Genomic DNA, 144,179 nt, shown 5'->3' on the forward strand with positions numbered 1-144,179 from the left:
TAATGACTCTTTTATAACTTAATTTTATTTTCAAGATAACCTCCCATACAACTTTATTAACAGTTTCATTATTCAACAAAACATAAAAATACGTAGAAGATTTTGCAACCATTTAATTTTAAAATGATTTTTTTAATTTCATGTTTAATGGATAAAAATAAATATAAAATGATTTTGTCAGATTTTATTCAACAAATTCAGAGAATACAAAAAACAACTGATTTCAAAAATACACATTAAATTTTTTATTGCATATAATTTAAAGCAGAAAGAAGACAGTTGTGCATTTCTGTTTCTAAGCTTTTAAATGAACAGCCAAAATATTAGTGATCAATTTATTTTTTAGAAGCATTAATAAAGCAGATCTAAAACAAAAACATTTGCAAGCAATACATTTGAGAATATATTTCTAATAAAGAGAGAGATTATTGTCAAATGTGCATCTACTATATATGATAAACCTGATGTTTGCTTCATGTTGATCATTTAGCCCCTAAGAGCTTTCGTCTTTCTTTACAGCTTTTCTTTTCAAAAGAAAGATAAAGACAGCACAAAAATAAACTCCATTCTTCATGAGCATTACACCATACGCATAGACAAACAGGGACAGACTGGGTGTTTGACCCAAAGAATCTGTAATAGAAAAAAAACTACATGTGAATGCTTTGATAAAGCACATTAAATAACATTTTTATGCATTCTATATACCATATATCAAGTTTTGTGTGTTTATAATATGAAGTCATGCTGTAAAGCACTTTAAGTGGAAGGATCCAGAAAGGTATTATACTGTAAATGTAAAGAACTATAATCTGTATGACAATTTCACAGTGTGATACAATTATTCACTAGTTATGACATGTGAAAATGTGTCAGACTTCAAAAATAATGGGAAAATAACTACATTTTTAACTGATTAAATTGAAAATGTGTAATGCATTAATTAATATGTTGATAATTAGATGAAAATAAAAAATTTTATTCACCTGATATCTTCTTTTCTTTGTTCTCTGTGCTGGGTGGACATGTTGCCAGGATCTGAGTTGCAGCCTGGGTTGTCCCTTCTGGCTCTTTTTCATCTAAGATATGATTAAGCAATTACAAAACTTACTCATATACTCATATATTGATAGTGTAAATAATTTTATATTTTCCTTTAAAGATTAACTTTTAGTTTGATAATGAAATACGTAATAAAGAACAGTCTTCAAGGGGAAAGCAAATGAAAGACTTGTAAAATTTTACTTTCAAATCTATTTAATTATGTTGTATGTGTATGTATTTAAGAACAATTGTTTAAAATTAAAGCATCTTTAACACACTGTACATCATTTTATATATATATATATATATATATATATATATATATATATATATATATATATATATATACAAAATAATAATACAAATAAAAAAGGAATCTGCACAAAGAATTAAAATTACCTTTTTTTAATTCATATTTTTGACGTTTATCTTTGTTCCCCTCATGTGTAACAGAGCATCGGTAAATGTTGTTTTGGGCTGTTTTTGTATCTTCGATCACCATACTTGTCACGGCAATCTGTGGCAGTGTATTTCTCTGCTCCACAACATTATCCGGTGACACTGCAGTCCAATTTTCTGTCATCTGTCTGCTCTGTTTTTCCCACAGAAATTCCACCAAGTCAGGAAACATGCCTCTGGCTTGACATAACATTGCGCTTTTGCCATTTTTTTCCGAGGACACTGGGTACACTGATACTTTTGGTGGCACGGTAATGTCTTTGCCTTTATCTTCAGAGAGAAATAAATGTTGAAGAAAACTGCAACAAACTCGAAGCATGCTGTATACTTTCTATACATTTAACTTGATTAGATTAGAGCAAATAGAGGGTGCACTGTAAAACATTTCAGTAATTTTAACAGTAAAATACTGTAAAAATGCTACAGAAATAAAATGTGAATTGATTAACAAATATTAACTGTAAAATTACAGTAAAATGTTTTAATATATTTTAAAAGACAATACAGCAGTTTTTACAATAAAATTATGTAAAAATGTAATTATTTAAATGTAAAAAGTAAGATTTTCCCGTATAATTAATGGTAAAAAGAACAAGAGAGTACATGTATTCGGGCGTTCCAACAATTCCCTGCATGACCCATTATATTTCATCATATTTTATGGGAATAGTTATGTTTCATCATATTTTTAATATCAGTTATGTATGCTGGGGTGTTCTGTGTTATATTTGATGTAATTTAGTTCATGTTTACTGCATTATTTAAATCTCATATGTGTTGCCATGATGGTGTTTAGTGTTTGTGTGATTGAGTATGAGCACTGTCTCTATATATTTATTGGTCATTGCTCCTGGAAAAGCCAATATTGATGAACTTCGTGTCATCAAGTGCCCTTCTGTAATTACTACGGTGATTAACAAATTACCTTATAAAGTAAACAAATATTTACAGTCTCAGAAGGCATTTTAATGTTTGTTTTTTTACTGCGAATGTAACAGATTTTGATTTTATTTTTTTTACAGTGACAGCGTGTATATTACAACCATATTAAACTATAAAATGTACAGGTTGTTCTGTAAAGTGGTTTGCATTTGAACTGTATTTTTTACATAATTATTCTGGCAACCACAGCTGGCAGATTTTTTTTTTGTAAAAACAACAGGATTTTTTTTTACAGTGTGATTACTTAAGTTGTAGCTTACATATAAAGAAGAAATCCTACCAGTTACTATTAGCCGTGTTCCCGATCCAAATTTTTTGATCCAGTTGCCCACTCAGATTAAGTCTGTGACAAATACTACTTCACACCTACTATCCTTACATAAAGTTATGAATTTCAATATGTGCCTGATGTCTTACACCATTTTAGTATAATGGTCTATGTACACTATGTAAAGAAAGACAGGTTTACATGTATTACATAAGCTGGAATGTTGGGTTCAAGTCTTTAATGGTATGTTTTCTCTCTATTGTAAACTAAGAAGTTTGAAATGCTGAAAAATGGCTTGGCAACCCCTGATTATGCAAGCTTTTACTTACCTGTTATATAAAGTTTTGTGCCTCGACCGAAGACTTTCTTGTCTCCCACAGTCATTCGTTCTTGAACAAAAAGATGCGCCTTGTGCAGAAAAGATTCTGTAGTTGCCTTAAGTAGCTGTAGAATATTGTAGACATTTTTTTAAAAATTACCCAAGAAAGAACATTAAAAAAATTATAATTTTAACCTTGATTTAGATCCTTGAAGAGTTTAAACTGGCTTTAATTTACTTTTGTTGTGAACAGATCTAACAACATCCCATATTATGCAACATCTAATACATGCACACTGTATTATCCCTGTTGCCAGTAGGGGCTGCAAGAGTTTATTTCTTGTCACAAATTTTGATCAGCTTCCGGGAAGGGTTGTGGTTTCTGGTTAAGGCAGAGTTTCTGTGCCCTGAGACCCAGCAAGCACAATTATATATTACTGAATGTTCTTTTTATTTATTTTTTTTTTTTTCAATTTGAGTATTTTCAAAGCCATGTTTGACCCTTTTTTATTTATTTTATGGAATCAAAATTAGCATCAGGTATGCTGATTCATCACAGATGGATGAATACAGAATTCTGTTTATGGGTTCTCCCTCTTTTTGTTGGTACCAGTGTAACTCAAGCAATTTGAAGGGAAGTTGCAGTCTATAGAAACATATTTGGCTAATGGCAAATTCTGTTGCAGCTTCTCATGTCCATCCACTGCAAAAAAGCAAGCTTTTTGTGATAATATACTTGTGTTTTAAAAATGAAAGACTTAACTCTGTATAAAAGGTAAATAAGCAATCAAATGGATAACTGCAGTGGAAGTCTCATAGTGGCAAAGAGAATCTGGAGAGCTTCTGTTGTGATTCTAGAGTAAAATACATTTCTGTGCGTTCACATGGGAGGTTGCAATGCTATTAAGTTTCTGGCCTTCGTGTTAATCTAAAATTATGATACAGATGTGACACTGGTTTTCTCTGTGCTATGTTGATTAGCATTGACGTTAAGCTTTGTATGGTGCTTCAGTATGATAGTGGCAAATGCTGCACTTGCTATAAAATACACAAAAAAGTATTGTCAGTATAGTAAAGTAAAAGGCTTTGCTGAAACCAACAGCCATGGCCAAAAGTATTGGCAGTGACATACATTTTGTGTTTTGCAAAGTTTGCTGCGTCAGTATTTGTAGATGCTTTTTTCACATGTTTCTATGGTATACTGGAAAACAATGATACACATTTCATAAATGTAAAGGCTTTTATAGGCAAAAACATTAAATATATGCAAAGAGTCAATATTTACAGTGTTGACCCTTGTTCTTCATAACAATTCGCTCTGGCATGCTGGATATCAGCTTCTGGGCCAAATCCTGACTGATGGCGATCCATTCTTGCCTTATTAGTGCTCGGAGTTGATCACAATTTGTGGCCTTCTGCTTGTCCACTCGCCTTTTGAGGATTGACTGGTTCTCTATGGGATTAAGATCCAGGAAGTTGCCTGGCCACAGATCCAATATTTTACATTTACATTTACATTTATGCATTTGGCAGACACTTTTATCCAAAGCGACTTACAGTGCACTTATTACAGGGACAATCCCCCCGGAGCAACCTGGAGTTAAATGCCTTGCTCAAGTACACAATGGTGGTGGCTGTGGGGATCGAACCAGTGACCTTCTGATTAACAGTTTACCGGTTATGTGGTTTAGACCACTACAACACCACCACTCACTGTAATGATCTTCGAGCCACTTCATTATCACTCTTGCCTTGTGACATGGTGCTCCATCATGCTGGAAAATGCACGGATCATAACCAAATTGCTCCTAGATCGTTGGTAGAAGTTGCTCTTGCAGGACATTTTGATACCATTCTTTATTCATGGCAGTGTTTTTGGGCAGAATTGTGAGAAATCCCACTCCCTTGTATGAAAAGCAGCCCAACACACGGATGGTCTCAGGATGCTTCACTGTTGGCACGACACAGGAATCATGGTAGCGCTCACCTTTTCTTCTCCGGACTATCGCTTTTCCAGATGTCCCAAACAGTCGGAAGGGGGCTTTATCAGAGAAAATTACTTTGCACCAGTCTTCTGCTGTCCAATCTTTGTACTTCCTGCAGTATTTCAGTCTGTCCTTGCTGTTTTTCTTGGAGAGTAGTGGCTTCTGTGCTGCCCTTCTTGACACCAGGCCATTGTCCAAAAGTCTTCGCCTCACTGTGCATGCAGATACACTCACACCAACCTGCTGCCAATATTGAGCAAGCTCTGCACTGGTGGTGACATGATTCCATAGCTGACTCCTCAGGAGGAGACGGTCCTGGCGCTTGCTGGACACTCTGGGACGTCCTGAAGCCTTCTTCACTGCAGTTGAACCTCTCTCCTTGAAGTTCTTGATGATCCAGTAAATGGTTCTTTCAGATGCAATATTCTTTGCAGCAATTTCCTTGCATGTGAGACAATAAAGTTTTTAAGTGATAAAGTTAATTTATTTTGGCCAATGAAGCTTTTTGCAATTATTTAAAATTCATCTGATCACTCTGCACAATAATCTAGAAACAATGTGAATCAACACCACAACATCTGAAGCAGAAAACTTTGGGTTACACAAAATATATGCCACTGCCAATACTTTTGGCCATGGCTGTACACTACTTAACTGCTGAATTTAGTTGCTTTGTGCACTATATGGTCAAATAACATTTATAACAATAACACTAGAAAATAGTTTCAGTAATATACATTTTAACGTGTTGATCCAGTCTAAAGACATTTCCTTCTAAAGTGAACTGATCTATCAATTTCTTATAATGTAAAAAAATATTATCAGACTATTACCAGCAGGAGCTGCGCTGCGTTGGTTTATTATCAATGCTTGTAATGCAGAGATAAATGTAAATCTTATCCACTATGTCAATTCTCTTGCCTTTTGAAGAGGTGGTTCATATACAAGTTCATAAACATCTGCAGTCTGTTGATATTTGCTCAGTTTGGAGACTTTGAATAGAGTCGAATCAGAAGAACCCTGCAGTATTTCTAATAACCAGTATCATTAACTTTTTGCCCTTCATCAATTTCAGTAAACATAACTGTAACCCACACTCGCACACACAAGATGAGACAGTCACAATGTATATCAAAACTGCTTTTATTTTTATAAGAGCAGGCGAAGGTACAATAAGGAAAATCCAGAGAGAATGGTCGAGGAAAGCGTAGGGTCGAGAGCCGGGTAATCAGGATGAAACAGAAGGGCAAATCTACAAATAGAGTGGTCAAGGGAAGCGAGGGGTCAAGCCGGGTAATCAAATATATAGCAGGGTAATCTAGCAAGTAGAAAGGACAAGGATAAACTAGGGGATCACTAGTAGCTGGCAAAGTGCAGGGGTAAACTATACGATAACCAACCAATGCGAAATGAATGTGTAGTGGTAGATATAGTGAACCAAAGCAGCGGTGCAGGTGAAACGAATGACAGGTGATTGGGACTGTGGCAGGTGTGTGCAATGAGGGGCTGAGAGGCGAGTGCGGAAGCGTCTAATACTCTGGCGATAGGGAGCGGGCATGAGTGCCCGAGGGGGGAGAATGCGAGCGAGCATGAACGCTCGGGGAAACTGAACTAGTGTGGGAACACGAGGGAATGGGTTGAGCCGAAGAGGCGGGATTCGTTACAATAACCCTTTTTAAACGAATAATAAAAGAACCCTATTTAACAAGGGACAGTGGTTATAAGTAATTAGGGCTGTTTAATCCATGTTTAATTCTCGTGAAAACCTGTCAAGAAAATGTCCAGGGTCATATTTAATTTCAAATCAATACAAATTAGTTTTTTATGTATTACAGTAAAAAAACATGCTATTGTACAGTGTTTTTTATTATTATTATTAATTAAAACTCTGGAAAGGAATACTTCTATGATTTATAAACATTTTACAATTTAATTAAAAAAAGATTTTTCACATAGCGGTAATGAAAACTGATGGGTGAAATGGGTGTAATGCATATAATGTCACAGTGTAAAAAATCCTAAATGTCCCTAAAAAATAGGCAAAATTATTCTCTTTGCAAAATATTAATTAAGTAATTAAATATTTATTATTATTATTATTATTATTATTTTGGAGTAAAAAAGGACCAGCACAAGTTTCGAGAGAATCACCCCATTAGCTTTGCGCTTGTTAGAGGTTCAGTGATTAATGTCTTTCATTAGCAGCCTTTATAGAGTATACAGCACATTTTATTTCAGTAGGTAGAAGTGGGGGACCAATGACTTCTACTTATCAAATTAAACCTTATCAAAACTCTTGTCTTTACTTGTTTCATGCCTCTTTCAACATCATTCAATGCCACCTTGGCATTATCATCATGCATTTTAATATGAGCTTTGCCGGAAGAGTTGTGGTTTATGATCATTGCATAAACCTACAAAGATTTTGTGCATGACTAATGCATATATATATATACTGTGTTGACTGAGCTCCAGCATGCACAATAATATACTGCTGAATGTTCTTTTTTCAGATTGGTTATCCTCAAAACAAAATGATTTGATTCTTTCTTTTCTGATTTATAGGACTCAAAACCAGCATCATTGTGTGTTGTTCCATCACTGAGTTTTGAGTACAGAATTCTTTTTAAAGTTTCCCCCTCTTTTTGCTGATACCAGTGGATGTAGCTCCAGCAGTCTGAGAGGTAATGGCAGTCTATAATGGCCAACTTTTCCACCGATTTGGTCACTGAGATCTTCTGTTGCAGTTTCTCCACTCCATCAACTGCAAAAAGCAACAGCATCACTTTTTATGAACATTTTATATAAACAAATATATATAAATATATTTCTTGGCCAATATGCATATAATGTATGTGGCAGTATCAATTTGATGTTTTGAAGATGTTTTTTTTTTTATATAACAGAAGAAAGAATAAAATGGCTACAAATGAAAAGACATACCACTACACAAATGATAAGCGAGCAGTGAGAAGGATAACTTCAGTAGAACATTCATGGTGGCAGAGACTGTCTTTTGTCTGGGATGTAGGTGTCATTGATTTCTATGTGCAACAAATGGGAGGTTGCACTACTATTACATTTCCTGTCCTTTTGTTACAGAATTTGTGTTTTGGTTAATGGTAAAAATTTGACATAGGCCTGTACTGTGCTTTGTTGATTACCTTCAGTTTTCACTATTACAGTGAAATGTACACTGTAAAAAATCCTGTTTTATTTACGGTCAGCTGTGATTGCCAAAACATCACCATAAAACTACAGTAACTACACTTCAGGCTTTACATGATGTAATTTTGATGCCTGTATATTTTACAGTTCATTACCATTTATATTATAAAACTGTATAAACTTAATCCTTGAAACTGTAAAAATCTGCTTTTCACTTTATAATTTATTACTACTCACCGTAGTAATTACAGAAGCCATATGATGACTTGAAGTTTATCAATGGCCTGTCCAAGAGCAATGACCAATAAACATGTAGAGACAGTGCTCAAACAAACATTAAACACCATCAGTGTAACATATGTGAAATAAAAATTATGCAATAAACATTAACTAAACTACATCACATATAACATAGAACACCCCACTGTAGATAAGTGATATTAATAATAATAAGAAACATAACTATTCCCATAAAATGTGACGGGTCATGCATGGAATTCTGGGACTGCTCGATTATTGTTTTTTTTTTTACTGAAATTGTAACAACAATTTACCATAAAAAGTACATGTACTTTTGTTAAACATAGCATTTTTTACCATTAATTATACAGTAAAATCATACTTTTTACATCTAAAAAAGGTAATTTTTACAACATTTTAAAAATGACATTTATTGTCTTTTTAAATATATTATCATTTTTACCATATATTTTAAGGTAACCAATTAACTTTTTTTTTTCCAGAAGCATTTTTACAGTCTTTTACCATTAAAATTGCCGAAATGTTTTACATTGTATAAAATTAAGAGGTTATCAAATGAACATTATTATTAAATTGTTCAATGTATTTCTGATATATAGTCTACTGCAAATTAACTTGATATAAGACACCTGTTTTTTTGTAAAATAAAACAGCTTTTTTAGGCTACTTATATGACTGGATTGTTCATCTCATGTACAGTATGTGTACACAGTACATTCATTTAAACATAATTTTCAGAAGTTGTGCTGTCATTCAAAACTTTTAATTATGATTAATCACATAATGTTTTCTTAGTTAATTATGATTAATCACAGATTTTGAAAGTGCTGAAATTTGACTCTAATATACTTGTTTTCCTGTTAAAATGCATGTATTTCCTTCTTGGGAAAGAAAACAAAATAATATGTAACAATATAATGCTTTATTAACATTTTCCAAACAAAGCCTTCCACTGTATAAAGATAGAAATTCCCTGAAATAGCACTCATTCAAGTAACATTAAACGTTTCCCAAAGTCTAAGTGGGTATTTGAATTGAAAGAAATAATCTCCCCGTATGTTGTATATTCATTGCAATAGGCATTCATTATTTTATTCTCTCATCCTCAAAAATATTAATCTGCTGGATAGACTGTGGCTATCCACTTTGTTACAGCATTCGTGAAGCCACATTCATGATTTGCGTTAGAGCGTCAACGCCAAGAGCCAATTTGAACTCCACATGAAAAGTGCTTGCAGACAAAAATGTCTCATTCTTCGTTTTGGTGATAGTTAAGACTTTACCTGCTTTTGTGGTCATTAAAATGTGCCTTACCATGCTTAGGCTGAGAAATACTTGACTTCTCTCACAAGTCCCATCTGGGCTTGTTTTGTACTACAATTAAATTGACATTTTACATTACATTTATGCATTTGTCAGACGCTTTTATCCAAAGCGACTTACAGTGCACTTATTCCCCCAGAGCAACCTGGAGTTAAGTGCCTTGCTCAAGGACAAAATGGTGGTGGCTGTGGGGACCGAACCAACAACCTTCTGCTTAGTACTTTAGCCCACTACGCTACCACCAATCTACTACATTTAGGCAGAATTTAACAAAATTTATTTACTAAAGTAGGAATAATAAAAAGAAATATGCTTTTATTTTACTCAAAATGATTCATATACTTGGAAAAATCTTGATGAATGGATGGATGGATGGATGGATGGATGGATGGATGGATGGATGGATGGATGGATGGATGGATATGATATTGGATGGCTTGCTACAGACTTTAAGTCTGTTCAGTGAGAAAAGCTATAGCTCACTATAGAGGACAGATTGAAGGTAGCCCATATACCGAGCTTGGTGGATGGAGCTTGAAAGGTCTTGGAGCATCACGTTTGAGTAGAATAACAGTATGTTGACTTTGCTCAAACCAGCATAATGAAATTCGAACATGTGAAATGTCTCCACCTTGAGGGGATGCTGCTATCAAAAACCCTTGGATGATTAATTGAAAACAGGTTTTTGTAAGGATTTTCATCTACAGTTTGCACTGTGTCTCCGCTCCAGAGCGCACAATAGTATACCGCCGCATCGTCCAGCGTCAGTGCTGAGATAGTGAGGGTCATTAGCTGACGACTTACTGATCCACTAAATCTACGGGGGAAACCGGCATCGTTTACACCCTTTTTGGATCCTGATTCAAAAAGCATGACTCGTTGGAAAGTTTCTCCTTGTTTAGCTCTGTATACGTGAAGAGCATTGGTCTGAAGACTGGTCGATTGGTCCACAGTGCATTTGATTAGAGCAGATTTACCCGTGTGCCTTTTTAGCCAAGGATCAGGTTGCGTAATTTGGGCGTTCATAAAATCTAAAACCAAAAGAGAGATACAGTACAATTCAAACGTGCTCAGTGTTAATACACAGTGAATGCCATGAGAATAATTATCATAACGGAACACTGCATTCTCACCTATTAAGACAACTAACAGCACAAATATTGTCATCATAGATATTGCCATTTTATAATGCGTCGTCCAGGAGCTTGCTGTGAATTATGAGCAAGTTCTGCCAATCAAATGGTAATCATAATCATCACGATCCTGTGGTTTACACGATGCCTACGTCATCACCACTCTCTGGAGAAGACTTCTCTCTCAAACTTAAACCTGCTAAATCATGAATGCAAACAGCAGCTGAACATGACTTTCTAAGAATAGGTAAGGTCATATTAGTGTTTTTTACTGTTCGTTTTTTCAAATTCATTTAACATTTGGATTATACAGTGTTTATAAAGGGGATTATTAATGATTAATAAATCATTTACAGATGCATTATAAAAATCATTGCTATGCGCTTATAACAACATGCATAAGGGTGACTCATGCAATACATGCCAATGCCTTGAGCAATATATCACGTGTAATAAATGCTTAATAACATTTTTTCAACATTAGTAACTTATGAAAATGTACCTTAACGTAAAGTGGGCATATATGAAGAATTTTTAAGTCGTTGCCAGCATTAGAAACATTTGTATGTAAAGTTCAGTTTGGTTTAATGGTAATCAGGCATTAAATGCTATGAATAGTTTTTTTGCAGAGGATTTTAATTCACTAGAATTAGGTAAGTTAGGACACCGCTGGGAGTTGCACCATTCGCAAACGTGACAAGAAAAGTGACAACATAGGTGAGTCAAAACCCTACAGTAATTCATATGTAATTGACATAATCCCTCTTTTTAATCTCACTTTAATAATACATTTTTTGCTGCATTATTACATAAATCATGAATTGATCAATTTAATATTTTTGATTTATACAACTGTGAACAATTAAGCATTTATAATATGTCACTGTTTGGCATGTATTGCAAGAAAGTTGTTCTTTTTGATTCTTGCATATCAATGAGTTATAATCCTCTTATTAGTCATTAATGAACAGCTTTATGAACCCTGTCCATTAACAAAAGAAACATTCATGTAAAGTGTTACCGATTTAAGTATATAAACATATTGTTCCATCCTTTATTTCAAATTACCTTTACAAACACAGTTTATGTACAGGATGTGAGTAGACATTCTCACTGTGGTTGCTTGTGTCCCAGTAAGCACAGTAGTAAACGCCAGCATGAATTGCTTTTGAATTACTTAGTTTTAGATTATAGAGGTGCTTTTTGTCCACAGTGAAGTCCTGTGCTTGGGGATTGTTGGTATCAGGAGTGAAGTCACCACCTGCACTGATATAGAGTAATCTTGAGATGGGTTCACCCTCTCTCTTTTGATACCAATGGATATAATTCGAAGAGCTCAACCCAGTCACTTTGCAGGTGAAACTGAAGGTTTTGCCATCTAATTTAACCAAAGTCGGTTGACCTTGTTCTACATCCACTCCCAGGACAACTGCTTTGATGAAATAAAAACAAATGTCAATTCTTCAAAATCAGAGTTAAAATGTTTAATAGCCATATTTTTGTAAATACTGACCTGGAGTCTCTGAGAAGAGGAGAATATAAATGTATACAAACATCTTTCATCTGGTCTGAAAAATAAGTTTATGTTTGGTGTATTGCTCTCTTTTAGATGTTTACTCTGACTTTGTATGACCTTCAATTACAGTTCGCTGATGTCATTTCCTGTGCTCAAGAAGGCTGAATGAAAAGCAACATGTGAAATACACCAATCGAATAACAGAACTGATTATTGCCAAAGACAGAACAAATACTGCCAAAGACAGAACAAAAGGCGCTCAGGTTTTCTACAGGCCACTGTTTGCAGTGTATGGGACTTGCTGAAAAATGAATGTATGTTTTCCCACTTTTCTCAATGGCTCTCTTGTTTATTTGGTGCCAAAAACTCTTCAGCACAGTTTCTGTCTAATTTCATGTCTATGTTCAAACTTTTAAGCCACACATTTTTCAGACAAATAGTCCAGTTTCTTTCAACCTATCTCTACCAGATACGTTCCTGTAATAACATTACTAGATACAGTGGCCCTAAAAACATTTAGACAGTTGCCACACTTACAATTTCTGAATGTCATTAGACAACTAAATATTAAGTGGCATATGCAAACAAATGTTGCTAAATCTTTTCTCAGAACTTCACTTATATGTGCCATTTTTGCAATGACTTTCACTCAATTGATGTCAAGGTTCTTAGTGTATAAAATCAAGTTCCCTTCAATTTCACACCATAACAGAGTAACCGCATGTGCTGTTCATCACTTTAACCATGCACATGTTCGACTAATATTTGACAAACAGAAAGTGTCCAAATACTTTGGCTCATGTGCTGTCATACTATGTACCGGATTTGATAAAGAACGCACGTCTAGGCCATAAAAAAAAAAAAATGTTCTTTAGGTATGCAGATGATTAGCGTGAATACATTCTGGACATACTTCATCCGGGAACATGGACATTTTTTGACATATTAAATAGCTGGGAAGTATATATATCCAAAATTTACTAGTAAATGTATCAAATGTGCTGTTCACACACACCATCAATAAGGATTTATTATTTTCTTTTAATTATTTTTTAGTTTTTTATCATAGTTATCTCTATGATTAATATATATATATATATATATATATATATATATATATATATATATATATATATATATATATATATATATATATATAATAGAGATAGCTTCATAGAATATTAGGTTTCATTAATAACAATTGTACATTATATAGAAGAGTGTTTTTTAGGATTACAGAGCAAATAATATGACACATATTTAAAGACTTATCTCTGCATATCAGATGAATAAACAGTAAAATTGGTAACTTCAGATGAACACTCATAGTGGCAGAGAGAGTCTACTATGCTATGCTGTAAAAAGTGGTAACCTTCAATTGTTACCTAACCCTTGAAATCAGTTTTGTTAATGTAACCTTATGTAGTCCAATGTGATTCAGACATGTCAATTCATATTTTGATTTGAGTCAAAGGAAATTTAATTTAGATGTTTCCACATTTTTAGGTTAACATCTTATTCAATGCACACTGAATTTGTATTGTTTGTCATTTAATGCAGATTTGACATGCTGCACACTGCACTAAACCATTAAAGAAGAGCCACAAATTATAGTTCCTTTCCATCAATTAGACTGCAGTAATATTTATTATTAATCTATTATTGTAGTTTTTATATTGTGTATTTGTTAGTATTAAGAGGGCCTGCAAATGTATTTTAAGGTATTTCCACTAAACATTTCATGTTCATTAACCTAACAATATGGTTTCCTTTGCATTCGTGAAGCCACATTCATGATTTGCGTTAGAGCGTCAACGCCAAGAGCCAATTTGAACTCCACATGAAAAGTGCTTGCAGACAAAAATGTCTCATTCTTCGTTTTGGTGATAGTTAAGACTTTACCTGCTTTTGTGGTCATTAAAATGTGCCTTACCATGCTTAGGCTGAGAAATACTTGACTTCTCTCACAAGTCCCATCTGGGCTTGTTTTTGTACTACAATTAAATTGACATTTTACATTACATTTATGCATTTGTCAGACGCTTTTATCCAAAGCGACTTACAGTGCACTTATTCCCCCAGAGCAACCTGGAGTTAAGTGCCTTGCTCAAGGACAAAATGGTGGTGGCTGTGGGGACCGAACCAACAACCTTCTGCTTAGTACTTTAGCCCACTACGCTACCACCAATCTACTACATTTAGGCAGAATTTAACAAAATTAATTTACTAAAGTAGGAATAATAAAAAGAAATATGCTTTTATTTTACTCAAAATGATTCATATACTTGGAAAAATCTTGATGGATGGATGGATGGATGGATGGATATGATATTGGATGGCTTGCTACAGACTTTAAGTCTGTTCAGTGAGAAAAGCTATAGCTCACTATAGAGGACAGATTGAAGGTAGCCCATATACCGAGCTTGGTGGATGGAGCTTGAAAGGTCTTGGAGCATCACGTTTGAGTAGAATAACAGTATGTTGACTTTGATCAAACCAGCATAATGAAATTCGAACATGTGAAATGTCTCCACCTTGAGGGGATGCTGCTATCAAAAACCCTTGGATGATTAATTGAAAACAGGTTTTTGTAAGGATTTTCATCTACAGTTTGCACTGTGTCTCCGCTCCAGAGCGCACAATAGTATACCGCCGCATCGTCCAGCGTCAGTGCTGAGATAGTGAGGGTCATTAGCTGACGACTTACTGATCCACTAAATCTACGGGGGAAACCGGCATCGTTTACACCCTTTTTGGATCCTGATTCAAAAAGCATGACTCGTTGGAAAGTTTCTCCTTGTTTAGCTCTGTATACGTGAAGAGCATTGGTCTGAAGACTGGTCGATTGGTCCACAGTGCATTTGATTAGAGCAGATTTACCCGTGTGCCTTTTTAGCCAAGGATCAGGTTGCGTAATTTGGGCGTTCATAAAATCTAAAACCAAAAGAGAGATACAGTACAATTCAAACGTGCTCAGTGTTAATACACAGTGAATGCCATGAGAATAATTATCATAACGGAACACTGCATTCTCACCTATTAAGACAACTAACAGCACAAATATTGTCATCATAGATATTGCCATTTTATAATGCGTCGTCCAGGAGCTTGCTGTGAATTATGAGCAAGTTCTGCCAATCAAATGGTAATCATAATCATCACGATCCTGTGGTTTACACGATGCCTACGTCATCACCACTCTCTGGAGAAGACTTCTCTCTCAAACTTAAACCTGCTAAATCATGAATGCAAACAGCAGCTGAACATGACTTTCTAAGAATAGGTAAGGTCATATTAGTGTTTTTTACTGTTCGTTTTTTCAAATTCATTTAACATTTGGATTATACAGTGTTTATAAAGGGGTTTATTAATGATTAATAAATCATTTACAGATGCATTATAAAAATCATTGCTATGCGCTTATAACAACATGCATAAGGGTGACTCATGCAATACATGCCAATGCCTTGAGCAATATATCACGTGTAATAAATGCTTAATAATTTTTTTTTCAACATTAGTAACTTATGAAAATGTACCTTAACGTAAAGTGGGCATATATGAAGAATTTTTAAGTAGTTGCCAGCATTAGAAACATTTGTATGTAAAGTTCAGTTTGGTTTAATGGTAATCAGGCATTAAATGCTATGAATAGTTTTTTTGCAGAGGATTTTAATTCACTAGAATTAGGTAAGTTAGGACACCGCTGGGAGTTGCACCATTCTCAAACGTGACAAGAAAAGTGACAACATAGGTGAGTCAAGACCCTACAGTAATTCATATGTAATTGACATAATCCCTCTTTTTAATCTCACTTTAATAATACATTTTTTGCTGCATTATTACATAAATCATGAATTGATCAATTTAATATTTTTGATTTATACAACTGTGAACAATTAAGCATTTATAATATGTCACTGTTTGGCATGTATTGCAAGAAAGTTGCTCTTTTTGATTCTTGCATATCAATGAGTTATAATCCTCTTATTAGTCATTAATGAACAGCTTTATGAACCCTGTCCATTAACAAAAGAAACATTCATGTAAAGTGTTACCGATTTAAGTATATAAACATATTGTTCCATCCTTTATTTCAAATTACCTTTACAAACACAGTTTATGTACAGGATGTGAGTAGACATTCTCACTGTGGTTGCTTGTGTCCCAGTAAGCACAGTAGTAAACGCCAGCATGAATTGCTTTTGAATTACTTAGTTTTAGATTATAGAGCTGTGTTTTGTCCACAGTGAAGTCCTGTGCTTGGGGATTGTTGGTATCAGGAGTGAAGTCACCACCTGCACTGATATAGAGTAATCTTGAGATGGGTTCACCCTCTCTCTTTTGATACCAATGGATATAATTCGAAGAGCTCAACCCAGTCACTTTGCAGGTGAAATAGGAGGTTTTGCCATCTCCTTTAACCAAAGTCGGTTGACCTTGTTCTACATCCACTCCCAGGACAACTGCTTTGATGAAATAAAAACAAATGTCAATTCTTCAAAATCAGAGTTAAAATGTTTAATAGCCATATTTTTGTAAATACTGACCTGGAGTCTCTGAGAAGAGGAGAATATAAATGTATACAAACATCTTTCATCTGGTCTGAAAAATAAGTTTATGTTTGGTGTATTGCTCACTTTTAGATGTTTACTCTGACTTTGTATGACCTTCAATTACAGTTCGCTGATGTCATTTCCTGTGCTCAAAAGGCTGAATGAAAAGCAACATGTGAAATACACCAATCGAATAACAGAACTGATAGCCAAAGACAGAACAAAAGGCGCTCAGGTTTTCTACAGGCCACTGTTTGCAGTATATGGGACTTGCTGAAAAATGAATGTATGTTTTCCCACTTTTCTCAATGGCTCTCTTGTTTATTTGGTGCCAAAAACTCTTCAGCACAGTTTCTGTCTAATTTCATGTCTATGTTCAAACTTTTAAGCCACACATTTTTCAGACAAATAGTCCAGTTTCTTTCAACCTATCTCTACCAGATACGTTCCTGTAATAACATTACTAGATACAGTGGCCCTAAAAACATTTAGACAGTTGCCACACTTACAATTTCTGAATGTCATTAGACAACTAAATATTAAGTGGCATATGCAAACAAATGTTGCTAAATCTTTTCTCAGAACTTCACTTATATGTGCCATTTTTGCAATGACTTTCACTCAATTGATGTTAAGGTTCTTAGTGTATAAAATCAAGTTCCCTTCAATTTCACACCATAACAGAGTAACCGCATGTGCTGTTCATCACTTTAACCGGACATGTTCGACTAATATTTGACAAACAGAAAGTGTCCAAATACTTTGGCTCATGTACTGTCATACTATGTACCGGATTTAATAAAGAACGCACGTCTAGGCCATAAAAAAAAAAAAATGTTCTTTAGGTATGCAGATGATTAGCGTGAATACATTCTGGACATACTTCATCCGGGAGCATGGACATTTTTTGACATATTATATAGCTGGGAAGTATATATATCCAAAATTTACTAGTAAATGTATCAAATGTGCTGTTCACACACACCATCAATAAGGATTTATTATTTTCTTTTAATTATTTTTTAGTTTTTTATCATAGTTATCTCTATGATTAATATATATATATATATATATATATATATATATATATATATATATATATATATATATATATATATATATATATAATAGAGATAGCTTCATAGAATATTAGGTTTCATTAATAACAATTGTACATTATATATAAGAGTTTTTTTTAGGATTACAGAGCAAATAATATGACACATATTTAAAGACTTATCTCTGCATATCAGATGAATAAACAGTAAAAATGGTAACTTCAGATGAACACTCATAGTGGCAGAGAGAGTCTACTATGCTATGCTGTAAAAAGTGGTAACCTTCAATTGTTACCTAACCCTTGAAATCAGTTTTGTTAATGTAATCTTATGTAGTCCAATGTGATTCAGACATGTCAATTCATATTTTGATTTGAGTCAAAGGAAATTTAATTTAGATGTTTCCACATTTTTAGGTTAACATCTTATTCAATGCACACTGAATTTGTATTGTTTGTCATTTAATGCAGATTTGACATGCTGCACACTGCACTAAACCATTAAAGAAGAGCCACAAATTATAGTTCCTTTCCATCAATTAGACTGCAGTAATATTTATTATTAATCTATTATTGTAGTTTTTATATTGTGTATTTGTTAGTATTAAGAGGGCCTGCAAATGTATTTTAAGGTATTTCCACTAAACATTTCATGTTCATTAACCTAACAATATGGTTTCCTTTGCATTCGTGAAGCCACATTCATGATTTGCGTTAGAGCGTCAACGCCAAGAGCCAATTTGAACTCCACATGAAAAGTGCTTGCAGACAAAAATGTCTCATTCTTCGTTTTGGTGATAGTTAAGACTTTACCTGCTTTTGTGGTCATTAAAATGTGCCTTACCATGCTTAGGCTGAGAAATACTTGACTTCTCTCACAAGTCCCATCTGGGCTTGTTTTTGTACTACAATTAAATTGACATTTTACATTACATTTATGCATTTGTCAGACACTTTTATCCAAAGCGACTTACAGTGCACTTATTCCCCCAGAGCAACCTGGAGTTAAGTGCCTTGCTCAAGGACAAAATGGTGGTGGCTGTGGGGACCGAACCAACAACCTTCTGCTTAGTACTTTAGCCCACTACGCTACCACCAATCTACTACATTTAGGCAGAATTTAACAAAATTAATTTACTAAAGTAGGAATAGTAAAAAGAAATATGCTTTTATTTTACTCAAAATGATTCATATACTTGGAAAAATCTTGATGGATGGATGGATGGATGGATGGATGGATGGATGGATATGATATTGGATGGCTTGCTACAGACTTTAAGTCTGTTCAGTGAGAAAAGCTATAGCTCACTATAGAGGACAGATTGAAGGTAGCCCATATACCGAGCTTGGTGGATGGAGCTTGAAAGGTCTTGGAGCATCACGTTTGAGTAGAATAACAGTATGTTGACTTTGCTCAAACCAGCATAATGAAATTCGAACATGTGAAATGTCTCCATCTTGAGGGGATGCTGCTATCAAAAACCCTTGGATGATTAATTGAAAACAGGTTTTTGTAAGGATTTTCATCTACAGTTTGCACTGTGTCTCCGCTCCAGAGCGCACAATAGTATACCGCCGCATCGTCCAGCGTCAGTGCTGAGATAGTGAGGGTCATTAGCTGACGACTTACTGATCCACTAAATCTACGGGGGAAACCGGCATCGTTTACACCCTTTTTGGATCCTGATTCAAAAAGCATGACTCGTTGGAAAGTTTCTCCTTGTTTAGCTCTGTATACGTGAAGAGCATTGGTCTGAAGACTGGTCGATTGGTCCACAGTGCATTTGATTAGAGCAGATTTACCCGTGTGCCTTTTTAGCCAAGGATCAGGTTGCGTAATTTGGGCGTTCATAAAATCTAAAACCAAAAGAGAGATACAGTACAATTCAAACGTGCTCAGTGTTAATACACAGTGAATGCCATGAGAATAATTATCATAACGGAACACTGCATTCTCACCTATTAAGACAACTAACAGCACAAATATTGTCATCATAGATATTGCCATTTTATAATGCGTCGTCCAGGAGCTTGCTGTGAATTATGAGCAAGTTCTGCCAATCAAATGGTAATCATAATCATCACGATCCTGTGGTTTACACGATGCCTACGTCATCACCACTCTCTGGAGAAGACTTCTCTCTCAAACTTAAACCTGCTAAATCATGAATGCAAACAGCAGCTGAACATGACTTTCTAAGAATAGGTAAGGTCATATTAGTGTTTTTTACTGTTCGTTTTTTCAAATTCATTTAACATTTGGATTATACAGTGTTTATAAAGGGGTTTATTAATGATTAATAAATCATTTACAGATGCATTATAAAAATCATTGCTATGCGCTTATAACAACATGCATAAGGGTGACTCATGCAATACATGCCAATGCCTTGAGCAATATATCACGTGTAATAAATGCTTAATAACATTTTTTTCAACATTAGTAACTTATGAAAATGTACCTTAACGTAAAGTGGGCATATATGAAGAATTTTTAAGTCGTTGCCAGCATTAGAAACATTTGTATGTAAAGTTCAGTTTGGTTTAATGGTAATCAGGCATTAAATGCTATGAATAGTTTTTTTGCAGAGGATTTTAATTCACTAGAATTAGGTAAGTTAGGACACCGCTGGGAGTTGCACCATTCGCAAACGTGACAAGAAAAGTGACAACATAGGTGAGTCAAGACCCTACAGTAATTCATATGTAATTGACATAATCCCTCTTTTTAATCTCACTTTAATAATACATTTTTTGCTGCATTATTACATAAATCATGAATTGATCAATTTAATATTTTTGATTTATACAACTGTGAACAATTAAGCATTTATAATATGTCACTGTTTGGCATGTATTGCAAGAAAGTTGTTCTTTTTGATTCTTGCATATCAATGAGTTATAATCCTCTTATTAGTCATTAATGAACAGCTTTATGAACCCTGTCCATTAACAAAAGAAACATTCATGTAAAGTGTTACCGATTTAAGTATATAAACATATTGTTCCATCCTTTATTTCAAATTACCTTTACAAACACAGTTTATGTACAGGATGTGAGTAGACATTCTCACTGTGGTTGCTTGTGTCCCAGTAAGCACAGTAGTAAACGCCAGCATGAATTGCTTTTGAATTACTTAGTTTTAGATTATAGAGGTGCTTTTTGTCCACAGTGAAGTCCTGTGCTTGGGGATTGTTGGTATCAGGAGTGAAGTCACCACCTGCACTGATATAGAGTAATCTTGAGATGGGTTCACCCTCTCTCTTTTGATACCAATGGATATAATTCGAAGAGCTCAACCCAGTCACTTTGCAGGTGAAACTGAAGGTTTTGCCATCTAATTTAACCAAAGTCGGTTGACCTTGTTCTACATCCACTCCCAGGACAACTGCTTTGATGAAATAAAAACAAATGTCAATTCTTCAAAATCAGAGTTAAAATGTTTAATAGCCATATTTTTGTAAATACTGACCTGGAGTCTCTGAGAAGAGGAGAATATAAATGTATACAAACATCTTTCATCTGGTCTGAAAAATAAGTTTATGTTTGGTGTATTGCTCTCTTTTAGATGTTTACTCTGACTTTGTATGACCTTCAATTACAGTTCGCTGATGTCATTTCCTGTGCTCAAGAAGGCTGAATGAAAAGCAACATGTGAAATACACCAATCGAATAACAGAACTGATTATTGCCAAAGACAGAACAAATACTGCCAAAGACAGAACAAAAGGCGCTCAGGTTTTCTACAGGCCACTGTTTGCAGTATATGGGACTTGCTGAAAAATGAATGTATGTTTTCCCACTTTTCTCAATGGCTCTCTTGTTTATTTGGTGCCAAAAACTCTTCAGCACAGTTTCTGTCTAATTTCATGTCTATGTTCAAACTTTTAAGCCACACATTTTTCAGACAAATAGTCCAGTTTCTTTCAACCTATCTCTACCAGATACGTTCCTGTAATAACATTACTAGATACAGTGGCCCTAAAAACATTTAGACAGTTGCTACACTTACAATTTCTGAATGTCATTAGACAACTAAATATTAAGTGGCATATGCAAACAAATGTTGCTAAATCTTTTCTCAGAACTTCACTTATATGTGCCATTTTTGCAATGACTTTCACTCAATTGATGTCAAGGTTCTTAGTGTATAAAATCAAGTTCCCTTCAATTTTATACCATAACAGAGTAACCGCATGTGCTGTTCATCACTTTAACCATGCACATGTTCGACTAATATTTGACAAACAGAAAGTGTCCAAATACTTTGGCTCATGTGCTGTCATACTATGTACCGGATTTGATAAAGAACGTACGTCTAGGCCATAAAAAAAAAAAAATGTTCTTTAGGTATGCAGATGATTAGCGTGAATACATTCTGGACATACTTCATCCGGGAACATGGACATTTTTTGACATATTAAATAGCTGGGAAGTATATATATCCAAAATTTACTAGTAAATGTATCAAATGTGCTGTTCACACACACCATCAATAAGGATTTATTATATTCTTTTAATTATTTTTTAGTTTTTTATCATAGTTATCTCTATGATTAATATATATATATATATATATATATATATATATATATATATATATATATATATATATATATATATATATATATATAATAGAGATAGCTTCATAGAATATTAGGTTTCATTAATAACAATTGTACATTATATAGAAGAGTGTTTTTTAGGATTACAGAGCAAATAATATGACACATATTTAAAGACTTATCTCTGCATATCAGATGAATAAACAGTAAAATTGGTAACTTCAGATGAACACTCATAGTGGCAGAGAGAGTCTACTATGCTATGCTGTAAAAGTGGTAACCTTCAATTGTTACCTAACCCTTGAAATCAGTTTTGTTAATGTAACCTTATGTAGTCCAATGTGATTCAGACATGTCAATTCATATTTTGATTTGAGTCAAAGGAAATTTAATTTAGATGTTTCCACATTTTTAGGTTAACATCTTATTCAATGCACACTGAATTTGTATTGTTTGTTATTTAATGCAGATTTGACATGCTGCACACTGCACTAAACCATTAAAGAAGAGCCACAAATTATAGTTCCTTTCCATCAATTAGACTGCAGTAATATTTATTATTAATCTATTATTGTAGTTTTTATATTGTGTATTTGTTAGTATTAAGAGGGCCTGCAAATGTATTTTAAGGTATTTCCACTAAACATTTCATGTTCATTAACCTAACAATATGGTTTCCTTTGCTGTTGAAAACCTTGACTCTTTGTTTGAATTCTAACTTTTGCTATCTAAAGCTGCTCTATTTGGTGCATGCTCTCATTGGAGTCAATACTGTAATAAATGAGGTTTATAACAGCTTGATTTTTGTTTTGAATTTGTAATTTCCTGTTGTGGTGAAGTCTCTTTCTGTGTTAATGTAAAATATTTCTCTCACTGTGGCTTTCCCAGCACGCACAGTAATACATGCCAGAATGTTCCTTCTTTATTTCTTTAAGTTTTATGTCATGTGAATTTCCAAGTTTCTTAGTTATAAAATCTTGCTTCACTTGGACTGCCAGATGCACTGATGTAGAGTAGTCTTTTAAACATTTCACCATCTCTCTTTTGTTACCAGTGGACATAATTATCAGAGCTCAAGTCAGTTACTTCACACTTGAAGTTCACTGTTTTTCCAGGTTGTTTCACCCAGATATTCTGAGGTTGGTTTAATGTCAAACCTTCCACACCTGTGATCCAATAAACTGTAAATCAATCATTTTTAATCAAGTCATCACGTTCATGTGTACTCACCCCATTCTTTTGAAGTGTACTTACTGTGGATCATTAAGAGGACAAGAGGGCATGTTTATGAGCATCTTTCATTTGGTCATGTAAGAGAGTAAAATGCTTGATTAACACTTACAGTTACACTTTGCTGATGTCATTTCCTAAAGTGGAGTTGCATTAGTCTTTTTCATACATGATATGACAAATTACATATATACAGTATTTGTAATCAGGTGTATTATATATATAGGCCTAACTTAAATACCTTAATATAGCTAATGTCTGAATTTGACAACACAGTGTGATGGAAAATGTGCTGAGACCCCATAACTTGTGAAGTGGACCAACGAGATATCTAAGCCTACTTTCAAGGCCAGGGACACTTTTTATAAAGACGATCTTTTAAAGTGTGAAAACACCCAAAGAGTCATAGCATATTTTATCGATAAGCTTTTTGAACCATTGAGGCACTGGTATGGAGATATATACAGAGATATCTACCAATTTTTTATGTCTGTTATAAAAGATTTGTGCATTAAATTAGCTACACAATGCTAATGTAGCTCATCTGAAAAAGTCACACAAATTATTTAAAAATGTATACAGTAAGACAAATGTCTCCCCCTTGAGTGACTCAGTTGTCATTACAAATATAATCTTTTAAAACTGTGCTGACTAATCTGTACTACTTGTGCTTTTAAATGTTTTAACACTAAAAAAATATTATTAAACAAATTGCATGTGATTTTTGAAGCTATTGTTAGTATGATCATTACCTTTGTTATTGAATTTGAGTTATTATCTCACTCAGCACTTTATTAGGAACACTATGGTCCTAATAAAGTGCCTGACGTGGTCTTCTGCTGTTGTAGCCCATCCACCTCATGGTTCGATGTGTTGTGCATTCTGATATGCTATTCTCCTCACTACAATTGTACAGAGTGTTTATCTGAGTTTCAGTAGCCTTTCTGTCAGCTTGAACCAGTCTGACCATTGTCCGTTGACCTCTCTCATGGCCTCTTCCATTCGCAGAGCAGTAAATTCTAGAGACTGTTGTGCATGAAAATCCCAGGAGATCAGCAGATACAGAAATACTCAGTCGGGCCGTCTGGCACCAACAATCATGCCATGGTCGAAATTTGTGAGATCACATTTGTTCCCCATTCTGATGGTTGGCATTAACTGAAGCTCCTGACCTGTATCTACATGATTATATGCATTGCACTGCTGCCACATGATTGGTTGATTACATATTCAAATGAATAAGTAGGTGCACAGGTGTTCCTAATAAAGTGCTCAGTGAGTGTATATGCAGCATTATCTGTGGTGTTTACTGCTGCCTGTGTGCTGAGAAACAGCTAAATATAAAAGAAATATAAGCATAGTTTGGAAGAAACCAACTTTATATATTGATATGCTGTTCAACTCCTTAAGCTGAACCAAAACTTATACTAACTATTTTTTATTCACTTTATAGGTAAATTAGCACAGATACTGTATGTACATCACAGAAATGCTCTACAGTGCGGCTAACAATACGAACACAGGAGTGATGCTGTTTTTGTCTCAGAATCAAACAATGAAGACAATGATTACTCTATCAACCAATCACATATATTGCATATTTTTTTTTACGATTTCCCACTGATCATTGGTTTAAAAAATATAAAGTTGAATAAATACAATTTCTCCAAACATAAAACATCTTTCACCAATTAATATTTCCACATCCATTCAAGGATAAGTTCTGTGTTTATGTAATTGTGAATATAATACACATAATGTTTGTACTTACAGGGAGCTACATTTTGTGTTTTGCAAAGTTGTATTGCCTGGTGCAATATATCAGAATTCTTCTCAGAACATTTCACATGTTGTAAACTCACCAGATATCCATGTTCATCAGGATTTTGATTAATTTGGCATAAACACTGTAAGTCTTGTCCATAACAACGTCAATATCAAATATGCCAAATACCACTACCATAGCCTGCCGTGAAACTACAGTGAACACTAATGATGCAAATGTAACATTTATATCTGAAATATCTCAAAGAAAACACCGAAGTCCGGTGTAACACTTAGAATGGTTAAATAGATCATATCACTTCAAATTCACTGCAGAGCAACAAAGTCAATACAATACACTTGGTGCAGAGAGGGTAAGGGTATTTTCTGTCTTCAGGGGGGAAATCTTTCACTTTAGTTCTTCTTTAAACAGACAGGGGTTACATGTGGAGCTCACCAGAGTTCCAACAAAGCACACATCAATTTGTTGCTGCTCACAGGGAAACAAACAAAAACAGGGATATCTTGTTTTTGCGAGAAAGGTTGACCATACTATCACGTCATGCTTGGTTATTTTCTTTATGCTCTGAGTAAATATTTGCGTCTCCACTTGCTTCATTTTGTTTATTGTGTCATTTCCTGCCAAGTCTGACTGACAGGTGTCATCAGTACTTAAGACTTGGTGGTGGGTGGGTCTGTCAGCTAGCGTTCAGATCCACTTGCCTTTTCACAACACACCGAGGTCATTTTACTACAGACGCTTTATAAAGTTTTCAGGAAACAGTCCTTTGTGAGCCGAGGTACCCAGCTGTAACCACTCACTCTCTTTGATGCCAGTGAGCCAACCAGCATCCTACAGACATAATAAAGTGACCATTAAAATTGATTATCAAAATGAGACATCAAGACAAGTTGTTCAGTTTTGAGCCATAGAATTTCCTATGTTACCTTGTTGACAAGTATAAATTAGCAGAATTCACAAGGACTTCAATGTTTAATAGATCACAGAAATCCAAATATTTAAAGGGATAGTTCACCAAAAAAAAAACAACAACAAAAAATGATCATCATTTACTTAGATGTGTGACTTTCTTTCTTCTGCAGAAAACAAATGAAGATTTGTAGAAGAATATTTCAGCTCTGTAGGTCCAAACAATGCAAGTGAATGGTGACCAGAACTTTGAAGGTCCAAAAAGCATATAAATACAGCATAAAAGTAAACAATAAAACTCTCCAGTGCTTAAATCCATGTCTTCAGATGTGATCTGATAGGTGTGGGTGAGAAACAGTTCAATATTTAAGTCCTTTTTTACTATACATCTCCACTGTCACTTTTTACTTCCACATTCTTCATTTATTTTTGGCAATCCACATTCTTTGTGCATATCGCCATCTACTGGGCAGTGAGGAGAATTTATTGTAAAAAAAAAGGCTTAAATATTGATCTGTTTCTCACTCACACCTATTGAATCATATTGCTTCTGAAGATATGAAATAAACTAATAGAGTTGTGTGCATTAATTTTATGCTACCTTTATGAGCTTTTTGGTCACCATTTACTTGCATTATGAGAGCCTACAGAGTTGAGATATCTTTCTAAAAATATTTTGTGTTCAGCAGAATTAAGAAAGTCAATTTTTTTACATTCAGTTTACATGGCATAAACACATGTAGCTACTGCAACAACTTTCCATAGAATGAATAGTAGACCATCACAAATGAATAATGAATATTGGAATATCAAGACAAATCACACCTGATCTTCAGCCAGTTCTGTGGGTACTACCAAAACAATGTCTCCTTTCTTCAGCTCCAGTTCATCTGGGTTTGCTGCCTCAAAATCATGCAGTGTTTCAATCTGCAGGACAAGATTAGAGCAAGAAACTAGAATAAATATACATGCACATACAAGTTCTGTTCTTTAATCATGTATTCTTTCTCTTTATCAATGTTCTGTACCTTGAAAAGGTAGCCAGAAGGCATTCCAAAGGGCTCTATGGTTGTCTGAAATTCTGGTGTCACCCCATTGTCACTGGTTACTGTTGGAGATGCGATATCACCATCATGGTCATCGTCACCCTCGTTACTAGAGGCAGGCTCAATGACAACAGAAGGAATACGCATCTTCTCCTGAGGGGAGGCAAATAAATAAAATCACTGACATGTTGCATGTAACTCTGACAAATACTTAATTTCCTGACAAAGTTAAATTTAACAGATTTACTTTTGAAGAATCACTTGACACAGTTAGAATGCATATATACAGTTGAAGTCAGAAGTTTACATACACATTAGCCAAATACATTTAAACTCAGATTTTCACAATTTCTGACATTTAATCATATAAAACATCCCCTGTCTTTGGTCAGTTAGGATCACTACTTTATTTTAAGATAGTAGAGAGAATTATTTATTTCAGCTTGTATTTCTTTCATCACATTCCAGTGGGTTAGATGTTTACATACACATTGTTAGTATTTGGTATCATTGCCATTAATTAGTTTGTACTTGGGTCAAAACATTTTGGGTAGCCTTCCACAAACTTCTCACAATAAGGAATTTTGGCCCATTCCTCCAGACAGAACTGGTGTAACTGAGACAGGTTTGTAGGCCTCCTTGCTCGCACGTGCTTTTTCAGCTCTGTCTACAAATGTTCTATCGGACTGAGGTCAGGGCTTTGTGATGGCCACTCCAATACCTTGACTTTGATTCTGATTCTGACTTAGTTGTCCTTAGGCAACTTTGCCACAACTGTGGAGGTATGCTTGGGGTCATTGTCCATTTGGAAGACCCTTTTGCGACCAAGCTTTAACTTCCTGGCTGATGTCTTGATATGTTCAATATATCCACATGATTTTCCTTCCTCATGATGCCATCTATTTTGTGAAGTGCACTAGTCCCTCCTGCAGCAAAGCACCTCTAAAAAAATGATGCTGCCACCCCCATACTTCACGGTTGGGATGGTGTTCTTCGTCTTGCAAGCCTCTCCCTTTTTCCTCCAAATATAACGATGGTCATTATGGCCAAACAGTTTGATTTTTGTTTCATCAGGCCAGAGGACATTTCTCCAAACAGTAAGATCTTTGTTCCCATGTGCACTTGCAAACTGTAGTCTGGCTTTTTTTTATGTTGATATAGGACTAGTTTTACTGTGGATATAGATACTTGTCTACCTATTTCCTCCAGCATCTTCACAAGGTCCTTTGCTGTTGTTCTGGGATTAATTTGCACTTTTCACACCAAACTAAGTTCATCTGTAGGAGAGAGAATTTGGTATCATTGCCTTAAATTGTTTGTACTTAGGTCAAAAAATTTTGGGTAGAGGTAGCCTTCCACAAGCTTCTCACAATAAGTTGCTCCTTGCCTCCTTCCTGAGCGGTATGATAGCTGCGTGGTCCCATGGTGTATATACTTGTGTACTATTGTTTGTAATGATGAACGTGGTACCTTTAGGCATTAGTAAATTGCTACCAAGGATGAACCAGACTTTTCCCATGATGTCAATCAAAGAAGCACTGAGTTTTAAGGTAGGCCTTAAAATACATCCACAGGTACACCTTCAATTCAGTACACCTCCAATAAGAAGCTAATTGTCTAATTGTCTAAAGGCATGACATCATTTTTTGGAATCTTCCAAGCTGCTTAAAGGCACAGTAACCTAGTGTATGTAAACATCTGACCCACTGGAATTGTGATATAGCCAATAAACATTTAAACAATCTGTCTGTAAACAATTTTTGGATAAATTACTCATGCCATGTCCTAAACATCTTGCCAAAACTATAGTTTGCTAATATTAAATCTGTGGAGTGGTTAAAAAAAATTACTTTTAATCACTTCAATCTAAGTGTATGCAAACTTCTGACTTCAACTGTACAAATAATACACACTCAAGAGAATATGTGATTAACTGAAAACAAATCTGATTTGAAAAAAAAAACCAATTATACATTGGGATATCACATCGAAGTAAAAACACAAAAAACAACAACAACATAACAGCTTTGTTTTTAAGCATTCCAGTAAATCTGTGTCAATGACTTTTTAAAAATGTTACTGTTCAATGTGGTCACATAAAGATACGTGGTTCTTTTGAATAGTCTGCATACCAAAGTGCAGAATAACAGAATATCTACCTCCTCTTTCCCATTGTTTGCTGCACCCTCCTTACTGGTTTCATCCCCTTGTTGGGGTTCAACATAATCAGGAACCTCTCCTGGTGTGGATTCAACATTATCTGGTTCATCTTCTGGTTTGGGCTCAACATTGTCAGGGTCCCCTGGTTTGGCTTCTACTGAACTGGCCTCTTCCTCTGGTTTGACATCTATAATCTAGAAGAGGTGCCCAGGAGTGAGAGCCAGTGTTTGAAAACAACACAGCCAACCATGTGGATGGATCGGTGCACAGCACCAAGGAGGGGAGCACTCAGGGTGTCACAATGAGGGGTACAGGGATCAGTTTAACCATTGCGGTTAAAACTGTCCTTGATGTGGAAGGAGATGAGAAGTCAGTTCTCCAAACAAACTGACTTGAGTTTCACCAGCAGTCAAGTGTTTTGACTGGGGAAAAGTAAACCAGATGCTATGAAGGACTGGGGAATCATGATTTACAGTGAATGACCACTACCCACTGGATGAAGCAGTAGTGTGTGTGGACATTCTAAAGATCAATCTTGTCTGAACAGACTCAAAAATAATTGTAAAAATGAAACCCATTCTTGACATAAAGTTCAAGCAAGTACACAATACATTTCAAATCACTCCTTTTGTGTGTGCGTGCGTGTGTGTGGGCCTATAATCATGTTTGACCACCGGGTGTTGTTGGGGGGTTAAGTATTGATTCTGTTTGTATATGTGTTTCTTTTCTTTGTTTAATATATGAATCAATAAAAAAAAAATGTTAATAAAAAAAATAATAAATATGCTGAATTCAGATTCAAGTAAAAATGGATGCATAGATTATATTGACACCTGAACAGTTTTTCCCAACAATTTTTAATTGCTTGGTCACTTCCCAAGCTAACAATGGGAGAAAGATACATTTTTGCCCAGAGGATGGAGTCACCATGGAAACCAAAAATGGTCATTAGAGGGTAATAATAGTTATCAGCTAAATAACTATTTAAAGGTTCAGTAAGCATGGGAGTTGGGGGATATAACATCATGTAGTCAGTCTATGCAACCTTATGTGGTAATGTAGTTTAAACTAATGTAACCAAAAATATAAGGGAGGAAACATACAATGAAAATTCAACTTTAAAGGCACAATCTGATTTCTCATTTTTCACAACTTGATTTCATTGCGTTCTATCAAAATAAATTTGTAACATTGAAGTTTACTTAATCCATTTGAGTTTGAACTACATTAATACTTTTTGTAACTGATGAAAATTTTGAAATTAAGTTATTTCAAATCAAGTACATTGATTTGATCCAAATAAATTATGTTGGCTGAATTAAACTGACTTTATTTGAATGAAATTAAATTGACATTAAAACTTTTTCAAATTCAATTAAGGGTAATGACTTGGCAAATGGCAAATGCTGATTGTACCTTTAACAACTTCAAATAAAACATAAACAAAAAGATGGGCCAAAGGTTTTGATTAATGTCAGAAGTATCCATCCATCAACACATTCTGTTAAAAAAATAAATACATAAATAAATAAACAAATTAAATAAAAATAATAATAATAATAATATATATATATATATATGCAAGACAAAATTATTCATGGGAACTATAACCAGTGTGGCTACCATCATGTTCCAATTTCAGACTGTTTCATATGAAGCCAAAGGACCAAAGGACACTTATAAATACTTGAATAATTCCATAATATTAGGTTTTGTATTTAAACATGGAAATTAAAAACTTGCTGGAAATAAATTAATTTAGATATGGCTTCATGATGAGACAAAACAAATACAAAATAAAAGCTCAACAGCATTTGTGTTATGTCTCATTTAGAGAGCAATACCATCAAATACCATAACAGGAGTGTACTTGTTTTTACCATGACGATAACAGTGAATTACATTGTTTGATCAATTAGACTAAAATAGTTACCCGAGTCTCTTCAATGGGAGACTCTTTATCTTCTGCAATAGCCTACACACAAAGAAACGTGGTTATCAGCATGATTACACATTTATTTAAATGAATAATGACGCATATTGCACTGACGAGTCAACAAATCTGTCTCTGGTCATATCAGTGTTTGGCTTCCATGGTAGCTTGTTACTACATTATCGGTTTAAGTGCCTGGATGCCTGTATAAACCCTATATCTAAAATATTAGTTGATCATGGAAGAAGCAGAAATGTTGGATTATATAAATCATCGTAAATGTGGTAATGTGCAATTGTTACCTTAACCCATAAAAATGACTTTCGTTGGTATCTCTAATTTATTCAGGTTGATTTAGTTATGTTAAGTCATATTTTGCCACATGGAGCACATTTTTAAGTTACCTTACAAAATGCTGTGCAATTCTGATTTAATAATTGAAAGGTAATGATGGTGGAAGTGAAATTACCTCTGCAGGTGACTCCTCTGTTTCTTGAACTGGAGAACATTCCTACATACAAATAAAAAACTCACATTCATTCTATCTCCATTTTCTGTCATCTTTCCAAATAACACCACCTGTTCTTCTATCATATCTCACATCACAAGATTCATTTGGATGCTTTTCAGCTTTAAATACAATGTGTGCTGTTAACACACAAAAGCTCTAATATTCTGCCTTGATGTTTCTTTATAAAAACAAAACAGGTATTTTGCTATAAAAACCAAGCTTATATGCGACAATGCTGCATATGACTTGAGTTTCTCTTATGCCATTTATTTGGCATAAGTTATAATTACCAGCACTTCTTGGTTGGGTTGCTCCTTTTCTATGTCCTCAGTTGGGAGCTAAAGAATGATTGAGACCATTTCATCACCAATAAAATTCTCAGGTTCAACTAAATCTTGTTAAAAACTATGGCAATAATGACATAGTATGTTGTTTGTAAGTCTAAGCATCCTATTATTGCCAATACAGAATAAAAAAAAAAATTATAAGCTAAATAACATTTCTCAGTGCAAGAAATACTGTCAGATTTATATATATATATATATATTAAGAAGTAATATATAGTAATAAAAGCTATGATAAAATGATAACTGTTTAAAAAAAACACACACAAACAAACTCAAAAAGAGCTGTCCATTGACATATGAAAAAATAAATAAAAAATAAAAAATACTACAATCAAATATGACCACTGGAAAAGAGAACAAAAATAAAAAAAATACCACAGACAGACCAACCTTGCACTGGTGTGTATACAAAAGTAAAATCAAATGGCACCAAATTAATTCTCAACCCAACACAAGTTTAAAAATACATGTACTCAAAGGAATGATGCTGGCAATATGTGCTGGTGTGTTATCAGGAATTTAAAGCACATACCTCAGTCTGCTCAGCTGCTTCAGTATCAGCACACACAGGAGACTCCAAAGGGCTCTTTATCAACAACACAGCACACAGGATATTATCAATGGCTCCTGCTTTCATTTGATCATGTTAATATGATCAAATCCATGTATGTATCCATAAACATAAAATAATTATGACATTGAAAGCAATGGAAATAATAACAAAGTTCTGAAAGCACTGATGGAAGAAGATGAATATGATGATGATTATGATGATGATGTGATGAAAATGATGATAACAACCGATTTTAAAGCAGATTTTCTCAAAGAAACGATCACGATGACTCTGATGATGATGATGTTGTGATGATGATGATAACAGGAACAATAGATTGTAGACCATTGATGGACATAATAAAAATGATGACAATGATGTTGACGATGCTGTCGATGGTGAGAATTCTGATGATGTTGAAAGGATGACATTTTACTGTCACTCACAGTGGCTGTCTCTGCTGGAGGGCTTGAGACAGTGGTCTCCTCTGGTTGTGTGTCTGTAGGGGGAGTTGTGACGGGGCTCTCAGCACCTGCAGGTACTGAAGCTGGGGTTGCTTCACCTTCTCCTTCAGCTACATCACCTTCTGGGCCCTGAGCCTCAGACTTTATACATTTACAAGAATAAAATAGAAAGACCATCCAGGGGCACATTTATCAGTGGACCATCTAAACCCATAAGTTTATAACACACACACACACACACACACACACACACACACACACACACACACACACACACACACACACACACACACACACACACACACACACACACACACACACACTAAAAAATGATGTACTGAGTACATTCAAAAGAATTTGATGCAGCACAATCATGGGGGCATGAAAACAATGTCTTATCAAAATACATGAAATCTGCACATGGAAAAAAATTGGGGGGTAACTAAACGCACAAAATAAAATACAAAATGAACACACAATGATATTTAACAGAAACATTTATGGAACATTGACTCCCATTGAGTATGGCCAATTGTGTTCTTTCAGGGATGTTCAAATATTTACAATCAAAAAGTCAACTCACCATCTTATCAAATTCAGCAGTAAATGTTGGGACTGTTGCATCCTAAAAAGATAAAATAGAGAATATAGTACAGAAGTAAGCAAATCATAAATCATAAATACTAAGCATATAACCAGCTTTGTTAGACTGGATATGTTTTGTTCAAAATAACTCCTGTAAGAAATATTTCAGTAGATGTTTCAAGGAACAGGAATTAGTAGGGAGCAGAATTATGAAACAGCATTAGGCATATTAAGGCTGGGCCACTATTTATTTATTTATTTTTTAATCGATTCATGTACATCATAAAATGAGTGTCATCAATTGCTAAAATGATCTTAATCATGACTCATAAGGCATACAAATTTGATATCCTTAGGAATAATTTAGACATAAAATATACTTTAAAATGGACCAGCTTTTTGAGATTTTGTTTAGCAAATTATAAAGTTTTTTAATCCTTCTCTCTTAAGGAACTTTTAATGTAATGTCCCTTAAAAACACTCTCTTAAAACCTTTTTATAAAAAACGTGTTATAGAAAAACAGACAATATGAAAATCAAGTAGTTTTAAATCACTTTTACTTTTTCAGGTCCTCTGAGAACTAAAAGCACAGCTAAAATACACTTATTTTAATACAATCACTTCGGCCAATGTGGCTTTTGAGTTTACATTGACTGCCACATTGACAGGAATTCATAATATAATTATGAATTCTCCAATAATCAAACAAAAAGCTTAATCAAGCTTTCTTATTTCCAAATTACCTTAGAAAATCCGTTAAAATTCTTGTTGGACACCTAAATCAATTAAATAAGTTATTAGCATGTAAAACCTCAAAGAACTGTATTTTAATTTTAGAACACAAGAAGACTGGAAAAGCTACTTAAAAATTAGTACAACTAATGAACAGTCAAAGCAAGCAAAGGAGAGAGAGAGGAGAAGAGGGCTAGGAGCTGTGGACTGTGGGATGGGTTCCAGGGTCCGAAGGGTTTTTGTAGCAGGAAAACTGTAGTTCATTTGTGGGCAGGAAATGAGGGAAATATTCTCACTGTAGTCTACTCTACTCTAAGCTAAGCAGAGAGGCAGGAAGTCAGGTACCTCTTCCAGCTCTGTATCTATTTCTTGGTATAACTTTCCATATCTCCGGTTTGCAACTTCGTCTTCAGACAGGTCTGAGTTCTCTGGCTCTTTATGACAGACTTGGTCCTCTGCAATGGTGGCTTTAGGAACACAGGTATCATTTTGCACAGTGGATGAGGCAAAGGGTTCTTGAGGCTGAATAGCCTCGCCAGGCCAGCCATCTGTGATTTTTTCTTGGCCATCAGAAGAGAAGAAACCACTGCTGTCGCTCACCTCTTGCCAGGAGCCCTTATTGGAGTTCTCTCCACTGGAGTCAGCAGCTGTTGCAGGAAAATCTGCCCACTGGGCAAACCCATTCGGTTGTTCCCTTTTATCATTAAAGACATCAGAATACTTTCCTTCTCCACCCAACTCATTTGTTTTTGTGGATTCCCAAGTCCCTGCCCAACCCTGGTTGCTCTCATGGGTAAATGGATCCTTGCTGCTTTCAGTGGCAAAAGGATCAGCTGTGTTACCCTCAGCAAATGGGTCCTGATTGCTTCCAGTAGCAAAAGGGTCTGATGCGAATTCATTAGCAAAGGGGTCGGCTGCCCACCCTCCTGTACCTCCTTCCTGGGACACTGCAAATGGATCGGAATCAACCCCACTTTTCCGGATCTCTGTTGTTAACCCTTGAGAATCGAAAAGATAACTGCCTGTTGTGGCAAATGGGTCACTCCCAGAAAATACAGTGGGATCTTCCTCAAAAGGCTTAAATGAATCTGCTTCAGATTCTCCAAAATAATATTTTTCTGAGTTGGTGAATGGATCATTTCCAGTACCAAATGGGTCGCCCCCTGTTGTGGCAAAAGGATCATTCCCTTTACCAAATGGGTCACTCCCTTCAGTGCCGAATGGTTCTGAACTCTGAGTATATTCAAGATCATCTCGGGATGTATTTGTTCCGCTCTGAGTGTCATCTAGGCTTTGGTCCAGATCGGCTGGGTCTACTGGCTCATACGAGATTTTTTGCACAAGCTCTGAGACACAAGCTGCTGCTTCTTCAGGCTTCAAAGGTGTTTCTACAGGTTGATCCAGGTTGGTGGCAAATGCATCACCACCAAACCCAGAGTCAGTAGGGGTAATTTCCTTTGGGACACTGCCAGCTATGCCAGAACTTTGTTCTGGTGCAGCACCTGGATTCTCATTCTCTGCAGATTCAAGCTCATCATCAGCACTGACCCACCCCCCGTTCTGTCCAGGGACATCCCCCCATTCTTCAGCAGTCTCATACTCTGACCCTGATCCATCTAGATCGACCAGACTAGACAGACGCCACTTGGAGCTTTCTCCCCCCTCCTGACATTGATGTAGTTCCTGCACATGTCCCTCTGTGGCTTCTGGAATCTCCTCACCAAACTCATTGATGAATATGATCCCGGGCATGGGTTGCAAGCCCCCTGTCTCCTCTGCCCCCCTCTGCTCTGCCCACTCCACTTGATTTGTGGCCCAGTCTGTCTGCCCTTCCTCTACACCCTCCTGTCCCTGTCCTGGCTGCTGCTTGGCCTCGCCACCCCCCACAGCACAAGGATCACAGTCTGGGTTTTGCTCAGGATTGTTTTCCGTATCCCAGGCTCTAACCTCATAAGTGGCTGCATCTCCCTGGGGCTGTGGAACTGCCTCTATAGGCCAGCCATCAGCAGGGGGCCAGCCCTGGCCTTCAACTTCAGGCTTAACATTTCCAGATTGCACATCAGCACCCGAAGCTGATGGCGAGCTAAAGTCTGCTGCCCAATTGGCAGTGAAGCCAGCATCGGTAGCCTGATCAGGAAAGACAAAAAGAGAGTGGTTACTGTCCAAAACAAGTACCCCCTCCCCCCCCATCAGAGAAGGGGTGATCAGAGAAGGGGATGCAAAGTGAAGATATATTTTTCACAGTCAGACACATTTTCCTACAAAGCCAAAACACAGTGACTATGGCAACACCAAAACGTTTTGATTGTCCAGCCATTGTTTTTCTTGATGAGCCAAACCCGTCTGTCACAGTACAGATCATAGTCAAATGGCACTTTTCCACTGCACGTTACGGTTCGACTCGACTCGACTCACTTTACTTTTCTGAGCTTGCTTTTCCACTGCTGTGACATCTTAAATGCGACACAAAACAACAAGCAATAACACGACCGCTAGCTGTTAGCTACTAGCTCAAAGGAGTTGTTGCATGGTGATTTTACACAAGTGTAACAGTTAAATTGGCCTGGCTGTTTTAGAAGCAAGCTTTCCAGAACTGGTCAACTAAATAAAGTGAAGCTTTCAAGCAGAGTTAATGTACCATCCTTTTTGTCTTGTTTTCCGGTCAAATTATCTAAACTTTCTTAAAACATGATTTATTTACTTGTCAAGCAAAATGGGATAAGATATTAAGTCTTGTTCAAAACCAGAAAAAAATCTTCCAATGGGGTAAGCAAAATAAACTTAAAGTTCATATTGATGATATCTCATGTAATGCAGCTGCAGATCTCCTATCTATCACTGACTCTCTTAACTTTACTCAACATGTCTCAGGACCTACATATTTAAAGGGGCACACCCTGGACCTTGTTTTTTCACTGGGTCTAGATATAGTAAATGTGTGTGTGGAGGATGCACATGTGAGTGACCATAGCTGTGTACTCTTTGACCTGAACTTACCTCGGGACCCCCCGCCCCTGAGAATTAAGGCTCAAAGGAGAATTATAAACCAGGATGTTGCCGAGAGGTTTTCTATCTTGTTTGATCCATGCCGGTTAAGGGGTTGCAGTAATGCAAATGTTTATGCTCAGTCTCTTAACAGCCAATAATTAGCAATTTTAGATGAAGTGGCACCTGTGAAATCAAACATTGTCTCTCTTAAAAAGCCCTGCCCCTGGATAAATAAATCTATCAGAGTTGTAGAAGTCAACGTCGAAAGATAGAGCGCTTATGGAAAGCAACTAAACTCGAAGTTTGAAGTTTGAAGTTTGGTTTATTTATTTCAGACAGACAACTTAGTTTCAACACAGTTGAGCTGACAAACAACAGCATATTTCCTTCAGCCTGAAACAGGTGTAGGCTGAAGCTCTTGCTTATAATGCCTACCCTTTTTGAAAACATCTCATATTTTAATCAAATAAAAGAAAAATACGTATTGTCTTACATCAATATAATGTTGACAGACAAATCGAAGTTCATAGGCTTTATCTTAGGGAATTAACAGCATCCTTAAATGAACTGCTGAAAAGTGCTAGAACTAAATACACCATTAATTAAATTGTTTCGCCATCTGTCGAAAGGCTTTTGATACTATTGGCCCTTGCGTTGTAGAATTGATCAATATTTCTCTTTTAACTGGTGTAGTTCCCAACTTTTTTAAACATGCTATTGTTGAACCTGTTCTGAAAAAGCCGAGTTTGGACCCATCATAACCCAAAAATTTCAGGCCAATATCTAAACTTCCTTTTATGGCTAAGATTTTAGAGAAAGTGGTAGCCGAGCAGCTTACTACTTTCTTAGAGATAAATGTCATTTTTGACAAATATCAGTCAGGCTTCCACAAAAAGCATTCTACTGAAACTGCACTACTTAAAGTTTCCAGTGATATTATGATGTCAGCTGATTCTGGGAAGCACACAGTGTTAGTTATTGGACCTCTCATCTGCCTTTGACAATATTGACAATAATATTATGATTAATAAACTTCAGGATCTGGTAGGGATATCTAGATCAGTTTTAAAATGGTTTTCATCTACCTTTCTGGTAGAAGTTTTAGTGTTTTTATAAATGAGATCATGTCAGATACTGCAGGCTTATCGAGTGGGGTACCTCAGGGTTCGATCTTGGGACCGATTCTTTTCCTTGTGTACATTCTCCCTCTAGGACAGATAATCGGTCATTTTATTGAGGTTTCTTATCATCTGTATGCAGACGACATTCAGTTGCACTGCTCTTTTAAGTCTTCTGAGTTACATAAACTGTCCTCTCTTATCAACTGTCTGACTAGTATCAAGCAGTGGTTAAATGATAACTTCTTAGTCCTGAACTCGACTAAGACTGAAACACTCATAATTGCCCCTGAGCAAAGCATCTCTCAGATAAAGCAACATATCGGTATATTAGTCTCGTCTGTGCAGCCGAGTCTCAGAAGTTTAGGTGTGGTTTTTGATTCTGCCATGTCCTTGGAGCAACACTCGAAACAACTTATCAAAAATTATTTCTTTCAATTAAGGAACATATCCAAAATAAGAGTCCTGGTATCTAAGGCCAAACTGGAGATGATCATTCATGCTTTTATTTCATCTCGTTTAGATTACTGTAACAGTCTTTTTACTTATCTTAATAAGAAAGAGCTTTATCACCTTCAGACTGTTCAGAACTCTGCTGCAAGGCTTTTAACCCACACCAGTAAAAGGGCACACATCACACCAGGGGCGCAGCACCAAATTTTGGGCCCTGGGTACAAACCATCTTGCTGGGCCCCCGTACCAAATATGTATGTATAGAAAACTGACTTCTAAGGGGCCCCCCTGCCTCGGGCCCTGGGTACTCGGTACCCTTTACCCCCCCCAGTCCGACGCCCCTGCATCACACCTGTTTTAGCTTCTCTTCACTGGTTACCAGTACAATTTAGAATGCGTTTTAAAATGCTGGTTCTTAACTTTAGAGCCCTACAAGGACAAGCGCCCCCTTACATCGCTGACCTGATACAGCTGCGCACGTCCTCACGTAGTCTGAGATCAACTGGTCAGAGATTTTTAATTGTTCCCCATACACATTTTAAAACTAGAGGGGACCGTTCTTTTCAAGCAGTGGCACCTAGACTGTGGAATGCTTTGCCTCCTTCCTTGCGCTCCTTGGATTCGGTGGAAAATTTTAAAACACAGTTTAAAACACAGTTGAAAACTCTTTTATTTAAAGAGGCTTTTAGCTAGACTGTAGGGTGGTTAGGCCTGTCTGATGTGTATTTCTGTTTGTTTATGTTTTTGTTTTTGATTTAGTTATTTATTTGGATCATATAGTGTCATGTATTTATTGATGTTGCGTATTCCCCTTTTCTTGTGAAGCACTTTGTGATTTTTATCTGAGAAATGTGCTAGCTAAATAAATTTTACTTACTTACTAAAGAGAAAACAAGTTTATTTTGCTTACCCCATTGGCAGATTTGTTTTTATTGTTTTGAGTCTAAAGTTCACTAAATTTAGTCAGATTTATCTTAAAACAAGACTTAATACCTTATCCCATTTTGCTTGACAAGTAAATAAATCATGTTTTAAGAAAGTTTATATAATTTGACAGGAAAACAAGACAAAAATAATTTTTTGCAGTGTAGTCACGACAACCACCGGTAGGTCCGGTGGTTGTCGTGTGCGGACAACAGTTGAGACACTTACTGAAAGACTTTTTCATATTGTGTCGTTTCGTTCGTCACTAACCAGAGGAATGTCTGCACCTCTTTTATTGACCACGCCGTGGTTTTAGAGCAGTCATTTCTTTTTTAACTTTAAAACTAGCGGGTTGATGTCCCGTGTCACAAATCCAGTAATGCTGGTAGAGATGATTCTCTCTGACCAATCAGTGAGCTGTAGGGTTTTGACATCACATTTAGTATCGGCTCGGCACGCTTGGAACCTCACCCGAGGTGGTACTAAAAAAAGTACTAGGTACCAGGTACTATCCACAGTGGAAAACCCCCAAAAATCAAGCAGTCGAGTTGTACCGTGCAGTGGAAAAGCCCCATAAGAGACCCGATTTTGGTTATAAATAAATTTTTACTAAATATCTTGTTGTGTTTTGCCTTTGCAGGCCAGCATAGATTGCCGAAACTAAACAGGATTATTTTTACTAAGAACTAGAATACATGAATATCTAAACTGGGAAGCAATATCATACTGAAGAAATGGCAAACAAATGTGTTCATTACGTTTTAAGATTTATGTCAAATTATTATTTAAGAATAGGTTAACTGTTATTTTTCAAAAACCTCAAAGGCTATTGGTTAAATCTGTCCCAAACTTTAATAACATTTAAATAGTTTTCTACCCAGACACTCTTGACAGTCATTACTTACAGGCTGTGCAGGCTCTGCATTTCCCTAAAAATGAACAGAGATATCAGAGATATTTGCTGTCAAAGTCATACTTGGCTGGAGCATAATAATGTTAGCTTGTCATGAAAATAGTGATACATTCCTATTTCATGTCAGAGGGAATGCATTGTTTCAAGAGAGTACAAATCCAGGCCATAAGATAGGAGAATTCTGTCAGTATGCTTTTTATACAGTAGCACCAAGATATTTCTCCTTTACATCAATCCATATAGATGAAAGATCACATTGAAAAGAAGCAGACTCACCGCCCAAAGATCCCAAGGTAGTGTCTGTAGGAAAATAAATTATGCACAAAGTTATCCTTATGTCTGGGTGGTTAAAATATTGATTAATATTGCATGATCAATAACAATAGAGATACCATAAAGATTGCTAATCTATTCTAATTTAATTTGACCAATGACTGTCTATAAATAAACCTTTTATTGCATGTGTAAATGTAATACAATAAAGCAGGGTTCCTCAATAGGGGCACATCCGGTCCGTGAGAGAAAAATGTTTGGCCTGCGCTTTCAAATGGTATTATCAAGATAACGTCAGCATAAGCACGTCGCTGGCGCAAAAATTCAAATGCAGCATCTTTGACAGCTTAGTCTGAGAGCAAAAACATGGCGAAGAAAAGAAAAGTGGACATGGAAAATAGATGATTCAAATGTGAATGGACTGAACAATTCTGTTTTATTTTGCCTGACCACCACAACGCAAAGCCAACATGTTTGATATGCACGCATGCCGTGGCGGTCTGTAAGGCTGATAACATCAAACGCCATTTCAATGCATTGCACAGCAATTTCAACTGCAATTATCCAAAACATTCTGAGAGCCGCAAACATAAGGTAACACAATTGATGGCAGCTTACAAGCAATCGGTTGCTGTTATTCACAAAACCACATCCATACAGGAGAATGCTACTGCAGCATCCTTACGTGTGGCTTGGAACCTGGCAAAGGCCAAAAAGCCACTCACGGATGCCAAATTAATAAAACCTGTGCAATTGACATGGTCGAGAAAGTTTAAAATCACAATGACAAAACAAAGAAAATGGTCATGGAGCTATTACAGAAGGTACCATTATACGATTGCACGGCAACAAGAAGAGTAGAGGCATTGGCGAGTGAGTGTCTGTCCAATCTTTTATTCAACATATTGAAAGCAGAAGTCATGTCACTTGCAATAGACTCGTCTTGTGACCAAACCGACATTGAACATCTGTCAGTGTTCGTCAGATTTTTTGATGGGAAGGTTTTCCGTGAAGAGCTGCTTTGAAGAGCTGAATTCAGAGAAACCATTTTTAATGAACTGATGCAGTTCTTTGAAAAGAATGGATTGGATTTAAGCAAAGTTGTGTCAGTTGTCACTGATGGTGCTCCGTCAATGGTTGGACATCACAGAGGCCTGATAAGCAGGCTAGGTGCTGTTAACCCAACACGAGAAACACCAGATGCGAGAGGACCCGCTAATGCGTGACTTTGTGACGAGATTGGCAGAGAATTTCAAGGAGCGATTTGAGAGCTTTAACCTGTCAAGTGGACTACTTCTCTTCCTTAGACAGCCATTTTCAGTCCTGCCAGATGGGCAATGGACTGCTGAGGCCAAATGCTTGGTTTCATCGTTAGATGAAGCATCTTTGCAGCTGGAGATTTTGGAAATGTCAAAGTCTGATTTGCTCAGAGAGCAACACAAGGAGGCTAGTGTGAGCGACTTTTGGACAAAAGTGGAAGAACAGCAAAATCATTGCAATGTTCCTACTTTCAATGTTCCCCTCCACTTGCATCTGTGAGTCATCGTTTTCTATAATGAACATCATCAAAAACCAGGATAGAAACAGACTGTCCAGTGTGCAACTTGATCAGTGTCTCGGGATTGTTACAACAGAATATAGCCGCAACATCAGAGGTATTGCTTCAGCCTGTCGCTGTCACATCTCTCATTGAATGTTGAGTACATGTCAGTTAATACTGTTACAGTTTGATCCCCATAAAATCTAATTAAGAACAATACAATTATTTAGGCCTAATAATTGAATCTTCAATTAGGGAAAGTGAAGAGATCCAGTCTGGAGATGAGCAGGAGCAGTTGACTCGCATGGCAGACATGGAGATCCAGATTTTTTTGTTTTTAATATTCAACAGGCAAAGTTCTTTAGTTTTCTGTGTCTGAATACAAAAAGGTTTAGAATTGTTTGAATAGAAGACTACTGAGACATTAAAAAAAAAATCTGAATATGTATATTGTGACTTTTAACAAAACAAAAATAACAGCAACAACAACAACAATAATAATAATAATAATAATAACAGAGCAAACATTGTGGTCATAACATTGTGGTCGGTGGCCCTTGGCTTTGTATTGTTGGCAGAATTTGGCCCTTGGTGAAAATCAATTGAGGAACCCTGCAATAAAGCATAGCAGAGAGTAAAGAAGGACCTGAGATATGGGTGATTGGGTCTGCCCAATAGGTGTATTTGCATCAGGCTTGAATGGATCAAAATCCAAGTCCAGGAGAGATTCTCCGGGTTTCTCGTTTGGCTAAAACAAGGGGAATAAATAAAAAACATAATTACTATTCAATGTGAGATAACATTAAGTGTTGAATATTACTTTAAAAATGTTTTTACTCTTAATATATTTTTTTCTTAACCTAGCTGTCCATTTTACTGAAAAAGTAAACTCCTGTGAATGTACACTCACCTGTGGTGAGGTAACACTGATCTCTGGAAAGCCTCCGTCGAACAGGTCAATTATCTGCTCTTGTTGCAGCTCCCTGGTTGGAGTAACTTTTGGAGGAGGAGGTTTTGGAGGTCCCATCTTAAACTGATAGTGTATCATAACAATTAAGCATGTGAAATATTAAAGAATAGCTCAAGTAAGAGCTACCATATACAATAATTACAATGCAACACTTCATATTTTACAAATACAATAGACTTTGGTGACCTCTTCAGCTGCTATCCATATAATTGCCTATCCTACTCAAGTGGAAGAGCTGTATCTACATCTTGTAGTGCTGCACATCATTAATGAGCTATGAATTTCCTAACTGTTTGCATCTTCATCCAGAATAGTACAGAATACCAATAGCGTAAACATGTTCATAAGAATGCAGCATATGGTTCTTTATGGACTACTGTCATTACACTAGTAATACATAAAAAAGAAGCATACAAACATTGTGCAATTGTTGTTTATAGGTGTAGCACAATGCCAATCCTGACAACTGTCATGTATTGGTGGTGTTTTAAACCTGACCTGTGAAGGGGATTTAGGTCGAGGACGGCCAGGGGAGCTGGGCCTCAGTGTGTGGTTGGGGCTGGCAGCTGGGCTGCTGTCTGGGCTTTCATCATCAGGGGGGGTGGGGGTCCTGGCTAATCGGAGTGGTCCCGAGTCACTGTCAACACAAAAAACAACATCACCACAAAGAACACATTTTTGAATCTTGATTGATTGTGGCTTGATTTTTTTTGTTATGTTATTTTCCACAAGATCAGAGCCCTCAGTGAGGATTTGTAAAAAGGTTAGCCTGCAATCCACAGGCACACCCTGTGCTATGTGACTCGTTTAAGAGATTGAGTTTGGCAACGGATCATGTCTACCACAATCAGCTCAGCACATTCATCTTTTTTAACTTTGAAGCTAATAACTGGCTGTAATGGTGAACTCTAAGTCAAAGAGGCAGCAAATGGGACAGTATTGGATGTTTAAAGTTTCTGTAAAGTTTAATGAAGAATCACTAAAAAGTAGGACTGTCAATCAATTCTTTTTTTAATCAAATTAATTACATGACATGCCAATATATTGATCAAATCAATTACCATTCGCATATATCAATATTTGATTAGAAAATCCCCCAAAAGAAGATCATTCAAAGGCACTACATTATTGTGGCAGAAAAGAAAAATATTAAAGAGACATTACAAAATGTGGCTTTATATGTCAATATATTGTTTGTAAACTCAAAACAGCAAAAATTGCAACAACATGCTTTATATTCAGGTGATACCAAGCTTAAATTGCTCTTATGTTAGGAAAATTCCTTATTATGGGCAAAAAATATATATTTTGTGTGTGCACGCACGTGTGAATGTGTGTGTCCTTTTTTGTTTTTTTGCTTTTATGTGTAAAATAAATCTGTGAATTACAATCAGCTTTTTTTCTCCATAAATTACAAGCAAGGGTGAAACAAGTTTCAACATAATTGCAACTAAAAGGTATTGACACCTACATAAAGGGGCGGTCACACTAGGCTTTGTGCATGCAAATTTTTTTCATACAACGCAGTGGACCAGGATATGATGTCATGCAGGGGGACTAAAAAATGCATCACAAATTGTAAATATGTTGTCTACTCACTTTCCTGCAACAATAAAAATATGCAGCTTTAAAATATGTATTCTCTGTATTGAGCAAAGAGGTAAGCGTGTGACGTTTCGATCCTCTATTGGTCACTGGTCCTCTCGTCATACAAATTCACTGTTCAGAGTTCACCATGCTTGAACTTTGGTTCGCAGCGTTGTTCGAAATTTCTTCGCATGAGCTTGCATTTAGGGTCAGCTGCATTTGAATGTGTTAGAATGGGAGTGAATGCAGCGCAAAGTGCTATGTGACCACTCCTTAAGATCTACAAACCACATCACAACTATAAACCAACATAATTTGCTTCAAGCACTGTGCTGATGAACTACAGTATGGGGTTAGTCCTCTGCACTATGAATCCTGTTTGTCTACATGCACAGAACTTGTACTTCCCAAAAAGTATTCTTTCACAGAAGCAATTATTTTCCTTTGTTCCCTAAAAACAGTTTAGAGGAAATAAATCTCCAGTGTGCTTTGTCTACACATAATTGTCAATTCTACCCCAACTTGACGTTTCACTCTGAAACAGGAAGAAAACAAACAAAGCCAAACTATTTAAATGTTTGATATTTTCTATCAGTGAAAATGCTGCATTCTGCATGGAGATTAATGTCAAAAACATACCTGGGTGCTCCTTGAATAGTGAACATTTTGTCGGAGTGCTGCTCAGCAAGCTTATTCATCACTTCATACAGCTTGTGACAAAGCTGGATCCACAACAGAGGAAAAAATTAGAAATAGAGGGAAAAAACAACCATGAAGAGAACTACAATATATAGCATAGCAATTAATTGCAATTGCCAGCAATTTACTTCAACATTTAGGTATACTGTGGTGCTACTCTATATGTTTTTGCTCCTGCTAATAGTTCCATTATTGTCATGTCATTTTATTAAAAGTTCATATTGACACCACTGTAACTGACACAAAGTAAAACCTAACAATTTATCATACAAAGTGAAGCTCAGTGCTCAGATTTGATAAAGGTTTTCTGGATTTATTTTTTAATTTTCTTTTGTACTGCCATGGATTCATCAATTGAAACCCTAAACTAATTTTTTATTTTTTTTATCCCACTATAAAAAAGAAACAATCACATCACAGTTAATTGCAGCAAAGGATGAAAGAAGAGAAGATATCCGAAAAGTTTCTTTTTGCAATTATTATTTTCAAAATTGAATTTTCCTATCAAACGGTCCTTCCTTTGTACATTGCAACATTTATTACAAGAAATATGTCCAGTATTTGTAGATAATTTTCAAAATTCTCAATTAATGGCATACAGATAAAAAATGAAAAAGCTCTTTTCTTCACATGAGAAACAATTCTGAAAAGGGAAATGCAAACAGATAGTTATTATTATTTAACAGTAGTCCAGCATAAGGCAGAATAAAATTAGGGATGGCTTAAACTCTTTATAACAGTACAAAAATACTTTACTGTACCTCTGTGCTGATCACACAAACACAAATAAAATAGACATTTGCAGTAGCTTCTGTGCTGAACAGCATTGTATCACCCTTCTGGCTATAGAATTATTTACTGAACATGCACTGATGCTCACTGATGGCCACATGCTGTGTCTAATAATGAGCACATTATACCATGGAGAGTCCCATGCTACAACATTATAATCATCTGTATGGACATAGAAGCTGTATGAGTGACAGATGAACTGTCCAGTGATTGTGTGGCTCCAAACATCTTCAACACTAGATAAATAAGGGCTGGAATACTTGCCTACCAAAATAAAGTTGTTTTAATTTTAACCTACATGAACCAAAATATCAAAACATGCCCATAGTACGCATTAATTTAGACAGGAATATGTAAGCAGTGCACCATGAAGCTCAATATTCCGCACACACATCTAAAAAGATGGGAATTTCAAAGAGTTACTTTAATGAAGGACAGACAAAGCTTTTTTAAAAAGTTGCTCTGCCACATTTGCACATTTGAATGAGATTTCAAGCAGATGCACTGCATTGGGAAGGAAATAAATCAGCACACAAATATCTCTCAATGGTTCATTAGTGTTTCTACTGTGATTCAGAAAGCACATACAAATATAAAGTTGTCTGTTTTTCATGAGTAATAGCTGCAGCAGAGCTGAGCAGCTTGACTAGAAAATTAGATTCAGATGAGGCATGAAAGCCAAAGCTTTTCAGACTCCCTGGATCAGAAACACAGCTCGTAATATGAAAAATCTTAGTATGTAAAATGTGAAACTGATAAATCATCCTTAAAAACACAGCAGTTTGCGACTTCCTTTAACACCCACATATAGCAGGCACTGTTCCCACCCAGGATGCCAATCGCTGGTTGCTCGCTTAGTGACTAGAAACAAGCATGACTCACATGGAACATTTACTATGTTTCCTGAGCATCCAGTTCTTAATAATGTATTACATTTGGGAGAAGCATCATGTTTAAGAGCTTAAAAAGGTTTAGAAGTTAAACTGACTCACAAAAGAGATCTCCCTGTGGAATCTGGCTTCCAGGCCAGAGACATTCTTGAAGGTGCTTATATAGAACCCCACCCGACTGCAAAGAGGAGAGGAGAAGAACATTGATTCAAATTGCACAAAGAGCAAGTTGAAAAAGCATCTGGACATCTTCCAAGCAGAAAAGCCATTGATTGTGATAATAATTTTTTTTCCCCATTTTTTTTTTCCTGTACACTAAAGCAAAACAAACAATAGTGTATGGGATAATTGTTCCCATTCAAACAGACAGAAACCTCAAACGTTCACGGCAAAAAGTGGAAACATGCAATTGTTATCTTAAGGCACTATTTCTATGTGATTTTTAGATTACCTGATAAAAAAAAAAATTCTGTGTTGTTTGAAAGGGATTTTTTTTAAAGACTAAATTCAGATTTATGATTTATATCATGTAATCTTAACATTTGTCAGTATGTCCAGAATGTATGACAATTACACCACAGTGGTGCAAAGGTGCAGAAGTCAAATTTTATGCACTAAATCAAACCTCTGGCCTCAAACATTAATCCAACTGCTTGATATTAAGCTCTGTTAATCCTTAATAAACAAAAGAATTGGGGACATCATATCTACACATGGATGTGACCACATATTCTGGATTTTGGGAGGGGGAGGGTGACTGTAATAATTTAAGAATCAACTATTGACAAGCCCATATAAGTCATGCACAATTTAAATATTGGAGGAGCGATTTCTACCCCTAAATACCCATAGTGGTTATGGCCTGGGCCTGTATAATAGTCTCTCCTCCATCCTATAATATATTTTAGTCAATCCATAGTACGTGCTAGTATACAGTATTTATGTACCACCCTAAAAGCACACATAGTACAAATCTAAAGTGTCATAAATGACAGTCATCTTTCTTTTTGTGTTGAACTGAAATGAGAGCGGCTGGAGGGCCTGGCAGAGAGAGGAAGCTTCTGAATGGATGGATTATGTAACTAGCCTGCTGCTCCAGGGAGCATACTGCTTGCCAGAGCATATTTCATATTTCATTTCACATACAGCTGATTCTACATTACTTGTGTTACATGCAACATACTGTTGACAACAACACTAAGCATACTATTGAAGAACACATATCAATGGACAGTACAAATTGCTTTGCACTGCAAAATTACAAATTTTTACAAAATGTAAATTATTGCATATTCGGTTACTATGGAAAAACCATTGGTGCTCTAAATAAACTAATTCAAGACACCATACACCTACATACTGCAAATGCAGAGTCTTCAAGCAATATTCTGGGTTCAATACAATTTAAGCTCAATCAACAGCATTTGTGGCATAATGTTGATTACAACAAAAATTAATTTAGACTCTTTAGTTAATATTTAAGCTAATATTTAGGTTACAGTGAGGCACTTACAATGGAAGTGAATGGGGCCAATTTTTGGAGGGTTCAAAAGCAGAAATGTGAAGCTTATACATTTTATAAAAACATGTGAAATCTTCTGTTAAATGTAATTTATTATTTGAGCTGTAAAGTTGTTTAAATTGTTGTTTTTATGGTTGTTTTTAGGTTTATGGCATTACGTTGTCATGGCAACAAAGTTGTAAAATTGGATATAGTTTTACACAAAAAAGGTTAGTAAGCGATTTTATCATGCTAAAATCATGTTAACGCATATGGTTTACATCTTGTGGCTATACTTTTGAAACAGTGAGTATTTTAATGTTTACTGATTGGTCTCATTCCATTGTAAGTCAAAATGCTGTCGACTGAGCTTAACTTGTATTGAACTCAGAACATTCCTTTAACTGTGTTCCATTATACTGCTAATTTATGTAAACTCTAGCTACTTATTTCATGCTACCAACCACATATATCAAATCCAACTTGTTATTATCATCAACATTGCCCGAATTCTAAGCAATGCACTTTAAATTCAATCAATATTACAAAAACTACACTTCTCTTTAACCCATGAACCATACATTGATATCTCTATTTTAATTCCACTTAGTTCACATTCCTTTCCTTTATACATCCCGATTAGCTCCAGTCAAACAATCTACTTCTCATCCTTGCAACATGAAAAAGCATCCATAACAAGTTTTTCTGCAGCACGACAAATAGCACTCAGTCTTTGCTAAAATCTCTGCTTGGAACAGTGAAGCATATCCCATTTCACATGAAAGTGTTAATAAAATACAACACCTTACCTTTTCTATTTAACAGCAGTAGTGGCGTGAATGTTCTCAGTGAGCATACTGTGTAACTAATGGATAAAACTGGAATACTGGGATATAATTGTACATTCCAGGAAGTCCATCGGTCAAATTAAATCAATATTATTGGCCAGAGCTATGGTCAGGGCACCAGGCTGAAAATACTTCTGTCACCCCTCCTCCTGTACAATAATTATTTTGGGCATGATACAGCAAGGGTTCAGTTATGTAAGCCATTGACAGATAATTATTGATCTAGTCTTATAATATACAGTATAATGCTGAACCCTGGTAAACGTGAACAAAGGGTCAAAACGTGACCTCTCTCTCTCTATATTCTTCACTGTATGATATCTAAAGTGTTTGATTGCCTCTCATAGCAATTATAACATTAAGCATTGTTTACTCTTGTAATTACTGTAAATGTTTTCCTAAATAAATTCAATTTGCAGATCTAGTGATCTGACTGTAACAAATGTACCTTAAAGGAATAGTTCACCCAAAAATGAAAATTCTCTCATCACTTACTCACCCTCATGCCATCCCAGATGTGTGTGACTTTCTTTCTTCTGCAGAACACAAAAAAATATTTTTAGAAGAATATCTTAGCTCTGTTGGTCCTTACAATGCAAGTGAATAGCGACCAGACATTTGAAGCTCCAAAAATCGATATAATAGGTGTTGATGAGTAACAGATCAATATGTATGTCCTTTTTTACCCTAAATCTCCACCTTCACTTTAAAAAATGTGAAATAATTTGAAAGTGAAAGTTGAGATTTATACTAAATAGGACTTAAATATTGATCCTTTTCTCACACACAGCTATCATATTGCTTCTAAAGACATAGATTTAACCACTGGAGTCTTATGTTTCAACTTTAAGTAGCATTTATGGGTTTTTCTTAAGATTTTAAAGAACTGGGCACCATTCACTTGCATTGCAGGACCTACAGAGCTGAGATGTTCTTCTAAAAATCTTTGTTTGTGTTCTACAGAAGAAAGTGAACTATTCTTTTAACATATACAGATAATGAGCCAGCAAGAAAAGAGAATTGTCTTAAATATTGACAGATTCTTTAAATGCTCTTCATTTAGTGAAAAATGTCTACCCTTAAATCCAGATTACAGTAACATTCAGTCATAATGTCTCACTTGTCCCAGAGTGTGGGCAGCTCATCCTGCAGGCCAACATTGAGATCATCAAAAACCCTTTGTGCCTTTTTCAAGTCTTCCTCTGCCTAAGGGCACAGACATATGGCATATACGTTCAAGCATCTGCTCAGATCACAGCATGCCACATTAATAGAGGTTTCAGCAATCATAAATTCCATTCAAAACCAGGGATGCAACCAAATATTCAAGGTTGGGAGGGACCATGTATAAAATTAAGAATTGTCAATTGAAAAAGCCATTTTGATTGACTGCTAATCTAAATAATAAGATTGTAACCCGCACACACAAACACAAGACGAGACAGTCACAATGTCGGAGAAAACTGCTTTATTCCAACAAAGCAGGCGACAGTACAAAAACAGGGCAAATCCAGTGAAGAATGGTCAGGGTGAGTGTTAAATCGAAGCCGGGGAATCAAGATAGGGTAAAGGGACAAATCCAGGAGAGAGTGGTCAACGAGAGCGTAGGGGGTCAAAGCCGGGGTAATCAGAATAAGAATAACAAGTGGGAGCAAAAGACAGGGGAACAAGGGGAGCTGGCAAGCTAAGAGGTGAACGAGAGGAGGTCAAAACTAGACGAGACTAGCGGGGGCAAAGACACGGGAAACTAAATACAATAACCAACCACCGTGAGACGAAAGGGTAGTGATATATATAGGGGCAAGTGCAGGTGTAAACCATGACAGGTGATGAGACGAGTGCAGGTGAAACTAATGTGCAGGAGTGCAGATGACGCGAGTGCAGGTGGTCATAATGTTCTGGGGAATTGGAAAAGCGTGAGAAACTCGAGGAAGGGAGATAGCCTACGAGCATGTGAGCGAGTAGGAGCAAAGTGGGCGAGGGCTCGAGCGAGCAAAAAGAGCGTGCAAGCTCGAGGGGGCGGAACGAGCGTGGAAGCTCGAGGGGGCAGAACGAGCTTGGAAGCTCGAGGGGGCGGAGCCTAGGGAGCGGGGTTCGTGACAGTACTCCCCCCTCTAAAACGGACGGCTCCTGACGGCCGCGCTCGGTTGCGAGGAAGTGGTGCTGGACGAACCCAACAAACAAAAAACCCTGAACAGACAACCCACAAAACACACAAACAAAATTGAGGGCAGTCCAAGGGGCACAGAGGGAAATGAGACAGTCCATGGGGTCAATGGGCAGTATCAAGGCAAGGTCTGGGGAACATAGCGGACAGGTGGGTGGTCGGGAGATCTAGGGGGCAGCCGTTAGGGCAGAGACAGGGTCAGGGGGTCTGGAAGGCAACTGGAGGACAGGGACTGGGTCCGGGGGTCTGGAAGGTGACCACCGGACAGGAATAGGGTCCGGAGGCCAGGGAAGAGGCCACAGGACAGGGAGCGGGTCAGGAAGTCCGGGCTGAGCCGTGAAAGGCGGTGCCGTCAGAGGCGGCACTGTAGGCGGCTCTGGAGGTGGGGTTCTGGAAGGCTCTGGAGGTGGAGCCGAAGGAGGCTTTAGGGGCGAAGGCCTGAAAGGCTCTGGAGGTGAAGCCGACGGAGGCTTTAGGGGGGAAGGCCTGGAAGGCTCAGGAGGTGGAGCCAATGGAGGTGGCGCCGTGGGAGGTCCCTGAGGCGACGATCTGGCAGGCTCTGTAGTCTCGGGGGGTAGAGCCGTAGGAGGCCCGAGAGGCAGAGCCATAGAAAGCTCTGGAGTCTTTGGGAGCAGAGCCGTGAGGGGCTCGGGAGGTGGAGCCGTGGGAGGCTCGGGAGGCGGAGCCATAGGGAGCTCTGGAGTCTCTGGGAGTAGAGCCGTGAGAAGCTCGGGGAAAAAGGTCGTGGAAGACTCGAGAGGCTCTAGAGGTGGGGCCCTGGAAGACTCGAGAGACGAAGCCCTGAGAGGCTTGGAAGGGGGTGGAGCCCTGAAAGACTCGAGAGGAGAAGCCCTGAGAGGCTTGAGGGGAGGAGGAGCCCTGAGAGACTTGAGAGGGGAAGCCCTGAGAGGCTTGAGAGGGGGAGGAGCCCTGAGAGACTCGAGAGGCGAAGCCATGAGAGGCTTGAGGGGTGGAGCCATGAAAGACTCGAGGGACGGAGCCCTGAGAGGCTCGAGGGGAGGAGGAGCCCTGAGAGACTCGAGAGGCGAAGCCGTGAGAGGCTTAAGGGGTGCAGCCATGAAAGACTTGAGGGGCGGAGCCCTGAGAGGCTCGAGGGGTGGAGCCATGAAAGACTCGAGGGACGGAGCCCTGAGAGGCTTGAGGGGAGGAGGAGCCCTGAAAGACTCGAGAGGGGAAGCCCTGAGAGGCTTGAGGGGGGGAGGAGCCCTGAGAGACTCGAGAGGAGAAGCCCTGAGAGGCTTGGGAGGGGGAGCCCTGAAAGACTCGAGAGGAGAAGCCCTGAGAGGCTTGGGAGGGGAGCCCTGAAAGACTCGGAGAGGAGAAGCCCTGAGAGGCTCGGAGAGGAGGAGCCCTGGGAGGCTTGGGAGGAGGAGCCTTGGAAGGCTCGAGAAGACGCAGCCCTGGGAGGCTTGGGAGGAGGAGCCTTGAAAGACTCTGGAGGAGAAGCCCTGAGAGGCGGCTCTGGGAGGCTCGAGAGACTTGAAAGGCAGAACCCTGGGGGGCTTGGGAGGTAGAGCTCTGGGAGGCTCGAGAGGAGGAGCCTTAGGAGGCTCGAGAGGAAGAGCCCTGGGAGGCTTGAGAGGAGCCCTGGGAGGCTTGGGAGGAGGAGCCTTGGGAGACTCGAGAGGCGGAGGCCGCGAGGGCTCTGAGGGGCGAGCAGAGGCTGGCAGAGCCGTGGAAGACTCTGAGAGTGGAGCAGAGGCTGGCAGAGCCGTTGAAGACTCTGGGGGAGGAGCAGAGCCCGGCAGAGCCATGGAAGACTCTGGGGGCGGAGCAGAGCCCGGCAGAGCCGTGGAAGACTCTGGGTGCGGAGCAGAGCCCGGCAGAGCCGTGGAAGACTCTGGGGGCGGAGCAGAGCCCGGCAGAGCCGTGGAAGACTCTGGGGGCGGAGCAGAGCCCGGCAGAGCCGTGGAAGACTCTGGGAGCAGAGCAGAGCCCGGCAGAGCCGTGGAAGACTCTGGGACGGAGCAGAACCCGGCAGAGCCGTGGAAGACTCTGGGGGCGGAGCAGAACCCGGCAGAGCTGTGGAAGACTCTGGGGGCAGAGCAGAGGTCGGTAGAGCTGTGGAAGACTCTGAGGGAACCTCTGCGGTCTTGAGCACAAGACGAGACTGGGGAGAAGGGGCCCTCTTCCTTCTCTTGCGTCCTCGGCCAACAGGGGACGTGGCCATGGGGACGGTCGAGGCTACAGGCGCTGGCTCGCCGACCGTGGCGGGCATGGGCGCTGGCTCGTTGGCCGTGGCGGGCATGGGCGCTGACTCTCTGGCCGTGGCAGGCATGGGCGTTGACTCGCTGGCCGTGCCAGGCTTCGAGACTGGGGCCGTGACAGGCTTCGGGACTGGGGCCGTGACAGGCTTCGGGACTGGGGCCGTGTCAGGCTTCGGGACTGGGGCCGTGACAGGCCTCGGGGCTAGGGCCGTGTCAGGCTTCGGGGCTAGGGCCGTGTCAGGCTTCGGGGCTAGTGCCGTGTAAGGCTTCGGGGCTAGGGCCGTGTCAGGCTTCGGGACTAGGGCCGCAACAGGCTTCGGGACTAGGGCCGCGACAGGCTTCGGGACTAGGGCCGTGACAGGCTTCGGGACTAGGGCCGTGTAAGGCTTCAAGATGGGGGCCGTGGTAGGCTTCAAGACGGGGGCTGTGGTAGGCTTCAAGACGGGGGCCGTGGTATGGAACGCTGGTTCAGTTTCTGCCTCCCCCACAGTAAACGAGGAACCAGCGTACAGTAGGGCGAGGTCAATAAACTGAGCCAGGTTGAGAGAGCAGCGACCACCAGGCATGAATGATGAGGCTGGCTCATTCAGTCCAAATTGAAAAATGTCTTTCAGAGCCACCTCATCAAAATTCACCTGGTACGCCAGGGCACAAAAATCCATAATATAAGCCTCCAAGGGTTGGCTCCCCTGGCGCAAACCCAAGAGTCGGGCCGCTGGCTCCATAATGTCAAGGACGGGGTTATGAGTTACATAACCGCTGCCTTGCACGGAAAACCCTTGGTTCGCGTCCGATGAGCCATAAAACCTCTCCGGGAATGGAGAGCATACGGCGCTCGCGGATGCATGGAAAGCATCAACGGGCTCAGGGGCAGACACAGGTGAAACAGGGTGAAAAATTTCAGACATAGAACATACCTGCTGCCCTTGTTCATGTTTCCACACCGTAGCTCCTCGTGCTGAATGTGACGTGTTCCTCCGCTCTAGTGAGCTGCGCGAATCCTCAGCGCGACGCATTGTGACTGTCTTCGGTGAGGCTGGTTATTTTGTAACCCGCACACACAAACACAAGACGAGACAGTCACAATGTCGGAGAAAACTGCTTTATTCCAACAAAGCAGGCGACAGTACAAAAACAGGGCAAATCCAGTGAAGAATGGTCAGGGTGAGCGTTAAATCGAAGCCGGGGAATCAAGATAGGGTAAAGGGGAAAATCCAGGAGAGAGTGGTCAACGAGAGTGTAGGGGTCAAAGCCGGGGTAATCAGAATAAGAATAACAAGTGGGAGCAAAAGACAGGGGAACAAGGGGAGCTGGCAAGCTAAGAGGTGAACGAGAGGAGGTCAAAACTAGACGAGACTAGCGGGGGCAAAGACACTGGAAACTAAATACAATAACCAACCACCGTGAGACGAAAGGGTAGTGATATATATAGGGGCAGGTGCAGGTGTAAACCATGACAGGTGATGAGACGAGTGCAGGTGAAACTAATGTGCAGGAGTGCAGATGACGCGAGTGCAGGTGGTCATAATGTTCTGGGGGATTGGAAACGCGTGAGAAACTCAAGGAAGGGAGATAGCCTACGAGCATGTGAGCGAGTAGGAGCAAAGTGGGCGTGAGGGCTCGAGCGAGCAAAAAGAGCGTGCGAGCTCGAGGGGGCGGAACGAGCGTGGAAGCTCGAGGGGGTGGAACGAGCGTGGAAGCTCGAGGGGGCGGAGCAAGGGAGCGGGGTTCGTGACAAAGATAATATATGTGGGTAGGTGCATCCCCCTCAATCTCTTTGATGGTTACAGCCCTGTTCAGAACATTGCAATGATAAATAAATGCAATCACAACACAGATAAGTTTAAACAGAGAAGAGCAATATACTTTCGCTATTTTTTTCTCATTCCTCATGGTTGAAGTCTGAAGGGTCTCAAGATGGTGCCTTGCACTGTCATAGTCAATTAACTTCCTGCTTCTCTTCGCTACACGCACCTTGATGGAGGAAAAAACACTTGTGGTTACTAAGGTTACCCTTTAATCAAATACATTTTGCAGTTATTTACAGCACTGGGCTGGCACATATATCAGTTTAAACATTTTGGCTGATAAGAGGCAAAATATGAACAATCCATCCTTTTAAAACAATGAAATAGGAGTAAAATGTCATTGTCACCTTGAGATCTGGGAACTGTGTCAAATATGTTTCCAATGTGTCGAGTGTGGAGTCCACTAGCTTCTGATGGAAGTCCTCCCACAGAACATCACAGTTCTAAAGAGGAGACAGGACAGCCATCAATTAGATTAACTGAGTGCCTTCGACAACACGACTTAAAAGGATAGTTCATAATTTTCTGTCATCATTTACTCAAACACGTCTGACTTTCATTTTTCCATAGGCAGAAAGTTAACATCAGTCATCACTCAATTTCATTGCATCTTTTTTCCATACAATGAAAGTGAATGGTGACTGAGGCCCACATTCTACCAAACATCTCCTTTTGCGTTCCAGAGAATGACAGAAAGTGATATGGGTTTGGAACAACACGAGGATTCGTGATGGCAGAAAATTTCATTTTTGGATGAACTATTCCTTTAAAGTCAATGTGAAACACTGTTCGTAACCCATTTTACTTCAATAATTGTATGTATTTCAAAGTGAATCTGGATATTCAACAGGAAAAAAAATGTAGGACATGACTTTATCCGTCGGAAATTGATTAGATCTAAAAAGATCTATACCAGAATTGAGCTAGACCTGAATGCAAGTTTGATTAAACCAATAGCCAAAACTTAATTGCAATTTGGCTGTTGGATGACATTATACAATAGACAGTACAGCCCAAATTATGTCAGTAGAAAAGGAAGGTTGTTTCAGAGGAAGTGACTAAAGATTACAAATAATATTTTTTTTTATTTGGAATGTGCACAGATGAGTCATTTACAATAACACCAGAAACATGCATTAAAAAAGGTCAAGTTTGATTTCATGTTGACTTAAACAGAGCTGTGGATTATTGTAGGAAGAAAAAGAGACGATGCTAAAGAAAGAATCTATAACCCATGTTAAATGCTATTCTGTAGCTCAGCTGCTTCTGCTCTAGCAACATAAACAGATGACTTCATAGGTGCTGGATTTATGATTCAGCAGCACTGAAATTAAAATCGAATTAGGCTCATACTCATTCACAGGGGATGCTCTTCAAATCAAATAGTGGAAGCTGAATCAATTTTTCTCCCCCTCAGAGAGCTGCCAGTAAAAAGAGCACTCGTGAAAACGAGTCCTTGGGTAAATTAAATTAATTCTCTAAGGACCGTGTTGAGTCATTGCCACACGCCCATTCTAAAAATGACATACGTCATTATACATTATTAATAGGTCTCTCCCTCAAAAAATATGATCCATGTGCCAGTTGATAGAAAGACAGACTTTAAGGTCTGGTTTTTTCTTGGTTTATCCAACCATCCTAATTTTCATATGAATTTATTTCCATGGAACATTCATTCTGTGCTGTTTTATATTATATTAATTACATTATATTATACTATATTACATTAAATTATATTGTATTATGTTATATTATACATTTGTTAATTAATAGAACAATGTTAATATGCTCACCTATTAGGTTTACCTGTTTTATTGAGGTAGAAAGAGGAAATTGTTTTAGTAGAAAGGGACAGTTTTTAGACTGTGTTTGTTGTATTCAGGTAGACAGACATATAAATAAGCTGGCATATCAATTTAAGTTCATTTTCATGCTGTTTTTAATCTAAGTAATGATTCCCTTTACAATAAATGCAAAAATTAGATGAACACCCATCTGCTTAAATTCCTCTTTAGTAGCAAAAAGGCCAAAGCACCCATTTAAAGTTATTTTCTCTGAATATTATGAACATTATTGGATGTATATTATTACACATACAAGCTGTAATGGAGGATATTCAATTCCATGTATGGGGGCCAGTATGCATGCCCCCTTCTGAATCTATCCTGTAAGTTGTCTATGAAATGCACATGCTTCATAAAAGAGTCATAACGTCTAAGTGATTTGACCCCCTTTTTCTTACAAGATACAGTATTTTAGCTCTTGCTCAGGTACTGAGTACAAATCCCTCAACTGACTTGTTTGTGTACTGTGAAAACCTCTTGCTTGTTCACTTTCATGCCATCCCAGATATGTATGAATGTATTCTGCACAACACAAAGATTTTTAGGATTTAACCACTTAACCATCTAATGGATTACTTTTATGTTGCTTTTATGTGATTTTTTGAGCTTCAAAGGTCTGGACACCCTTCACTTGCATTGTATGGACCTACAGAGTTCAGATATTTTAAAAAAAATCTTTGTTTGTGTTCTGCAGAAGAAAGACATACACATCTGGGATGGCATGAGCCTACGTAAATGATGAGAGAATTTTCATTTTTGGGTGCATTATCCCTTTAAGGCTAAAAGTAGCTCCTAATCCAATCAAACATAAACCAAGAAAAATATATTAACAGGAACCGACCAGAAACAGGATCATGACTGGAACAAAAAACAAACCAACAAACTCACAAAACGATCTGACAAATACAAGAGGGAAGATTGCACAATATATAGAGGCAAAGCACATGAGGAAAAGGTGAAGGCAGTTAGCAAAACAAGGTCTAAACGAGGAAGAGGGATGTGGGTAATGAGGAGGTGGGATCAGGAAAGCACATGGCAGACAAACACATTGTGTCCTAACACACCAGACTACAACAGACACAAGTGCGCATGGTGATGAAGGACCAAACAATACCATGTGCACTCACACAACACACAAGACTGACAGAAGAGCGCATGGCAAGAGGACTGACACTGAAGCCATGCACACACTAAAGACAAGATATGGAGCATTAGTGTTCAGATCCCGACCCAGAACAGAAACCGAACTACAGATGCATCTAAAAAAATTTCATATCGTGGAAAATCTCTCTCTACTGGCTCCTTTTGCATGAATTAATGCACCAATGCGGCGTGGCACGGAGGCAATCAGCCTGTGGCACTGCTGAGGTGCTATGGAAGCCCAGGTTGCTTTGATAGCGGCCTTCAGTTCATCTGTATTGTTGAGTCTGGTGTCTCTCATTTTCCTCTTGACAATACCCCATAGATTCTCAATGGTCAGGTCAGGCGAGTTGGCTGGCCAATCAAGCACAGTAATACCATGGACGGCAAACCAGTTACTAGTAGTTTTGGCACTGTGGGCAGGTGCCAAGTCCTGCTGGAAAAGGAAATCAGCATCTCCATAAAGCTTGTCAGCAGATGGAAGCATGAAGTGCTCTAAAATCTCCTGGTAGAATAAAATAAGGGAAATAAGGATTTACCTCCCGGCCCTCCACCAGGGAACGGAGTTATCTTGGTACCAGCTCCGGAGCGAACATCTGACTGCCTGTGTCTTCTGTCTCAGGAGCACATAGGAGCCTTCCCGGCCCTAGAGGTGGTCCTGGAGACAGGGGGTGTACGGCGCATGTGAGGCGCTCAACGCTGGGGCTGGGAGCTGGGCCCGTGTTGAGGCGGAGCTGCCTGTTGTCTGCTTGATGAAGCTGCAGGGGGACGCCCTCGGCAGGCTGACGGGACGCGGGCTACTCTGGGGCGGCGCAGCATCATGATGTGAGAGATCGCTTCCATCTGCCTCTTTACTGCTGGGCGATGTCATCGATGGTGTCGCCGAAGAGACCAAGCTGGGAGACGGGGGCGTTGAGGAAGCGGGCTTTGTCAACGTTGCGCATCTTGACCAGGTTTAGCCACAGGTGACGTTCCTGGACCACAAGGGTGGCCATCGCCTGCCCGAGTGCCCGCGCTGTGACCTTCGTGGCTCTGAGAGAGAGGTTGGTGGCAGAGCGCAGTTCCTGCAGCACGTCGGGGTCAAGACTACCCAAGTGCAGATCTTTAAGTGCATTGGCTTGGTGAACTTGCAGGAGAGCCATGACATGCAGGGCGGAGGCGGCCTGACCAGTGGCAAGCGAGCGTGCCAGGAGGCGGGTGGTTCATGTGGACGTACCCGGCGAACGTCTATAATGTCTATTCTTTTCAGAAGGTCGACATTTCTGTATTATAAATTCTTTATTCTAATATTTGAGGTCCTGGATTTTTGATTTCCATGAGTTGTAAGACGTAATCATCAAGATTAAAACAAAAAAAGGCTTGACATATTTCACTTTATGTGTAATGAATCTAGAATATATGAAAGTCCCACTTTATTTATTAAATTACGCAAAACCAAAATGTTCACAATATTCTAATTTTTTAAGATGCACCTATAGGCTGAAGAGTCAGGACCCAGACACCATGCTCCGAACATGAAAACACAATCACAGAACCTGGGTGTCAGTATCCTGTCACCACTATAAGCAGGATCCTGATGGGCTTATTCTTAACTTTTAGCAGCTCTTTTGATGCTGTGTTACAAATGCAATTACATAGATTTTCAGATGCCTGAATATAATGTAATTTTGACAATTCTCAGTTTTAAGCCATTTGTATAATGGATGCATTGCAGCGTTTTACAGTTTTAACTCACAGGCAACACAGCAAAGACAGCTTTAATTCTGGTTACCTTTCCAATGGTCATGACATCATCCTTGCCGTGCCAGTCAGACTCATAGACTTCATGTAATGACTCTGTCAAGTTCATAGAAGCCTGCTGCATCCCTGCAATCATAATAAAGAGAGAAGTCTGTTCAGATTTCAGGAAGCATGTGCACAGTATGTACTTGTATGTGTGTTTTGCAATAGTTGACCTTTCACAGCTGCTATGTATGCCTTCATCTCCCTCTGCAGCCTAGAGCCCTCTGTCTATGGATCAGAACATAAAAGAGGAGATTCGTTGTCATTTAATATTCATCACATCAGGTATTAAAACACACAAAGAGACATGCAACAATGACATTATATTGACTTTTGTTAATCATCTATCAACAGCAGGTTTTATTTTCAGCACATGTCAGACACATTAAGATATCTATCACAGGTTAACCAAGGAATTATTGATAAAAATGACAATAGTTTTACATGCAATTATACAACAGTTAGTTCCGGTCCTTTAATCCGATATGGACAAGCCCCATTCTAAGCGGCTGTTTACACCAAACACATCCTAACACTAAACAAAAAGCTAGACGCAGTGCCATGAAAAGAGCAGAAGGCAGGTATGTCGAGGCATGTTTTTAACACTCTTTTTAACTTAACACACCATCTAAAAACAACTGAAAAACAGTGCAGACGAATGCAAAAACGTGTTTGGTGTAAATGGCCCCTAAGGTGGTATGGGCACGCTTGCTGTGGTCCGAATCAGTGTGTGATTATTCCCAGAGCCCCCACTTAATATTTCTGGTTTCAGATACTGTCGAACCCCGGTGCATTTCCATCATCAACTTGTGTTATCACAACCGTGCCCATGATGGAGAACACAATGCGGGTCACTTTATTTGTGTGTTTTTTATTCATTTGATGTCATTATGCACACACGAATAACCTAAGTTTTAATAATGCATTGGACAGTTCTTAACCCAATTCCAGTGATTTCAGCGATCTCCTTAATTCTTTTCTTTGCTTGATGTAAGCCAATAATTTGCCCCTTCTGAAACGGGATACATCTTCCGACATGTTTGTTTAAGAAATGAGAAGCTACACACTGCATCAGTTAGGTTTGAAAGAATTGTTGCCAGCTGAAACATCTTAATCACTGCAATAACAATCCAGTCATAGGCTCTTAAGTATCTGACTAAGTAAGTTACTTTTTTGGGGCAAGGCAGTGTTTTTAGAATAGCACTGGGGTATTTCACTATTTGTATCACTCCGCTTGTCCATGTTTGGGGCATTCCAGACCAGAGTATGTGAGTGGTGCGAATTGGAAAGCAGAATGGGAACTGGGAAATGAAAAACCTAGAGTGGCGCATGAGTGGAGTGATTACAGAATGCTTTGAGTGGGGAGGGGAAACTGCTGTTGCTCCACTACACTCACATACTCGCATTTCTTGGTGACCTATAAAACTTGACTGGCTACATTTAGCATGAAATGTAAGTTACTCAATATAATTTTTTCTTCAACTGAACTGAACTGCACTGCTGTGTGAAAGTACTGTAGGGCCCTTAGAAATCTGATTTATTTATTCTGTGTTTTCTGTTTTATTTTTTCTGAATTTTATGTTTTAAAGTGTAATTATAGGTTATAGTTATAGTCTGATCAAATGAATTCACAGAACTTCAATCAAATCAAGTATTTCTATACAGATCATCACTGCAAAATCCAAGTTATTAATATGATTTATTACTGATATTATTATTTATTACTACATTGAATATTACATAGTACTATATAGTGGTAATATATTTTTGTTGCAATTTCTTCAACTTCACACGTTTTGACAAATTGAGCTTTTATTTTGGCGGAACGCTGAATGATGTACTTCAGTTTGTATGTTTTGATGACAGCTTCTTGACTCTGTATAAGCATAATGTGCTTATTAAACTACAAAAGGCTGCAGTTTAATTACATACACTTATATATTCTACATGTGTTGCACACTTTAAGGTTAATGAGTACTCTGTCATCTACATACAGAGTGCACATGATGCATAAGTTGAGGCATGTTAGTGTATGAGCAACCAGCTTCAAAGATCACTTTGGAGTGCGCAGCACATGCAGACTGTATATTTATTTAAAAAAATCTCAGCCATTCATACATTCAATTTATCTAAAATATGTCACATTCCATGTTTTCTTTTTCATGACTGGATTCCACAATTCTGTCTGTGTTTCCCATATCGCGGATATGAAAGTATCCTATAAAAGCAATTACACTCACAATCATGCTGTTGTGCTAAATATCAGCATGGCTGTGATATGGCTGTATAATTGATTAATTAAATAAATATTATGTTTGTGTCCGAGCACATTTATAATTTAATAGTTGACGTATCTATAATATATAATCTCAGTAAAAACCTCTTCATAAGGTCTTGTCACTGGAAACTATATCATAACTAGAGTTTCAAGCAATGGAAACCGTTGCTGTCCATGGTGCTGAAATCATTACATCGCATTGAAACATGCAGGTGGTCTTAAAAAAACAAATAGACTATCACAACAAGCTCTCCAATCAATGCTGCAAATGGAAGCAATTTAATTCTCTGCACTCTACACGAGGCCCAGTAATTCTGAGGCAGCAAGGGGTTGTAAGGAGCCTTGAGAATAATTGAAAAGCCCAGATGGCAAACTCTATCTTTCTCGATCTTAAACAATCTTCCTCTCCAGAATGTGGTTGAAAAATGCATCTCATATATGCAGCAGTCTGAAATATATGCCAAAATGATGCATATATGAATATTTTCCATTAGACATATCATGGAGAGTCTCTCACTTTGCATTAGAGAAAGTAAGAAACATGTTGTTACAGATGCTGGTGTTGCTTTAGGCAGACAATTTAATTTGTGGTATCGTGTGGCCTCTAGCAGATGGCTGTGTTATTTTTATTTATTTATTTATATCAAAATGTTTTTTAAGCTTGACTGGAGTAATGGGATGAGGTTGTTTAACATTCAATGAAGCGAGTCTGGTTGGCACAACCCAGAAGTGTATTTTGTGGTCACTGTAATTAGCCAGCATCACTTTGTTGTATAGAATTTCACGGGTCCTGTTGCAGGTAATAGATGTGTAGGATATCTTATTGCAGTTGATGTGGCTCCATGGAGTGTCTTATAAGAGAATAATGAGCCAGACTGACAGCATATGGGTTAAATTTTGGCTGTGACAAGTATCTTGCAGCTGTATGTTGTTGACTCTGACTCAGTGAATTTTATATTGGACCGATACATTCTGCATGTACCGTACACCGCTCTGCACAATCCAACCATAAGTATCACTCAAAAAGGTCACTAAAAATGGAAAATTTGGTAATTATTTACTCACCCTTGTGTCATTTCTAACCCATATGACGTTCTTCCTTCCGTGTAACACAATATGAGATATTTAGCAGAATGTTCAAGCTACTCTTTTCCATGCAATGAAAGTGGATGGGGATTAGGAACAGCCATAGTCACCCCTCACTTTCACGGTGAGGAAAAGAACAGCTTGGACATTCTTATAGATCACTACTTGTTTAATGCTAGAGAGAATGTCATTCATGTTTGGAACAACACAAGGGTAAGTAAATGATGACAAAAATATATATATTTTGATGCACTATCCCTTTAATAGCATGGAAAAAGTAAAAATGAGAGGAGGAGTTGGAGAGAAGTGGAAGGAAATGAGGGGAGAATTTTTCTGGAAACACTGGCACGCTGGAGCATAAAGCAGTCTAATCAGGATTAGTGAGGAAAGGTGAAGAGGGTGGGATTAGATTTTTTCTTCAGCAAAAACATGCTATCTCAAGAACTACACATTTCTCTCCCTATCTTTCTTCTCAGCCACCTCACACAAATTCCAGTTTTCTTAATACCATAAAAGCTTTTCATATGATCAAACTAATCAGATTATTTGAGACAAACTGCTCTTAATTATAGAACTATTGAGGCAATGTCATGTACAATTGTGCAGTAATTAGACCTCCATAACTATCCCCATGTTTATGAACATGCTGCACCTGCAAAGTTCTGTTATCCAATGAGTTTACCACAATAGTCCACAGATTTCTTGAGAAAGAGAGAATAAAGAGAATCCAATTTTTAGTGAGCAAGACTGGCAAACAGTATCAACAAGTTTTCATTTATTTCATTGTATTTTTGCAGTATATATTATAACATTTTAGCTTTCAGTATATCTGTAATTTATGCTAATATAAAATAGCATCCCGTTTCTGAGAGATTTGTCATGATTGTGGGCAGAGCCCTGCCGAACTGAAGAGAGCCCTTGTGATGGATAGTGAACTTTTTATTTTCCCTTTTATTTCCACAAAAGCTAAATGGATTACAAGGATTGTTAACAATGAAGCAGTAATTTGAGTTTAAATTAAGATTAAATTGTGTTATTGTATAATTACTGTGTTTAATAATAATTATTGTAGTGTAATATTACAGTTTATATGAATAAAAACAAATTAATCAATCCTCAAACTTAAATTTTATAGAATATTGTGCTTTAATCATGTGTAAGCTCATCCTTTGAAATTATAATAATTAACAAAAAACAAAACAATAAAACAGTACAGATCTTTAGTGATCTCGTGTTTCGTCACCCTGCGGATGGCACTAAAACCCCTGAGCAACGGACTGTCTCCCTAACAGTGTTTAAAATGAATCGCTTGTGTTGTTGTTGTATTCCTCACTTATTCATCATTGTATAATTGCTGGAGATGGCAGAAGACTTGACTATGAAGTAGCACAAGCCAGCAAAGACTCGCACATGGTAGATTGATGCACACAGACATGGTGATTATTGACACTTTGGAAACTGAAAATCGTTCTGAAATATATTATCAACACCCCTGTGTGCAAGGCCAAATTTGGGGTCTACAAGTAACAGGTAGAACATTTCTTATGTTACAGGTAGAATATTTTAGAAAATGGGTTCATTCTATTTTGTCTGAACAATTATATTGTGTTTTAAGGTAATTTCTCATTCACACTAACACGACAACAGTTTTGATCTTGGTAGAATGTAACTAATGCCTTGGCTGGCTTATTGAATTAATTAATTGCTGGTGAAAACATTCCATTGCGTTTTGTGTGTGTGTGTGTGTGTTTGTGTGTGTGTGTGGGCAGGTTTAGGTGGTTTTACAATAAATTTTTAGGTTACAAACTGGTAATAACAAGGCTATTTTGCTATCAATGTTGTTTATGAGGACATTTCTAGTGTCCCCATAATTCAAGTCACTAAAAAACATACTAACGATATTTTATTGAAAATGTAAAAATGCAGAAAGTTTTTTGTGAGGATTAGGTTTAGGGAATAGAAATGGTAGACCACCAAGTGTGAGTGTGTGTGTGTGTGTGTGTGAGTGAGTGTGGTAATAGACATGATCCCCAGGGAGACATGGTTCTCTGATGCCTTCGTTGTGCTTGCATGTGTATATCGTTTGCCTAAACTGCTGTACCCCTTGCCAAAAATTTATTCACACGCCTTTACCCTGCCAGGGTCTTTATAGTATTGTGGCCATGAAGCTTTGTAGTGACATCATTAACGAGAATTATTTAGTTGTCTTTCACAGCAAAGACTGTTCAGACAAAAGATAAAATGTGGGTACACCTTCATGGTCTTTATCCCATTTGTACACATCAGTCTTAAACAATGTGTAAATTATTTTTTTTTTCACTAATATTGACATATTGTTTTCATTTAAAAGCAATCTATAATAACATATTGAAAGACAATAGAGTTTTTGTTTTGTCTTTGTGTGCTGGTGGCACACAATGTGGATCTCTGCTGCTGGTGGGAAAATCAACCAAAGGCTACCAATTCAAAACCAGCTGAGCTTAGAAGATTTAACTTACCTCCTGTCTTTTGAAATTCTGCACACACTGCTCAAACTGTTCATCTTTCGTCTCATCTGCCTTTCCCAACTTCTGCAGAACCTGTAACGAGAGAGCCCAAGGGGTCACAGAAAAATATTTGGTGGAAATTGCAATTCTTTTAGACAAATTCTTCTTTTTTATATATATATAATTGTAATAAAATCTTTACCTGAGTGAATGTCAGGATAAAATAATTAATGTTTAATAAACTATTTTAAACACATTTACATCTCTAATAATTTCTTAATTGGTTTTATATATAGAAAATATATATTTTAATAGTTAATTTAACATTTTCTAGTTATGCTCTGCTCTACCATATTGAGAAATAGCTAAAAATTGCTTGTGTAGAGTAAAACTTGCTCACAAGCCATAGTACGGTCTGACTTTTGAGCAAATCCTTCTTTAAAAGGAATATTCCGTGTTCAATACAAATTAAGCTCAATGACCAGCATTTGTGGCATGATCTTGATTACCACCAACTTTAAAAAAAAATAAAAAATCTGGATTCAAGTGAGGCACTTACAATGGAAGTGAATGGGGCCAATCAGTAAATGTTAAATTACTCACTGTTTCAAAAGTGTAGTATAGTGTTAACATGATTTAAGTGTGAACAATAAGCTTAAACTTTTCTGTGTAAAGTTATAGCCAATTTTACAACTTTGTTGCCATGATGGTATAATGTAAATAAACCCTAAAATGACTGTAAATATTATGATTTAAACAACTTTCAGGCTCAAATAATACAAGTATTAACAGAAGAATTCATTTAAGTGCTTTTATAAATTTATAAGCTTCACATTTCTACTTTTAAACCCTCCAAAACTTAGCCCCATTCACTTCCATTGTAAGTGCCTCACTGTAACTTACATTTTTGCTTTTTATAAAGAAAAGGAATAAAATATTTGTTTGTTGTAATCAACATTATTCCACAAATGCTGTTGATTGAGCTTAAATTGTATTGAACCCAGAATATTCCTTTATGTCTGTTCTTTTCAATTAATCAGTTGAAATATTTCACAAATAGGTCTGAATGATATTAGCAAATCCATCTAAATTTGAATGGTTTTCAAAAATGAAAATCCAGTAAACAACTGGAAAGATCAAGGAAAAGCCATGCAAATGTATTGGTCAAAAAGTGTTGGAACACTGTAAAAGGTCAAATCATATGAAAGACATAATAGCCTATTACAAAAGTGATTTCTATACAGTATCTGGGTATCCTGTATATCTGGATATCCCTCTTCCTGTTTATCCCTCTCAGCATGTTCATTTGCATTTCTCAGTGTTAGTAAAGATAAACATTTAGAAGGATGACTGAGCAACCAGTCCACATAGCATTGTCATTGATTCAGCTGAGCCATGATTGAATCCCCATGAGGAAATCTTCTAACAGTGTCTGGTGACTGAGAGGAGAGAAAAGCCTCTGGACGGTATGACATGCACACAAAGAAGGGCTGAGGACAGAGGGGGAGGAATAGGACTTTTGTCATATGACCAACTCACTGCCTACCCACAGTGACTAACACATACATTTTGGCAGAGAACAAGAGAGATGTCTTATCCTATTGAACTCACCTAGATAAAACATTTAAAAGCCAGTCCAACACCTACTCTTTCTGGAAATGTTATGTACATTTTAAATAAAGTTTAAATCCATATCCCCACATTTGTTGAGAGATAATCAATACGCATGCGTTCCTGCACAAACCTTTCAAATAATTTTCATCCCACTGCTTGTTTCTAATACTAAATCTTAACACCGTTAATGTGTGAGCAAATACACTGTATTTTACCTGTACAAAAGGAGTAAAGCACAAACAAATATACAAGCCCTCAGTCAAACTCTGCAATCATTTAAATCAACTGCAAACAAAAAATGCAACTTCTGTTTGATTCAATACACCAGGTGTACATACCTGTTAACAATATACAAGGTACATTCTGGAACCTTGAACTGTAATACAATAGAAGCCTTTATAGTCTATTACAAAGGCAATGGATGTTTTGTTGGGCAAACAAATCCACACTGCTTCACAAACATCATTCTGGATTTTTAAACCTCAGAGTCCAAGTCCAGTCCGAGACCAGAGTAGGTCGATTTTGAGTTAAGATCGAGACCAGATGAAGGTTGAGTACGAGTCAAGACCAAGACCAGAGAGGGCCCAGTCCGAGTCGAGACCGGGACCAGTAAAGGCTGAGTCTAAGACAAGAGCTTTTTTATGAATGTATTAAATAATTTAAAGAACTATAGGCGCATATATTAAATAAACCTACAGCATAACTACATGTGTACAGGCATGTATGATGTTATTTAAACCAAAGACAATAGCTGTGACTGCCTCCTCCCATGACGTGTGAAAGTGGAAGTATGTTGCATGGGCCTAAGTTACCACGGAGACGGACCCCTAGGAATATGAATAAGGTCATATACAAAAGCTCCACAATGCCCCTGGGTGCTAATAACTTGCCATCTGGATGTTTCCTTTGTAACACATTTACTCACACATGCTTACCGGAAGGGCCTTTGATATTGATCAATAGGTAGCATGTTGTGACACCTGTCAACATCTAATTATACATACTAGAAAATTATCACAATGTTTGATATACCTCCATGTAAACTGAAGTAATGCTTTGTTATAATTATTAATAATGCACAAAAATATTTTTAAAACTCAAAATTGAAATAGTTCTTTTGAAATAGAATTTTGCTTGCTCTGCTCCAAACATTAAAGCACATTTATCACCATTTCATTAACATGTAATTTCTCTGCAAATTAATATTTAAGGAAAGTGCAGAGTACTAACTGTACCTGCTGAGTGTATCAGTACCTGTATGTGACATTTTCTTATTTTAAATATAAGACTGTAAGAACATTCAGATTCAGGTAGCTTTTGTAATTCAATGTGTATCCCACTGCAAAGGACCAAGACCATCTTTTTACATGCTTTGATTTTTGTTTTTTAATCTCCTCAAGACACTGACCCTCACATCTAGAGTCAACAATGGTCTGACTTTGCCAAAGGCAAGTCGGACTAATTTAAGACACAATGTCCAGCCAGGAAACCCTATACAACAGAAGCAGACTACCTATGAAATATTAACTCAACTTAGGCCCCGAATACAGACACTACAGTAGAAATTCCACCTTGTCTTATTCACATAGGTAAGCAATGTCCTCTGCTTTATTTTGATGAATGATCTTCAGTTTAATTATACAAAAATCGAGTTAGTCAGCAAAACAATGTGCAGAAGGAAATCTGCTTCATAACGCATAGAACAGTGACACTAATATAATTAAGGGTTCATTTTGTATGATTTCCCATTATCTCAATGCACAAATCCTGCAAAACAAAAGATACATCAATTTACATGGCTTGTTTCTTTCGTGATGCTTTTGGGCATTGAACATCATTGGAAAATATTGATAAGTCAAAACAACTAGTATATACAAAACTACTTTAAGTTGTAAAATTCTCTCATTTGCTATAATAATCAAATTGTCATAATATTGCAATGCAACTATTTTCATGAGTCTAAAGCAATTAGAAGGATGAGTGATATTTAAAGGAATAAATAAATGTCATCCCAGATGTGTTTGACTTTCTTTATTCTGCTGAACATAAATGCTTTGTAGCTGAATACAATGCAAGTGAATAGGTACCAACATTTTGAGGCTCCAAAAAGCATATAAAAGCAGCATAAATGTAATTCATATGACTCCAGTGGTTAAATTCATATCTTCAGAAGAAATATGATAAAACAAATCAATATTTAAGTACTCTTTTAATCTCATCAATCTCTACTTTCACATTCATTTTCGCCGATTTGCATTCTTTATGCATTTCGCCACCTACTGGGCAGAGAGGAGAATTTTTTTGTAGAAAAAGGACTTAAATAGTGATCTGTTTCTCACCCACACCTACCATATTGCTTCTGAAGATATAGATTTAACACTGGAGTCTTCTGGATTATTTTTGTGCTGCCTTAATGTGATTTTTTTGAGTTTACAAATGTTGGTACCCATTTACTTGCATTGCATGGACCTACAGAGCTGAAATATTCTGCAGAAGCAAGAAAGTCATATACATATGGTATGGCATGAGGGTATGTAAATAATGGGAACATTTTCATTTTTGGGTGAACTATCCCTTTAAGGTATTTTATCGCTATCAGGACTCAGATTAAAGGTTCTCTTATACACCCCTTATCATGTTATCTGCCCCTATCCAGGATCTCCAGTTCCAGAGGGATTAAACTGTATACCTGCTTCTAAATGTACTTGTCTTAACCATCTAAAGGGAATCAAGTTACACTGAAAGGAAAAGGGAGCAGTCAAGAAGGCCCATTTTTTTTTTAACTGTGTGGCTCCATGATGAATTATTGGATTTTTCTTCAGAACAGCATCATACAATTGTGAAATGCATAAATTATGGGATGTTGGCTACTAAAAATTGGGGACAAATTGCACAATATTAGTAGAAAGCCAATGCTCTTTACCAGGTGACAGTCATTGTTATATGATACTGAAACAACTCTGTTTACCAGGCGTCTTTAGTTCACGAGGTGACAGACATTTCATATTCAGTTCGCTGCGAATTGAAAAAAATTGCGCAGGCTGTCGAAGCAAACCCCAAAAATGCGATCAACAAACCCCAATACTGAATTGACCTAGCCGTCTAATGTCAAATCGTAAGCGACAAACATTTCGTCTGCTATTTATATCTCGTTTAAAATAGGGAGATATTGCCGCATGTCTCTTAACAAGCACATTAAGCAGGCCTTCACCGATAGCCTGGCCACTCGGAAATCTCCCCCTGGTAGTATTCATACCGCATAGACGAGGGCATCCCCCATTCTTCTGACCTTGCAGGAAAATGACAGTTTCAACCAACGTCTTGGGTAAATAATGGATTGCATCGTCAGAAATGCGAGGAAGATTGATACAGAAAAAATGATGGTATGCATGCAGATCATAACATTATGACAACCCGTAATACGTGTCACTATATCCATGACACATTATAATCTACTAGTCATACAGTACTATGTGATGTGTATTCAAACTGAGATCAATAATGAATCCCTTCAGAAAGCACGTAGCAGACCAACAGCCTGTATAGCATATATATATATATATATATATAATTGCTTGCAATGTAGGTTTAAGTGGGGTTCTGTCATGCACCACCTTTTCATCCTCGCATTCTAAATGGCAGTTCTGGGTAAGATTGCAGTCTGACATTTCAACCAATAACCCAAAAACTGAGCGCTGATGTTTTCTTCATATGACGATTAAAATGTGAAGATGCAGGTTTGAGAACGAACAAATTACGGATAATTTTCTTCTGAATTGAAATGTTACAGTTAAGTCGCACACCTGAATCTCCTACCGGGAGCGTCTGCAGGACAGATCCGCGAAGACAAAATACGGACGTTCCTTTATCAAACCCCTAAGCATTATCTATTTTTATCTTTGACCATTTGGACAGTATTGGGATTCTTACCTTCTCTTGTGCCCGACTGATCCTTTTTTGGACGTTTTTGGCAAATATGCCCGTCTTTATTTCAGCCATGGCTGCTTGCTCTGAAACGAGAAAGGCGACGTTTCAGCACCTCCACAGCACAGGAAAGCAGAGGAGGAGGAGCGGCCTTTAAAGTCACAGTACACACCACAGAGCACCGTTACCATGAAACGTTATGTCCAGAAAATCATTCACCTCAGTCATTAAGATTGTTTTGCCGAATTCTGATTTTCTGCCATAATGCGACTGCCCCTCGCGTGCACGCGCATCATACTGTTGATATGCTAGTGCTGCCAGCTGGAGCCCTGTTTACTACGTTAATAAGCAATCTTTTTCCAGACATGTCTAGCACCAAGAAAGCATAAAATGAACATGGAAGTGTTATCAATGCACACATTAATAAGTAGAAATTAAATAAGTTTGCATTAATGATGCACAAATTTAGCAGAACATGGTAGCGCTCGAGCTCACAGCACCAGCATATCAACTGTATGATGCGCGTGCACGCGAGGGGCAGTCGCATTCTGGCAGGGTCAAAATTCGGCACAACACTTGGTTCAATACCAGTTAAGCTCAATCGACAGCATTAATCCAGGTTCCAGTCAGACACTAACAATGGAAGTGAATGGGGCCAATCAGTAAACGTTAAAATACTCACTGTTTCGAAAGTATATCCGTAAACAATCCTAAGTGTTTTAACATGAATTTTAGTGGAACAAAATCGCTTACTAACCTTTTCTGTAGCACATTTTACAATTTCGTTGCTGTGACAATGTAATGTTAACAAAAAAACCGAAAACTATTGTAAAAATGACGAATTAAACAACATTAAAGTTCAAATAATATGTGCGATTTAACAGTAGAATTCATGCAAGGGTTTTTACATTTCTGCTTTAATAAACCTTTAAAAATTTGGCCCCATTCACTTCCATTGTCAGTGCCTCACCGTAACCTCGATTTTTGTTTTTTATTTTTAAAGAAAAGGAGGGATGAGTCGAGATTATTTTGTGTCAATTGAGTTGAACTTGTAGGCTATTGAATCCGGAATATTCCTTTAAGGGCCGTTTACACCGAACACGTAGGCCTACTTTAGAGTAGGACAATGGTGTGCTGTGATGTGTTTTAAAAGTAGACGATTTTTTTTAACCTGACACGGCATCTAAAAACGCAGAAAAATCAGCAAGACATACATTTGTTTAATACGTCCATCTAGCGCTTAAATGCACAGAAAAACAACTGAAAAAACGCACATACAGCAGCAATAACGCATTTGGTGTGAACGACCCCTTACACACTGTCTCCTTTGCACACATTTTATGATCTAATCCCTCCCTGTTTCTACTTTTTATTCCCCTTCATTGCCAAAGCAGACGTACAGTTATGATATTGTTTTTTTTAATTATTATTATTAATATAAGAAATTAAAACTTTGCATTATTTGTTTGTCTATGTTTCAATGTACCATATAACAGAGCACCATGGAAAGATCAATAAATAATAAATAATACTATGGAATTATAATAATTTGTGGGTACAATGGGGCTTAAGGCCCCCTGAATGGTTAAAAGGCACTTTTGATTTTATTTTCTCTCAAAACACGAAGAAGAAGAAGAAGAAGAAGAAGAAGAAGAAGAAGAAGAAGAAGAAGAAGAATTTGTTACATTTATATAGCGCTTACTCAAAGCAATTTACCTAGTATAATAGTATATAATGGAGATTAATCAAGATGTTATAAAATAGCAAATGTGATTGAATTGAACAGAACATGTGTAACCCTTTTCTGAAGTGGTTATTTTGAACAAGTGCTATCTTAATTTGTTACTAAAAAAAAAATCATCTTGCTGTATCAAAAGTATTTGTAATCCAAAACCCTTCTGTTATTATTTCTTTTCACACAAATTGTTGCTCCATCAAAATTCTATATATATAATATAAAAAAATGTAATTACATAAAATTAATTACTTACATTTTATTACAATATTTTACCAATTTTTACAAGTTTCTAAGATTTATGCATATTACAAATCAGGGATTGTGCAATTTACTATGAATAAAGTAAGTGCTGCCATCTAGTGGATGGAAAAACAACCTACAGAGCCATAGGCTGTACTGTATGCCAAGGGTTTATTTTTGGTTGAACTATTTCAAAGTTTAAAATCCAAATATGTCGCAACTCACCTTCTGCGGGCAAATCCTGATGACATGGCAGAGACAGTCAAATTAAATTAAACTGTGAAAGTGCTGAAAAACTGCTGCACTTCCGGGGGGGATAAAAGAGGATTTTACGAGGATCCGATTATGAACTTTAAAACCAGTAGGCCTAATGGAAGACTTGATAAAAACGTTAGAAATTAAGAGGGAACTTAGAAAGGTGGAAGTGGAAGCAATAAATCTTAAAAATATACTTATTTATGGATTATAGTTTGTATTTCATTATCTCAAGGGAACAGATCTGATTGAGAGGTTTTTTTGTTGTTGTTTTTTTCCGAAATGGGTAAACTCTGGTCCACATTCCAACACACTGTAGGTGGCGTTGGTGCCACCCATATACATATAAATATGTCTATGGTGCCACCAGCCATAAAACCGAAGAAGAAGAATAATTATTGTGTCAGGATAGTGCCAGAGATTGGTCACAAAATTAGAGATAATGAAGGGTAAGTTTCTGTGGCTTTGAGTCGGTGTTTCTCTGATGAAACATATGCAAACAAAACAAAACAAAACAAAACGAACTTCTGCAGTGTATTTAAAACATCAACAGAAACTGTAGCTATCCGGGGAAACTACAAATCCCATAATGCCCAGTTCACCGTAAGCTCTCTTTATACTTTGTATTTCAAGTCTGTTCAGCAGGCTAGTAAAATTGGGTCATGTCAGGCTCCTTCCCACTGATCTGTTATATATATAGATCAGTGCTCCATCCACAGTTTTGGTGGTTTTGACTGGGTGTTGTTCATAAATAAATAAACTGATCGTCCCAATTTGATTTGCTGGCTTGTTTTAACTGTATAATGCGTGACGAATTCCTTGGATTTCTCTGCATGCGGAAGTGTTTCTGTTTGTTTTGTTTGCTACTTCTCACATCATTTGTTTCCATTAAAGTGATACTGACTGAAGCGCTGCTCGCAAAAGTTAATCACTTTGAACCTCATCTTTGATATCCATACCTTTGTATGTTCCCCTCGTAGTCAGGCCACCATGCAGAGATGCAGGTTGGATGTTCTTGCTTATGTGTCATGAATCAGACTCTGATACTACGAAGGATGTGCAAAATCTGCAAATTGGTCGTCAAAACCAAAATGTGAACTCTAGTGATTCTGAACGCCAGAGTCAGCACAAAAAAGCCCACAAGGATCACGGGTACGCCAGAACAGTTTTTTCTATTTCTATGTCTTCCAGTGTTTTCCACAGTATGGGGGTATGGTCCCCCGTAAGAACATTTTGAACATTTTAAGGTTAAATGCATCAATCTGGTGCAATTCGAGAGCGAAATTAAGAGGCTAGATGTTGTGCTTTAGTAGTAATTTAAACATAAACATATTAGTTGTATGAATGGTGATGACAGGGCAAAAAAGTCACACCCACAAAGCATTGTCATTTGTATGTCCTCCAGACAAGTAAATTGGTCATTCACTTGTCAGAGTAAAAAAGGTACTTGTCCGGATTCCACAGAGAAATTTTTACATTTAAGTTACTTGCTAAAGTAACATGTCAAAGTTTATGTTTTATATTTTTCTAGAATGATGCACAACCTAATAGTGTGCCTATGCAATCAACTAAATTCTCTGCAACAGAAATGTAAACTGCACTGGGTAGGGGAGGAGGCTATTGTCATATGATCATTATTTTATGTTATGTATGGTAGTCAAATAAAGGAAATCCTCCATCGCATTAATGTATGATTATAATGCATTAATAATTTTTAAAGCTACTAAAGTTATTCAGTCAAGAGCAGTGAATGTTTTCTTATTTTCTTGTTATGGTTGTTTGATTATTATAATGACACACTAGATGGCAGCAGGCCTATTAGCTTACATTTACACTTATAAGTCAGACATTTTAATACAAATCTGCTTTTTTCTCTGTTGTTTACGTTCCCTTTAGACATCACTCTCTGTGTTTACATGAATGCCTCACCAAGGCATTTTTTTTAAAAAATTTGATCCCCTTTTCTCCTAATTTGGAATGCCCAATTCCCACTACTTAGTAGGTCCTCGTGTTGCCATGGTTACTCACCTCAGTCCGGGTGGCAGAGGACAAGTATCAATTGCCTCTGCTTCTGAGACCGTCAATCCGTGCATTTTATCACGTGGCTCGGTGTGCATGACATTCCAGGATCCATGCACAACTTACCACATGCCCCATTAAGATTGAGAACCACTAATTGCGACCACAAGGAGGTTACCCCATGTGACTATACCCTCCCTAGCAACCGGGACAATTTGGTTGCTTAGGAGACCTGGCTGGAGTCACTCTGCACACCCTGGATTTGAACTCGTGACTCCAGGGGTGGTAGACAGATTCAATACTCACTGAGCTATCCAGGCCCCCCAAGAAGGGCATTTGACAGAATTTTTAAATGTATTTGACCGTTCAGGTGTGCATTAGTGCGAGCATTTTCGGAGCACACGCACATGTTCGGCACTCACAGGTATGCCGCCTGTCAATCAAACAGGGTGCAGCTGTTACTAGATCACTAGCGATTTATGTGCTTTTAATTATGTGCTCTGGATTGCTTTCAACAGCAGAATAAGAATATTAACTTTCTAATAAGTGACACAGGCCTAGGCTATCACAAATAATAATATTAAAAATGTTATTGATATTTTAATCCGTCTGCTTGTCCGGATGGGCCCAGAGTTGAAGAGGTTAAAGTCTTGGCTACTGTTATTAAATATTGCCATGGTTATTGCCCAGTTCATTGACCTTTGCCCAGGGCATGTTGTCACACTATATTGGGTAATCTGTCACAATATATTGGGTAATTTGCTAGCAGCCATATCACCCAGGAGCTCTAGCTTATTCTAGTCAGTACCTGGATCTCCTGGGGAAACTAAGGTTGCTGCTGAAATAGGAGTTAGTGAGGCAAGCAGGTGCTGTGCAACCTGCAGTCTTTGTTGGTCATAACACCCCAGTATATTGACGGGTAAACTATACTGTAAAAAGGCACCGTTCTTTGGATGAGACATTAAACTGTGGTCCTGACTCTCTGTGGACACTAAAAATCTTTAAAAGAGTAGGGGTGTAACTCCGATGTCCTGGTCAAATTCCCCCATTTGACCTTCTCAATCATGGCCTCCTAATAATCCCATCCCTGAATTGGCAATATAATTGTACTCTCTCCTCTCCGCCAATAGCTGGTGTGTGGTGAGCGTACTGGCACACAACGGAAGCTGTGGCAATATCCAGCTGGATGCAACATACTGGTGGTGTGTGAGAGTCCCCTGTAGTGTCAGAAAAGTGCTATATAAATATAACATTCAATCATTCATTCACAGTGAACTCTGTGTAAAAGTGGAATTTACGGAATCCTTACCTTCAAAGCAAAATCTACGCCTCTCTTTAAATCTACGCCTATGTATTAAACAACCTATTATTATTATAAGCTTTTTAGCTAAATGTAAAAGTTAAAGCAGATATGAAGCACAAAACTATGCAGAAGCACAAAAAGATTTTGACCAACTAATATTGTTATTATTAATTTGTATACATTTCTAAAAAAAACTTGGTTCAAACTTCAGGAAGGGATGTGCATGAGTATCAATTAATCAAGTACCTGTTCATCTTGAGATATTCAACTACTAAAAGCACTACTCGAATATTGCAATTTGATTTGCCTTTGTGCCTTTGCCTACCATGGCAACAATGAAACGGTTTCCCTCACCTCTCAAAGCATTGGTTAACACTGTGGATGAATGAGCAAGAACAGTTCCCAAAAAGAAAATGGTGTCATTATTTTAAGTGATTGTATTGCTCAGAAGACTTGGAATGTACGTTTCTATGTGTGAATGCAAATGTTTTTTTTCTTTCATCCTTTTATAATGTAGACTTAGTGCTCATTAGTGCTCATTTCATTATAAAAACAGGTTCAAAAGTTGGTTGAACTTAAATTTAAAGTAATTGATTACTTGTTTTTTTTTTTATGTGTTAGAGTACTCAACTACAGAATTACTCAAAATGCCCATAACTAATTTCAGGTTAAAATATTTTGAATTCAAACTTTATAGTAAATGAGATATACAGAGCATCCGGAATGTATTCACAGCGCTTCACTTTTTCCACATTTTGTTATGTTATTGCCTTATTCCAAAATTGATTAAATTCATTATTTTCCTCAATTCTACAAACAATACCCCATAATGACAACATGAAAGAAGTTTGTTTGAAATCTTTGCAAATTTATTAAAAATAAAAAAACGAAACCAATCACAAGTACATAAGTATTCACAGCCTTTGCTCAATACTTTGTTGAAGCACCTTTGGCACCAATTACAGCCTCAAGTCTTTTTGTGTCTGATGCTACAAGCTTGGCACACCTATTTTTGGGCAGTTTCTCCCATTCTTCTTTGCAGGACCTCTCAAGCTCCATCAGGTGGGATGGGGAGCGTCGGTGCACAGCCATTTTCAGATCTCTCCAGAGATCAAGTTATTCAAGTCTGGGCTCTGGCTGGGCCTCTCAAGGACATTCACGGAGTTTTCCGTAGTCACTCCTTTGTTATCTTGGCTGTATTCTTAGGGTCGTTGTCCTGTTGGAAGATAAATCTTCGCCCCAGTCTGAGGTCCAGAGTGCTCTGGAGCATGTTTTCATCAAGGATGTCTCTGTACATTGCTGCATTCATCTTTCCTTTGATCCTGACTAGTATCCCAGTTCCTGCTGCTGAAAAACATCCCCACAGCATGATGCTGCCACCACCATGCTTCACTGTAGGGATGGTATTGGCCAGGCGATGAGCGGTGCCTGGTTTCCTCCAGACATGATGCTTGCCGTTCAGGCCAAAGAGTTCAATCTTTGTTTCATCAGACCATAGAATTTAGTTTCTCATGGTCTGAGAGTCCTTCAGGTGCCTTTTGGCAAACTCCAGGCAGGCTGTCATGTGCCTTTTACTGAGGAGTGGCTTCCGTCTGACCACTCTACCATACAGGCCTGATTGGTGGAGTACTGTAGAGATGATTGTTCTTCTGGAAGTTTCTCCTCTCTCCACAGAGAAACGCCGGAGCTCTGTCAGAGTGACCATCGCTCAGTTTGGCCGGGCAGCCAGCTCTAGGAAGAGTCCTGGTGGTTCCAAACTTCTTCCATTTACGGAAGATGGAGGCCACTGTGTTCATTGGGACCTTCAATGCTGCAGAAATTTGTCTGGGACCTTCAATGCTGCAGAACTTTTTTCTGTACCCTTCCCAAAATCTGTGCCTCGATACAATCCTGTCTCGGAGGTCTACAGACAATTCCTTGGACTTCATGGCTTGGTTTGTGCTCTGACCTGCACTGTTAACTGTGGAACCTTATATAGACAGGTGTTTGCCTTTCCAAATCATGTCCAAACCACAGGTGGACTCCAATCAAGTTGTAGAAACATCTCAAGGATGATCAGTGGAAACAGGATGCACCTGAGCTCAGTTTTGAGTGTCATGGCAAAGGCTGTGAATACTTATCGGTTTTTATTTTCGAATAAATTTGCAAAGATTTCAAACAAACTTCTTTGACATTGTCATTATGGGGTATTGTTTGTAGAATTTCGAGGAAAATAATGAATTTAATCAATTTTGGAATAAGGTTGTAACATAACAAAATGTGGAAAAAGTGAAGCACTGTGAATACTTTCCAGATGCACTGTATATTTAACAATATGGTCTGGCAATGTATTTATTGTCTCCAGTGGCAGGAGGCAGTCCAGTGTAAACGTCTTGAAGAGAAGGACCGCAAATGCCAGCAGCTGTTCATAGATCATGATGAGGAGTATGAGCTTCTGGAAGCCCTGAAGTTCCTGATGTGGAGAACTGCCATTCAGCTACACTTTGATATGGTAAAGGGCTCTGATGTACCTGAGTTCTGCTGGCTCCTCTTTGCTCGTAACAATTCTAAATGCCCCAAGACCCTCCTTACCAACCACCCCAGGCATGTAGTGGACTGGAACAGGTTAGCACACTGCTTAAAGTGGATTTTCTTTAAAGTTCAATAAACCTTTACTTCAGCTTTATTTAACTCTGGACCAACCAAATAAGAATAATGACTTCTGTTATCGTTGCTTGACTGTACTGCTAATTAATTCATTTGATTTTTTTCTATGTGATGAGACTATCCAGGTCTATCGGCTCTACAAGTCTGACACCGAGCAGTTCATCACATACTACCCCAGTCACCACAGGGAAGACTGGCCTTGCCTGTGCTTGCTTACAGAAGATGACAGATACTACAATGCACTTGTACCCAAAAATCAAACACCCTCCAGATTTTATGAATATAGTAGGCCAAAGTGGAATCAGCCCTCAGGTGGACAATCATACATAACTACACGTCTATAAAAAGACAAATGAAAATCACTCGTAATCTGCATATATCAGGAGTTAGATCCCTCATGTTTTCCTCATAGCAATTGCTGGATTTGTGTTTTGGGATGGTTTTGAATTTATGTTTTAATGATCTGTTTATCCATAGTCTGATACCTAAAGGTTAAACTATTTTAAATTGGTTTAATTTTTAATTGAATTCAGTCCAATTGTTTTATGAGACTTACAGTAGCTGCAACTCCAGCTAGGTAGGAAGATTTTATTTTATTATTGTTATTTTTTTTATTATTATTATTTTTTTCAGTTTACAAGGTTAATTATTGATTTGCAAATTGCAATAAAAATAACATTGTAATTTTAGACTGGTGTGAGTTTTTTTCTAGATTGTTAGCTATTACAAATTATGTTTAGTGTGCTATTCCTGGCAGTGTCTGGTTGCACTTAGTGCAGAATGACAACCTTGTTGGCAAAGGCTATTTTCACTAACTTTGCCCACTTTTAACTCTGCTCAGACAATTTACCCTTAGTACAGTATGAAATACGAATAGCATATTACTCCTATGCACACTGTGTGTACATAGAATATATCACTATTTGGACTTTGTATAAACAAGGTGCTATTTGTGTAAATGGCGTCTACCTTCTTTTACCCCAGTGTAAACAGCCACTCCCTTTTACAGCTCTTGTTTTCCTTCTACTGGTTTCAGAATCTCATTGTGGCATCTTCCACAGTTCATCTTGACAGTTTGATCATTTATTACTCTCTAGAGCAATTTGAACAGGAAGTATAGCAAAACATAAACAGCTACAGTTCAATAATTCATATAGCGTTTGATGAAGCATGCAGCGTTATAATTGTTTGACTCCATATACGATTAATTACTCAGATAATTTCAACAATATGAATTGGCATGACAAAGGAGTAGTCATGAAAACGCCCTTCATTAATGTTAAAAATGTCATAAACATAGTGAAACATGTCCTTATGACAGGATACAAACTACAGGAATGCTTCTCTCATATCAAGTGTAAAGGCACACAATATTCAAATGAGTGTGGTAAAGATATTAAAGACTAGCGCTTACGTGATTTCACATTACTGGATTGTATTATCTGTGTCAATTCTGCATAGAGGATTCCTCCAGACTACATAATTATTATTTATTAACATATATTACATATAAATTGACATATTACATCTCCTATTTTAATAAAATATTCTTATTGTAATTGTTTTTATTAATTCACTCTTTGAGGTAGTGATGTGCTAATCAAATTATGTTTTCCAAAGACCAGGAGAACCAATTTAAAGTTGCATATTTAAAATGTAGGTGTATTTTAAAAATGTATTTGTAAAACAAAATATGTTATTTGTAATGAATTTTGCAAGTTAAAGTAAAAAAGTACACTCTTCGGGTAGGTGTTGATGACACTTTCCAAAGAAAATTATGGATTACTTTTATGCTGCTTTTATGTGCTTTTTGAACCATTCACTTATATTATATGGCCATACAGAGCTGAGATATTTTTCTAAAAATCTTCGCTTGTGTTTGCCAGAAGAATGAAAATCATACACATCTGGGATGACATGAGGTTGAGTAAATGGTGATAGAATTTTCATTGTTGGGTGAACTATACTTTTAATTGATAGGCAAGCTGTTGCAATATTTGCCTGCCCTGCAGCTCTACCTTCTCTACCTCACTGGCAATATCTGTTATAAGAATTATCTCATTTTTGGACAGTTGTGTCTTCTGCTGTATGTTATTGTGCAGAGGTGTAAAAGGTACACAGAAATTATACTTAAGTGAAAGTATTGATACCGAGTGGAAAGTGTACATTTACATTTATTCATTTGGCAGATGCTTTTATCCAAAGCGACTTACAAAAAAGCAATACATTGTAAGCGAATCATCAACGTGCTGTATTACAAAGGTTCACTAGCATCAGAATAGTAGTATTCAAGACAGATTAAAGTGCAACTTGTAGTGACTGATTAAGTGCTCATGGAAAAGATGTGTTTTTAGCCGTTTTTTGAAGACAGAACACTTTCTTTAGTCAGCTTCATGGATGGTGTTGGGAAGGTCATTAACACTAACATGGTAAGATGAAACTGAAAGTCTGGGAAAGTGTTTTGGTGCGTCTTTGTGTTGGTACAACAAGGCGCCGTTCATTACCCGACCGCAGGCTTCTGGTGGGAAATTATTCAAGGTATGCTGGAGTAGACCCAGTGACTGTTTTGTATGCCAGCATCAGAGCCTTGAATTTGATACATGCATCAACCAGCAGCCAGTGAAGAGAGACAAGGAGTGGTGTAAAATGCGTTATATATTGGTTCATTAAAGAGCAGACGGGCTGCTGCATTCTGGATCATTTGCAGGGGTATAATTGTGCATGCAGGGAGGCCTGGAATGAGAGCATTACAGTAGTCCAGTCTAGTTATGACAAGTGAGTGAACAAGAAGTTGTGTAGCATGATCAGAGAGGAAGGGTCTTATCTTCCTGATATTGTAGAGTGTAAATCTACATGATCTTGTGGTCTTTGAAATGTGGTCTGTGAAATTTAGATGGTTATTGGACCGTGACTGTAGCTGAACCCAGCTGCATGGTGATGTTGTGTTCAACAGCAGGGTTGGCTGAAAAGACAAGGAGTTCAGTCTTGTATGGGTTAAGTTGCAGGTGGTGTTCCTTCATCCAGGCCGAGATGTCTGCCAAACGGGCAGAGATTCGTGCATACAATTAGAGCTGTGTGTCAGCGGTGTAGCAGTGGTAAGAGAAACCATGTGCCTGAATGATGGTTCCCAGTGATGTTGTGTAAGACATCTGCTGTCAGTGATGTGTCAGGCAGTAGAGGGGGAGGACAGAGAAGTGTGTTGAATGTTCTAAACAAGCTGCTAGTGTCTGTGGTGGTGTTAATCTTGTTCTGGTAATAGGAAGTTTTTGCATATTTAACGTTATTTGAAAAAGTTGCAAGCAGAGACTGATACTTACCCAGATCTGCTGGATCTTAAGATTTCCACCATCTCCACTCAGCCTCCCTGAGGTCAGTATGATGTTCATGAAGGACGTCAGAGAGCCAGGGGCTGGGTGGTGTCATACGTACTGGCCTAGAGGAGAGAGGACAGATGCTGTCTAGACAGGTTGTTAAAGTAGAGCTTAGTGTGTCTGTGGCTGAGGTTCCATCCAGGGTGGAAATAAGTGTTGTAAGGGAAGAGAGGTAGAGACAGCAAGGCACGAGGGTGGAAGAAAACGAAGGTTACGGCGAAAGGAAACCAATGGCGGAGTCTGTTTTAATGTAGATGGGAGAGTCATGTTGATTTGAACAAAGTAGTGATCAGAGACATGTAAAGGAGTAACAAGAATATTTGAGTTGGTACAGTTATGTGTAACAATGAGGTTCAGCTGGTTGCCCGATCTGTGAGTTGCTGCAGTGCTTAGTCTTTCAAAGTCAAATGAGGCCAGAAGTGCACGAAGTTCAGTGGTCTGGAGCTTGTCTTGGTGTATGTTGAAATCTCCAAGAACCACAAGTGGCCTACCATCTTCCGGGAAGGAGGACAGCAGGACATCAAACTCCTCAAGAAAGTTTGCGAGCTGACCTGGAGGGCGATAGATGACAACAACATGGATTTTTGTGGGTTACATTGTAGTAATGGCATGGAATTCAAAAGAAGTATTGTTTCATAGAGAGGAGTGTGGTGAAAATGTCCAGTTGTTTTGAATGAGCAAACCTATTACCCACCCCTACCGGTGTGTCAAGTAGTGTGAGAGAAGAAGTTGTTGGAGAGGGCAGTGGGTGTTGCTGTGTTTACTCAATTAAAAGTCCAAGTATTTAGCCAAAAACATACTTGAGTGAAAGCATTAACATTAAACTGTACTTAAGTATTAAAAAAGTAACTTTTCCTAACTAGAATAAAATCCAGAGCGAATTGATTGTGGGAGAGGATGCTGTTAAAATTGACTGGTTTGTTAAGTCACCTTTTTACTGTCCAATGACAGTGGCATTTGCGAAACTGGTTATAGAATCATGTTACAATAACAAAATTTTTGCAAAATGATTTTTATGTGGCCTGTTGTAGTGATACACTAGAGGCACTAAAACAACAATGATTTGTATACCTTTTAACTCAAATCACGAGTAAAATGGCAGAACATAAACACGTATTGTGTGGTAGCTCAAATGACTGAGTGTTGCATATACAAAGGACTGGGGTATGAGTACTGAAGAGCATGCGAGTCGACAGGTGAGTTAAAAGTGTCATAGAAGCAGGGGTGTAGATCCCGGGGGGATGGGGAAGGTAACCCCAATAATCAAAACAAGCAAGCATATTTTTAACATGATCAATGGAAACATATTAATGCTTCACCAATAATAAACCACATCATTTTGTTAGCAAAAATGTTGTCACAGTCACGCAATGTTCGTTGCATGGTTGAATACACTCACGAATTGAGATGCCAGAGCACCCAGCCCCTTGAGACATAGAGAAAGATAAAATAAAAAAAAGCTTTGGAGAAATATAGTAATGTTGTTGGTTTTGTGAATAGTTTTCTGAGGTTTGGATGGATGAATTCAATAAATTCATAATTAATACAGTATTTATTCAGATTCCATTATTTTTATTATCATTATTATTATCACCATCATTGCTGGTTTTATAGTTATTATTATAATTAATAGTTGCCTAACAACAACAACAAGAATAGTTCAGCAAATAGTAGAAAATCATAGATATGAAGGCAAGTGTAGAAATAAATGGCATGTACACATTTAATTACAAAAGACTTTTGTTTTTATATATACAGTATATTTGCAATGTGAATGATCATTTTTGACTTCATAACTGTCAAATCTGTAGAAGTAGCAGGCGTTTAGATTAAAGTTTTGGAAAAAAACCATCAATATCTCTCACTTCATCCTCATAGTTTTGAATGAATACATCACATTCAGTCGGGCGGTCACATACGGTCCAGTCGCACAAATATTTCACATATCCGAAGCTTAAATCGGATCCGAAATTCCACCTGTGCAGATGGTCGGAATTTCACACAGCTGCAGTGCGACATTCCATTTGAAATGACTGATTCTGATCTGTCATGTGTTGTTTATCGGAAGCAGTGGAAAGGTTTGAAAGTACCGTTTAAATAAAATTGTAAGCTCTTGTAAAAAGTAATATTTTTTATATATATTTTATTACTTTAAAGTAAAAGTGCAATTGTTAAGTTTAAACTGCACTCCAAAAAAATAATACTTCAGTATAATACTTAAGTAGCCTATTTTTCCTCAATTACTTTACATCCCTGTTTATGTGTGAGGGAGATCTCTCTGCACACAGCCGGTGACGTTTAGGAGAGGAGTGGCCTTTATCCATCGACAACACCCCACGTGTTGTCAAGGAAGGATGATGAATTAAGAACAGTTAAGATTGGCCATTCACAGCAGAATAGCGGCAAGCCTCCGCGGCCTCGTTATCTGCATTATATGGCATTACACTTGCACCGCACTTAATCGCGGCGGGCGATTATTTAGAGTGATCGTCCTCTCCACTGATGACTGAACAATGGAGAAGCCGTCAGCAGAATTTTCTGGCGACTCTCCTATTTTCCCATGCATTCGATCATTGTTTATGATTCTGTTGTTGTGTAGGAGGGCAGGGACGGACGTGATCTTGGCGGATTTCTGCTAGAAAACGCTCAGCGTGCTGTGAGCGGCCTCGCATCCTTCTAGATCCAAGCAGCTGATGTTGGCAGTGCTGCCGTCCTCCCGACGAACATGGTCAAATCCCCAGTTCTCACACACTACTGGCCTCTCATCCGATTTCTGGTGCCGTTGGCAATAACTAACATTGCCATCGACCTCGGCGAACAGGCAAGTGCGAATTCTTCGTTTAATACAGCGCTGGCGCTGTTGATTTGACGTAAAATTTGTTTTGCATCCCTGTGTAGCGCCGCACACGATTATCTTGTAGATGTACAGTGCAGCAGTGGCATCCTTCTGACATCCGTGGCTATTCCGATATTGTATATGTCTAAAATAACGTATGGTTTATAGTTGCGTTTCTGTGCGTTTGTTTAGGTAGGAAATTATATTATTGGCACAATTGGGATTCTATTGCGACCCTTGAAAACTGTGTTTTCGTCAACAGCTGGCCATACAACGCATCCAATAACATGCCACACTGAACAATGCAAAAGCAATCTGACAGAAATGAATGTGCACTTTTGGATGGGCTAATTTCTAATGGATTGTCACCTCTGCGTGAACTGGCCTTGTTTTTGTCAACCATTTATGAATAGTTTTATCACAGTCGTTACGTTTCTGAAATGCCTTTGACTGTAAAACCACTAAACCATTACCTGATTATATGTTTTATTAATGTAATTAAATATTGCCCATGGTGCCATCACAGTAAAGGGCCATGATGCTCCTAAACAAAGGCATCAAATCTTAATATCTTCCATTAGTTTATTGTCATATTAAACCTAATTCATACACAAGCAAGAGAACACCAATATTATTATGCAAAATGTTAACGTCACGTAGGAACATCTAAACTAACTGGTTTGATGTCGTATTTAATATCATTTTGTTAACCAGAATACATTAGCTCACACCATCAAAACAAATCAGGTAGAAAAAGCAAAATTCCAGGTTCAATGCAAATTGAGCTCAATCAACAGCATTTGTGGCATAATGTTGATTACCACAAAAATTATTTTCGACTCGTTCCTCCTTTTCTTTAAAAAAAAAAGTAAAAATCTAGGTTTCAATGAGGTACTTACAATGGACCAATTTGTTGATGGTTTAAACACCAGAAATATGAAGCTTATCATTTTTTAAAAGCTCTTGCATTAATTCTTCTGTTAAAACTCATGTTTTATTTGAGCTGTAAAGTTGTTAAAATGGTCATTTTTACAGTTTTAGGGTTTGTTGACATTACATCTTCATGGTAAAAGTTGTAAAATTTACAGAGAAAAGGTTAGTAAGTGATTTTATCACACTAATATCACATTTACACACATTTCGGAGTGGTGGAGTGGTGGTGGCATAATGGGCTAAAGCACATAACTGGAAATCAGAAGGTCGCTGGTTCGATCCCCACAGCCACCACCATTGTGTCCTTGAGCAAGACACTTGATCCGGGGGGCTTGTCCCTGTAATAAATGCACTGTAAGTCGCTTTGGATAAAAGCGTCTGCCAAATGCATAAATGTAAATGTAAATATCTCTTATGTCTTGTGGTTATACTTTTGAAAAACAGAGTATTTTAACGTTAACAAATTGGCTCCCTTCACTTCCATTGTAAGTGTCTCACTAATATTTTTTCAAGGAGGAACGATTTGAAATTAATTTTTGTGGTAATCAACATTATACCACAAATGCTGGCTATTGAGCTTAACTTGTATTGAACCTGGAACATTCCTTTATGGTAACACTTGCAGGTTACCACTATTTACAGTGTAGATTTAAACACATTATTCAGTTTTATGGTAAATGAAAATGGCGGAAATAATTGTAGCCTAAATAAAAAAAATATTTTTGAAGTTCGAATGGATTGAACAGACATTCACTGGAATATTATTATAATGAAAACTGGAACAAAACATTTTCTTTTGGTTTTCTTTGATGCATATTCATTCTTCAGAATCAGAAATGGCAGAAATAAGAGCAGGAACTCTAATAGCCAGACTGCCCACAGTAACGGACAATCATTATCTCTGCACACTGTTGTAAGGCGTTAGAGATGAACATCTAGGTTACGGATGTAACCTCCATTCCCTGATGGAGGGAACGAGACAATATTGTCGAAGAAGCGACACTAGGGGTCTCTCTTGAGAGCCTTTTGCATCTCTGATTTATGAGAAAAGGCCAATGAGAAATTGGCAGACAGACTTTGCATGTCCCGCCCCAGACATATGGGTATAAAAGGAGGGAAATGCGTTGGTTTCATTCAGGATTTGTCTGAGGAGCCGACAGTGAGGTTCGGTGGCTCGGTTCAGCAACGTGGCTGGGAGGACACAACGTCTCGTTCACTCCATCAGCGAACAGAGGTTACATCCGTAACCTAGACGTTCCCCGTCTGTCGCTCACTTCGACATTGTGTCGAAGAAGCGACACTAGGGGTCCAGTTTAAATCACGCCATGTGCTGAGCCGTGTACGTGTACTGCTGACACCGGAGCGGGCAGGCATTTTACGTGCCAAAGGACTTGAGTCTGGAGCCAATTCTGAAGCGGTCTCATATGCATCAGCGCCGCGCCGTGGAGGACGCCATATGCCCCTGGAGCCTCTGGAAATGTTTTAAGGGGACCGCCGTGCCAGGCCTGAACACGGTGAGGCATTTCAGCACTGACTGCGCACGTTCGTTGTACGTTGTACACAAGCTGCACGTTTCTTGGGCGCCACAGGAGGACGCCCTCGGCGGGCAGATGGGGCACGGCCGCGCTGGAGGTGCGACAGGGCATGATGTGAGATATGGCCTCCGTCTGCTTTTTCACCATTGAGAACTGCTGGGCGAAGTCCTCGACGGTGTCGCCGAAAAGGCAGAACTGGGAGACAGGTGCATTGAGGAAGCGTGTTTTGTCCACTTCGCATCTCGACCATGTTCAGCCACAGATGACGTTCCTGAATCACGAGAGTGTCCATTGCCTGCCCGAGGGACCGCGCTGTGACCTTTGTGGCCCTGAGGGTGAGGTCGGTCGCTGAGCACAGATCCTGCAGCACGTCGGGATCAGGATTACCCAAGTGCAGATCTTTAAGTGCTTTGGCCTGGTGGTCTTGCAGGAGGGCCATGGAATGGGGGGCAGAAGCGGCCTGTCCGGTGGCACTGTAGGCTTTGGAAGTCAGTGAAGACATCATCCTACAGGCCATTCACTTCCATTGTTAGTGTCTGACTGGAACTTAATTTTTTGTTTTCTTTAAAGAAAAGGAGGGTCGAGACGAAATAAATTTTTGTGGTAATCAATTTATGTCACAAATGCTGTCGATTGTGCTTAACTTGTATTGAACCTGGAATATTCCTTTTAAGACAATATAAATAAATAAGTCTGTGAAATTGATTGTGTTAAAAAAAAATTATACCACCAGCTAGGGTCAAGGACAGGGTATCAAAAGTTATTTAATACTAAAGTAACTTTGCATGTGTGCATCTCAGCATTTTTCCACCAGCTTTGACATGTGCCACACTTCCAAGTCACCGAATTACGTGTTTGATTGGGATATATTGGAGTGGCGGCTTATTGAGCTAAAGCACATAACTGTTAATCAGACGGTCGCTGGTTTGATTCCCACAGCCACCACCATTGTGTCCTTGACCAATGCACATAACTCCAGGTTGCTCCGGGGGGATTGTCCCTGTAATAATTGCACTGTAATTCGCTTTGGAAAAAAGCATCTGCCAGATGCATAAATGTAAATGATATATTCTTGCATGTGTTTTTCCAGAAAGCAATTTTACTACTTTATTTTCACTATACAATCTGTCACTGAGATACTCTGGAGTGTAGGTACTGCTACCACTGTCCTTTGTTAAAGATTTGTGTCACACTGGGAGTTTTTGGTAGAATGTTCCATGAATCAATCTGAACTTATAACCATTCTTCTTCTTTATATGCTGTACTCAACAATGTCGTTTAATAGTGTTTTAACAGATTTTGTACTGCTAAATTTAGCAGGGCAAGGCACACAGTGAAGCTGTGAAGTTTGTTATGGGTTGTATTCTCACATTTGCAGCTTTAAGAGACAGAAACTCATTAAAGATTAAATTCTGGGCTAGTGTAATAAGAACCTACTCAGTGTAGCAAATACCAATCCATGGATTTGGATCTTTAGTTGGGGGACTAATGACTATTAGTTGGATTTAGTTAGTTGATACATGTGTAGTGTTGTATAAAACCCTCTTTGTGTGGAGGAATCCCACGAGGAGTGATATTTCTATGACTTTCTATGCATCTATGACTTTCTATGCATCCCTCACTATCAGAAAATAGATAATGTGGCTAGATCTAGAACTCCTATCTAGTCAAACAGCCACTCTACTGTATTGCTTGTTTTTGTATAATGGTGAAAAAATTAATTGTTATATATCTGTATAATTTCTCTCTTCCTTTATAGGCTTTGAATAGGGGAATAGCAGCAGTCAAAGAGGATGCAGTGGAAATGTTGGCCAGTTATGGCCTGGCCTACTCCCTCATGAAGTTCTTTACAGGTCCTATGAGCGACTTCAAGAATGTAGGGCTGGTGTTTGTCAACAGCAAACGGGACCGAACCAAGGCGGTCCTCTGCATGGTTGCAGCAGGAACTGTGGCTATCATTTTCCACACTCTTATTGGTCAGTATTCCAGTCTTTCCCTTCATTTCCCTCTCTGCCTCTGTTCTTGCCTTTTTCTTTCCTTATTCACTTTCCACCGGATAACATATCTGTGTTATTTATTGTAACTGTGCCGCATGCCTGGTTTTTACAAAGCATGGAGGGAACACCGTTATGTATTGCACTTCTCCAAATAAATGTGTCAGTCAGTCAGTGTTGTGAATGGAGAAGCACATTCTCTCATCTCAGGCTGACCTAATGAGGTCCCTCTGATCATACCAGATGTGTCATGAGTTGTAATTGTCGTCTGGAAAAATTACTTCTCAAAGGAACATTGTTCCAAACAAGATTTCATCCATGGTGATCAGGGGCGTGTCTAGGGGGAGGCTGGGGGAGGCAGTGCCTCCCCTAGGATAAGCTCTGCCTCCCCTGAGAATTTGAGAAATAATCTGTCCATCTGATCAGAGGTGGCGGCAGCCGATTTTGCCGGGGCTTTAGCCCCTAATGTTTTGAGTGTAGCCCCGAATGTATTTTGAATAGTTGACTGACAAATATGAAACCGGACAAAAGCCTATGTAAACCCACGAAATCATAAGTTGCCTTATTTCATTGTGCTTTGGCTTTGCACATACTGCATACAGCCTGTAAAAATAGACATAGGCATAATCTAGCCTATAGAATAAGTTCCTTTGCTGTCGGTAGCCTATGGGTGACTCCGTTTCTTCCTCTCTGTTGAATATGCAGCAGGTAGAGGAGGAGCGTTGACATCAACTAACGTTACTTAGTGGCGAGTTAACAGCAGTTAGCAGGAAAGACAGCAAAAATTAAGCAAATGAGGCTTTGGGGATTTTTCCGAAAGAAGTCAGTGGGTAAGAATTCACATTTGTTTTTGTCCTTAAAGTCTTAAGATCATCATCTAGCTGGCTTTCACCCACAGTAGGCTAAACCTCAAGAGTTGTAGCCTCTAACCTCCTTGTTTAGATTGATGCAGATTGGTAGCTCCGAGTTAACGCAGTCGCCTCTCACGCCGGAGACCGCGGTTCGAGCCCCGTTCGGAGTGTACTTTTCTTGTTTATCAGGTGTTGATTTCGCTAAGGATAACCAATAAGCATTAACATAAAATGTATGTGTGACTTATTTTGTGATATTAGTTTGTAGGAAATATACACTTTGATTTGATTAAATGTTTTGTAGAGGGTAGCAAAGATGAGCTACAGACTGAGGAGCAGCAGCAGCAGCTGTGCCAGAATCAGGCATGGAAACAATTAATCAGTCACTTTACTTTAGAGAAAGTTAAAAGTGAAACATTGTTTATCTCAATGATCCTAATGAAAGGATTTTGACAGATGAATTATTCTCATAGAGATGATGAGAATTATATACAGTTCGATGCCATAGTGTGTCAATGAACTTAGAGTAAAGTCATTCATGTATTGCTTTAACTTAGGATCTTATACATCATTTTGACTATTTATGTCAAAAAATATAAATTATTTATATTCAATATTTTTTTTACCTCACTTTACTCCCTATAACATAACTCTTTTGTGATGACTTTATGTTAATGTACATGAAAATTCAAGAATCATGATAGATCTAAGGGCAATCCCACTGATCTGCTCTTCCCAATACATTTTCTTCAATGGTATTGGTCTACACTTTGACATATGTAGCACTTGATGAATTAGTTGTTTGAAGCTGATTTGCAATAAGTTATGTGCTGTATCTGTTCTTTTGCATCACAGATGATTCAGGGAGGAGAGAGGATGTTGAGGATAGTACTAGAGTGGAAGATTTAGGAACTGTAGAAACAGGCCCAGCCAGAGCAAAACTCAAAGAATACCCTCTCACCAGCTTTGGACTACAGGGAAGTGGTTGCTAGTGTGAAAATAAAATTGTCTGGGCTAAGCCCCGGATGTCCTTCAATGCTGGAAACGCCTCTGCATCTGATGATAAATTACAATTTAAAAGTGGATTGTTTTGTGCATATTTTTCCATCGCTAGCAGATGAGTGAGGTCTGACACAACAAAAATCCAGTTTAAGCCCTATAGTCTAATAGGGGCCCTGTGCCTATCTCTGGGTTCCTGGCTTAGAAAAAGATATGCACTAAAACAGATTGTGTGTAGTATAGCTTAATTTTGCGCCGATTTTTTTCAATTGTTTATGTTGCCCCCGCCAAACATGATATCCTGGTAACCCCTCTGATGGTGTTGACTAAAGGATTTTTTGTCAAGTTATCGCACACATGTTCTGCAAACTCACTTTGAATAGGCAGACCTCTCTCAAACAAACTCTCTCTAAACTTTCCCGCACAGAGGTAGATTGTTTATTTTGGGATTTTTGTTCACCCTCCATAATTGTATTGGCCTTAAACAAATTGTGCAAAATACTGCACACCTACAGAAAATAAGTTAAATTCTGCCTCCCACATTTACCAAATTACAAATAGTTATGTTGGTTGGGTTGTGGTTAAAATGGGTCCAGATATCTATTTAAACAATCTACATACAGATCTAGAAATCAGGATCAGAGCGGTTTTCTCCCACTCCCTAGTGCCCAGATGGAAGTTACTGGTACTTGTTTGAGTGCTCATCCATGGACAAAACAGGTGACAGAGAGAAAATGTTACCACGGTAACTCTGATAGATACAAGATATAGTCCCTTTGCACAGTCATTCAGTTTGAGCTGTGCCTTTCTGTAGAGCACTTCGCTGCACACATTCTAGAGAGACAGCAAAGATGCAGGAGAGACAGGAGACATGAAAACTTTTCTGTCTTTGTGTCAGTTTTAGCAGCAAGCAGCATGTACTTTGAGTCAACAAAGCTTCGCTGGCAGGATTGTTTACATTTACGGTGTATACAGTACTTCCAGTAATGGAATAGAGAAAATACATTTTGTGGAAATAAAGAAATAAAAGCAATGAAAGAGAAGATTAAAGAAAGGGACAAAAAAATTGGGATACAGTTACAATTAAAAAAGTACATGCCATATATGCATGGTTGGTAGGGTTACTTTTGAAATGTATTCCACTACAGATTACAGAATACATGCTGTAAAATACATTTTGTAAATTATTACTCAAGGTCAGTAACGTATTTGAAATACTTTAGATTACTTCATCAGCACTGGTAGATTTTTTTATAAAAACTCTGCCAGTACAGTAAGAGAAAATACACATATTACAAATAAATTCTCTGAAAAACCTAAATATCTTATGCAGTGATGTTTCTAAAACTAGATTAATGAAATTCATCTTGTTTTAAGGTTTTTAGATATTTTTACAGAAAGTAACACAAAAATTATCAAGAATACGATTTTTGCCCTAATATCAAAGGTGTTACTTGATGAAAATAAATTATTATCTAAAGTGAATTTTCTTGATAAAAAAAATATGATCCTGTCTGGTAATATGTGCATATAAAATGGCTAGAAATAGCATTTTAGCTTAGCGTAAAGCTGACAATTTACACAAGGTTTATTCTATTTCTTCTGCTACAAACTTACTTCAAACTTACTTCTCTGTCTGCTCGTATGAATGTAACACATCATAAGAAAGGGTTTCACCGCCGTTCAAATGCACTTTGGATCGCATCATTTATATGTAAATGTTTTCCATCTGAAAGGACTGAATATTAAATGAAACAAATGACAATAAAATGCAAAGTAATCTCTTGAATGTAACTGTATTCTAAATACCAATTATTTAAATTGTAAATGTAGTGGAATACAGTAACTTATTTTTTTGTATTTTAAAAATGTAATCCTGTTACATGTATTCCGTTACTCTCCAACCCTGCAAGTATGGTCTGTATACTGTATAATTTGAGACATGAAAACTTCATGTCATTAGGAGCAAGGTAAACCTATTGAACAAAGAGAACATTTACTTAAGTTGATTCAGAGTCAACAAAGCTTTAGTCGCATGCTTGTCTGCATTTACAATAATGCCAAAATGTGTACAGGACTTACAGTACCAAATTAGACAATATAAAAATTTTAAAAAATCTGGTGAATTAAATGATGAAATATGGGAAATAAAGGAGAAATTATAAAAAGGACAAGAATAAAATCAATATAAATATAGTTATAAATTATTAATTTATTATAAATTATATTAAATAAATATAAATTATTTTAAATGCATTAAAATAAATTGTGTGGATTAAAAAAATAGAGTAAATTTAAGTAAAAAATAAAAAAAAAGATATTTGTATGCTTGTCAGCATTTACAATAATGCCTAACATGTACTTGTTACTTATAGTACTTATAGAATCGAAATAGAAAATACAGAGAGAAAAATAGGGTGAAGTAAAAAAAACAAGGATAAAATGAAATAAAAAATAAGTGATATATAATTAAGTACATATAAAATAAATACAAATAAAATATTTTTAAATTAATTTACATCCAAAATATAGTCTGTTCATAATATAGTCACTTGTATCAGTTTTAGTTTTTTATCACCAGCTCTTTATATTATTTGTTCATTAGAATTTTACACATATTAATACTGTTGTCACATTTCCTTATTTAGCCTACACCGATCTGGGCTATTACATCATCAACAAACTGCATCATGTGGATGACTCTGTGGGAAGTAAAACCCGGAAGGCGTTTCTCTATCTGGCTGCATTTCCTCTGCTTGATGCTATGGTAAGTGCATTGTGACATCACAACCCTCTCTGCAGATACAGTTGAAGTCAGAAGTTTACATAAACCTCAAATCTCAATTGTTCACAATTCCTGACATTTAATCATAGAAAACATTCCCTGTCTTAGGTCAGTTAGGATCACTATTTTAAGAATGTGAAATGTCGGAGTCACGTGACACCATGCGAGGATCGGATGTGTTAACGACGAGCTCTCCGCACTTTACTTGTTTTAATGACATAAACCGGTGAGATTCAAAACACTCTGTTCCATAACTGTTCTAGGAGGACAAATAGTTCAAAATCCTCGGGCTCTGGAAACATTGAAGGACACTTACAGCGGTGGCCAAAAATATTGGCACCCTGGGTAAATATGAGCAAAGGAGGCTGTGAAAATTAAATCTGCATTGTTTATTCTTTTGATCTTTCATTAAAAAAATTCAGACTAAAGAATATAGCTCTTAAAGGTTGTTGAGCTTCACAAAATGGGAAGTGGCTATAAGAAGATAGCCAAAGCATTGAAAATGCCCATTTCCACCATCAGGGCAATAATTAACAAGTTCCAATTAACTGGAGATCTTTAGAAATTGCCTGGAAAAGGACGTGTGTCTGTATTTTCTCCACACACAGTGAGGAGGTTGGTTCAAGTGGCCAAAGAATCTCCAAGGATCACAGCTGGAGAATTGCAGAAAGTAGTTGGGTCTTGGGATCAGAAAGTCTAAAATAAAATATCAGACATCACATTTATCACCAAGTTGTTTTTGGAGGGTTTCAAGAAAAAAAAGCCTCTGCTCTCATCTAACAACAAACTCAAGTGTCTTCAGTTTTCCAGACATTACTGGAACATCAAATACCACTGGGTTCTATAGTGAGATTAAACAAAAAAATTGTTTTTTGGCAGCGAACAACAGAGATGTATTTTTCACACACAGAGAAGTATCCACTGTTAAATGTGGTGCTGGATCTTTTATGTCGTGGGGCTGTTTTTCTACCAGAGTTCCTGGACATCTTGAGATGCATGGCATCATGGTCTCTATCAGATAACGAGATAAAAAAAAAAAAATCAAAACTGGGCTTCCTTTGCCAGAAAGCTTAAAATGGGCTATGGTTGTATCTTCCAGTAGGACAATGATTGAAAACAAACATCAAAATCAACAAAAAAAATGGTTCACTGACCACAAAATCAAGGGTCTTCCGTGGCTATCCCAGTCCCCTGACCTGAACTCATTAAAAATGTATGGTGTGAACTGAGTAGAAGAGTCCACCAACATGGACCTCTGAATTTGAAGGATCTGTAGAGATTCTGTATGGAGGAATGGTTTCAGACCCAGATTTATTTTCACAGCCTTCTTTGCTCATATTTACCAAGGGTGCCACCACTCTACGTGCTCAAGTTGACGACCGCGAGCAGGCCCCGAGCCTGGGAGTCAGTTTGGTCGGAGAGGTGCGGCGGGGGATGCTAGGCATGTTAGCAATGCTGACGAAGGTCGTTGCTGACTTGGATGATCTTGCTGTGATGTGTTGGTCAATCACTGCCATGGAGGCGAAGTTCACTGAGGTGGTTGCAAGAGTGGTGGATGCCGAGGTGTGAGGCGAGGAGTAAAGGAAGTCTTTCTTAGAAAAATCACAGCATTTTTCTTGTTCCCAGACTTCGAAGGAATGCAAGAAAGTTTTACATCAATGGAAGGTCGCTTTTGCACTGATATTCACGGCCAAATTGAGAATAGATGCTAAGGAGGGCCGTAAAACATTCACATGCCCATAGCATGTCCTTCATAAAGTCAATGGAGTAAGTCACCTTATGGTACTCACTTTGCAGCCGAGTGGACCGGCTCACTGAACATTAACTTGATTGTTTGAGGAAACTGTGCTTTTTTGTGCTGGTTCCACCTAGCCGCTGGAGTTTGTTTTTTAGAGAAACACACCAGACAGTTTTATGGATGAAACTACATGCTCTTTATACTTAGTCCTCTTATTGGCTGGAGTTTGTTTTATAGATTATCTTTTGCTCTGTAATTCTGTCTCACAAAATTTGTATAGAAACACCGGACTTGAGTGTTCCGATGGCAAAGTTGTTGTGTAGGCGTGCATTAATTGTTTGAGTTTGGAGGGATGGACGGCAGTTGGCACTGTCGTGCGTGGGGTTAATGTGCACATTTTTCTTTTTTCTGTTTATTTTGTTCTGGGGAAGTTCGGGTTTTGATGGTCACACCAATTTTGGAAAGTGATCTTTATAAACTTGTTTATGACACACAATCTCTTTGTCAAAATGTCAAATATTAATATGAGTGTATTGTCTCTCTCCATGTGGAATGTGAATGGGTTGGGGCACCCCATAAAAAGAAGGAAGGTTATTTCTCTTAAGTGTAAGAAATATGATACAGTGTTTCTTCTGGAGGCCTTTCTCTGCAGGAAGCTGAAAAATTTAGGGATGTGGGGTGGGCATTACATTTTTTTTTTTTTTTTTTTTTGTGGTGCTGGCTCGAATAAGAGCAGGGTAGTCATTATGCTAATAAGTAAACATCTACAATTCAAATGTCTTAAACAGAGTAAAGATAAATTAGGAAGAGTCATTGTTGTTTGGCTGAAATTCAGGGACGAAGTCTTATTTTGGCTAATATTTATGCACTAACGCTGATGATCAGGGCATTTTTATAGATCTTGAGGGGATGTTGCTGGCTGCTGGCACCCCTTATGATGTAATGTTGGGAGGAGAGTTTGATCTTTTGATGGACTCAGTCCTTTATCATGGTGAAGCAGGGGTGTGCAAGCCCCCCAGAGCAACATTGATGCTTCACAGGATCTTCAAAGAAAATCTTGGTCTTACAGATATTTGGAGACTTTTGAACCCATCTTGTAGGGACTATATATTTTATTCATCAGTCCATAAGATTTACTCTAGAATAGATTTTTTTATATATATATTTATATCAAATCAATCAAATCAAATCACTTTATTGTCACACTACTGTGTACACAAGTGCAACAGTAGGTGAAAGTCTTGTGTGCAGTTCCGAATAACATTGCAGTACCAATTACAATAAACAACATATTTACACAACACAATTTACATAACAAATGTACACACACAACACAATATACAATGTACAGTAAACAATACACAATATAGAATACACATACAATAAAAATAAAAAATATGGGTAAGGGTATATAAAAATATATATAAAGGGAGAATATATTTGACAGTCCAGTGTGTGGTAGAAGAGATATATATATATATATATATATGTCCCTCATTTCATCTGTTGTTGATCACTCAATTGGAAACATTTTAGTCTCAGATCACGCCCTGGTGTGTTTATAGGTGTTGCCACATATGGAGAAAAAGAAATCATATAGTTGGTGCTAAAATGCTAAAGACTGACATCAATTTCTAAATGGAGACCAACTGGTCCTCCGTATCCTCTGTGGGCGTGGCTTGGGAGGCACTTCTTAGGGGTCGGATCATTCAGTATGCCTCATTCATCAAAAAATGTGAGATAACCCTGGAGACACAATTCTGAGATAACCCTGGACAAGCTTGGCGAGGTATTTAAGGCCTTGCCTACAGGCAAGGCTCCGGGGCCAGATGGCTTTGCCGCTGGGTTTTTGGGATTTTATGCTACAGAACTTGACTTTTTCTAGAAGTTTATGCAGAATCATAAAAGAATGTTAGAATTCTCCGACCCTACTAGATCTATGCCTTGCCTCCACAGAATTATTAATTGCTTATCTAAGTTCTCAGGATACAAAGTGAATTGGTCTAAATCCAAAGCTTTGTCTCTGACAGCATACTACTAGGTAACGGCTTTTCAGACTGGGCCCTCCAGTGGCCAAAACAAGGCATTAAGTATTGGGTATTTTATTCCTTCAAATTTGTTTGATTTAGTTAAGAGTTAATTTTGACCCTTTAATAAAAAGGTTTTCGAGCAATGTGGGTAGATGGGCATCATTACATTTATGACTAGGAAGGTTAATGTTATTAAAATGAATATTCCAAAATTCAACTACCTGCTATAAGCTCTCCTATAGATGTTCCCCTCTTGAATTTCAAACAATTTGATAGCATAGCGAAGTCCTTAATTTGGAATGGTAAACGTCCCAGATTACATTTCAGTAAATTACATATGCTGATTGACAAAGTTTAGGCCTACCCAAGATTTCCTTTATTTATAAGTCTCAGATATTTGATTCATTGGCCGCTTCCACATGAGATAGCCCCTCCCTGGTTTTGTATTGAACAGGAAGTTCTTGCCCCTGTTTCACCATTACAAAGCCTTTCTATCAAACTAAGTGGAGACGTTAAGTTACACCCCATCATTTTATATAATTTGATTCCATGTTTTATGTTATGTTTTTTTAATTTGTTGAAGGGAATCAATGAAAATTGAAGAAAAAAAAAAAAAGAATGTGAAATGTCAGAATAATAGTTTAGAATTATTTGTTTCAGCTTTTATTTCTTTCATCACATTCCTAGAGGGTCAGAAGTTTACATACAATTTGTTAGCATTTGGTAGCATTGCCTTTAAATTGTTTAACTTTGGTCAAATATTTTGGGAAGCCTTCCACAAGCGGCTCACAATAAGTTGCTGGAATTTTGTCCCATTCCTCCTGACAGAACTGGTGTAACTGAGTCAGGTTTGTAGGCCTCCTTGCTCGCGCACACTTTTTCAGCTCTTCCCACAAAGTTTGTATTGGATTGAGGTCAATGCTTTGTGATGGTCAATCCAATTTTTTGACTTTGTTGTCCTTAAGCCATTTTGCCACAACTTTGGAGGTATGCTTGGGATCATTGTCCATTTGGAATACTCATTTGCGACCAAGCTTTAACTTCTTGGCTGATGTCTTGAGATGTTGCTTAAATATATCCACGTAATTTTCTTTCCTCATGATGCCATCTATTTTGTGAAGTGCACTAGTCCCTCCTGCAGCAAAGCACCCCACAACATGATGCTGCCACCCCTATGCTTCACGGTTGAGATGGTGTTCTTCAGCTTGCAAGCCTCTCCCTTTTTCCTCCAAAAATAACGATGGTTGTTATGGCCAAAAAGTTCAATTTTTGTTTTATCAGACCAGAGGAAATTTCTTCAAAATGCAAGATCTTTGTCCCCATGTGCACTTGCAAACTGTAGTCTGGCCTTTACTGGCACTTCACAGGGTCCTTTGCTGTTGTTCTGGGATTGATTTGCACTTTTTGCACCAAACTACATTAATCTCTTGGAGACTGAATGCATCTCCTTCTGAGCAGTATGATGGCTGCGTGGTCCCATGTTGTTTATACTTGCATACTATTGTTTGTATAGATGAACGTACCTTCAGGCATTTGGAAATTGCTTCCAAGGATGAACCAGACTTGTGGTGGTCAACAATTTTTTTTCTGAGGTCTTCGCCGATTTCTTTTGATTTTCCCATCATGTCATGCAAAGAGGCACTGAGTTTGAAGATAGGCCTTAAAATACATCCACAGGTACACCTCCAGTTCCGTACACCTCCTATCAGAAGCTAATTCGCTAATTGCCTAAAGGCTTGACATAATTTTCTGGAATTTCCCAAGTTGCTTAAAGGCACAGTTGTATGTAAATTTCTGACCCACTGTTATAGTGATATGGTCAATTCAAAGTGAAACAATCTGTCTGTAAACAATTGTTTTAAAAATGACTCCTGTCATACACAAAGTAGATGTCCTAAACGACTTGCCAAAACTATAGTTTGACTTCAACCTAAGTGTATGTAAACTTCTGACTTCAACTGTATGCAGTTGTAAAATGTGACCGTGAGATCTGGCTCGACTGCTTGGCACAGATGGACAGAGTGCAGCTGAGTGTGTTTGTGTGTGGGGCAAGGCCAAGCTTCAGAGCCTGTTCAGAAAGGTGTCAAGCTCCTTTTGATGGATAACAGCCCACGCAGAATATCTTGTGCTTAATGGAAGTAAAACTGCAGCAATGTCATGGTTAAGGCTGGTCTTCAGTGTTGCGGGATAGTTCACCCAAAACATTGTAATTCCCTCATCATTTCCACAACCTCATGCCATCTAAGATGTGTATGATTTTTTTCCCTTCTGCTGAACAAATGAAAATTTTAAGAAGAATATCTGAGCTCTCTATGTCCATACAATGCGAGTGAATGGTGATCAGGCCTTTTGAAGCTCCAAAAAGCAGATAAAATCAGTATAAACATAATCCATCAGACTCCAGTGGTTTAATCAATGTCTTCTAAAGTGATCCAGTTGGTTTTTGGTGAGAACAGACCAAAATATAACCCCTTTTTCACTTTACATCTTGACAACAGTCTCCTGTACAGTGAAAAAGGAATTATATTTTGGTCTGTTCTCACTTCAGAAGACATTGATTTAACAACTGGAGTCAAATGGATTACTTTTATGCTGACTTTATCTCCTTTTTGGATCTTCAAAGGCCTGATCACCATTCACCTGCATTGTATGGACCTACAGAGCTGAAATATTATTCTGAAAATCTTAGTTTGTGTTTAGCAGAAGAAAAAGTCATACACATCTGGGATTGCAGAAGGGTGAGTAAATTATGAGAGAATGGTTATTACTTATATATCCGTTTAAAGGAATGTTCTGGGTTCAATACAAGTTAAACTCAATCAGCAGCATTTGTGGCATAATATTGATTACCACAAAAAAGTATTTCAACTCGTTCCTCCTTTTTCTTTAAAAAAAGGCAAAAACCGGGTGGCCTGGGTAGCTCAGTGAGTATTGACTCTGACAACCGCCCCTGGAATTGCGAGTTCGAATCCATGGTGTGCTTAGTGACTCCTTGCTAGGGTGGTTAGATTCACATGGGGTAACCTCCTCATGGTCACGATTAAGTGGTTCTCGCTCTCAATGGGGCATGTGGTAAATTGTGTGTGGATCCCTGGGAGTAGCATTAGCCTCCACACGTTGTGAGTCACCATGGTGTCATGCACAGCGAGCCACGTGATAAGATGCGCAGATTGACTGTCTCAGAAGCGGAGACAACTGAGACTTATTCTCCGCCACCTGAATTAAGGTGAGTAACCATGCCACCACAAGGACCTAGTAAGTAGTGGGATTTGGGCATTCCAAAAATTGGTGAGAATAGGGGATAACACTTTTTTTTTTTTTTTTTTTTTTTTATTCAAAAACTGAGGTTTCAGTGAGGCACTTACAGTGGAAGTGAATGTAGCCAATTTCTGGAGGGTTTAAACATAGAAATGTGAAGCTTAACAAATTATAAAAGCACTTGCATTAATTCTTCTGTTAAAACGTGTACTATTTGGGCTGTAAAGGTCTTTTAAATTAAATTTTTAGTCATTTTAGGTTTTGTTGACATGGCATCGTTGTAAAAAATGGGCTCCAGTTCACTTCCATTGTAAGTGTAAAAAAGTTCGGAATTTATTTTGTGTTAATCAACATTATGGCACAAATGCTTTCGATTGAGCTTAACTTGTATTGAACTCGTAACATTCCTTTAAGTAAATTTTAGAGAGCGTCCTATTAATGGATTGGCATATTGTACTGGATAAGTGACATAGTTGATTGGAGATCTTGTCTGTGGTTCTAGGCCTGGACTCATGCTGGAATCCTTCTAAAGCACAAGCACAGTTACCTGGTGGGATGTGCCTCTATTTCTGATGTCATTGTACAGGTAAGAACCAGATCCATTATTTTGTCATGCGATCGGTTGATGTCCAGTGTTTGAAAATTAGCTGGCGTCTTTTTGCTCTCACTAGCCACGCTAAAGTTGTGGGTTCAATTCCAACGGAACACACATGCTGATATAAAATCTATAATAAAGATGTATAGCTTTAATGCACTGCAAGTCATTTTGGATGGAAGCATCTGGCAAATACATAAATGTAAATGTAATAATGGAAGCTATATAGATTTAATGAATAGGGATGAGTGTTCATATTTTCAGTGTTTGAACATGAATGAATAATATGACTGAGAATAGAAAACTAGGGTAAAGAGATACAGAATGTGTCTGGGCGTATACAGTCTTTTACAGTATTTGTGGATTAAAAATATGAATTTATAATGGAAGGGCTATGTTTATCATTGTCTATGAATGTACAGTATATTAATGACATGTGTTTGAAACAGAAAAGAAAACTGAATTGCACTAATTGAAAAATAGACACATTGCATTAACATTGCTTACATTTTGGGGGTATGCAATTTTATATGGTTGTTTGTTTAAGCTGTGAATTTTTCAAATGAAAACATTTTGCACCAAATTTCATAATTAAATTGTAATTCAATAATAAATATTCACCTTCTGCATAGTGCTCGCTTTGCGCAATAAGTGATACCAAACCAAGAAATGGATCCACGCCGTTGGAGAACTTTTTTTCTTCTTTTATTTGATATAGATCGCAGACGCAACTGAATCTAGGCCTAAACACTGACAATAAGTGCAGATGATGTGCATGGATCTATTTTACCAACGACAAGCTCTGAGGGGGAAAATGCACAGTACACACACACACACATTAGGCAAAGTCACTTGTAATCAAATAATAAATCTTTTAATTTCGTTGCCTGGCATTAGCGTATTCTCTGAAGTAAACACTGTTTTATTTGCATATTGTGTGAGAATTGAAGATCAGATTTTTACCTGTTTGGCAGAGACCAGTTTATGTAGCCAATGCTTATTCAATCAGATAGCAATCAGATCCGCATGAAGTTAAGTGTAAATACCCCAAATTTGATGGTCCTCATCTGGTTTAAATATAATGTTTATTAATATGTGAAAAAACAAAAGATAAAAAGTAATGATGTCTTCAACTGCATTATGCTTAACATACAGAAGGAAAATGTAGAATTTTTATTTTTCCTCATAAACCAGCAACACTTTGCCCTGACAATTGCCTCAAAATTAAACCAGAAGATGACACGCATTGTAAAGTGGCATCAAACTGAAAATATATATATATATTTTTTAAATTACTTTATTGTCAAGTTAGTTTAATTTATTTATTAAAACTGGCAGTTGTCTAGGTCCTTTCCATTTTGCTTTGGTTTTTTCATCAAGACTGGATTGCACCACCTTGTGTTGAAGCCTAGTTGCTTGTGCATTGACCCTCTACTGCTTTTCCTTCAGTGCCAGGATTTACAAGGTTGAATTTCCAAACATATTTTAACCACTGAAATTTTAGAGATGATTTTCCAAAGTGAAATATAATGGACCTGAATATTACCCGTCAAATAATTATGAAAAAAAAAAAAAATATTGATCTTATTTTTACGGAACTTTGGAGGGTGAATATTTATTATTGAAATTTTGTGATGAGATTTTGTTCTTTCAATTGAAATATTCACAGCTTAAATATACAACCATATGAAATTGCATCCCCAAAAATGCAAGCTCTGTTAATCCAATTATGTTCATATTTTTCCCCCAAAGACATTTGTCATTAATGATTAATGACAATGATAATTGTCACTTTAATTAGTTATTGAGTCTAGTATTTTATTTCTCTCTCTCTCTCTCTCTCTCTCTCTCTAGGTTGTGTTTGTGTCTATTTTGCTTCACAGTCATCTGGAGTGTGTGGAGCCCTTGTTGATCCCAATCCTCTCTCTGTATATGGGGGCCTTGGTACGCTTTACTATTGTTGGTTTGGGGTACTACAGGAGCATTCATAACAACATCCCTGAGTCCAGTGGACCTGAGGTTGGGGTGCGTACACTTACTTAATTTTCTTTTTTTCTTGAGCAATATGAAACTATCAAACTTTAATTTTAATTTACAAATCAGTCACTATTCACCTGATCAGAGGATTGCTATATCACAACTATATTGGTCACTTCATTGTTTTCATATTATTGGTACTCATTTCTCCTTGCCCTAACACCTGTAACCTGTGGCGGTGAAGTGGTGGGCTAAAGCACAGAACTGGTAATCAGAAGGTTGCTTGTTCGATCCCCACAGCCACCAACATTGTGTCCATGAGCAAGGCACTTAAATCCAGGGTTGCTCTGGGGGGGATTGTCCCTGTAATAAGTGCTATGTAAGTCGCCAAATGCATAAATGTAAATGTAACCTGTGAGACTCCTAGAACTGCTCTGCTATTTACTGACACTCACTCTGTGTAATAGGGGGATGCCACCATTAAAAAGATGCTGAGCTTTTGGTGGCCATTGGCTCTCATCCTGGCTACGCAGCGGATTAGCAGACCCATCGTCAACTTGTTTGTGTCACGGGATCTAAAAGGAGGCACAGCTGCCACTGAGGTTAGCATGTTCCTCAACAAACATGACACACATGTTCTTATAGTATTTAAATACCAAACCTTTATGATTTCTTTAGTGCTACATGGATGGCAAATGCATATAGAGGGCCTGTATTTAATGATTCATGATGTGAATAAAACTTATTTCATCTGCATAATTGTTCATCTGGTATAATTAAGTCTTACCTGCTTCCTGGATCTTACATTGCTTTCTTTATGAATGCTGCATTAATGGAACAAATATGCCATTTCGTGACATTTGTAGTGTTTTCCCACCTCAGATCTGTTTAATTTACTCTTACGTAGCCTAACATTTACATAATAATTGTATTGTAGAAATTGTAGAAACATAGAAATGCCAAAAGATGTTTTTTCAGGCTTCATTGTTGCTTTAGTTGTTTCGTGCCAAGCTGTCAGAAATCTGATTTTGCTGAGACACAGCTTAGTTCTACTATATCAGATAATAGTCAGTGTAACAGATGATATAATTTGCGTATAATGTTACCAAAACCTTGCTGTTGTTTTCTAGGCAGTCGCAGTTCTCACAGCAACATATCCGGTGGGTCATATGCCATATGGCTGGCTTACTGAACTTAGAGCTGTTTACCCTGCGTTTGAAAAGGTTAGTGATGTCATTGATGTCATACACAGACAGGTTTTAGTTTTAATCCTTAACCATAGAGAGCTCAGAATCCTTAGTATTACTTATATTTTAGTTTTATACTTCTGCTAAAATAATACAAAATATCTTATACTAAAGATCAGAAAAGGACTTGTGCTTTATAATTTCTACCATTTCTAAAGTGGTTTATATCTTCTACTTTTTCTGTGTGCTGATACCTTTGTTAGCTACAATGTTTCCATTGTCTTGTACTACTTGATGACAGAACAAAAACCTAAAGCCACAGTCCCAGAGGCTGTAATTTTAAAAAGACTTCCATTTATACATTTCTATGTTTATGGATGTTTGCCTTTAGCATGTGCTGAGAAAAAGATCTCTGCAGGACCCACAATTAGAGCGTGAACAGGAATTGAGTGGATGTTGTCTGTCTGCAGGTGGATGGCCACAAATGAAATAGACTTGCCCATCTTACATTGTATATGCATGCAATATCTGATAGGCCCCGGTCACACAACACTTCGCTTTCCATTCACTCCCATTCAAACGCATCGGAACGTGGGAGACCGGAAAACCAAGCTCATGCAAAGACCATGTGAAGAACAATTTGGTTAACTCTTGCCTGCAAATCTGTATGACGAGAATATGTGTGACCAATAGAACACTGAGACGTCACACACTGATTTTTGGCTTAATACAAAGAAAAGATATTTTAAAGCTAGGTGTTTTTGTTGGTGCAGTAAAGTGAGTAAACTGTATATTTTAACATTTTGAATATAATATTATTTGCTATTTATTATTTATTCAAATCAGAAGCCCTCACGCATGACATCATATCCTGGTTCGTTGTGCTGTCCGAAATAAATTTGTATGCTCAAAGTCTAGTGTGACCACCCCTTTAGAAAGCTCAGGTCACGGGATTGGGGTGATGCCACGCGAGAAGCAGACGTGTGAGCAGCGAGCTCTGTGCACTTTGCTGGTTTTTAATAATTTTTTAATTAAAATAAGATTTGATATACACTGCTACATATTTGCCATTGTAGTCAATATGTCAAAAAATTCAAATCTTCGGACTCTGGAGATATTAAAAGACACTTATTTGCTCAAGCTGAAACTCTGGGCCTGCAGACCGGAGACTCTTTGAATGGCATGGTGGGAGAAATTCAGTGTCGACTGTCCAACATGTTTGTGATGCTGATGAAAGTTGTCGATTATGGGTTGGTCACAAGAGTGGCAGATCGGAGAGGGAATTATCTGATAATCCAAAACTTGAACATTTTTAGAAAAGGAGCCATAGGAATAACATCTGAATTGTTAAAATTCTTGACCATGAAGAGGGCAGAGATGGGGTGAAATTCCTTGAGGAGCTTTTCCGAAGTCTGCTCTACATAACCGACTGCAAGCTGGAAAATCAAGCGAGCTCACGGAGTCTCAGATCTGCGGAGTGAGACAGGCCCCGAACAATTCTGGCAAAAGTTCTGAGATCATCCGATAAAGATCTCACGTTGCACGAGGCAAGGAGCAAAGGAAAGCTTTCTTGGAAGAATCACAACATTTTCTTGTTCAACAAGAGAGAAACGTGATCGATTCAAGAAAAATATTTTCTTGAGTGTAAGAAACTTTTGCATTAACGGAAGATCGCTTTTGCTCTGATATTTCCGGCCAAACTGAGAATAGAAACAAAGGATGGCTGCAAAGTATGAATGTGGTCCCAATCAAGCACTGTCATTCATAAATGCGAGTAAGAAATTTGATGTTTCACATGTGAGTGGACTGACTCGCTGTGCTTACTATGGCTGTCTGAGGAAGCTGTGCGCTATTTTCGTTTCTTTCTCTGTTGACTCTGCTTAGCGGCTGGAGTTGTTTGTGAAGTGTCACTCTTTCAAGAAACATTTGCCTCGACGGAAGATCACTTTTACACTGAAGTTCCTGGCCAGTGATAAGGATGACAGCAAAATATCTACATGCCTATAATAAGCGTTGTCTTTTATAGAGTTGATTTACTGAGGAAATCGTGGTGTGTTTCTTATGTGACCTCTGAGTTAACTCGACTTGTTAAATATACACTTGACCGTCCTAGAAACTGGGATGCCTGTTTGTTTCTTTTTGTGCTGGTTCTGCCTAGCGGCTGGAGTTAATTGTTTTGGATGAACATGCCTTTGGGATAGCTGTGGATGAATCTGCTTTTTCTTTGTGCGAATGCCTTCTATTGGCTGGAGTTTGTTTCATAAAATTTCTTCTGTTATGTAATTTTGCTGCACAAATTTTGTGCAGAGGCACCGGACTTGAGCAATCAGACGGCAAAGTTCTCACGGGGGCTCTCGTAGGCGTGCATGGACTCTTTGAGTTTAGAGGGATTGATGCTGATTGCCGCTTTCCTGTGCGGGATTAAAGCGCACGTTTTTCTTTTTTCTATTTTTTTCTTCGGAGGGATGTTTGTGGTTTTATTGTTGCACTGATTTTGAAATGTGTTTTTTATAAAAAAAAACATTTACACAATTTATTTTTTATATTGTATGAAAATGTCAAAGGTTAATATGAGTGAATTGTCTCCACTTGGAATGTGAATGGGCTGGGGCACCCCATAAAAAAATGAATGTTCTTTCTTAAACCTAAGAAATACATTTACGTTTACATTTATGCATTTGGCAGACGCTTTTATCCAAAGTGACTTACAGGGACAATCCCCCAAGTAAATGCTAACCTGGAGTTAAATGCCTTGCTCAAGGACACAATTGTGGTGGCTGTGGGGATCGAACCAGCGACCTTCTGATTAACAGTTATGTGCTTTAGCCCACTACGCCACTACCACTTCATATGTGATATGATATTGTGTTTCTTTAAGAAACTCTTCTTTCTCCGCAGGAAGCTGAAAAATATGGGAAGATATGGGGTGGATTAGGGTTGGGCGATGTCCCCTAAATTGGCAGTTGACGATGTTGACAGTAAAACATTGCGATGGACGATGATATCGTCGGTGGGGGGCTTTAATATAATTTCATATAATTTTCAAAAATGATATGAAAAATTATTATTTCATTATTTTACTAACCCAACTAATGACTCGTCGGCGCTTTATCAGTAGGTTGCACGACACGTGAAGCATTTTTTTTTTTTAGCTTTCACTTAAGAAGAGTTGTGCACTTTTTATTTTAATATATCTCTTTACATAAATACTATTTTCCACTTAAAAACTATAATTTCGTTATTTTACTCATTGATGAGCAAAAGGTCGAGGCAGAAATGACCATGTACCTGCAGGAAATGGCCATTGATGGGGAAGAGGACCCGCTGACTTGGTGGAAAACGAACGACAAAAGGTTTCCGTTCATGGCAAGATTAGCACGGAAATATATGTGCATATGTGCTACCAGTACTCCATCAGAGCGGGTCTTCAGCAGAGTGGGTAGTGTAGTTACTCCAATCCGCAGCTTATTAAAACCAGATAAAGTGAATATGTTGGTATTTCTGGCCAGAAACATCGAAATTTAAACATGGTCTATGGTGAAAGATATTAGACTTCTTTACGCATTTTTCGCCATCCGTTTGCTGAGCTATTCGATTTTGCATATTATTTTTTAAACGTTCATTTGTGTAGTTCATATGACCACTTTACAATATTTCAATAACATAATTTATTTTGTAGCCTGTGCTGAAGTTAATTGTGCTGCTAATTATAATTGAAATGTTAATGCCGAGTTTCGGTCTGAGTGTTGTTCTTCTATGTTTTAATAAATGTGTGTTATTCATATTCACCTTGTTTCTTTCATTTAATTTGACATTATGGATTTATGGCCAAGGAAATTTTTCTTTAAAAGTATTAACCAGACAAGTTATTTGACGTTTGCTGGTCTGGGTTTATCTTAAACTGCCGCTTCAGTGTATACAAGATCTATGTGACAATGAGCAAGATTTTCTGAGACACTACAACTACTAATAATTAATTAATAAAGGCTATTTTCTTGTAGACTACAACATAAAATATTTTAATCAAAATGTACAGTGTAAGACATGTAAAAAAAAGACAAGAAGCTAGCAATCAAGATCAATAGGCTATTTGTGTAGCCTGCCTGACACGGTATTTTCACAGACTAACACCTCATGTCTCTGGCATATACTACAGTATTTAAAATAGCATATATGCATTAGTTATATTCTCAATTTAATTTACAGAGCAATCCCTGCAAAGTTTTTAGGTTAACTATAGAAGAGACTAGGATTAGTGAGTCACACTAGCAAGACTCGCAAAAGGGGGCGTGGCATCACGATGGTGGCTCTACATCGTGATGTTGGTCAGCCAACACGGTGGACGATGATATCGTCCATCGGCACAACCCTAGGGTGGATATGTTTTTTTTAGTGCTAGCTCAAGTAAGAGTAGGGGAGTCATTATGCTCCCCTAGAGGCAGTGCTGATGTGCCAAATGTCGTCTAATGGCCTCAGAGAATTCACCCAATTGAAGTACAGATTTAATACTATTTTGTCACGGAAAGTGTTTTGGTTATTCAGGGTAAGACATTCATATTTTGAGTCGGGGACAAAGCAGGAAAACATTTAGCTAGATATATAAAACGGAGAGAGTCTTTTTCTACCATTCCCTCTGCGAAATCTGCTGGTGGTGAAATATTTACCTCCGCTATTAATTAGGCATTTAAAGAATTCTATCTTGATCTCTATAGTTCCACGTTTTCGTCTACTGATGAAGATATTAGGAACTTTGTGGAACTGTTAGAACTCCCTAAATTGTCGACTGAGCAAAAAAATTCTCTTTATTCTGCAATAACCTTGGAGGAGATTGACGAGGTAATTAAGGCCTAACCTACAGGCAAGGCACCGGGGGGCCAGATGGTTTTGTCTCAAAAAATTGTAGATCTTCTGCAACAGAATTGGCACCACTTTTGCTAGAAGTTTATACGGAATCATTAAAGAGTGGAAAGTTTCCCCAACCATGACACAAGCCTGGATCAGTCTGATTCTTAAAAGGACAAAGATCCAAGCGAGTGTAAAACTTACCATCCAATTTCCCTGATCCAGTTAATGTAAAAATTTTGTCAAAAATTCTGGCTAATTGATTAAGTAAAGTTATGACATCTCTTATACATATAGCTCATGTGGGGTTTATTCGGGGCCACAGCTCTTCTGCTAACATTAGGTGTTTCATCAATATCATGTGGTCAGTGGCGAATAATCAGACTCTGGTTGCTGCCATTTTCACTTGATGCCGAAAAGGCGTTTGATATGGTAGAATGGGATTATCTTTTAAAAAATTTGGAAAAATATGGGTTCGGGAATACTTTTATTGGATGGATTAATTTACTTTATAGACACCAGGTAGCAGCTGTACAAACAAATTGAATAATTTCAGATTATTTTGCTCAGAATAGGGGCACTCAACAGTCAGAAGACGGGGACACAACCCATGTTTTTTGGGGTTGTATTAAGATTCAGGAATTTTAGTTGAGGATCCAGCATTTTGTGTGTGACGTACTGGACACTCAGTTTTCATTTAGGGGTTTGGTAATAAAGGGTTATAAGTTAATTCTAAATGCATAATTATGTGGTAACATTTATTTTTGTCTGTCTTGGAATTAATAAAAAAAAATAATAACAAAGAAAGCTCAGGTCAAAATTTCAAGAATTTATGGCTATAAAAACATAAACTGCTCTCTTCACATCTGCCCTTTTCTTTATTGTCATGTTCTAGAGTAGCCCAAGCAACAAGATGGCCAACAGTGGAACAATTGTGACCAAGTACCACATAAGGCGCTTCACTTTTGTTTGTTTGACTCTTTCTATGACAGTAAGTTCATCCACATAATCAATTTCAAATTTCTGTCCTGGTTTGTCTTTAATCATGCTTTGATTTGTAACTGTGTTTTGCTAATGGAGTTTAATTGTTTTATTACTTTTTCTGCCTATTGAACATAAAGCCATGTTGCACTTAGCCAACTGTATATTCAGTAAACATAGTTTTTTTTCTTTCAACTTTTATACTTCTATTATCTCCTAAATTCGAAAAAATTGAATTTAAAGGGATAGTTCACCCAGAATATTTTTAGAAGAATATTTCAGCTCTGTACATTCATACAATGCAAGTGAATGGTGACTAGGCCTTTTAAGATCCAAAAATCACATAAAGGCAGTATAAAAGTTATCCATACAACAATTAAAACACTGGAGTCCTGTGGATTACTATTATTCTGCCTTAATGTGATTTTTGGAGCTTGAAAGGTCTGGACACAATCCACTTGCACTGTATGGACCTACATGGCTGAAATATTATTTTAAAAATCTTTGTGTTTGGCAGAAAAAATAAGAAAGTCATACTGATCTGGAATGGAGTAAATGATGAGAGAATTTTCATTTTTGGTTGGACTATCCCTTAAGGATTGTATTAGGATAGCCTATCTAGTTGTTGTAAGTGCTTTTAGAGGTAGGCTAAATGATACATTAATTATCTCTGCCTCTATAGTAACAGGGTCAGATCTTCCCTCACTGACCTAGATTAAAGCCTGTGTAATCTTATACCATAATTAATATTTTTATGTCAGAATTTCACTTCTCTCTCAGTGAAGTGAAGGAAGAATTGTGGCCATATGGGTCGGTGTCAGTTATAGAGTTATGTTTAATCCCTATGCAAGAGCTATATCGTTTTGCACAGATGGTCCTCTCCTTTGAAATGTTGCATGAGTGCACTGCTAGGGAAGTGTATTGTGGTTTGCAGAGATTTCTTAATTGCACAACATCATCAAGATTCTGTGTAAGCACGCTTTGCAAAAGTTGCATTTCCCCTAAAGACTTTTTTGTTATTAAATGGCATCGATGGTTGGCTTATTTTATTGATTGAAACCATGATGTTAAGGTGTTGCAGGAACTCTTCTGCAGTTTTGCTCTCAGCTCCTCATGCTAACATATCTCAAAATAAATGTCTGTCCACACACACTTCCCATTCCAGTGCTGTTTAAAGATTCCAAAGGCTGATGAAAAAGAAGTGCACTCCGATAGATGTAAACAGTTATGAGTTGTGTTTTCTGTGAGCTTTAACAGGTTAAGGATGCATAATATAAACGGAGAGAATTCTTGCATACAGATGTGTTCTAGCTTTAAAGTAACATACCATTTAATATGTGGTGCCACTTGATTTCACCAGGACTTCAGTAGGAATAACCTGATTAATGGATACCTTTAAAACTAAAGGTAAAACCAAATTACAAATAAATTAAACCTTCAATTACCTTAGATACACAAACTACGGTAAGTTTGGACACAATTGACTGTTTCTTATGATCATAAAAACCTTTTGCTCTAAGGGCTTATGCTTAAATTGTTTTGTAGACAAATATAAAGTGTGCCGACATTAATTTCTTTACCAAATTTGTAAAAACGTATTTTTTTGAGGGTCACAAATTAATTTCCATACTTCTGCTTGTGTGTTTTTTTTTTAATATATATAGTTTTGAAACTTTTTTACTCTAAAAATTTTAAAAATAGTCATAATAAAATGTCTATAGATTGATGAATATTATTATTGATACGTTTTATTACATATTATTATGTAACATCTTAACCTATATATTTTTTAATGTTTAATAAAATGCTATGACATTGCCCTAATGATAAAATTGACTTCATTGTTTTGTGTGTGCAGCATAGAATAATTACAGTCAGTGTAATCTCTGTCTTCCCATGTTGTGCAGCTCTGCTTCGTGGTGTTCTGGGCGCCACACATTTCTGAGAGGATCCTGGTAGACATTATAGGAGTAGACCAAGCCTTTGCTGAGCTATGTGTCACCCCATTACGAATTTTCTCTTTCTTTCCTATACCAGGTATAGCACTTTTAGTAAATTTCCATAAAAACACAAGAATATTAATTAAATAAAACAAAAGTTCTTTACTCACCCCAGGACCAAGAATTTAATTGTCTTTCATGGTTCTATACACAATTGAACATTGAATTTACTTTGCTAATTTTACATACATTTCTCTTTGAAAAGCTCATGGGAATCAAAGAAGCATAATTTATGGTCTGATCTTGCAGTACACCTTCAAATGGGCAGATGTTCAGAGGGAGACTGGTTGCCCTTTGAGAATGTCCATTTGAAAAGGCAAAGGTCAAGAGAGTGGTCAGGCTTCAGTTATGAAGCCTCCAGGCTTGAAGGGATGGTTCATCCAAAAATGTCATGTTGTTTCAAACCTGTATGACTTACATTCTTTCATGGATATATTAGCCAGATTGTTTTCCTCAGTCACCATTCACTTTCCTTGTATGGAAAAAGATGCAATGAATGTGGCTGGTGACTGAGGCTGTCATACAGGTCATACAGGTTTGGAACAATATGACAGTAAGTAAATGATGACCGAATTTTCATTTTGGGGGGAACCATCCCTTTTTAGAAAGTGAGAGAGGACATACCAGAACAAGAGTACCACAGAATTTTAATAACATGTATGATTATACAACACTGATGGTAGTGAAATGATATGAATGTAAAATAAAAGTTATCACATGATTGCATGAATCAGATTTTTCATGTTACACTGATTTCTTGATTGTTATGCCAACAGTGACAATACGTGCTCACCTGACTGGTTGGCTCATGACCCTGAAGAAGACCTTTGTCCTGGCACCCAGCTCTGTTTTGCGCATTATTGTCCTCATTACAAGTCTTATAGTACTTCCTTACATGGGGTAAGTGTGTTACTCTTTGTTGTACAAGCAGTAACCGATTGGGATGAAAGTTGAAAAGTACATGTCAACAGTTTTATTCTGCTACTTCAGACGGACGTTGCATATTAAAGTATGCTGTAGTATATTGGAAGGCTTTCTTTTTACTGATAACTCATTTTATACAGGGTACATGGGGCTACACTTGGTGTTGGATCTCTGCTGGCTGGTTTTCTTGGGGAGTCTACTATGGTTGCAATCGCAGCATGCTATGTCTACCGAAAACAGGTAAAACCACATAGAGGCCTATATGCTCTCTGTCAACTGCTTATTATGACTATCCTGCTTTCTGTTTGGTTAGTGAATGCCTTTAAAAGACAGTAACATCTCCATCTGCAATCAGTACTAAAACAAGCACATCTGAACAAATACAACTAACAAAGCTGTATACCTTGGTACTCCACCCATACATTTACAAAGATGACACTTCTACAGTTTAAGTGTTGCTTTTTAACAATACTGTTTTGTAACTTTTATTCGTGTGCACGCACGCGCGCACACACACACACACACACACACACACACCTATATATACTCACTGAGCACTTATGGTCCTAATAAACTGCCCAACGTTGTCTTCTGCATTTGTAGCCCATCCTCCTCAAGGTTCGAACATTTTGTGCATTCTGAGATGCTATTCGGCTAACTACAATTGTACAGAGTGTTTATCTGAGTTACCGTAGTCTTTCTGTTAGTTCAAACCAGTCTGGCCATTCTCCGTTGAGCTCATCTCTCTCTCATCAACAAGGCATTTCCATCCACAGAACTGCCACTCACTGGATGTTTTTGGCACCATTCGGAGTAAACTCGGCTGTTGTGTAGGGCAACGTCGACAATAAAAAATTGTCGACAAAAATGTTTGTTGTCGAATAGTCGTTTGATCTCATTTAACATAACATGAGATCACTTGAAACTCTAATGATGACACGTGAGAGCAGCACTGTAGTTCACGACTGACTGAGAAGAGGAAGAATTACACCGATCACAGTCCAGAGGCACTCTTAAACTTTCCAAACAGCTTCAAGTGATGTAGATTGCAAATTATGAGGGAATTATAAAAAAAAAAAAAAAAAACATAAGTAAATTCAGAAGCACTGTCGTTGATGAATAAGTGGAGCCAGAGCTCTTTAAAGTAAACATCCCAGTGTTGCATCTTAAATGCAGTTATATTTAATGCGTTATAGCTTTATTAAAGTTCAAATAATATGGCAGCAGGTCATGTGAAACTGGCATTTCTCTGTGTGGTCAGCAACTCTACTATGAGTTGTGCAAATGTCCCGATCTGAGGGGAGAGATTGAAATTGCACCCGGCTGAGACACGCTCTGTCGCCGGACACTCGCCCCTCGAGCTCACTCGCTTAATGCAGCTAGATTATAATGTGATGGCTCATGACTTATTGAAACATAATATATGTCACCGTACATTTCTTATCGTGAAGATAATTGAAATAAGAGGGAGTTTGTTTTTTAGTGAGTTAAATATGGATTTAAGGGAACAGAAAGTTGAGAGTGGGTAGTCTTCACCCCATTATACACTGCAACAAATAAAATTTTTGATTTGATTTTGTTTTGGGTTGTTTTCCAATATAAATATCTAAAACTATGTACATTTACTTTAGCAGCTATACTGCAGAAGAAAAAATATTATCTGAGAACGTTGAATATAATACTAAAATAAATTAAAAATGTCTAAAAATCCTTTAAAAATGATGCATTCACCTGAGAAGCAGCATATAAGATATTTATACTTGCTTTTAGAGAACAGATCTTGAATATAAGTATATTTTGTCTTTAGTGCATTCGCAGAAGTATAACAAAGTTAAAAAATACACTTGTATACAAAATACACTTATTTAAGATACATTCTCTAAAAGCAAGGCTAAATATCTTATGTTGCTTCTCAAGTAAATGTATTTAGTTTTTTTTAGGCGATTTTAAATGGAAAACAAGAGAAAAAATAGGGTTTTTGTAGTGAATTTATTACTGAATTTTTTCCCCCTTTTAATTCAGTGAATGTCATTTAGAGATATTTTTAAAAGATGATTTTGTCCTCTTGATTGTTAGTAAGCACGTTTAATCCAACCTTTTAAGTCGGGGCACAAGCTGAATAATCGGTTAAGAGCTAATGATTAATCTTTGCAATAATAGTCGAATAATCGTTCTAATAATTGTTAGATTAATCGATTATCAATATAATCATTAGTTGCAGCCCTTCTGTTGTGTGTGTAAATCCCAGGAGATTAGCAGTTACAGAAATACTCAAACCAGCCTGTCTGTCACCAACATTCATGCCATGGTCGAAATCAAAAACTTTTCCTATTCTGATGGTTGATGTGAACATTAACTGAAGCTCCTGACCTATATCTGCCTGAACTATATGCATTGCACTACGGCCTACATGTTTTCCCCTGGGAACCGAAGTCATGATCTTGGCATAGCTTGTACCATGTTGTACTGCTTGAGCTACAGAAATAGTATTGAGAACACTAGGGCTAGGTGTCACAAGAGCTATATATCAGTTACTTTTAAGGTTTTGAGTCAAAGTCCACTTACATAAAAGCTTGTCTAAATAGCTTCTCTAGAAGTAGTTCTGTATATTGGTTTCAAACACTTTAAAATGATTTTGAATTGTATTCTCCAAGCTATTACTATTTCAGTATTATCATGTTTTTGTAATGGCTGTTGGGTAAGCTAGTAAATACAATAAAATCACACTGGCATACATTAAGACAAGGGTCAATTATATAATGAAGGAAGACTTTAAATGAAAGATTTAACAAGGTCTTTTAAGGATTTTGGTATTTTGGCAGGCAAAGTCAGGTCAGGGCAAGTTGTCACATTTATATTGAAGGTGGTTATCACATTTTTAAATGTTTTTAAATACAGTTCTTAAAAACTGTTCACTAAAAGAATGGAATTATATTTTGTATATTACCCATTATATTTCAAAAATCGTTTTGTGCATCATATGCTATTTGTTTTACTGATTAAACTTCACTTGTTTCCATTTGTTACAATGTATGCCATGTAGTGTGACACCATAGTATTGACCATCACCTTGAGTTTGAATTTGAAAGGAAAAGCAGAATTTGTAGTTCAGCTATTTAGCGCTTTGCTGAATTTGTCCGAAAAGTAAATTTATATTGGCTTGCTTTCTTTCTACCCACACAGAAGAAAAAGAAAGACTCTGATGAGGACCTGACCATCGATGGGGAGGACTCTGCCCCCATGAATGATGTTAGGGCCGGGGGGCAGATGGATGATATTGTTGCGTTAAGAGAGGAGGATGAGGAAGAACTGGAGGAAGATTGAGCAGTGGATTCTGGATTGAGCAGGATATGTTGTGGGAATCAGGGACCTTTTGCTTTCCTGGGCAGTGTTCGAATTGCTTACTGTCCCCTGCTGCTGCCCTGTCCCTCCTGCCAGAGTGAGAGAATGCCCTGCTCACCTTTTGCACACAGTTAAAATAAACACACAAAAGGGGATTTAGCAGGTGTCTGCTGCACCATATCATTGTTGGAATATTGTTACTATACACACGCAGACATACTGATGCGTACATGTCTTCCAGCTGCCATCAGGTAATTCCTGATGGAGGACAGTGAAGATTTTGATTTGTACCAAAGCAACGTTGTTAATTAACTCTTATTTTTCTGTATGCTGATATTTAATGTGCTGCCATCCTACATGTTTTGAATCTTGAAAGGAAAGACAACACTAAATCCAGTTATTTCATCGGCTTGGAATGTATTTCCTGTTTTTTCTTATTTTCTTTTTTCTTTTTTCTAAGATTTTTAGGACCACGGGCCTGTGACCTGTGTTTTTGTGGCATGTATCATTACAAGAAATGTAAACAGAGGATATAAATGTAAATAATGTATATACAGAGATTTAGAATTAATTTGATGGAAATATTAGGAAACAACTGTTTCAGAGTGACAAATGTTTGGAGTTTATGGGTCATCTAGACAAGAGGGCCTTTTTTTTTTATTTATGTTTTTTAAATACCATATGTTGTAGGTGTATAAAATATGATACATTTTGTGTGAGTGATTTTGTGAAGTCTATTATATCAAACTATATTGTTGGAAGAGAAAGAATTGGACTGAGTGTTTTCATTATTTTGTCCATTGCGGTATTTAATTTAATTTGGGCATTTATTTTGTATCTCAGGATGTTTGTGATGGAAAATACACATAGTAAGTACTATAAAGTCTAATTAATTATCCCTCCCCCTACTGTATGAGCTGTTTCTCCATGGACAATGATGCACAGCTGTTAAGGATGTCCTAAGCCAGTGTTTTTTTTATTTAAGATTGGGGTGAAGTCTGGCTAAAATTGTATTTAAGTTTTCCTGGACAATGCAAAGCAGGGAAAATACATGGTAGAAACAAAGCATTTATTACAGTTTGACAAAAAAGTATTAGTCCTCTGTCCTTAAACAGTGAAATGTGGTTTAAAGTGGTCTACAGTAAGGTTCTTATGTTATTATGTCTATTAAAATGTAGAAAAGAGTGTGTTTGTTACTTTGACTGCAGATGATGGGAAGAACTTAAGGTTGCTACATGTTAAATGTGAAGAAAGACTATATATATACACACACACACACACACAAATAAATAAAAATGTGGGTTTAAATTACTTACATTTTGGACATTGTTTCCACACAAAGAAAATGAGTTTCTTTGATATGAAATTAAAATGTTGGCTCTACTTAAATACTTTGTGTAACCTACCTAGTAATACCTAATTTAATTGAGTTAACCTATCAAACACATTAGCATACTTTATATATATTTGTGTACTGTATGGTAATGCTGAGAGTTCACAGATACCCAATCAATCATTATACTGATGATCCCTCAGTATTTGCTTCATGCGAATAGCAATAAACACTGATTTTTCAATAGTAATGTACCCAACCTCGACCTAACCATTAGCTTCACTCTTCTCCACAATGGTAAAATTCAACATGACAAACTCTTCTAAATCCCAACATAACAGAACATTAAACACTAACAAGTCTCCTACTTATATTTATTTTCAGTTTGCATAGAAATACATTCAAATAAAATAAAAATACATTTAAAATTTTCTCTCCTAATCCAGTCCCATCCAAAGCATGCTAGGAAATGGAAATCCCCTGCCCAGCTTCAGCAATATAATGATGCATTAAATATTATTGATAGTCCTAACACAATTGGATTAAGTGAACATGAATGGATTGTAGCAGCATAGCATCCGTCAAAATTGGGTGTTTTTGCTGTTCGTGTCTAGTCTAATACCCATCTCAGAGATCTTGGCAGCGTGGAAACTTCTGCCAGATATATAATTTTCTGTGGGTCTTATAATGGCGTCAGGATTTAATTCACTCGCCTCTTTTCCGTGTTTCAACGGCGTGTTCTCACTACCGTAAACCGGATTTCTTTTTTATGTAAAAAAATAAAATAAAAATCAAATCTCCTGGTTAAAGGGGCCATGGTATGTGTTCCCCTTCCAGAGAGAGAGAGTTAGGTTATTACACTAAATACTTCCCGTTTCCCATGGAGGGTGAGGAGTGGCGTCTGGCTTAGATCTTAAAGCTTGTGGGTGTTGAAGTCCTAGATGATGCCTATCAAGATGGTCGTGTCTCTAGCCCTACAACTCGTTTGGCTGGTCACCATCGATCTTATGACGCACTTCTATACTTCATTTAGAAGTTCTGCCACAACATGGAAAGTTCCTGAGGTTCGCTTCCAGGGGCGAAGTCTTCCAGTGTCAGGTTCTTTCACTCAGCCTAGCCCTTTTTACCCGCACATTCACAATGCATGATGTAGCGCTGGCTCCTTGCGACTCCGGGGCATCTGCATTCTGAAGTATGTAGACGACTGGCTGATCCTAGCGCAGTTCCAGGAACTGGCAGTTCAGCACAGGGACATCGTCATCTGTTTCTCTGGGGTTGAGGCTCAACACCAAGAAAAGCGTCCTCTCTCCCACTCAGAACACTGTCTATCAGGGCATCGTATGGAGTTCAATCACAATGTGGGCACAACTGTCTCCCGCTAGGATTGAGTCCATTCAGATCACCCTGAGCAAAGTCAGACTAGGTCAAGGTTGCACTGTTATCAGTATCAACGATTTCCAGGTCCCAGGTCGACCGCACCCTCGGTGATCCCTCTGGACCTTCTGCTCATGAGACCATTTTTGTTGTGGCCCAAAGCCAGGGGATTTCTTCTAAGGGCCAAAACCCCAAGGCTAAAAAGGGTTACACGCCTCAGGCTTCGTTCCCTTTCTATGTGGTTCAGACCCCGATTTTCTGCCTTGGGTCCCACTCTAGGTGCGTCTTGTTGTCGCAGGCTGCTAACGACAGACGCCTCCCTGACGGGCGGGGTAGCTTGGTTGTCACAGTCACTGTCTCGGGTTGATGGCTTTATTTCTGGCCCTGAAATACCTCCTCCTGAGGCTGCCATGTCTTGGTGCGGGTGGACAATACAGCGGTAGCCTCTTACATAAATCATCAAGGAGACCCACATTCTTGTCAGCTGTATTTCTGACACGTTGTGTTCTCCTTAGGGCCCAGGGCAAGCTCCTGTCACTCAGGTCAGTTATATTGCTGGATGCCCGTATGTGGGAGCAGATTTACTGTCCAGACAGAAAATACCAACGGGGGAGTTAAGAACTCCCCCCTAAGGTAGCAGTTGCCCAGAGTTCGCCAACAAGGGTTTTTGCCTCTTACTGATAGCACCGCGCTGGCCGAACAGGGCTTGGTTCTCGGAGCTAATCTCTTCCCTCGACGGCTCACTTTGGGCGATTCCGAACAGGAAGGATCTTCTATCTCAGGCACAGGGCGATATTTCATCCCTGCCTGAAGTTAGTCCCCATTGTAGATTGTAGCGGATTCTGCTGACATCTTCCAAGTAACTTGTTAAAATATAGCTCACGTGGTGAGTAAAAGGACAGGTGATTGGTTTGATTTGATTAAGCAAAGTTTCTATTAGGAAAATAGATTCACAATAGGGAATCAGTAAAACATGAATGAATGCTTCAAGTCCATTCATCCACTCTTAAGTGCCTTAAGCAGTTCTTAAAAAATTAGCCCTTAAATGTGAATGTGTAACTAGGTGTGCACTATGGCATGGAGCTGCTCTCTGATCATGCATAGAGAGTGACCTAATTCGGAATAAAGGCTAAATTTAATTGAACTCAGTCACATGATCTGTGTGCCAATTTTTCCTCTCACAGGTGTGACTCTTCTTATGCATCTAGATATTTCATGTGATGTGCCCAACATGGCATAGTGACGTGTGATACAATATACAGCTGACCACAGATTCATCTTACACAAGGATCCTTCTAGGAACTGTCAGGTCTGCTTCACCCTGCCTCGGTTACCCACCTTCCCTTAATTTGCCGAATGCCTGAGGGCCATGTTTAGTCACGAGAGAGGGTCCTGGGTGTGAGAAAGTGCTGAGGCAAGCAGAGAGGGGAAAGATTTCACCTTGGGATTACCACAAAAGGTTTTTGTCTCAGTGCCAAGTGTGCACTGGGGAAAGCCTGCAACTATTTAAATCCTGACCCAATGGGAATGCACTGACCATACAAAGTGGACCTTCAGTGTCTCACTATGGGTGTTGGCCAAGAGAATCACAGCTCATCACATTCACACAGCAGATTCTGCTGACATCTGCCAGGTAACATGTTTAAATATATCTCACATAGTTATATGAGTAATAGGACAGGTGATTGGTTTAATTTGATTAAGCAAAGATTCTATTAGGGGAAAAAAAACACAACAGGGAAATAAAAGTAATTAAGAAGACTCCGTTATGTCTTCTGAAACTATACGATTGCTTAGGCTTAGAATCTGAATTTATAGAATAAATGGACTTAAAAATGTATCTGTTTCTCACCCACACCTATTATATCACTTCTGAAGACACAGATTTATCCACTGGAGTCTTATGGATTACTTTTATGGTGCCTTTATGTGCTTTTTGGACCTTCAAAGTTCTGGCCATCATTCACTTGCATTGTATGGCCCTACAGATACGTATGTAAAAAACTTTACTTGTCTTCAGCAGAAGAAAGAAAGTCACACATCTGGAATGGCATGAGGTTAAGTAAATAATCAGAATTTTCATTTTTGGGTGAACTATCTCTTTAATTAATAATTAAAAATAACAATAAATATCGATGCTTAAATTCCTAAACATAATTTTTGTATAGAATTAAACACTCGAATCCAATTTAATGCGACTCTAAATTGAAAGGCTTACTGACTGCATACAATGTATAAATTCAAGGTTTGTCTCTCAATGCCAAACCCAATGCCATTATATACATTGTCACTAGAGGGAAGCATCAACCACGTCTGGGAGAATAACTTGGCATGAGGCAATGTTGGTCCCTTCATCCACAAGGACTAGATGAAAGGCTATATTTCAGTCTTCTGTTAATAATCAATAATTGATGCACTAACTTCTTATGATAATAATGGTTATTATGATGGTGATCATATAAATAGACGACAACAATAATACTGGCTAATGTAAATAACATTCACAGCGTTAAATAACAATAAACTCAACAACAACAGAGGGAATATGAAAATAGGTGAAATATGTTCAAATGATTGTCCGAGCGCTTTAGTAGAGACATTTGGATATGATGGTCAGAAATATGCTAATTGATAAGGATGATTCGAATGTTTACGATGTTTTATCTAATTCAACAGTTTTGTGGGTGTATAAAAAATTCCCAGCTTTGACACAAAGCATCCCATAGTAAGATGTAACGGGATCTTGTCAAATATGTTAGGAACAGGCGTTGGGTGCTGGTTTACTACTCTTCGTAGATTCCGGGAATTACCCAAAGCTCCGCCCCACTGACTGCTCACAATCGGTGACTCCGCGATGAAAAGTAGTCCTTTGTATAACAATTTTTTTATAAAACAAAGGCGACTCTTTGTGATATTTATTAATTTCCTCGTATATTTGTATTAACTTATGTGTTAATTGGATTGCGAAAAGGAAACGTTTGACTTTTGTTTATCTTACTACGCCATGAACATTTGGCGGGAAGGGGCGCATGAATATCTAGAGTAAGGGAAAAAAAGCAATCCGTAGTATTAAAGCCCGCGGGAGCAGCTGTTCGAAATCTTGCAGTAAATGACAAGCAGGCGCGCGGTGTGACCACAACCGCTCTCGTGCTGGAGTGCGCAGGTTGAGCTTTTCATACCAGACGCCGGTACGATCCACCCCCACTTTGGACTTCCTTTCATTTGACACTTCATTCACGGACATCCGACAATATTGTCAGTTTTCTTTCAGTCTCACCACGGCTACGGTAAGTCCCCTTGAAATACCCTTCATTGCCTTTTAAGGCTTTTATCGATTTTTAAAAAAAGATATATATTTTTTTTAAAATACAATCGGATATATGTAAAACACATACACACACGCACATACGTTTACAAATATGAAGCATATATTTAAAAATTGTACAAAATGGGAATTTTCATACATGTAACATTTTCCCAAATGCTGTTGGAATTCGGACTTTTGAAATATTTAAAATTTTACATGTTCATATATGGCCATATATTTGATTACCCCGCCTCATTAAGGCATTTTGAAAGACGAGCACAAATATTTGAATTGGACAGTGCTTCAAGATTAGGTTAACAGGCACTTTTTAGGAATGAGTTCCAAAATTTGGTTAGTTGTGGTTTGTGTGATTAGTCTCACGACAAGCTGATCCTGCTGTGCCGCTCTGACGTTCAACCACTGTTAGACCGTTATTGGTTTGAGAGTTCAAGTCAACATTACTGGCTTTGATAACTTGTCTTATGCATGAGATTTTTCACCAGCTGTGTGACAATTTAAAGGGCGAGACGTTAACCATGCTTTCTTTTTACAGGCGCTGACCATGCCGCTGAATTCAAGTATGGAAAGTAAAAACTATGATTACGATTACGATTCATACCAGCCCTATTTCTATTTTGACAACGAGGAGGATTTCTATAACCAACAGCACGGTCAGCCACCGGCGCCCAGTGAGGATATATGGAAGAAATTTGAATTGCTCCCCACTCCCCCTCTCTCCCCGAGCCGGCGACCCTCGCTGTCAGACGCGTTCCCCTCCACTGCCGACAAGCTGGAGATGGTTTCAGAATTTCTCGGGGACGACGTGGTCAACCACAGTTTCATTTGTGATGCGGACTACTCTCAGTCTTTTCTCAAGTCTATTATCATTCAGGATTGCATGTGGAGCGGTTTTTCTGCTGCAGCCAAGCTGGAGAAGGTGGTGTCTGAAAGATTAGCATCACTGCAGGTTGCGAGGAAGGAGTCTTCCAGGAGTGACTCAACCGACAACTGTCAGTCAAACCCAAACGTCAGCTACCTTCAGGATATGAACCCTCCTGCCTCGCAGTGCATTGACCCATCTGTAGTGTTTCCCTTTCCATTGACTGACAGCTCAAATCCCAGCAATCCGTCATCCACACCTACTTCCACAACACTGCCATTAGATACTCCACCAAACAGTGGTAGTAGTAGCAGCAGTGATAGCGATTCTGGTGAGTAACTGTAATGTAAACTTAAAATGTATTCATTATTTGATGGCAATGTTTGCATTTTGTTGGTTTACTATACATAAATATTGAACACTAATCATTTAGAGATGGTTGTTAAAGTGTTAATCCCAGACTGTAGTGATGATCGCAATTGTGTCCTCTTACTAAAGCCAGTTAATCTACACAAGGTTGTGTACAATGAATAAGAACACATCCATGCTGCATTGCCTCTACTATAAAGAGGATATTACAGTGCCTTGAATGACAAGCTGACATATTATTTGCTCTCCTCCCAATAGATGATGATGATGATGACGACGAGGAAGAGGAAATTGACGTCGTCACTGTGGAAAAGAGAAAGTCAGCGAGGAAGTCCGATTCGAACGCAACACACCAGAGCCCTGTCGTCCTCAAGCGGTGTCATGTTAATATCCACCAACATAATTACGCTGCCCACCCATCCATGCGAAATGAGCAGCCCGCTGTCAAGAGGATTAAATTCGAGAGCAACAGCCGGGTGCTTAAACAAATTAGCCACAACCGAAAATGTGCGAGTCCCAGGACGTCAGATTCTGAGGATAACGATAAGAGGAGGACTCATAACGTGCTTGAACGGCAGCGGCGGAACGAACTCAAATTAAGTTTCTTCGCATTGAGGGATGAAATTCCTGACGTAGCCAACAACGAGAAAGCTGCCAAAGTGGTAATACTGAAGAAGGCGACTGAGTGCATCCTCAGCATGCAAGAAGATGAACAAAAACTAATCTCATTGAAGGAGCAATTAAAGCGAAAATGTGAACTTTTAAAACGGAGACTTGAGCAGATAAGCAGTTCTTGAGTTGCTTGGACATTATTTATGGACTGAACTTCTTTTTAGCATTTCAATGAGCGTTGTATGGTTTTTGTGTTGCCCCAAGTCGATGCAAATGTTTCGAAGGTGTGGCTAGCACCTGAACCTTGCAGCAATCTGACATTGATTTATACAATTACACTGCCTCAATTGAACATTAAGGATGTTAGATTGTTTGTATTTTATTTTTTAGCAATGAACTGGTCTGCAGTTCAACATACTGTTGGCCTTAACTTAATATTTGTTTATGTGAGTTTTGTACATATTGCACATATGTATTCTAGATGCTGTTGATTTCTGAATCATAAATGCGTTTCTCTATAAATCGTGTTTTGACTGTCTTTAATGTGAACCACCTTGCTTTTGCCTTCTAGTCTTCTGACCCACTTTCAAATCCTTCAATCAGGTAGTATGTTAAGGAGATACAGTCATACACCGTGGGACTCACCATTTTATAATTGATTTGGCCTACTCTTCGTACAAAGGATTTGTTTTGCACTTAATTTCTTTGCAATGGCATCATCCGTTTGTCATTGTTTTAGGATGACTAATGCACGTTTGGGGAAGTATATCTTCTATTTACAGGCATACCAGCCAGTGCCTTACATAACCACTTGGACTGAATCACACACATCTAACATGCTGATTCAGTCCCCAATTGTATACTCCATTGTACAGGGCTCTTGGCCACACTGATTCAAATCATAAAATATACTTTTTATTGGGATGCACTTTAGGCAATTGCTACTGCAAAATGAGCATCTAGAGCAATCCTTTTATTTTGTTTTTATCCTATTTTATTACAAGACTCTTAAGGTTTTCTTTCATTATGTGGCGCAATACTTGTGTTGGCTGTTTAACTCTGCGCCCCCGCCCCCTTATCATACCCACTTTTAACTTCCCACTTTTATTTAGTTTTTCAAGTTTCAAGCATCAAATTACTGAACTTCGAATTGTCTTGTTCTCTGATTTTGAATGACAGAACATTTTAAGGGAATGACCCTGTATGGATGCAGAAACCTGCAACTGAATATGTGCTGTGTGCCTGCACACGTCTGTTTGCCCATCAAAATACCGTGCGCGCATGCGTTTAACTAGTTGGCCAAGTACTCTCAAATGAACCCTTATCTCTTTGGACCATAACGAGGCATCCAGAAGTGATGACTGTTATTTCTTTACTTTTGCACCTCGCCAAGATCCTGTGATTAACTACATACAAGTTTACTTGAACATTTATTCTATTAACAGATGCTTTTATGCAAAGGCTTTGAGTTTTATTTGTTCTAAGATGGTTTCCAGCATCCTCTTGCACTCCCATGGCAACATAATTTTTTTTTAGTGCATCACAATTTTTGTGATGCACTAAAAAACAAAGTAATTTGCTCAGAAGATGTGTGAGTTTATATAAATAAGTTTATAAGACCATAAATGTCTGAGAGAGCTTTTTTTTATTTTTATAGAAATATTTTTTATTAACATTAAGCAAAATACGTAAGCTACATTTACGTGCAAAGCTAATTCATGATTCTTGCTTGGGTTAGAGATGAAATTGTTGCGCGGTGACGTCAAGCCCTGATCGGTTGCTTGGCAAAGCGCTGCACGATGCGCGTGCTGCTGTGAGCACATGGAGGAGAGAGGACGTACACTTAGCAACCGGGGCTAATAACGCTTGGGCGCAACATTTTGGAAATTAATATTTGGATCAGGAAAGTGGACGACTTATTTGCTCCAGGCGTCCAAAATGGTAAGACTGTTCTCCATTGTTGCATTTATGATATGTCCAGGAGTTAGGGAAACTAAATCTTAGCCTTAGCAAAACAATGTGCTCAGTCTGCTGCCTGCCACAGGTGCAGGAATATAATTCCGCTTCAGATGTTGTGATCAGTTTGGATGGCAAACATTTTATTGCGAAACCAACCTTTTAATAATATTTTTATGAACAGTTGCTATTATATTCAATTGCGCGGCGAATTTAGCGCTTGAGCAGTGATTTATTTAGGTAGTTTTGCTTCATGCCACATGCCACATGACATTGTCTTTTAGTATTATTTATTCGTAACATTTCATTTCATGTTAACATGACATTATTAATGCTGCCCAGGATGTTTTATGTTACCTAAGGAAAACATTCAGCTGGTGACAAGTAGGCTTAAAGCAATATTTCGGTTTCAATTCAAGTTACGCTCAATCGACAGCATTTGTAGCAGAATGTTGATTACCACAAAATACATTTCGACTTTTTCATTAGTGAGACACTTACAATGGAAGTGAATGGGGCCAATTTTTGGAGGGTTTAAAGGCAGAAATGTGAAGCTTACAATTTTATAAAAGCTCTTGCATGAATTCTTATGTTAAAACTCATGTATCATTTGGGCTGTAAAGTTGTTTAAATCGTCGTCATTTTAGGGGTTTAGGGTTTGTTGTCATCACATCGTCATGGCAACAAAATTGTAAAATTGGCCATAACTTTACACAGAAAAGGTTAGTAAGCGATTTTATCACACTGAAATTATGTTAACACGCACATTATGTCTTGTGGCTCTACCTTTGAAACCGTGAGCATTTTAACGTTTACTGATTGGCCTCGTTCACTTCCATTATAAGTGCCTATATGTATCTCAGATTTATTTATTTTTTTGTAAAGACAAGGAAGGTGAAGTCAAAATAAAATTTTGTGGTAATCAACATTATGCCACAAATGCTGTTGACTGATCTTAACTTGTATTTAACACAGAATAATTGTTAAGACATCAACAATGCACTGCTTTTCTTTTCTGTGCAACATCAAATGACTGCCATTAGCATACTTTGTGTGTTGTGATAAAAGGTCACAGTTTATTTCATCCTGACACAATGGAAGCTTTTCTTCCCTTTGCATATGTGTCTTGGGCATATTTTAAATATAACAATATTTCTTAATGCAAGTCAGGCAAGCAGGTCCATTGACGGTTTTATGGTATGTTTAATTCACTGTACCAGTAAAGGCAGGGCTCCAGACTAAAAAAAATCACTTAGGAGCTATTGGCTCCTTAACTGAAACATTAAGGAACAATATGGCTGTTTTTAGTCACCAAGTCATATAATTGCTTGATGTAGATTGTTGTTCAGAAACAAGCTAGAAAGCAGAAGAAAAGGAAGACAGCTAATAACCCATTATTTGGAGGTTTAATAAACAGTATACATAGTTGAGAAGACACGGAAGTTTGCATTCCCCTTTTTACTCATCAATGTTCACACCCCTTTCACAATTTATATAAATATAAGAGATAAAACATGTTTCTTATTTAGTACTGACTTTCTGAATCTACATTTCAGATATTTCCATAAAGTATAGTATGCATATAGTGGTTTGTTGTCGTCTTGAGTGCATCAATGAATGTTTGCACCTTGTGTAGATAATAGTTGTGTATGAGTCCCTTTATTGTCCTAAGTGTCAAAAGCTCGATCTTATATGGTGCGGGACTTATAATTATAAAGAAGACCGAATTACACATGGGACTTCTATTTTGAAATGTCTGCAATCTCAGTTGTGAACACACTGATGGATAATTCACTGAGAAAGTGACGCTGATTCAAACTGTTACCTGAGCTCCTGAGTTCAAACCCTCTTTTCAGGTGATTCATGAAAAAGACCCGGTTCAGAAGAGTCATTTATTCACAACTCCCTCGCGCTGGGTTTGATGTTGCATGCGGTGCAGCTCGTCGTCGTCACCACAACAGAACGGGTGAAAAGCGGTGCGAGACACACTTGCGCTCTAAAGATGTATTCAATTAACTCACAAGATGATATCTGACGAAACAGTATATAAATGCACAAAACCTGACTGTTGCCAATGGCGACTAGATTTTAAATAATTGTCACAATCAATTATTATTGGTTGCATTTGCGACAATTTTAGTCGCAGTCTGGAGCCCTGATAGGGCTACACAACCTTGAGTTGCCATGACCTTATACACGATCAGCCACAACATTAAAACCACCTGCCTAATATCGTGTAGGTCCCCCTCGTGCCACCAAAACAGCACCAATCCTCATCTCGGAATAGCATTCTGAGATGCTATTCTTCTCACCACAATTGTATAGAGCGGTTATCTGACTTTAGACTTTGTCAGTTTGAACCAGTCTGGCCATTCTCTGTTGACCTTTCTCATCAACAAGGCATTTCCGTCCACTGAACTGCTGCTCACTGAATGTTTTTTGTTTTTGCACCATTTTGAGTAAATTCTAGACTGTTGTGCGTGATAATCCCAGGAGATCAACAGTTACAGAAATACTATAACCAGCCTGTCTGGCACCAACAATCACCCATGCGATTATCTAATCAGCCAATCATGTGGCAGCAGTGCAATACATAAAATCATGGAGATATGGGTCAGCAGCTTCAGTTAATTTTCACATCAACCATCAGAATAGGGGGAAAATGTGATCTCAGTTATTTGGAGCATGGCATGATTGTTGGTGCCAGACGGGCTGGTTTGAATATTTCTGTAACTGCTGATCTCATGGTATTTTCATGCAGTCACTTAAATTTACTCCGAAAGGTGCCAAAAACTAAATAAATTCCAGTGAGCGGCAGTTCTGTGGACGGAAATGTCTTGTTGATGAGAGAGGTCAACAGAGAATGGCCAGACTTGTTAGAACCGACAAAGTCTATGTTAACTCAGATAACCACTCTGTACAATTGTGGTTAGAAGAATATCATCTCAGAATGCTATTCTGAGATGCGGGTTGGCGATGTTTTGGTGGCAAGTGGGGGACCCACACGATATAAGATAGATGCTTTTAATGTTGTGGCTGATCAGTGTAATTACCTGTTTTTGTCATTGTAACTGTAAGCAGTGCTTGCCTTCCCCCTCTCTGTACAGTGTGTTGACAGAGCTTTACAATCCAGAGGCCCATGGTGAGCAGTCTTGAGGACGTTGTGATGAATGTTGTCATATCAAGTCACACAGTCCTCATGCAGATCCGCTGACACCTCCGTTGGGCAGATCTGAAAATTAAAAGGACCAAAATTGACCTTATAGTGTCCCTAAACCATACTCTCCTGTGCCAAGCTGCTCTATACCTTTAATGTTTCCCTTGAGAGCAGACCTGACCCCTGACAGATAGTGGTGATTTCAGTCTGTTACATTAGTAGAACTGTTGCTATGATTTATCACAAGCAGAATGGTCCATGTGTGGCTTTCACCTTGGGCCCATTTTCAATGCAACTGTTCAGTTGGGGATGATGTCTACAGAATATCATATGTGCTGACCTAAGGTCAGGTGAATGACTGTATTTGCAGAGATAAATGGGACAGCACCCTCAAGACCGTTGACACATTATTTGTCTCTCATATAAAGCTACTGCTGACTTCATTATTCATTGGTCATGAAGCATGGATTCAGATGCACCTGGGGAGATGTAGCAGCTGGTGGAGCAGACAAAAGTGATTGCAGCAGCAACATGGCTGAATTTGTTTTGATTAGATGAACACAACTGTTAAACTGAATGTGCTGTATGGCACTTTTAAGTTAATGATCCTGAAACATGGCTGGCAGGTTCTGGTCCCTTATGGGACACAAGTTAGTGTTTACTGTCTGGTTTAGGGCATCCAATTTGTATCTGATCATATTATAAAGGCTTAGCTATGCTTTTCCAGCAGAGTTGAACTATCTAGATATTAGAGATGCTCCGATCAGGATTTTGTCAGCCGATACCGATCCCGATCATTTCACCTTTTATCAATATCTCTGTCATAACTGGCCATATGTAAGCTTTCTGCACAAATTTCCTCTTGCCAGAAATATCACTTGCCTATATTTTGCTGAAAAAAAAAGCTTAAAGTTTAAAAGGCATATTAAAAAAGCTTTTTTAAAAAATAAAAAGGTATAGCCTAACACAGTGTTCCCCAACCACTGTGCCTTGAAAGAGTGTCAGGTGTGCTGTGGAAAATTATAAAATTCCACAAAATAAATAAATGCATGAAAAAAATAATAATAATAATTTCAGGGTTAAAAACTCCTCACCTTTCAGAGAAATTCGCCATTTTGAAACCATAATCGGTCACTTCTGTGATCGTGAAGAGCAATGAATTATGTGCAAAAGTGAGTGATATTTATACACGTTAAGGGACTTTCACGTGACTCTTGTCATCATTGCAGAATACATTGAAGTATATGAAATGACGCAATCAAATTTTTTATATTTTAGCATCTTCAAAGTGGCCACTCTTTGTCTAGATTTGGCAAAAATGTACTCTTGCCATTTTCTCAACCATCTTCTTGAGGTATCACCCTGGGATGCTTTTTAAACAGTATTGAAGGAGATCCCATCTATGTTGGGCACTTAGTGGATTCTTTGCTTAATAATTTGGTCCAAGTAATCCATTTAAAAAAAAATTGTTTTGTAATTAAATAAATTAATATGTTGGCACAATTTTATTTTTGTCTACAAAACTAATTTCAAACATTTAAGCATTTATGTGAGAAATATTTCGGGCAAGTGACCCCAAACTTATGAACGGTAGTGTATACAGTATATATTAGAGGTCGACCGATATTGTTTTTTTTTTTCAGGCCGATGCCGATCTTTTGAAATCCGGGTCGGCCGATGGCCGATTACTGCTGCCGATTTATTTTGGCCGATATGTGCTTGTTTTTAACCTCTTATTTGAACCTTTTATTTGAAAGATAAAATGTAACACAAATAATTACTTAAAATAGACACTTGACCAATCTGCACTTGTACACTTAAATTAAAAATGAGATCTCTCTCTCTCTCTCTCTCTCTCTCTCTCTCTCTCTCTCTCTCTCTCTCTCTGACTGCAAATAGCTAAATTGCATCACAGACAAATGGTTTCATTTATTATTATTATACATAGAAATGGCTGGCGAGATAAAATAACTTTCTCTTTATAGCAATAATAAATGTATTTTCTTAATTTCTCCAGTACCGACAGCAGAACCGATAACGTCCGAGCTTACCAAAGCCAGTCCTTCAATAGCCTATAGCGCGTTGATATCTTTTTTAGTACTTATTTCTCTGCATTGAGTGACAACCCTCTCAAATATAAGACACACAAACAGAACAAATAAAAGTCTCAGATTCACTGTCTGTAATTGCAAAATTCTTGCTTACTTATTGTGACATGATAGCAACCCTTCTGCTGTGATAATACAACTTCAACTACGCTATCAATATCCAAAGTAGACGAACGTCATGTCGCGTTTTTTCTCGAAGTTGGCAGTAACATATCAAAAGTTTTTAATTAAATATAAAGGAGTTATACAAATTTAATCCTTACCGTTTTCTCTAAGGAACTTAGCTCCTTCCTTAGGCACTGGATGAGGTCTGCTCACTCTGCTGGAAAATGACTCTAGGGGCAGCGTGCCTCGAACACGTGTTCCACAACAACACTAGGCTGCCCACAGATGCGCCTGCCTAATAATCGGCTTGATATAGTTGGATATTGGCCGATGCCGATTATGTTAAAAAATGCAAAAAATCGGCCGATTAATTGGTCGACCTCTAGTATATATACATTTCTTCCCTGTCTATCGATTTAGTTAGATGATTGTATTAATAATATATATTTGCACTGATAGGTGGCTGAACGATAGGAGCATCCCTAATGGATGTTATTGGGATGTAGAGATTTGTGAGTGCATTAAGTTGAAGCCTGAACTTGGTCTGGAAAAGCTATTTGCAAAAGTATCATTGCAATGAAGGAGAGATGAACACTATTTGTTTAAAAAAACTATGCATAGATTTGCATTCATTTAAATATTTGTTGCAACGTACACTTTTATGAATAGTTTGTACTTGTGTTTTATCTTTATATGGTGTTTCTTCTTGCCACTGTCACCTTCATCTTGCAGCTGAGTTGGAACTATATTTCCAAATGAAAATGCATTTGAATTGAATTGAAAAATTTTCTCTTCAGGTTTATACATCACGACATTAATCATATATAGAACAAGATATGCTTTTAATACAAAGTAAATATTTTCCAGATAATATTTTTTTGACCCAACTGACAGGTAAGATCACATTTTAATAATACTGAACCCAAAATCAATCACTATTTTTATTTTCTCCAAACAGGTAGATCCAAATACACAGATTCTTGCAGGGCTGGATTTATAAATAATTTGCTCTGTCTCAAATATGGGGTGAAGTGTGAGTGTGCAAACCATGTTATATTTAAGACTAAAAGCTAAAATATTAGTCTGTTCAAACTCAAGACCGACATGAACCCAAAGGTATTTGTAAAAAACGTACCCAAATCCTTCCCGATACCTGACTGTTTGATGGGTAGAGGACCACAAGTTTGATGTCATTATATTTAAAATTGATGGAAGCATTGACGAATCTCTTTCTTGTGTGTCAACAACAGACCAACATTTGGTCACTTAACCATAGCCTGAACTCATCCTCGCTTTTTCTATAACCAGATCGTGTGTTTTTGTCTTAATAACAAAGCCCAGAGAACTCTTTATTTGCGGAGAGTCTTGAGTTGCATGTTGAGCAAGGGTTTGACTGAAGAGCCAGTCTTTGCTCTTTGCACTTAGCACTGAGCTTTTAAACGATGAGTGTGAAGCTGGCGTTGTGCTAATTTCACTGAGCCTCATCCTGTCCTTCCCACACTAGGGACCAGTGGGTGCACTGGCAGCCTCTCAAATAGACTTTCATCAGTGTACGTATGGTCTCCAGTTTTTTTGCTGTTTTTGTTTGTTTGTCCTGTGTTTAGTCTTTTCGATCAGTTTCTTCAGAGACGAACTGTTAAATATTGCTGGCAGCAAACACCAGATATTTTTTCCCCAGTGTTTGATTATTCAGACATGTTGTTGGACATCTAGCGAATTTCCGCTCTCTTCCTAACAAAACGGACAGACTACTTTTCCTAACCTGTACAAATAAGGACTTTGCTAACTCTGCTGCTCTGTGCTTCTCGGAAACCTGGCCATTCTGGACAGCGTATTACATCCACTGGGCTTTAAGCTGTTCAGAGCATATCGGATCGCATTGCAGAGTTTCAGGGAAAACGAGAGGCGGTGGAACATGCTTTTACATCAATGCAAGTTGGGGTACAGATGTAATATGTTGATGATGATGTGCTGCCCTAATTTAGAAGCGCTCTTCCTCAAGTAAGCCTTTCTACTCACCACAGAAATTTTCCTCATTTATTCTGATGAGTGTTTACAATCCTTCACAAGCGAGCAGTGCAACTGCTGGCTGATCAGATCACGGACATGGAACAACAATACCTGGACTCCCTTATTATTCTTGGGGATTTTAACAAAGCAAACCTCACACGTGAACTGCCCAAATTTGTACGTTTGTTACAATAAGTTTAAGTTTGTAAAGAGATGGACCAATGCAGCAGAGCTGGAGCTACAAGCCTGTTTTGACTGCATTGATTGGAGTGTTTTTGAAGCTGCAGCCACCGACCTGGACTAGCTCACAGATACTATGATATCACATATCAGTTTCTGTGAGAAAATGCGCATTCCTGCTTGGACGTATTTAACAGATAGCAATGACAAACCATGGTTTACAGCAAAACACGTGCAGCTTCGTCAGGCCAAAGAGGATGCTTACAGAAGTGGGGATAAAATCTTGAATAATCAGGCCAAAAACACACTGACAAAGTAGATTAGAGTGCCTAAAAGAAGCTACTCTTAAAAGCTGGAAAACAAGTTTTCAGCTAACAACCCTGCATCAGTATCAGGGCTCAAAGACATTACCAACTACAAGACACCACCCCCCAACACTGTAGAGAATCAACAACTGGCTGACAACCTGAAAGTTTTTTACCTGAATGTGTTTTACTGTATATTTGAAAAGTCTGGTCTCACACCCCACACCTGCTCTGACATTCACTTCACACAAACATCAACACCTCCTGCAACCCCCCTGCTGCTACTCAACCTGCACTTAAGATCTTTGAAGAGGATGCGGGCTGTGTCTTCCAGAAACAGAAGACAAGGAATGCACAGGGCCCAGATGGTGTTTTACCCACTTGTCTAAAAACCTGTGCTGACCAGCTGGCCCCATCTTCACACATCACTGGAGCACTGTGAAGTTCCCAGCTGCTTCCAATGCTCCACCATCATTCCTGTCCCAAAGAATCCTAAGAATGCAGGACTTAATGACTACAGACCTGTCGCCCTGACGTCGGTAGTCATGAAGTAATTTGAGAGACTGGTGTTGGCCCACCTGAAGGACATCACAGGACCCTTTCTGGATCCCCTGCAGTTTGCCCGTCGAGCTAACAGGTCAGTGGATGATGCAGTCAATATGGAACTGCATTACATACTGCAACATCTAGACAGATCAGGGACTTATGCAAGGATCCTATTTGTGAACTTCTGTTCAACACCATCATCCCTGATCTCCTATGGAATAAATTAACCCAGCTCTCGGTTCCCAGCCCTATCTGTCAGTGGATCATCAGCTTTCTGACAGATAGGTGGCAGTAAGTTAGACTGGGGACATGTGCAGTCAACAGTGGTGCCCCCAGGGATGTTTGCTCTCCCAACTACTCTACACAAAGAACTGCATTGCCAAGGTCCCCTCTGTCAGTCTCCTGAAGTTTGCAGATGACACTACAGTCATCGGCCTCATCCAAGATGACGATGAGTCTGCTTACAGTAGGGAGGTTGAACTGCTGGCTCAGTGGTGCAGTCAAAACAACCTGGAGTTGAACACGTTCAAAGCAGTTGTAACACAGTTCAATAAAAAAAGGATGAAGCTAGGACCGGCTTGACAATATAAATAATAATTTAATGATAAACTTAACAAAAAAGACAAATACACACACAGGTGTCGGGCAGCTACCTGTAACTCACTCTCTGTTGCCGTTTCCGGTCATCTTTATCATCCCTTTATCGTGACATCCACCCCGTCTGCCGGTAGTTCAAGACAAGGGGAGGAAAACCAAAAACAAATGCGGTACTTGTACACGTAATGGCGATGAACCAAATTAAAACACTAGTATTTAAAAAGAGAGTGAAAAGGTCAATGGGTGCAGGAGAGAGAGAGAAGAAAACATTTATTAAAGATTATAGTGGACTTCAGGAGGAACACCCCAGCGGACCCCGCTCAACCTTCTAAACAGCACTGTGGCAGCAGTGGAGTAATTCAGCTTTCTGGGCACTACCATCTTACAGGACATTAATGCTGCCCTGCAAAAGCAAAAGACCTTAACTCACTAGAGTGTGAAACTGAGAAAAATGACTTTAAAGTTTCTGTTTTGTCCAGACAAAAGTATAATAGGTAGGACTCCCAAAATTTCACAACTAGTTGCTATACAGAAGAAATGTTTGTATGCAAAAAATCTTGAGCTCAAAATTGACCTTTGACCCTTGTTTGGCAGTTAATGTACTCTGCCTTTGTATCATGTGCCAAAAATCAGGAGTCATGCAAAGGCAAAAGGTCAGTAACTGACATATAATCAATATTTACTTGCTGTTCACCATACTTACATCCATTATAAGAACACCTAACCAAGGTCTAGTCATCATGGTATTTGTTTTAAATTATATTGAAGACCTTTGGTTGTTCCTATTTAGTGCTATAATGATCAGGATAGTGCGGCAACACTAACACAGTTAAACAGTATAACAGATAAGTTACTTTGCAGTACAGTATGTACAGTATGGATAAATACAGTACATATTTTCACAATAAAGATCATTTAATTATAATTGAATACAAAGGTATATGTATTTAAATGCAAGATATAGAGTAATAATTAATTAAACATTAGACCAATACATTAGAGATTAGAGACTGCTCATTCCAAGTTTTTTACTGCGCCTAAATAAAATCTTACTGAAAGCTAATATTTTGAGATATCAACCTAAAATTTGGAACACAACTTGTCCATAGGTATATATGACAAAGCATTCTTGAAATACAACCATTTAAGTTTGGATAGTGATTTTCATGTCTATGCGAAAAAAGGGGGAGGGGGGCCAGTTAAAGAGTTAAACTTTGAAGTCCAAACTGCTCAAGATGCTCAGTCAACGAACTTGACTTGGATTACTACTTTTTAATTCTGAGATAATATAGACAGAGTATACCGAAAAAAAGTTGGAATTACTTTTACTATTTAGGTTAGCCTACTTTGTACGGACGTTAGCGATAACGAGCTGTAAAATCTGACGTGAACACCTGCAAGAAGGAAATATGGCTCAAACACGTATGGATTGTTGTGGATACAGCAGATGACGTGCATTGCTATGGATTATATCTTCTATGGATTATATCGGATTGCATGGAAAGGTAGGATGCCTCCGTATTTAATATTTGGTTTTCAGCATCTGATGTGAGGCGAGTGTCAGCGTCAACGTTAGCGCTAATTTACGTGATACAGATTAAATTTAGCTAGCTCCGGGCTGTCACTGACATTGACAGATCTGAACCATCGCCCTATCACATTGCTATCACAGAGTAATAATACAAACAAGCAGTCGGCAGTCTACACTTTAATTCAAAGATGTGTCGTGTGTATGTTACGCGGTTTGGTGACAATAAAAGAGCGGTAATCTTTGACAGTATGTCAAAGCCAGAGTACAGTAACATCACAGCGGCACCGTAACATCTCTCTTGATGCCAGGCGAAACAAAGTCAGAACACCTTAAACTCAACTTCAGCGTGCCGGAACTAAGGCTAAGAGCCGTAACAACTGTTACGGCGTTCTGCTGTGGTTTCTCATATGGTTTTGGATGTTACGGTTGACATAGCCCTTTAATTTCTCGTTAAAACAATCAAATTGACTCACGATATTTATTCACATGATAAAGGAGGTCTTGAATACCCCAAAAATGACATTAACTCATTTTTGACCAAACATGATGTTACGGCGTTTTGCCTTTGTAGGGCACAATGGGAGATTCACATTGATTCCATTGTGAAAAGGGCCCAGCAGAGGTTGTACTTCCTTCACCAGCTGAGGAAGTTCAACCTGCCACTGTGCTGCTGATCCAGTTCTACTCAGCAGTCATTGAGTCTGTCCTCTGCACTTCAGTAACTGTCTGGTCAGCTACCAAGTCAGACATCAGAAGATTTTAAGGATAGTCCGGTCTGCTAAACAATTATTGGTTCTCACCTTTCCCACCCTCCAAGAACTGTACACCACCAGAGTGAGGAAAAGGGCTGGAAAAATTGCTTTGGACGTCATTCACCCAGCGCACGAACTTTTCGAACTGTTGCCCTTTGGCCGGTTCTACTGAGTACATATTTATTCAACTATTTATTCATATTTATATTCCATTTATATTTATTTGACATATCCTACCTCTTCTGCACAATACATTAAATAATCTTGCTCATAACTGTATCTGAATATAACATATTTGAACAACATTATTATTGCCCTACTGTAGTTTCCTCATATATGTATCCGTTGTATCTTATTTTTATTCTTATTTCACTGTTTGTGTATGTTTATATTTCAAGTGCATGTATATGAATATTTGTTCTATTCTCTTTGTTCTGGAAGCTTCTGTCACCATGTCAGATTCCTTGTGTGTGTGTGTGTGTAAGCATACTTGGCAATAAAGCTCATTCTGATTCTGATTTTGAATACTAAGGGAAGCAGCTCAGCTCTCTCTCTCTCTTCACTTCCGCAGTATGCGGTAGCTCTTGAGGGATTGATATGAAACTCAATCTTCAGCAGCAGCAGGCTTCCATAAGAGGCTGCATTATTTAGTCAAGTGCTCAGCTGTTAAGTGTTACATGGTTTATAAAAGTTGTCAGAGGATGGAGTTGTGCTATCCTATTGCTCTTGCTCACCCATCACATATTTATAACAGGCCATGTGAAATGTAAAGTTCTGCAGTGGTACCAAATGTATTTGTAGAAACAATGATTATTTCCATACAGGTTTTCCACAAACTCCCTCTGCCAAACAGGTACAGATAATCCCACCCCAAACATGAGCCACATTTTGACATTTCAAACATCTCAAACAAGCAGAGCAATGTTTTGTGAGAGCCAAAGAGACACCGTGTTAGGGCCTTAGGATTTCTGCGATGCCGAAAATGCAGATGGAATCACAGAATCTAGTCTTAAAATTGGAATTAAATATAATTTAATTATACTTTGCACATTCTGAGATAGAAGAATGCATTTAAACATTGAAAATATAAAAATGTATAACATTACAGACTTGGGGGCCTGGGTAGCTCAGCGAGTGTTGATGCTGACTACCACCTCTGGAGTCGTGAGTTCGAATCCAGGGTGTGCTGAATGACTCCAGCCAGGTCTCCTAAGCAACCAAATTGGCCCGGTTGCTAGGGAGGGTAGAGTCACATGGGGTAACCTCCTCACGATCGTGATTAAGTGGTTCTCGCTCTTAATGGGATGCTTGGTAAGTTGTGCATGGATCATGGAGAGAAGCATGAGGCTCCACATGCGGAGTCTCTGCGCTGTCATGCAGAACAAGCCACGTGATGAGATGCTAGCAACTGAGACTTGTCCTCTGCCACCCGGATTGAGGTGAGTAACCGCGCCACCACGAGGGCCTACTAAGAAGTGGGAATTGGGCATTCCAAATTGGGGAGAAAAGGGGATTAAAAAAATAAAAAAATTACACACTTCATCTTTAAAGAAATATTCCATGTAGGGATTGGAATCGTAAGGAATTCCACTTCAGATTTCTCTTAACGATTCCAATTCCTTAACGGTTCTATTAAGGCTTCTTACTTTTTGAGGAAGAAATATTAGAAAATTTGAAATACATTTTTATTGCATTTACTGCCCTCAGCAGTCTGTATTTAGATTCAAAAGAATTGTCTAATTAGAGTAATTTGTTTGGGAATCAGAGCACACTGGTCGCGCTGTGTTTTGCTCTGATGATTCAGCTGATGGGCAGCGCTATTGTAGCACAATTTTCCATCTGCATTGCGGAAAAAAAAAAAGCACATTAAAGAACAGTAGGGCTGGGACAACGCGTCGACGTCATCGATGACGTCGACGCAAAAAATACGTCGATTCGTCGGACCCAAAACAAAGATGGCGGCGCTGGCAAGTAGTAGCAACACGAGTGGCTCCTCAGACTATCAGAAGTGCAAGGCAGCATGCACTCGTTCCTCTAAAGTATGGGAATTCTTTAATTTAAAAGGACACAATTCCGTGATATGTCGTCTTTGCAAAATGGAGATGGCCTTCCATTCTAGCACCACGGCAATGCAGCAGCACCTTAAGAGGCGCCACCCGGTTGCAGCTGCAGATGACAGAGCACCATAAGTTTTTTTTTTTCAACTCCCCACTTTGCACTCGATGTTGGAGTAGGCTATAGTTCGTTGTCGACACCTAAAGTTTCCGCTTATAGCTATTAATAATGTGCTTATAGCTGTGAATGTCGTGAAAAATACATAGAGGACTTTGACAACGCGCTGACAGACAGGACCAAGCAGGTAACATTTAATAAAGTCTCAACTTTCAAATTTGGTCATTCAAAGAAAATTAAACCATAAATAGGCCTACTATTTTGTGGCTCTTTAATGTGTCGTGACAGATTGCCTCAGTTAAAGCTGCTCGTGAACCGATCATCTTTTCCTTGGTTCATTTATAGCATCAAATAGGCTAAACATGAATGTAGCCTACATCAGAAGGACTGTTGTTTTAACCGCGGAAAGATGTCAGTACAGTAGCCTACAATCCATTATTCAAATTCAAATCCACCGACGTTAATCTTCTCTCTCCTGACTACTTTATCGGACAAAAATGGAGTATTATGATTGATTGATCAGATCGCCAGTCAATCAAACTCCCGGCAAATGTTTTTTTTTTTTTTTTACATTTTATACACCCCCACCCCCTATGAATCGGACTGAAAAAACGAATCGTTAGATTAATCAATGCATCGAAAAAAAGAATCGCTAGATTAATCGTTTAAAAAATAATCGTTTATCCCAGCCCTAAAGAACAGTTAATGTTACAAAAGTAATGAAAATCATATGGTTTATTGTATTGAAATAAAAACCAGTTCCCAACCAAAGTTTCATGTTACATACTTTTTATACTTCATCATCAACAGCAGAAAATTCCACCGAAAATTATTTATCCCTGAGTTTGTAAATGTAAACAAACAAACGACAATATGTTGAAAAAAATCCATTTACAATGGAAGTCTGTGGGGCAAATGTACAGCAAGCTATGTCAATAGAGCTTAAGTTGTTTAAAACCCAGAACTGTCCTTTAAGTCTCTCTGTAAATGTGTTTCAACTGCATCAATAAGATGCCCTACCATAAACATCTTGCAACGTTGCATTGAAGCTGTAAAAATGAGGGTGAACAAAGAAAGCTTCAGCAATAACTTTAGGAGATCATTTTAAAGCAGGAAGAGATCAGATGGCACATATTTTATCTCACAGCCTTTTACGGGTCTTTTATGGATCAGATCGCAATTCCTCAAGTGCGGGTTCGCTCGTCATGGCTGACTAAAACAGTAGCTGTGGCAAAGTGAGTGGCGTTCCCTTTCATGTTGTGGGGGATGAGTAGCTGCGGACTCTATGACTAGGTTTCTTCCGCGCAAGCCCTGCATGTCCCCAGGGAGGTTTGAATTGCTCTAGCTGGCCCCTCTGTAAAGGAGAAGAGATAGTTGGCCATCTGGAGAATACGATACGATCACCACTGGTTCCTGCCATTTAAGTGCTTTGTCATCCCCCACCAACACGTCTCCCTTGGCCTTGAAACATTTTTAATGGCAAGTTAGTCATCAGCTGTCATCTTATTTTAAAATGTTTCCCTTTTTTTTTTTTTTATTCCTGGCTATTTTATAAACACTACTAAAACGTGAAATGAGAGATCTCGGTAACTTGTTCTTTGTGGGTTGTGTGTATGTTTATGTTCTCTGTGTGGTTGTAAGTGTTAGAAAAAGAGGTGTATCACGTTCTACTACACGCACACATTAGGATGTATGGACATAACGCTGCCAAACATGATAAATAATTTATTCTGGCTAATTTTGTGTGCTGACTGAATGAGACAGAAAGAAGCCATATCACAAATGTGAAACTTAATACT

The 144,179-nt window shown here is 38.1% G+C and overlaps 4 protein-coding genes across 7 annotated transcripts; 2 read left to right on the plus strand and 2 right to left on the minus strand.

Moving 5' to 3' along the window:
• Positions 1-253: 253 nt before the first annotated feature.
• On the minus strand, positions 254-11,065 carry LOC127649712 (uncharacterized). Its single transcript, XM_052134944.1, has 8 exons — positions 10,903-11,065; positions 10,401-10,800; positions 7,961-8,037; positions 7,462-7,781; positions 2,726-2,768; positions 1,444-1,773; positions 987-1,079; positions 254-633 (listed from the first exon to the last, which is right to left on the minus strand). The coding sequence occupies exons 1-8, from the start codon at positions 10,949-10,951 to the stop codon at positions 494-496; spliced, it is 1,452 nt and encodes a 483-aa protein (XP_051990904.1). The 5' UTR covers positions 10,952-11,065; the 3' UTR covers positions 254-493.
• A 14,133-nt stretch (positions 11,066-25,198) lies between these two features.
• LOC127649796 (amphiphysin-like) lies at positions 25,199-73,143 on the minus strand. Of its 4 annotated transcripts, XM_052135039.1 has the most exons (27): positions 72,927-73,143; positions 72,714-72,793; positions 67,182-67,262; positions 61,493-61,547; positions 61,309-61,403; positions 56,901-56,996; positions 56,612-56,719; positions 51,471-51,556; positions 48,104-48,179; positions 46,260-46,342; positions 44,532-44,670; positions 43,974-44,096; positions 43,710-43,811; positions 41,527-41,550; positions 41,243-41,266; positions 36,802-36,981; positions 34,866-34,898; positions 34,120-34,161; positions 33,519-33,677; positions 33,052-33,105; positions 32,463-32,510; positions 32,131-32,172; positions 31,662-31,703; positions 29,728-29,922; positions 27,551-27,721; positions 27,348-27,449; positions 25,199-26,444 (listed from the first exon to the last, which is right to left on the minus strand). In XM_052135039.1, the coding sequence occupies exons 2-27, from the start codon at positions 72,780-72,782 to the stop codon at positions 26,343-26,345; spliced, it is 2,331 nt and encodes a 776-aa protein (XP_051990999.1). In that variant the 5' UTR covers positions 72,783-72,793; positions 72,927-73,143; the 3' UTR covers positions 25,199-26,342. The 4 variants fall into 4 exon arrangements, with proteins under 4 accessions (XP_051990999.1, XP_051990998.1, XP_051991000.1 ...); XM_052135038.1 differs by lacking the exon at positions 72,927-73,143 and having other exon boundaries at positions 72,714-72,916; XM_052135040.1 differs by lacking the exons at positions 34,866-34,898; positions 72,927-73,143 and having other exon boundaries at positions 72,714-72,916.
• A 13,487-nt stretch (positions 73,144-86,630) lies between these two features.
• Positions 86,631-120,375, plus strand: LOC127649443 (progressive ankylosis protein homolog B-like). The gene is made up of 12 exons (XM_052134532.1): positions 86,631-87,100; positions 91,343-91,559; positions 96,076-96,194; positions 103,741-103,824; positions 105,688-105,858; positions 106,278-106,412; positions 106,941-107,033; positions 112,735-112,830; positions 114,728-114,857; positions 115,597-115,720; positions 115,885-115,984; positions 118,928-120,375. Exons 1-12 carry the CDS (start codon positions 87,005-87,007, stop codon positions 119,066-119,068), a joined length of 1,506 nt encoding a protein of 501 aa, XP_051990492.1. The 5' UTR covers positions 86,631-87,004; the 3' UTR covers positions 119,069-120,375.
• A 4,532-nt stretch (positions 120,376-124,907) lies between these two features.
• LOC127649331 (transcriptional regulator Myc-B) lies at positions 124,908-127,466 on the plus strand. Its single transcript, XM_052134384.1, has 3 exons — positions 124,908-125,080; positions 125,654-126,311; positions 126,608-127,466. Exons 2-3 carry the CDS (start codon positions 125,663-125,665, stop codon positions 127,144-127,146), a joined length of 1,188 nt encoding a protein of 395 aa, XP_051990344.1. The 5' UTR covers positions 124,908-125,080; positions 125,654-125,662; the 3' UTR covers positions 127,147-127,466.
• The last annotated feature ends 16,713 nt before the right edge of the window (positions 127,467-144,179 follow it).

Source organism: Xyrauchen texanus, chromosome 9, assembly GCF_025860055.1.
Source record: "Xyrauchen texanus isolate HMW12.3.18 chromosome 9, RBS_HiC_50CHRs, whole genome shotgun sequence".
Taxonomy (NCBI): Eukaryota; Metazoa; Chordata; class Actinopteri; order Cypriniformes; family Catostomidae; genus Xyrauchen; species Xyrauchen texanus.

What these genes read in the sequence shown, in the direction of transcription:
- LOC127649796 (XM_052135039.1), bottom strand. Translation starts at nt 72,782, where the DNA reads ATGGCTGAAATAAAGACGGGCATATTTGCCAAAAACGTCCAAAAAAGG. An exon ending in ATACATAGCAGCTGTGAAAG is followed by an intron (nt 61,404 to 61,492) that starts GTCAACTATTGC and finishes TTATGATTGCAG; the next exon opens with GGATGCAGCAGGCTTCTATG. An exon ending in CTGCCCACACTCTGGGACAA is followed by an intron (nt 48,180 to 51,470) that starts GTGAGACATTAT and finishes TCCTCTTTGCAG; the next exon opens with TCGGGTGGGGTTCTATATAA.
- LOC127649331 (XM_052134384.1), top strand. Translation starts at nt 125,663, where the DNA reads ATGCCGCTGAATTCAAGTATGGAAAGTAAAAACTATGATTACGATTAC. An exon ending in CAGCAGTGATAGCGATTCTG is followed by an intron (nt 126,312 to 126,607) that starts GTGAGTAACTGT and finishes TCCTCCCAATAG; the next exon opens with ATGATGATGATGATGACGAC.
- LOC127649443 (XM_052134532.1), top strand. Translation starts at nt 87,005, where the DNA reads ATGGTCAAATCCCCAGTTCTCACACACTACTGGCCTCTCATCCGATTT. An exon ending in ATAGTACTTCCTTACATGGG is followed by an intron (nt 115,721 to 115,884) that starts GTAAGTGTGTTA and finishes CATTTTATACAG; the next exon opens with GGTACATGGGGCTACACTTG. An exon ending in GCTATGTCTACCGAAAACAG is followed by an intron (nt 115,985 to 118,927) that starts GTAAAACCACAT and finishes CTACCCACACAG; the next exon opens with AAGAAAAAGAAAGACTCTGA.
- LOC127649712 (XM_052134944.1), bottom strand. Translation starts at nt 10,951, where the DNA reads ATGGCAATATCTATGATGACAATATTTGTGCTGTTAGTTGTCTTAATA. An exon ending in GATAGCAGCATCCCCTCAAG is followed by an intron (nt 8,038 to 10,400) that starts GTGGAGACATTT and finishes CCTACATCCCAG; the next exon opens with ACAAAAGACAGTCTCTGCCA. An exon ending in AACACGGCTAATAGTAACTG is followed by an intron (nt 1,774 to 2,725) that starts GTAGGATTTCTT and finishes TTCTCTCTGAAG; the next exon opens with ATAAAGGCAAAGACATTACC.